Consider the following 144,179-nt stretch of genomic DNA (forward strand, 5'->3'; position numbering starts at 1 on the left):
GACTAGCCAGGGTTTCATTAAATAACAATAGAGAGCTCCACAGAGCTGCTTTAAGGAATTGCAAGAACTACCATTTATCGAGTGCTACTTTATATGTATATTCTCATCTAATCTGTATAAACATCCACCCAACTTTACAATTGTGGGAAACTGAAGCTCAGAGGGGTTAAGAAAATTGCCCAGAGATCATGCAACGAATAAGTGACAGAGCTGGGGTGAAAATTCAGGTATGTCAGTGCCCCTTGGTGGGAGTACAGAGTGAGGGGGAAACTAATGCTTGGAAGAGTGGACCCTTCTGCTTCAACCACATTTTTTCCTTCCTCTGCTCCAGCTCTTTCCTCTGTTTGAACTCCCCCTTTCTCTACTCCTTTTGGTCTTGATAGCACAGCTCCAGCAATATCTAATGGAGGACGGCAATTAGGTTTAGAAGCAGCCTCCGGATCATAGAGTCATGCACTCTAAAAGGGTTTCTGGACCAGAGGCAATCTTGTCTATCACAAATGGACAAATTGGCCTATTAGAGAAAAAGCATATAGCCAGAGAGCCATGGACAATTAGTGAAGTGACCTTGGGTTCTCAGCTAATAGACCCCAGCATGAAGCACTCTTTGGTGGTATAATGCACAGCAGTAGGGGAAACGCAGTCCTGAGCCGACCTTGCTGAACTGGTAATGGGGCAGGAGAAGAGTAAGAACAGGGTGAGGAAGCCTCTACCACCAATCCAGCAGGGACCAGATAATAAACTTGCTGGTAAAAGAGGGATGAGCTACCAGGAAAGACTCCATCAACCCCAAACAAAGCAGTGGCCATGGAATAAACAGAGACCAGCTTGGGCAAGGGGTGGGGTAGCGTGGGGAGGATGACAGAGTTAGATGGGCCTACAGACATGTCTAGTCCAACTCCCTCATTATCCCCGTGAGGAAATCAAGGCTAATGGAGAGGAGGGAACTTGCCAGAAATCACACAGCTGACTAGTATTAGAACCAGGACTGGAATTTGAGTGTTTGGACGCTAAGTAGAAGTCTCTTTCACCCTATCAATACATGATGCAGGCAGCCAGTATTTGGAAAAGAGGGGCCCTCCTAAGTGTGTGTACATTTGGAGGGGTGGGTAAAAGACCATGCTGTGGGAAGTCTGCTTGTGCTACCTTGCTGTATCCAGGAACTATACCAGTTTGTTACTGGAAAACCCTCGATTTGTCTACCCATAGGACATTCCTGCTTTTAGCACACCCTCATGCCCCAGAAGGATAGTGAAAAGAACCGTCCTTCCATCTTCCTGCCTTTTTTGGCCCAGAACTTTCTTACCCTTCCTCATACCTGTCTGTTCTTCTGGAAAACTAACCAGTGTCACTCCAGACCAGCAAGTAGGTGTCTCCATAAGGCTGAGATTGCTGGCTCTCATATAGACCAGAACTGTCCAAAAGCCAATGTGTGGACCAGTTCTAGTCTATAACTGTGTTTCTACTGGTCTGTGTTGAAATTAGATGAATCGGGACAATGCAGGGTTTTTTTTATGAGTTAAATTTACTCTAAATTTATTCTGTCCTTCTTACCTTTTTGGAGTGAAAGTGCCATTGATTAATGAAGTGGTGGAAATTTTTGCTTATAGAGGTTTATCTTTTTTAACAAAATAAAAGCTGACCACCCTATGCCATTCCCAAATTAAATGATTTGTACTCTTCTATGAAATTCTAAATTCTGGGGAGCACTGGTGTAAGCTACCCATCCTGTCTCCAATAATATATCTAGCCCCTCACTCGCCTTATTTTCTCTGCTTGCTGCTTATTTTCTCGACTTTGCTTCCTGCCCTGAAAGGGCAGATGCCAGGAACACAGCCAGTGTCAGGTATTAGTGACGCTAATGCTAATCACTGCTCTATCAAACGCTTAACGAGATGCCTCGGGGAAGGCACACACACCAGGCCTGTTTGTTAATGGAACTGAAGGTAGCCACAGTATTATTAATAAATTAATTGCCTCGTGATGTGAACCTCACACACCCTTAGGCTCATCTTCCTAGCAACTGGCAAGATTAAAAGAAATAATATGTTCCACCGGGGACACCCCAAAGGGGAATTTGATGATAGCAAAGGGTGCGGTTAGAAAGTTGCTCAGGGTTTTTACAACCATTATCATCCTCCCAGCTCAATGTTCTAGTCTGAATAAAAGTAATTTCTTCTCATGATAGAGCTGGGAAGGAAGACAAATACAAAGCTCCTAGAGGAATGGAAACCTGAAAGCTGCAAGGCAAGAGAAGGACCCTTTCTAATGACTCAAAGCCCTCTGATCTCTGATAGGCCAGTGGTAGCCACAGGAGGGGATGGATGACATGCCTGTGGTCTGATGAGACCATGTGCCTTGGTGTGCCTTGGTGTTCCCAGGTCTAGGGTAAAATTAGGGAGATTATATTATGTTTGGCCCCTTCCAGCTCTGCCGTTCTGTGGATCTATACATTATCAGCTGCAAACTGCAGGGAGCTTTAGACCTTCTGATTAGACTAGGACCTACCTGAACAAGGCAACATATTTCTTAAAACAGTGAGTTTTCTAACCTCCTGAGCTTTACAGACCCTAAGCCCAACCCTACCGGGCTGCTTGGTGGCTATCCACATTGGAGAAAGAGGCATCACTTCCCACTGTGCAGCACTTTGAATGTAAGATAGAACAGCTGAGATTCTTAACTTCCTCAGGTCCTTGGTGAAATGAAATGAACGAGTGAATGAGTGAACACTTACAAGCAAGCTAAAAATCTGACTCTACTGAACACAGTTCTGAGAAGCAGACATCAGGGTGTGCAACTCTTGGCTTCCACTAGTTCTTTCTCCCATTGCTGGGGTTTCTGTAGTCCTTATCACAGGTTAAGTACCTGACCTCCACCCTTTCCCTGCTTCTTCACTGGTGACCCAAAGAGGACAACAGCTTATGGCATCTGTGAGGCTGTGAGGAGGTGGCAGGGAAAAGTGCTTAACGGTGAAAGATTGGAGGGTGCTCTGAATGAAGGACTAAATGTAAAGATCTTAGACATTCCGAACATCTCTGACACACACATCTTCATCCCTTCCACAGTAAACTGGCTTGGCTAACCCCTAACCATGAACCCATCATGTATGTATGTCACTTTTCTTGGTTGCGTCTGAGGCTCTTCTACTAAGAGCTTTCCATTGACTAAGTTGACTAAGTTGACTAAAGCTTTTTGTTTCTGGGAGAGGGGCCAGAGCAGAGCAAGCAGCAGTGTAAGAGGCACCCATTTAAAAAAATCCATGTTTCATCAATATTTCACCTTCACCAAGAAGACATCTTATCTCTCAGGCTGGCATGGATGTTTGGCTTCAACCACAACCCAGAGTTTGCCGGGTAAGCTAAGAATGCTCAGCCTAGGTTCTAGGCTGCTTCAGTACAACTTCCTGAGGTATAGGTGTCCCACGTATGTCTCAGCAAGCACCTCATTAATGGACAGCCAACTAGTTATCCAACACATGCATTGCCACCCACCAGCAGGGGTCTCAAAGAGCCATGCCATGCTACACAGGACTTTTTCACCTTCCCTAATTATCCTGTGGTCTGTAGCATCTGGCATTACCAGAATTCAAAATTGAATTTCCCTGGAAATTTTAATGATCTGCTTGAATTGCCTGAACATAGAGTACATAGAAAATTGTCTGGAACTAAACGTACCAAGCCACTTATGGCATTTACCCCTGGGGTGGAGATTGGGGGATTAAAGGGGATCTTTCCCATTCTAGTTTATACACGTTGGTATTGGTTGAAAATTTGTCAACAAGTATGTTTGTCTTTTGTGATTTAAAATATTTAAAGTAACTTAATCTGTGAATGTAATTTTGGTGCCAATTTAAACTGGTTGAAGAAGGAGGGCAGGCTTAGGCCATAAGACACCTGCGAGGGAGAAGTGCCAAGAGTACTTAGATCCCTGAGCCAGGGATGGGTGTGGTCAGCTGGAAGCAAAGCAATGAGGGCCCCTCCCAGGCTGGGCAGGGGCTAGGAGTTGCAGTTGAGGGGCACTGATGGATTTGTTTCATCATCACCACACTACTCCCACCACCCCCAGAAACAAAAGACCAAAGGGATGAGTGGCTGAGGCAGAGCTGGAATGGGGTGGGTTGTGAGCAGGGAAAATAAGGAAGTCTATTTCCTGTCCCCTTTCCCCTATCTCAGAACTTACCCTTAAGTTATCTTAGACTCAGAGGCCTTAGGGATCAGAAAACTCTTTAGATGTTCCTTTTTCTCTTTTATTCACAAGGCAACCTCAGCTTTTACCCACTCTGTCCACTCCACTGCCTTCAAAAATCTCTTGCAGCATGAAGTAGTAAGTCTCATTTGGGGTATTAGCTAATGGCTGTGCAGTCGATTCATTTGAAACTTTGGGGAAAAGCAGATTTGTTTTCGTACTTCATCAAAGTAACCATGCCAGCCTGCGATCCCTAAAGGCATGCCCAGGTGATGGATGGAAAATGAATAAGAATCTTTGTATGTACAGACTATAGCACCTTTCACATAAATTTAATTCAGAGACTTCATCAACAGCTTGTTGTTTAGCTGTATTGGATTTGGGCTTGGAGCCAGTGAATACCTGCCAGGACACCAAGATATCTGGTGACTTCTGATGACTTGTTCAGTGTATGCCCATGGCAAGCCAGAGGAGGGCAGAACAGGATGCCAGGAAAGAAGTCAACTGCTTACTTCCTTGCGCCTGGTTGTCCTAGGCCATTTGAAAGACTGATGATTGACCAAATCCTGAAGGATTAAGGGGCCTCCAGCCTGGCACACGAGGTGGCTGAACCAAATAGGTCATTGCTCTGAGTCCCTGTGTCAAATGTGCAGCTCATTCCCAGGACCAGTGCAAGTTTTGGCAAAGAGAATCAGTTTGGATTCTGGCTTCAGTTAGACTGGCCTTTTGGCCTTTAGGCACACTCTGCCAAAGAGTAAGGCTGGCCAGGCCCACTGACTAGTAGCTTATTTGCTTTTTGTCCCCTGGAACTTACCTTAGTTTAGGAATATAAGAAGACAACATGACAATTGCCAGAGGTTAAACAAGTGGAAATGGCTCCTTGCAGAAGACCTGACCTCAACAGTCTGAAGGGAAACATACACAAGTCTAGTACCCTCTGCTTTTCCAAGAACTTCCATCTATATCATTTCTTTTGAATCTCACAACATCCCCGTGAACTAGGTAAAGAAGAATCAAATAGTCCCACTCCACCAGAGAGGAAACATGATTTGTCCCAGACCACAAGTTAATGACAGAGCTTGGACTGTATCTGAGGTCTTCTGACTCCCAGAGTTATGTTGATTGGACTATGCCATATTATCTTATGTCATATTTTTCTTTTTTCTCCAAATGTTTATTGAACACCTACCACCTTCTAGGCACTATTCAAAGAACTGGGGATAGGGCAGTGAACAAAACAGTCTTTGTTCTCATGGAGCTTACATTCTAGTGGTGGGAGAGAATAAACAACTAAAAATAAAAGTATAATTTTTCAAGTGGTGTTGGATGCTATAAAAAAAAAAGATGAAGAAGAAAAGTATGATGGGTGCTATTTTTGATGAGGTAATCATAGAAAGCATTCTCCATTAAGGTCACATTTGAGTAGAGATCTGAAAAAAAGGAGAGAGCAAAGTATGTGGAGGTAAATTCTTCCAGGCACAGGGAACAGCATGTGCAAAGACCCAGGCAAGAGTATACACGGTGTGTTTAAGAAACAGCCCTGTGTATTCATATCTTATAGTGACATTCACATGCATCCTATTGTATTTGAAAGGAGACAATTCCACCTTATTCTATTGCTCATACTCTCTCAGAACGTGGGTGAGTTTAGGGGTAACGTGACACAGGGGTCTTGACCGAGTTGCTCAGTCAAAGCAGACCTGAGCTCTCTAAACACAGAGTAGGGCTCTAACTCTAGGATCTCAGCGGCATCATCAGTCAAGGACTGAAACTGACTGGACTAACATGTATATCAATTAAATTCAGGTTTAATATTAAGATTATGTACTTTGAAGTTCGGTGTTAGTTTGGGTTCAGTCACTTCAGAAAATATACAGCATTGGTTCCAGTTTGAATAAATACACTGTTTGTTAAGAAAAGAAAAACAATAACAACAAACTTTGGTTCAGGTCACAGTTCAGTGAGAATATTTGGCTTCAGTTGGTGAAGTACGGCTTAGCAAATGAGTGTGGCTAGTGCTGGCATTTGGTTCCTGGTTTGGTTTCATCCAAATTCCAGTATTCAGTATCCATCAGAGGCCCCTTCTGTAAGCAAAGGTAGACCGTCTTGAAGCATTGATGGTTTTAGTGATATAAAACTTTTTAAAAATTTTGATTCAGTAGATTGTTTTTCTTCTGACTAATGCTTTAAAACAAAACCTCTCTAACAGGCTGAAATTTCAGTTAAGAGCAATGTGGTTTAATGGTTTGTGTTTGCTTATTTTGTTTCACATTCTGAAGGAACTCATTTCTACCTACCCAGCCAGGCAAAACACAGGGAGCACACACTCTACCTCTGCTTGCTGAATATGCTTGCCCCCCACCCTTATGTGTTCTCCAGTAGCTGCCTCATCCATCAAGTATCTGTCGAACCACGCCTCAAAGCTAGGAAACTGTTCCCTCAAGTGGGAAATAAATTCCTAGAATTCAGAATTCCAAATAGTCCACTGCCTTGCAAAGTCTGCAGTGAAAATGTTATTTTGGTCTCCTTGGATAATTTTGCCTCATTTGAGTATAGTAGAATGTGAATCTGGTTTTGATTCCACTTGCCACTTACCACCTTTGTGGCCTTGGGCATTTGTTTACCCCCTCTGAGCCTGTTTCTTCACTTGAACATTGGAGTTAATAATAGCACCTGCCTCCCAGGACTGTTGTGAGGATCGGGAGAGATCACGTATGTACAGTTTCTGTCACATAGTAGGTACACAGTGATAGTGCTTTTGATTATGATGAGATTTTCTGCTAAAAGGAATAGATTAGCAATTTCCTGATCTGCAAATGACAGGTTATCTGGCTCTTCAGAAAGCTAATGATGCCTGGACTTAATAGCCACAGTTGATGTTTACTCCAAGGTTGATGAGCTAAAGCGGAAATACGCTTTGGAAATTCCACCGTTACTTGATTGCTCATAAACTGACAATCCAGGTCACTTCAGCACCCCTACCACAAACAAAAATCCACTTTGGAAACGATTTATCTGGTTTGGCTGTTTCTGCAGACCTGATGAACAGAGTATTTTCCCAGATCTCTTTGCCATATGTGTCATCCTTGCATTGATTCCTTGGCTCAGAGATGGGATTGGAAAAGAAGCGGAAAAGAAACTCCAACTATTGCCCATTTGCCAGTACCTCTTTGACACTATGATAAAAGAAAATAATGACTGGAGAAACTGCCAAGCACATTCTCAGGGTCACCAGGCTGTATGAATATCCAGCTGATCTCACAGGATACAGATTAACCAATGAGTTACTTTAACGAGTAACACCTTGGACAGAATCTAGACAACTGCCTATTCCAAATTGTGCTATTGCAGTCAGGTAAGCGAATGGTATATTAGACCTCTGGGTAATAGTCTGTTTACTGGTTAATATTCAATATATTAAATCATGCTTCTGGAAGTTAAGTTTATATTTATAAGGGAAAAGAAGGACAGGTCAGAACTGCAGTTCCATTGAAGTTACTGTCGCCACTGCCTACAACTGACTTTGAATACATTCAATTCTCTCTTTCCCAGGATAGATAATACCACTCTGGTGAGTGTCATAATTAAGTGAATTAGAACTCACTGGCATAAATACAAGGTGGAATTTCAAAATCAGGTAACCTAATATCATGAAGGCATTATTTTAACAAGTTAGACTGAAAAACTGTTATGTGGGAGATCTGGCAGCTCTTAGCAGATTCTTGTTCTAGTTGTAACCTTTCACAGTCAGAAGATTTGGGTTAGTGGATTTGGAAACTAATTGGTTGATATGTGATTCTAAACTGATCCATAGATTGGCAAATTCAAGCCTCTCTCCCATGGGGGAGGAGAACACTGAATAAATACATTATTCACATGAGTATGATTTACTTCCTTGTAAGGTCTAAAGACTAAGTCCATTTAGAAAGTATAAGTCAGGAAATTCTTATGAGTGTAGACTAAATAATCAAAAGTTGAGGCCTTTCCTTTCTACTGATGTGATATAACTAACCAACTGAGCTCGTCCAAAAAATAGTTTGTGTAGCTTTTTCAATCGGTGCCAAAGACGAAGGGAGAAAATGCAAGATCATGGAGCAGGCTAGAAATGATAGTGCCATATGAAGACCTAATTAATCACTAATGATTTGTCTGCTTCATAATGGAAAGGGGTCAGAATATATTGAAGTGAAGTGCAGAAGTTATTGAGGACACTTGGTGCCTTTTCAGTAGTGGATATTTTGCCGACAGCTAGTGTTTGAATTTAACAGTAACTATGCACCTGAAACAAGGAGAAAGGAAGTACTAGTCCCAGCTCTGCCACTAACCAGCTGTGCAAACTAAGAGAGGGTACTTTCTTCTCTGGGAATAGTTTACCAGTCTGGGAAATAAGAAGTTGAACTAAATGATCTTTGAGGTTCCTTCCTCCTTTGAAGTTACATGAATCTATTTATTGGCACCATGAAAAAAAAAAACAAGGTATGAAAACTGAATATTGGGGAGTCTGTAGGCGAGATATTTGGGTAGATAATTAAGGATAGATATCATTTTCATCACCGTTAAGCTTGACCTGCTTTTTCATTAATACGTGCCAGAGCCTTTGCTAAGTGCTTTAGACATTGTGCCAATACTGGTATGAAATCAGAATGCATATCCCATCTGGTATCAGCATCCCATGACTTACATGAAATAGCAAGGTTGGAGTGACTACTAAAGTGATTTACATTGTTTTTTTGTTTTTTTTTTTTAAGGAAAAGCACTTTTATTTATTTATTTATTTATTTATTTATTTATTTATTTTGGGCTGTGTTGGGTCTTCGTTTCTGTGTGAGGGCTTTTCTCTAGTTGCGGCAAGTGGGGGGCCACTCTTCATCGCGGTGCGCGGGCCTCTCACTATCGCGGCCTCTCTTGTTGTGGAGCACAGGCTCCAGATGCGCAGGCTCAGTAGTTGTGGCTCACGGGGCTAGCTGCTCCGCGGCATGTGGGATCCTCCCAGACCAGGGCTCGAACCCGTGTCCCCTGCATTGGCAGGCAGATTCTCAACCACTGCGCCACCAGGGAAGCCCCTACATTGTTAATCTGGGAAGAATCTTGAAGAAATCTATACATAGTGTATACTTCTTTACCTTTCTAAAATGTACAGAAGCTGGCATTTCTTTAACTCTGTAGCCAGTGTTTTAGAGCCATAAATGAGAGGATGAAGATGTTTTCTCCACACCTTTACGGTGCTTTCAACTCAATTTTCTTTCTCTTAGCCAGAATCTTTGCCAATAGGGAAGTATGGTGCTCGCTTCGGCAGCACATATACTAAAAAAATAGGGAAGTATGACTGGTGCAATCAGTTACCAAAATATTTACATTTGGCTTTAGAATTTGGGGTTGGATTTTTGTTTGAAGAGGTGTTCCTAATGCTTGGGGATTTCATACCACAAGTCAAATATTGAAGCTGCACTACAAAGGGAAGACATAGGAAGCATTGGGAAGTTTAGCCAACTCCTCCTTTCTCCTTCTACATGCTGAAGATGACATCTCTTAGAATGACGTATACAACCAGTCCAAGAGGAACCCCAGCCTTTCCACCAGGCTTGCTACCTTTTCTCACCTCATCCACAAGAAGGTTTTGTGATAATCAGCTATTGTTTCCGAAGGTTTTTGTTTCCAACTCTCATGGGAAAATCTATTCTATAAGTTAGAGTGAAAAACAAGAGAAATTGGGTTAATAACAAAAGAGAGTTAAAGTGAGTTATTCTGATGATCCATCTGTCCATAATGAGGAACTGACTAAATTTCCATGTCATGGTGTGATGGAGTGAAAAATTATTCATGTGTATATGTTAACAATCTTCTCCCTCTCCCAGTGCATCAAGGAGAAGTTGAGTTTTATTTTCTTGGATTCTCGCTATTCCAACCTCTCCCTCCTATGTTTAGCAAAATTGATCTTTGGCCTTTTGTTACACACAATCAAGAAGAGAGAGCAAGAATACATGAGAGGCAGGGGGAAAGGATTTAGGCTGCATTTCTAAACCAATATACATAATAAAGTGCTTGGAGAGAGGAAAATATTGAGAAAAGAGAATTGCTCTGCCTGGAGGTCCAGGGAAAGTTGGGAGTGGGGTGGATAAATTGAAGAGAGAGACACTGGAGACCTGTGGAATATGATGCAAAAACAAAAAACAAAAAACACAGGAGAGAAAGGGGAATTTAACGAGTTGTTCTGAATCTCCTTCACGGTTTTTGATTAGCACAAGAATTTGAATTGTTTTGAAATTACTTTTGGTTGCTAGACTATGTCTTTGAATAAGACCTACTCTGATACTGGACAACGAGGGTCCTTACTCTATCAAAGCGTCGTTAAGTTCACAGAATCATCTTTCTGTGAGGTTGAATGCCTTGCCCCTGTCGATATGCAATGACATTTCATAGCAGATCTCACAAATTGGCTTTTCCCAGTAGCTAACTACCAAAGCCCTGCCAGAGGCCTAGGCCCTGGTGAGATGCAGTCTGGTGGCAATAGCACTATCCCTCATCCCTGACATTTGGTTAGATATTGTAACTTTCCCCAGTGCTTTGACATCAATTTTCTCCTCTTCCATCCTCACGGCATCCCTACTGGGTAGGTAGGACCAGGATGCATACCTCTATTGTCCTTTGCCAGCAAGTAATTGGCAAAGACCACAAATCTTTAGGCTCCTAATCTCAATCCTCCTTGAGAGACCCCTCAGAGAATTCAACAATGAATTGTCTGTGATCCAAAGGATCACTTGATACAGGAGACACTTGAGAACAGATAAGGATCGTGTCAACTGTCCATTCTTCTAGGTTCTCTGTTCTGGTTCTCCATATTGAGGCAGATCAACAGAAAGCAACTTACCTTAACCATAATACCTTAGTGTTCCAACAGAAAAAGGCTCTTACCGGCTTAAGATTTCACAGCTTACACACATCCCCTTTTTTCGAAGGGGAAGAAAAGACATTTCCATTTGAAGATTATGTCTGTATCTCTTGTAAAACCACATTGTCCATTATAATAAACACTACCTATTATACAAGGAATTACATGATAAATTCCTCTTAGAATTCAGTGGCAGGAAAAAAAATCTGGGCAGATGAACTCACAGGTTTTTTTTTTTTTTTTTTCTCAACAGAGAACCATGTGACTCAATTTTGTTGTTTTCTTCCATTTTTACCTTAACTGCCAAGAAACTCAGAGTAAAACTTAGTGGTCAAAGACAGTGATTTATCATAGGGCTGTCTGAACTTTCTAGTTCTATTTCCTGTAATTTTTTCTTCTGTTTTTAATTTGAATTGATCTGTTTTTATATGTTCTTAAAATTTGAAAACTGCCTAAGTCTATTTTAAGTAGGCATGTTAGAGAATCATAGACCAAGAGACTCTCAAAGTAGGAAGAGATCTTAAAAGATCATTTATTGCAACCCCCCTACAATCCTAGAAATATCATCTACTCTCTCCCCACCACATGGCCATTCAGCCTCTATCTGAATACCCCTAATAACAGAGAACTCACTGTCTTTGAGACCCAAACATTCATTTTTGGACTGCTCTGATTTCTAGGAAATTCTTCCTTATATTGACCTTATGTCTCTAGCTTCCATCATTTGATTCAGATCCTGTCTCCTGAGACCACATAAAACAAAGTGAAATCCTGCTCTTCATTGTAGCCTTTCACATATATCAAGACAGCTATCATGTCCCCCACTTAGTTCTTTAGTCTCCACTTTTCTTGGCTAAGTATTATAATTCCTAAAATTGGCTCCTCTCAATGCCTTAAGAGAAAACCATAGTAAACAATAATTGGATTCTTTTCAATGCATGAATGGAGACCATTTTTGCTATCAAAAGACAGTGGCTATCAAGATAAAAAAAGGTTAAGCAACAATGGCATAATAGAAATGTGACTTAATTTACCTCTTGGAAATTTTATGAGGGGAATATAAAAACACTACTGCTTTTCAAATGAAAAGCAAGATATTTAACCTCAACTTAATAAACACAACAAATACAAAATATATTTTTTATAATGGTTAATTAAATTATATATATATATATGTATAAATTTATATAGAGATACAGATAAAGAAGGGTGGTGAGAGATAGACAGATGGATGGAAACACCGGAAAAACATTAAATAAAAAAGGGAAAGAGATGAAAATGCACAGAGGAAAGATATACAGAGAGGCATAGAAACATTCATTTATTCATTCACCAAATATTTATTGAGTGCCTTTTATATATGTCAGACACTGTGCAGAGTACAAAGATGAATTGAACATGGTTCCTGCCATAAAGAAGCTTGTAACATTTGTTTTTTTTTTTCTCTGTAGAATGAAGTATAGTAGAGACAACAAGACAAATATACAAATAGCTAGAAAACAAGTTAATATTATATAACCATTAAAGAAGTATAGGTACAATTATTACAGGACTTCAGAAATAGGGACATATCACTAGTGGGAACAAGGAAGGCTTTTTGGAGAAAGTGATATTTGACTAGACTTTGAAGGATTGGCCTCCTATGGTGGTATTCTGAGGGAATTTCAGGTAGAGGGAAAAGCATGAATAAAGGCATGGAATCAGAAAAGGTCAGGGGAAAGAGCAAGCACTAGGTTTGGGCTAGAGCATAAACTGTAGAAAGAGGATAGAGAAGATTATAAGATCTGAGCTTTAATCCCAGAAAGGTACACTGAAATATAGATAGAGATATACACAGAGAGGGAAAAAATTTACTTCTCTGGAGTAACATAACCATCTTTTGACACCCTTTTGGAACACTGTCACTACAAACCATTAAAGTAGTGTTGCACTTTATAGGCATAAATGAGGATATTTCATGTTAATATTTGTCCTTTGGGGACAAGAGACCAAATCAACCCAAGTCTGACCTATGAGACAGGTTCTGCAGACTCACAACCATCCCAGTGAATTTAATCTGACCCTAGATTGCTCCTGGACCAAGGGATACCCAAAAGAACAAGCAGGTCTTGCTTCTTAGTCACATCAAATATGTCCCAATTAAGTTAATATACTGCCACTTATAAAGAACCTACCTCCATCAGCTAGTCCCCTAGAGGATTCTAAGCATTTGCTTGGAGCAATTGCTTTTCCTTTGATCTCTCTTTCCAGAAAAGCATGGTCATGAGAAATTCACCTGGGACTACTTCCCATGCTGGGCTCAATCACCCTGAAGTAGCTGGAGCCAGTGAGTGCAGGGGCAAAGTCCCTCCCTGGCCAGACTATTCCCACTGGGTACAGAACTGTACCCACAACTCAGATTTCATGGCTCTGGAGGAGAAAGGTGTTGTCAACAATAATAATCAGAATTGGTTCTTATCTCGCTTTGAAGTTTGCAGGCTTGGTTCTCCTCTGACTTCCCTCCCCATAGACTGGAGCTCTTATTTGGATGATGGGCACAGTGAAAATGTTCCTAAGATGTCCTCTGAAGTCAGGCCTCTTCTCAGGTATTTCTGAGACTTTAATTCTATAAATAGGACTAAGACCATGTGCTTTCAACTCACAAATGAATCCATAAGGCTGGGCAGAATTCGAGGTTTGTTTTCCATCCACTTGGGCCAAATCAACTTAGGAACATGTATGGCTCTGGATGAGATCCTGTCTGCATGATAAAGGTGATGTAATGACCAAGGAATCTGCATTTTTCTCTCTCTCTCTCTCTGGACTGTGATGTCAATACAGTCACCTAGCTCAAAACACCCCAAACCAAAGTATTCCTGCCAAGCTTATGCCCATACGTACACTTAGGGGTCTTTCCCCAGGATCTCTAAGGAGTGTTCCTAAGGGTCAAGGGTTGTCCTTGGTAACTCAGACCTCTTTTTGACTTAGTAAGAGCAGTTCCTCTTTTACTAACTAGATGGTGACTTTAGGAAGATGGCTTCTCCTCTCTGGACCCTAATATACTTTTCCACATTTCAACACGGTTGATGGTCTCCAGGGCCCTGCCAGGTCTATAACTCTATGTGCACACATTCATTTGCTTGGAATTAGGGCACCTTTGAAAAATCTTTAGTGGCATCTGGAGCCACTCTAATTTGCAGTGAGCCAAAGTTAGCATATAGATTAATAGTCACCTCTGCTCTCAGTGCCTCTTTGAAAGAGATCCACTATTGCTTGTCCTGCAGCAAATCCAAACTGGAAAGGAGGTAAGATAGCACAGTTTTTACAAACCACTCCAGAGAAACCCAAACAACATACAAATAACAGGTGTATTGTAGGTTTTTAAAAGGTACCTTGTGTCTATGTCTGTAGTCTACCTATCAGTCATCTTGAGCTGAGAAGACGGCATGGACCAGAGAAGGGGTAAGAGAGAATCGTATTGCACAGATTCCATTATTTTAATGGGCTAGGAGTAACCAGCCAGGTGGGAAATGTGCTTGATTAAGTCGACTAGCTTTGGCTGAAGAGGAGGCTAAAATAAAAGGGCCAATCCATTGTGGTCTTTTGTCTAATTAATGCTTACTTGATTCAACTGAGTTTTCAAGTTACATCCAATTGTTTGATGTCACATAGATGTGACCACCCAGTGTACGAAGTATTACCATTTGGCCGTTTGCCACCTCCCACTCCTTGCAAGTTGATTCCACTTGGCTTAAGGACAAGAATGTGATGAGATGAGTAGCTTGGTAATAAAGTTGTTTATACTAAGTCTAAGACAAGGTAGGCAGAATGGGAGTCCTTGGAACACTTTTTGGTAGAGTAGTTTTGTGTAGTAAACCAAGTTACAGATGAGGTAGATAGCCATCTGCTATCTCCTCCTGCTTAGCTACATCGAGTGAAATAAGGAATAAGTGGATCGCTGAAAGCTGCCCACAATCTAAACAGATTCAGCCTCCACCACCAGAAATATGAGTAACACTGCCAGCAATAAAATAAAATAAAAGTAAAGTGGACTAATTTGAGAATCAGGCTGACTTCAGGTATTCTTTGGCTGGATGGATGTTATAATAACATGCAATAATCTATGAAGTGAGCCCAAACAGGAAGGATAAAATAGAATAAATGATCTAAAGGGATTTTGAGCAATTTCAATTTCCTTTGTGCCTTTCTGTGTTTTCTAAATTTTCTACAATGAACTTGTATTGCTGTTGAGATCAGTAAGAAAAAAAAAAACCTAAAGAGATTTAAATAATCCCCCATGGGATGACCATTCTGTTACATTACGTTTGTAGAGTACAGTCAAACCTCAAGTAAGCAGAACCCAACTTGAAGTTCATCAGCATTTGGCTTTCTTTTTCCAATAATCCATTTTGAGTAGAGGCAAATCACAAGAAAACAAGCAGATATAAGGGATGTGGTGAAACTGATTTAAATAGCTGTTTGAAAACCTTGTTTAAATTGTTTTCTAAATATTTTGTTTTGCACAAAGAATATAGTTTACTTAGGAAAACATCATTTTGAAAAAATCATTTTGGTCCCTCTTAACCACCAACTCAAGCGCCTGTGTTATTAGTGACAGATGAGTAGAGAAATATAAGAATCAGGCTATACTCCACTAAATAAATCAAATGGTACATGAAAGTAGAGAGTGTTTTTCTTCTCCATAAATAATTAAAACACTAAGGCAAATTGAAGAAAGCTTAGTTTTGGTCAACGCAGAAGGCCTTAATGGAAAAGAATCCAAGAAAGGATGGATGATTTTAGATAGAGGTTCATGATAGAATCAAGCAAAGGAAGATGTGATCATGACCAAGACAGGACTAGCAGGCCAGACAAGGTAGGCTTGGTTGGCATGCTAGACTAGAGAAATACCAAAGAGGGAACTAGGGGGTAGGATTCGATACAGAGCTAGCCGTCACACTCAGTGGATCTTAACGGCTCACTAAAAGACTTTGGCTGGTCAGTGGTCACTTTACAGGGCCAGCCCAGGGGCTAGACAGTCCCTGGGGTTAAAGCACTACACAATGTCTGGGAGAATTCTAATCCGTGGCACCTACAGCTGCAGCCTCATTCCCCCTACCTTGCCCCCCAAAATCCTTCCATATTCATATAAGAGGGCAGTACCACCTCCTCTAGGAGAAGTAAAGTCATGTTTTAAGTTGGTACCTTTCTTTGAAACATCCCTCAGGCTTTGCCTCTTTCTAGAAGTCTTAAAAGTTCAGCTTTTGACTGAACCTGGCCACCAGTAGAAGATGATATTTCATGTCTCCTCCTCCACTGCCATGTCTAGAAAAAGGGATTAGAAACTCAGTTCGAGGAGATTGAAAGGCAACTTGAGCCTTTTCTGCATCCTCTTGAACAGCTTTAGTATAGTAAATAGACCACCCTGAGGCTGAGAGAAGTGAGCTTCTGTGAAGAGAGTAGTCCAAGGGCGCTTTGACTGAAGATTGAGGGGAAAATGCTGGGAAGAGCTTGTGACTCTAAGCTCAGATTCAGGGTGAGCTGATAATGGAAAAATTAAATATTAGTGAGAAAGGTATCAAATTATACCTTAGGCATTTCTTTCTTTAAAAAGGCTTGTTCTAAAAGAATTAACTGCTTTACTGGCTGATATGTTTGGGTTCAGCTGTTTTAATAAAGAGATTATTTTTTATAATAAAAGAGAGGAAAAGCTTGCTTAACTATTTTAAACATGCCTGTGACTTAAGCCTTATTGCTTCGGTCCATGTGACTGTGGCAATCCACTGCCAATAACCCCTTGAAAGTAGGAAAACTAAAAGAATAAAGTAAAAGTAAATGTTCAAAGGGATTTAGTTTAAGGGCAGGGGTAGGGGCTTGAAAGGCAGGGTGGACAGGGGAAGGGAGGGAAAGTACCAAACTGTAAGGGAATTGCTCGAGTCAATCTACGACCGCTATATCTTTTACCCTAACAATATCTCTTACATCTCTTCCATCATGTTCAGATTGTGACCCTGAGGCCCAGTGAGATACTCACCTAGCAAGGACAATTCAACTGTGTTGCCTAGATTCTCCTTACTCAGACAAGAAAAGAGACCATGACAGTTTGGGAAAGCTTTTTAGTAATAAGCAATCAGAAAACAAAGGAACTTCTTCTTAGCCCTCAGTTATCCAAACAACACAGTTAACCAGACTCTTCTCCCCCTTCCTCTTCCCTATGCATTCCAGCCAACTGAGGTCACAGTGCACTGGGATTCAGATGTATGTTTGCTGGAAGATGTTTTTTCCTGGCACTAATCTCACAGTATCTGAGTTATAAATTGTGCTCATTAAATACTTTCTAGAGATTCAAACGAAATGAAAAAGAAAACAAAGTGCCTCCTACTTTTTTTTCTGTGAAAATAGAGAGCTTCTTATCTTAGTCCAAATAGGGTCTGCTCTTTTAGAATGACTAAACTTGGAGGTGGTTCTCTGCCCTTCCTTAGGGTTCACATCCATGGTAGTATACATTCAAATGGCCTTTTGGTGATAGCTGTGTAGTGAGCGAAGCTTATTAAAGTGACTTCCCAGGGGCCCCCTTACAGTGGAATTAGGCTTGAATAACCCTAGACATTGGTCATCATCCTCAGAGGTATAGTCATTCGCTAATTTCTTGCCCAGGCAGAACAATTTGTTGAACAGGAGTGAGCTTTTCCATTGCCTCACCAAGAGAAGATGTCAATCTTGGAGCCCTTTGTTCCTGGGTGGGAGAAAGAGAAAACAGTAAGTATACCTTCTCCATCCTAGGCCTTTCACAGGATTTCAATATGAATGATTCCAAGCCCTGCAACATCATGCTACTCCACCAGCAGTTTGCAAATTGCTAAACTTTCCTGGGTCGTTGAACAAATAAACATTATTACATTTGTCAGGATTCCATACTTACAATTGCATAATGTTGCTATTTACAAGGTTTTTACAGATTTAACAAAAAAAGAGGAGGCACATTAATACATAGGTAATTCTCAACTTACTAATGAGATGTGTCCTAAACATTTATAAGTCAATGACTTGGAGTTTGGAATGCCTTGCTGCAGAGAAACTGTGTTACATATGCGGTGGTCAGGTTCCTAGGCCAGTACGCAAAGGCTGATTTAACCCGCATGAAGCAGAGTTATATTAGCGCTCTGGCTGAGGTCCTAGGTCCTGAGAGCACAAGGAAAAGCATTCTTTCTTCCCATTCTTTGGGTCCAAGGAAAACCCAAAGCAAAAGTTTTAAAGTAGAGGAATCTAAACTGACTTTTCCACCCTCATACTTGTTTCACCCTTCACACATCTCCTAGGGATCCATTGCTCGTGTCTTGTCCCAAGCCTTCCACTATAATCCTTCGTTCTTCAAAACTGCCAACTTGGGCTTCCCTGGTGGCGCAGTGGTTGAGAGGCCGCCTGCCAATGCAGGGGACACGGGTTCGGGCCCTGGTCCGGGAGGATCCCACGTGCCGCGGAGCAACTGGGCCCGTGAGCCACAACTACTGAGCCTGTGCGTCTGGAGCCTGTGCTCCGCAACAGGAGAGGCCGCGATGGTGAGAGGCCCGCGCACCGCGATGAAGAGTGGCCCCCGCTTGCCGCAACTAGAGAAAGCCCTAGTACAGAAACGAAGACCCAACACAACCAAAAATAAATTAAAAAAAAAAAAAAAAAGTTCGTTCAGAAAAAGAAAAAAAAGAAAAGAGTGGCCCCTGCTCGCTGCAGCTGGAGAGGGCCCGCGTGCAGCAGCGAAGACCCAATACAGCCAAAAATAAATAAAAAAAAAAAAAAAAAAACAAAAAAAACTGCCAACTTCTTCATTTCTCCTAGTCCTGATGAAAATGAAACTTCCCAGTCTTCCTGAGCATCTAGCTCAGTTCACGTTCATTATGATATTAGGGATGAATTGCCCCTTACCCTCCAAAATGTATACCTATGGTTGGAAGAGGAGGCTTGTCAACCCCAAATGAACCCCAGTTGGTGAAATTTAAGGGAAAGTAACAACCTCTAGGAAGTTTTAGGGAGCGGTAGATATTGGAGGACAGGAGGAAGGAGTTACTAGGTAGACAGCAGGGTGCAGCCTGAAAGGCAAGCCCTGCAGTCACTTCGCCAAAGCTATACCCCCTTTCACAGCATCTTTCCTTCCTCCCTGTCTGACACCACAATGCTCTCTCAAGGTTTCAAGTGTCTCCTCAATGGCTCCCATGGTAGCGGCAGTGCACGTGAGGCATTCCTAGATCTTGTGGGTACTTTAGAAGTTGAGTCTATCTCACTAAGAGTCAGCCTGAAAATTCATAGAAAGTTGGAAACATTCTGGAATAGGTGGTGTTAGTCGGTGGCACCAACATAGGACATTTAATGAAAGGTAAGTGAGATGTCTGGGAGCTCTTGGATTTAGGTCAAGCCTTCTGATATTTGTTAAGGGGGCTCTTTTTGAGGACTTTTGTGATTTGTACAGCCTGCCAAGGCCATTGTGGTCAATTAACACGCTGGTTAAAGCACAAGTGCTGATGAGGCCAGGATCAGAGGTCAAATCCACTTTGGGGCCAATTGGCTTCAATCTGTTTCACAGATGCACAGCCCACAGAATCTTCTCCTCTATCAAGTGGATCCAGAAGAGTGAGTGTAAATGGCCTCAGCTATATCCATCTCCAGTGCTGGGAAAGCGCTACCAAACACACAGCCAGTGACGGCGAGTCAGCTGCAGTGCTTTCTGCTGCAAACTCCAACACATTCTTAGGAATGGATAGGTTCTTGTGAGGTACCTCCAGTGCCTGTGCCACCCTGCCAGAGGGAAAACCCTTCAAGAGCTTCCAAAGCCTTCCCTGCTGTGAGAGAGAGACAGAGGCAGAGACAGAGACTGACTGTGTGCTGTGTGTCTTGGGTGTTTCCTTCCCCACAGGAAAGAATGTCTTGGAGATTGGATGAATGTGTGTCCCAGTTGATTATCTGCTTGTATTGGTTAGGAGGAAAGAACAGAGCCAGGTCCCAGGTGGCAGGGTGGCAGAGGGTGGTGCAGGGGCCACATGCTCAGTACAGAAGCTTTCTGAAGCATAAATGTTATGACACATAGAGGGTACCTGTGATTGTCACAGAAATGAGGATGCATTGGGTTTTCTTAGGAGAAAAGCAGTCATCGAGAGCTGACAAAGTCAACAAAGGCTAGTGGAAATATAGGAAGAATGTGGATGCCTTTGGTAGCTGCTGTTGGAATTGTGATTATTCTGGAACATGTTAAAAAGACAAGGGAGCAGGAGTGTGTGGAGATGCCCTAATGTTTACTTTAGAATCGTGTGATTTCCAAGGATATGTGGAGAGAGCAATGGGCCTGAGGGTCAGTGTCTCCATGAAAGAGAGAATAAGAAAGCAAGATAAAGAAGAGAAGAGATACTGCCAGGAGCCCAATAAAGCAATGGATTCCTCAGAGATAAATACATGGGGAGAATTCTTGATAATTAGGCTGTTGTTGCTGCTTCGGAATGATACCCTTCTAGTAGGGGAGGAGGGATGAGGGAAATTGTCCTGAATTCAAGCCAGGCAGTCAAGGAGTTGCCAGTCTTACTTTGGTTGGCAATACCAACCTCAGAAGCAATTGGGCGGGGCCTGCAGAGGAAATGACATAAGCATCCCCTCGAAGATGATCTTGCCAATAGATCCTGGGAAAAGGGGGTCGTTGCAATATTGCTGTGCGGCTTAAATAGAGGTGAGTCTCTAAAGACCAGAGGTGGCTCACCGTGAGGCCCAAGTGCTCGACAATGAGACAGATGGGTGCACCTGCCTGATAACTGGATAACAAGGCCAGCCTCATTAACATTCAAATACGTTATCAGTGAGGAGGCGAAGATCTCTCTAAGGCCGGGGCAGCTGACCTCCCTCAGATGCAGCTTGCTCTGCAATAGGCCTCCCCACAAGGTTTTTGCACAACTCAGTGGAGCTTGGAAATTCACCAACTCCATCACACTCTGCCAACAGAGTGTAGGATGAGACTGGCACCCATGCCAAAGGGAGCCCCAGCCTTGAATATTTGGCCAGTTCCTGGGCTCTGTTTTCCTGCTGGCCATTACCTTACGGCTTGTTTCTCACCAGCTGCTTTTCTGCTTTTCTTCTTTGGAAGGCTGCGATCTCCACTGGTTGCAGGCCATGGCCCACTTGCCTGCGGGGCAGGAGAGACGCAAAAATAGTTAACGAAGAGAGTGTGGCAGAGAGGGGCATGGGAAGATGCTAAGTGTGATCTCCACTTACCCATCTTTGCCCACTGGTGGAGGCACGGGAAGGGGCTTCGTGAAGCCTTTTTTTCCAACCAGCCAGAATGTCTCTTCTGTGCCTTTGCCCTTATTATAGAAAATACGGAAAATCTTAAACGTGCTATAACCAGTTTTCCTAAAGAAGTCCTTCTGGTCAATAGGGTGCAAACATTCCGTTTGGCTCAGAAACTGCCTCTGCTTTCCCCTTATCACCACTCCCTGGAGTCTTCCTTCCTACACGGCTTCTTTGCCGTATATACCTAAGGCTCAGACAAGCTCCATAAGCTGCCACAGCGGCCAGATGAAGAGCGAACAGCATTTCAAGCTGTCATCCAGATGTTTTGTCTACCCGCTGCCACGCAGCTCCATATTCGGGAATACGTGGATGTTTCGCTTCATAGCAACCAAACATCTGTACGTTCAATCAAAGATTCCATTTGTCATTTTTGCCATGATCTTTTGGAATTAGGCAACCCATTGTCTTTTGTATCTAGAGTACATACGTTCAGAGTCCACCTCCATCCCCAACACTCCACCATCCAATGGCCCTCACAAAACCCAAAAAGGGAATAGAAATGGAAAGCACGCCATGCAACTTTGATCTTAAGCCCAGGGCACCCTGGCGGCTTTGAGAAGTCTGCATTTCTGCAATGTTCTTTTCTTCCTGCCAAGGGAGTCTTACAGAGAGACACCCCAGGGAGGCCTCCACCTACAGCCCCATTAGTTGACTGTCAAGAACCACAGGTCTGAGAAGAAGAAGGGAATGTAAACTCAAGCTCATTGCCCCAGAGCCTGAGTGATGACCTCAGAAGAGCCAAATTTTCTGCCTCTGCCCTGTCCTCCCCTCTTTCCAATCAACCCTCCTCAACAATGTGGTTCTCTCTCCTCCTTTCAATTCTCTTTTCTCTGTCCTCTCATTTTCCCCAATCCGTAAGGAAAAAATGTGTTTACTAAGACTGAGAAAAGTAATGGGATGTGTTTCCAACTCATTAATCTGAAATATGGTCTCACTCTCGGCAGATCTCATTTGGAACAGTTCTAAATAGTTTAACTTAGAAATTCCAATTAGGTTTGCCCCCTTTAAATATCAAATCCATTATTCTCTATTTTACATCACATATATCCATCCCTTAACAATCACGACAACAACCATAATAATAATTAGCACATTTAATTGGAGAATCACAAAGCATTTCACAAATATTTGGTTCAAGGCTCTGAACGAGCCCTCCATGAGGCAAGTAGGAAGAGAATACCACAACAGCCCAACCTCCATGAACAGGCAACCAACCCACCGTAAACCTAAACCTCAAATAATTGGACTGTTTGGGGCCACTCTGTTTTCAGAAGAAGTGAGCAACTTGAAAATATGCTCCCATCACTCATTCTTACATTTATTCCACCCCTGTTGTGTCAGGGCTGGGAATACAGAGATGGCTCTGTCCTTAAGGAGCTCACAGTGTAATTAAATAAAAACAATTATCAGGCCATGTCTTGGGCCCTAAACAGAAGCCCAACCTTTCTGCCTCCTCAGCTCTTTGTTTTCCTTACAGAACCTAGTACAGTGTCTCGTACAGAACAGGTGCTCAGTAAATAGACTGTTCCATTAACTGGCACTCTCATTCCTTGAGTACTTGGAATACTCAACGTGTCGTTGGACCTCATTTTGGTAAAACATACTCTCAAAACTTGACCCCAACCCCCAGCCATAGTTGACTGTTTCTCTTGAGCTCTAGGGGCTATCAGGACAGCATGCCAATCCCCAAGGGAGATTTGCAGATGCCAGGATTGTCTAGATCTTTGGGTGAGTCCTGGGACATACTGGCATGCCAAAACTAATGGTTGCAAAATAGGATGGAAGTGTTATGGACTCAGGCAAGCTTCCAAATCAAAGAGTATGCTGGGGAGCTCCAGGGGTTCTCTGAGGTTTTGGAGCCCATCCAGGAGAATTCTTAGAATCCTAGCTCTCTGTTTACCCACCTTACTTTCAAAAGTCTGCTGAAGGTGGGGTGGGGGGGAACAAGTATGCAACAACTGAAGCCTAAAGCGAACTCTCTGACTCAGTATCAATCCCTAGGCAGTCCCAGAGACCTCCCAAATAATAGCACCTTACTTTGGCCTGACACTTTTAAGATACTTTGGCACCTCCTGTCTTATTTAATCCTCACAAAAACTGTGGAAAGTAGGTTTATTATTAACCTCATTCTGCAAATGGGGTCCCTGAGGTTTATGGTGATAAAATGACTTGTCAATAAGCAGGCATAGCTGGGACTTGAACCCAACCCTACTAGACTACAAATTTTATTTATTTATTTTTTACTATGACTTCGCTATATTTTATTGAGGTAGAATTGACATACAACATTATATTAGTTTCATGTGTACAACATAATGATTCGATATTTGTATATATTGTGAAATGATCACAACAAGAAGTCTAGTTAACATCTTAGACTCCAAATTTTAAGTGTTCTTCCGTCTACACCATAAAGCTTTTCCAACACACTGGAGTCAAGGGGCAGGTCTAGAGGCCAAAAAGCAACTGCAGGGAATTTTAAAGCTTGTGATTAATGATCTTCCTGATAATCACAGGTCAGAAGAGGCCTCCATGTTGAGAAATGGAAGCACAGAGAAGATGAAGTTACTTGTCCAATGTCACACATTGAGTCATTGATGGGACAAGAATTACAGACCAGACCTTCTGACCTTCATGACTCTGTCAATCCAACTCATTACTTCTTAGCTCAGTTGCTGGTGTGTAAATGTCCACCTCTGGCAAGGACAACAGAAACCAGCTAAGAACAACCATTTGGGAAAATCTTTTCACAATGTCAACCTACCTAAAAGGCCCTGATATATGTGATAAACCTAGATATATACAAAGTCTCAGCAAGGAGCTTCAAACTTGTTAGGAAAACAGTAACTGAAACAAGACTCATTCATGTAAGAGAAGAGGTAATGAGACGACTTATCGCCAGGCCATTAGGAGAAAAATATTGAAAAAAGCAGAAATGGCCAGTTAAGCACTGATGATTCTGTGCCAGTATAGTACAAGAGGAGGTTGGAGTGGGCAGGGGAACAGCTTCCCAGAGAGTATGAGCTTCTTGTCTCCAAATGTGTCCTCCTCTAAACTTCCTCATTTTGGTCTCTTTCTTTGTACCCCCCTCCCACCCAATTACTCAACTTCTCTGTGTTCTCCTCTCTCAGCCCATCCAATCCACATCTTTGATCCCACTAAAAGAAACAACTTAAAGCGTCATCACTCCAGTGAAGGAAATGGGATGGGGGGTAGAGGGGGGAAGAGTGTTGTTGTTACTGGATCCAAGCCTTGAGCTGAAGAGAAGAGGCTCTGATGGAGGAATTTTAAGCCTCAGCCAGCTGGAAGGAGAGGATGTTTTTGGCCATCAGCTTTGAAATCACACCTGGCTGGCCATCAAATGTAGTCCTTCTGACCCAGGCACTAGAGCGATTCTTGCTTTCCAGCAGCACAGTTTGGATGGGGGAGGAGGGGGCGGGGGGTGATGGAAATGTTGAATCAGAATTTCTAAAGTGTGCTGGTGATGTGGTCTTATTGGGGATATATTGCATGCCCTCAAAGGACAAGGAATCTTCTGTCCCCAAGTCCCTACTAGGTAATAGCCAACACCTGCCTCTGGCGGGGAGGTAGAGGTACAGAGACAGAAAAGATCTCCCCTCCTCTCCCTTCCTTTCTGTGGGTCTTACTTCCTATCCTTATCCTTCTTTTCATTGGCCTTTCCTTTCCCCTGGGGCACCCTCTGTTCTTCTCTCTCAGTATCTCCCTCTCAGTCTCTCTTCCCCAGGAGGCCCCTGCCACCCCAATAACCAAGGCCTGACATGGCCTTAGGGGAAGCCTCTCCCAGCCTCTTCCCCCAAATTCCCTGGGGTAAGGGAAACTGTGAAGTTGCAGAGGGCCCTTTTGAAGTAGTCCTGCTTTTGTATGTGAACCACCCAAAGATGTGATTGCTCTTGACTGGTATTTGGGGGGTAATAAAAACCATGGGGATGGGGGTATATTTTTCCTTTTCAGTTTCAAAAGTGGCACCTCTTCAGCTCTTAAATTCTCTCTTAAATGAGGGAATCTGTGTCTAGTAATACAGGCAGGCAAGTGCTTCAGGAAACCAAGCCACCTTTGTCCTCTTCTGCTGAGAAATGACCAAATATATAGAGGGATCACAAACGCCTTGGGTGATTTGATTCATTGCCTAAGTAATATCGTCACCCACATCCTATCTTTGCGTTCTCTGCAGAGGTGGGAAAGAAACCTCTGTCCCCTAATAAGTGACCCATCTCCCCTGCTAGAAGATATTAAGGATCTATTGGAAGGGACAAACTAGGACTAGCCATAAAGGGAATTAATTGATCAACTAGAACCAGGCCTTCCAATCTTTGACTTCTGAAATCCTTTTATATGTAAATTGCCACTATTTGGGGTAGGCATGCAAATGACAGAAACAAATTGTGCATCATTCAGTGCCCGGATTTTGCTTTGCCCAAGAATAATCACTGAGGAAATAATTTTCATGGACAATGGTATCATAGAAAGACTACTGAATGGGAAGTCAGGCTTCCTGGGTTATGGCTTGACTCTGCTATCAACTGACTATATGACCCTGATCAAATTACTTCACCTTTTTGGGCCTTGGCTCTTCATCTGAAAATGGAGTTAAATTATCCAATCTCTAGAGTCTCTTACAGCTGGGACAACCAGGGGCCCTGGGGTACCCAGAGGAAGATGAAAAGAATCCAGTGGAAATGGTGAAAAAAGAAAAAGGAATATTACTATAATCCTGAATCCCGGATCAAGTGATAGTCTTAACAGAGAAAAGGCACTATAAAATGTTTGTCTTTCATCAGAACTGACTGGTCCTTGGGGAAAGACATAAAGCCTCTCTGTAAACAGGGGGTCAGTGTTGTGGATGAAAAATCAGAAAGGCGAGCCACCAAGCAGATGGACAGAAAACCCAAACTCCCCAATACTGTAGCACTGCCACATACTAAATGAAATGGAAGTTAGAAAATGTAAATAATAGTGCCGCTCACTGAAATGCCAAATTCTGGGCAATTTTTTAAGAGAGAAAAATGCAACTCCTAGTCAGAAAAATGCAGAGGGATTTTAACGATCCTTCTCACTGTAGCCATATTTTAAAGGAATGAAAAGTGAGGCAGAAAGGAACAGTCTTTTGGGAACCAGAAATGGAGCTGGAAATTCTGCCCAAATTATAGTCAGACACCCAGGTAAACTCTTTCAGCAGACCATGACCTCTCCAGGAGCAGGTGTGTCCAAGTGGTTTGACTCAAAAAACAAAAGGACATTATACCTTGAGCTCTGTCCTTCCTCGAAGCTCCACTTCATAGCCTTCACTCAGGGTTCGAAGAATTATCACCGTGCTGTGACTGACGTGAATGCGATAAGCTGTAAAAGCAAGAGAGGCATGACTTTGGATCTTTTCAGGTAAAATCAGTGAGAAAAATATTAATGTAATAAATGCCCCCACTTCTAAATGAACTAGACCCTAAACAAAGTCCCTGAGAGGGAGAGAGAGAGAGAGAGAGAGCTTTAGTTAGAGTTTCACAGGAGGAGGGGAGGGAGATGGATGGCCTTCCTCACCAGGCCAAACACCAAATAAAACATTAGCTGTAGCACCTATCAGCCTCCTAGACACTATCTCAGATGAAAGACCATGCAATAGAAAGGTGTTCATTCAACTTGAGGTTTGAGATGAAGAAAAAAGCAACCACTACTTTGCTCTCAGCTGAAGCGTGACCTCCTCTGAGGGAAGTTAAGCTTCAGCAGCCACTCTCACAGGCTGCTGCCGGGACTCAACCCCCAAGGTTTGCACATCCTACTTAAGAGGCAAAAGGGTGTCTCTTCCATATACATTCATCCAACTGTCTTTCAGTATTGCTGAACTTAAAACATCAGTGAGAAATGTCCCAAGACCTCTGCCAACACTCTGTGGTGACTACATCTATAGCTGTCCTTTGGGTGGGTGCCTCTAGCTGTGTACACACATGAATGGATTATTTTCCAACTAATAATCCCAACTTGGGATGAGAGCTTTATATGAGGAACTATGACTAAAACTTCTTTTTAGAAATTAAGTGTAATTCTTTGGTGAAGAACAATCATTTAACTGAGGTAGGATCCTTAGCTGTCCTGAAAACTGTCACCCTATGAAGTAAGACCTTGTTCAAGTTGTGTTCAATAAAAGTCCAAGACAGTCTCACACACACTTGAGAAAGTAACTCTTTTAGAATCTGAGTAGCAAGTCATGGCTGAAAAGAACTGCAAGAAATTTCTGCTGTGTTCTACAATGACTTTCCTTCTCTTGACAGCTCAGTATTGTTTGTATCTTCCTCACTACCTCATGGTCACCCAAAACCTCTGCTCCAAAAAGCTTGTCCCATCCTTAAAATTCACCTAGTGTGTCCCTAGCCAGCCCTATGTGTGACATTCCACTAGCATCTTGTTGTGAGGGAACATTTCAGTAGAATAATCCTACTGATGGGGAACGCACAGCTCAATACGGAGAGATGGCTCATTCCAACCACCGTCCAGTTGTGTGGCAAGGAAGGTCACTCCAGGGCTGGGTTACTAGTCACTTCCGCCCCAGAATCAGTAGATTCAACTGAGCATAGAGGAGGTATTGATGAAATTGATTTAAAAAAAAAATAGACCTATGACACGTCCTAGTCTCACATCCAACATGAAGTTAGTCTACCTCTTTACAGATCTTCGCTCAGGAGTGGCGCTTAATGTCGTGTTTCAGTCACACACTGCTGTGCATGATTCACTCCATTTTCTCCTTCCTAGCTGATCACTGGACAAGGTGCTGCCCGAATCTGAAAATTCACTTTCTGCTCTCAACTCTGTATTTCCAACGTGACATGTGTGGAGTGGGTTTCCCTGGTGAAGACCAGAATATGATTTCAGTGTTCTACAAGCTTACAGCAGTCCAGAGTACGGTGCCAAATCTGCATTGCGTTTCCATGATCAATTTCACTTCATCTTGGGTTGCACTTCCAGAGCAAAGTTATATGCGTGCAGCAGTTCCTGGATGACTCCTTCCATGGCCTCTGCCATATCTGTGGAGTTCGAAGACTTTCCCAGATGTCAGAAAATTTATTCTGACAACAGCTTCTAAGAAGTTCCATGCTGCCTCCTTAATCATGGCTGTACAGGCTAGATTGACTAAGACTGGAGCCATTGTGCAAGGCTGTTTCCACACATGAGTGATGAGGAGGGGGGTCAGACAGGGCACCACCTACTGTGATATAGGCCACCATCATCAGGGACTTGTTTACGTATATTGCTGAAGTTTGGGAAGAGCTTGTCTTGCTTAGTAGCTGCCAGAGCCAGGGCTGCTAAGGGCTTAAGTGGTTTTTTTTAAGTGTAAAATCCATGAAAACTATATATAGAATCTATTGTGGTTCTTGATGCTTTTTTTATACTAGCTTGAACGAATCGCTTTGCTCAACCATAATATAGGTAAAGCACATTTTGATTCTGACATTGCCTTAATAGTAGCAGGAAATAACCAAGGAAGAGTTGCCAGCAGTGCACAAATGACATAATGGTTTGTACAGTTTTCTTCTCAAAGAAGTAGGGAGAAATGGTATCTTTGATACCATGCCTGTTTTGGTAGAAGCTAAGAGTTTTATATACAGGCAAGTTGAAATTAATTATTTCAGAATTCCAAGCTCCTTAGATGGAAGGATTATTGCTAGCTAAACTTGAGGGCGCTATTTGATGAAGCCAGAACTCCTGGGGTCGTAATGAGTTCAAAAAGAGGACTAGAGCAGCAAACAGCAGCTGGCTGGGAGACAGCTGGGTCTGGGTGTGTCTCCACAAACTAGCTGAAAAACTGAAAAATGTCAGTCCCTTACCTATTTCCTTTTTCAATATGACGCTCCCAAACCCACCGGGTTGGCCAATTTGTTCCTTTACCCAAAGGATTTTTTTGAGTTGTTTTGATCAAATTGTCTGGCTGTTTCAGCGTCACCTAGCTACAGCTTCACGTCTAGAACAACATCATGTTCAATCCAACATCACCCCCTGCTGGTTTGCCATTAGAGACCAAAATAATGTGTGTTAAATCTTCATCTTCTCAAGTTATCTTTGATTTTTCTTTGAAACATCAAAACATCTCTCTGCTCTCTTTCCCCTCTCTTTTTTAAGAAAATATTTATTTATTTATTTATTTTATTTGGCTGTGCCGGGTCTTAGTTGTGGCTTGGGCGGTTTTTAGTTGCGGCACGTGGGATCTTTAGTTGCGGCATGTGGGATCTAGTTCCCTGACCAGGGATCGAATCCGGGCCCCCTGCATTGGGAGCGCGGAGTCTTAATCACTGGACCACCAGGGAAGTTCCTCTTTCCCCTCTCTTGAGGAAGAATCACTTTGTCAGTAACAGGAGGTTACCATCCCATCCATCCCTCTAGAAGTACTCACGTAACCCTGTTGATTCCATCCGAGAAGCTGTGTTCACAGTGTCTCCAAATAAGCAGTATCTGGGCATGGTGAGGCCCACCACTCCAGCAGCAACCGGCCCTATAGAGTAGCAGGCAATTGGAAGTAGAGTCAACAGGTATGCATCCAATGCTAATAGAGGAACACTGCCAAGGGAAGGAATGCAGCTGCATAAAAGAATAAAGTTGCCACTAAATAGCTCTGGGCATCTGAAGGAAGTCTTACAGTGAGTAATGAACTCTTTGCCCTACCAGAAAGCAAATTTATAACGATGAAGAAATGATTACCCTTCTGATTTATACCTTTGTTCCAAGTAACAGTTACACCCAAGATGCTTATATCTGTCAACAGGGACAAATAAGCATTAAACCCAATCAGAAAAGCCTGGGCAGGGATTCAGGATCCAAACATGTTTGTTACAAGGGAAAAAATGTGACTCTTTCTTGTGCCTTAGGGTTGGAAGGAGGGATCTCATAGGGCTGTCTCCCAAATTGTGTCTATAAAGAGAATTATTGCTAAGACAGTTGGAAAATCTGAAAAGAAGTAGAGTTGACATTCAATCATTTGTGTTAGGTGCATGGAAGAGTAGTATATAAAGATAATCTGAGAATATTTTCTATTTGCCCTTAGAATGGTTTTTGTTCTTACATTTTAATACGATCATGTTAAGTGTTCAGAGAGTGAACATTACTTGAAAAAATCTCAGCAACCATACTGAAAACCTAGTTCAAGATGATCTAGACATTTCTCCACCTTCACCTTTCTGGTCTCTGTTCTGTTTCTATGTGAAAAGTGTTCAGCATTATCTTTTTGCTGTTTCCTGAATTAGAGAAAATAATTAAGTGTTTTTGCTTCAAAAAGTTCTTTCTGAACATTAATTTTTTAAGAATAAAAGTAAATAAAAGTTATGTTTCTCATTTTAATTCATTTCTCACCCATTAAGAAGCATTCATTAAGCCCTGAGCTAGGCACCAAGGGGAATAAAAAGTGTAGCACATGGTCTCAGTTCTCCAGGAGTTTATAATCTAATTGAAGAGAAGAGACTACCAAACTGGAAGCAATTAAGCAACAATCCAAGACAATGTATGGCTGAGGCAAGATAAATGGCACAGACAGAAGTGCTCTAATAGTTTAGAAAATGGGGGAGGGGTTGCTTATTAAGACCTGGTTCAGTCAAAAACGGCCCAATGGAGAAGGTAAGATTTGATTTGGATCTTGATGGGGGGTAGGATTTGAGTAGGAGAAAAGGGACATAAATCAAAGGTTTGTGGTTGGGACTGAGCATGGAATTTTGGGAAGCTCTTAGAGAAAGCAGTCTGCTTAGTTCAGGTGCCTAAGGAGAAACTAGAGACAAGGTTGGCTATTGAGTTGTACAAGATGGCAGACCTTGAATCATTAGAGAATTTTGAGCAGGGAATTACATGATGAAAATCCTTTTTCTTTTTTTTTCTCAGGTCAGTGTATAGAACGCATCGAAAGGGGAGAAAGTAAAACCAGGGAAAACTGTTAAGTGTAATAGCAGTAATTCAAGCACAAGGTTGTAAGTACTGGAAAGGAGGTGATGATGGACGGAGGGCAAAAAGGAGTGATAAAAGAGAGACATTATCAAAGGAGAAGTGTTGACTGTCTGATTGACAACCATGAGGAAATTGGCATGGGCTTATGAGCTTACACTGGTTTGTGGGAAAAGATGACTTGAAGCTTTAGATATGCAGAATTTGAAGTAATGGTGACTCATCCAAGAAGAGATGTGCTGAGGGGGGTTGTTGATGTGAAACTGAAGCACAAATGGGAGAGGAAGGCTTTTCTTTAAAAGAAAAATACTGAAAACCTGCTATGTGCTAAGCATTCAGGATACAAAAATGAGTAAGATCTGGTTCCTGCCATCAAGGAGCTTACAGTCTAATGGAAGGACAGGCAAGCAAACACAGATATGGTGATGACTATGAGAAGGATGGATAGAAAGAAGCAAGAGTGGAAGCAAGAAGATGCTATTGCAGTGATCCAGGCAAGAGATGCTGGTGGCCTAGACTTAAGTAGTGAGAGTCAAGAAGAGAAAGACAGAATCAAGAAATACTGAAAAGGTAAAACGTTTAAGACTTAGTCATTGGTTGAATGGTGAAGGTCAGGGTGAGGGAGGAGTCAAGGAGGGTGACACTCAAGACTAACTGGAATAACTAGGTGAATGGCGGTGACACCAATTGAAATAGAAAATAAGTACAGGAAGAGGAAGCTGATTATGCGGGAAGAAAATCACTCTGTTTTGGATCTGTTGAGTCTGAGGTCTGTGTGGAACATTCAAGTGGAAATGTCAGTAGCAAGTCTGATATATAGGGCTGAAGCTTAAGGGAGAAGACCGGTGCTGAAGTTGTAGAGTTGGAAGTCATCAGCACACAAGTGGTAGTTAAACCATAGACATGGATGAGATGACGCAGAAGAGCATATAAGGGGAGAGAAACAGTGGATGAAAGACAGAAACCTGAGGCATATCAATATTTAAGGGACAGATAAAGACAGAAGAGATTATCAGACAATGGTAGAAATGAAAGCCAGGTTGGAGTAGGTTGAGAAATGAATTCGAGGTCAGGACATACAGAGAGCAAGGAGATCACAGCTCAGAGCTTTGCAGAAAATGTGGGAGCAGTTAGAGAGCAGGGATTGCTAAGAGAGCCAGTAAATGAAATGGAGAAGAAGAATTCAGAGAGTGACGAGCAGGTCATAAAAGCCAACTGAGGGAGAATCGTCAAGAATATCAAATGCTGCAGAGATAAGGGCAGACTAGGACGGGGAAAAGTGGTAAGGGCTAAAGCCAGATTGCAAAGGGGCTAAAGAGGCAATGGATAGTGAAGAAATGGCATGATAAATGTCAATCATTTTTCTACAACATTTGGTAGGAAAGGGATGAAAATGATGGGAGAAGAAAAGGAACCTAGAAGAACAAAGCAAAGATAAAGAGGAGGGGAGTAAAGAGGGGAGCAAGAGGCTAGTCGGTGAGAGACCTGTGAAGATACCTGTGAATGTGAAGATAGGTGGAAAGGGTACAATGAAGGGGAGTCCTGAAGACGTTCAAGCAAGTGAAGAGGCGTGTGGGAGAAAAATACTCCAGGGGTTGAGATTTTAACGAATTAAAGGAATTATCCTAAATACCACATGTGCAGGTTGGTCTTGTATCATAGTCAAACATGGAACTGTTGGCTCTAACAAGAAAGGTAGACTGGAAGGGTTTGGTACCTAGAACAAGGGCTGCTGCCCACTGGGGTAGGGCAGGTGCTGGGAAGAGCGTAAACTTGGGGAGACATAAAGGAATGATGTAGCACTAGACACCTGGATAATCCAGCTGCCAATAATCAGGGGAGAGCTACCCTCTTCCTCCCGTTTCTAGCCTTCCCTTGAGGTGCACGGGAATGTCTTCTCTTGCTTTAGCTGCTGGTTGTTACCTGAGTGCAGGCCTATTCGAATCCGGACTGGCACCTCTGGCATGTGCCGCATCTTGAAGGTACCCACGGAGCTGAGGATATCTAGGGACATGTTTGCAATCTCGGCTGCATGCCTCATGCCATTCCTCTTTGGGAGGCCTGAGGCCACCATGTAAGCGTCTCCAATGGTCTCTACCTGGAAATCAGGGGAAATAGAATTAGCAAGTAAATAACGTGTGTGTGTGTGTGTGTGTGTGTGTGTGTGTGTGTGTGTGTTTTCACGGAGCTTAAAGGGTATGATGGAGGCCAAGTGTTCTTCTTGTAAAGTGAGGAAGCCAGAGAGAGGCTGTCAGTGCTTCACAGGCCTGCCTGTGCATTAGAATCACTTAAGGAGCGTCACTTAAAAAAATACTGATGTCCCGGTCCCATACCTGTAGATTCTGCAGCTACTTCTCAGGTTCCTGTCTGACCCTAGAGAATTATCAGGCTCCAAATAATTCATCCTAGGAGAAGGTGCTTTCCCAGCAAGCATTTCTCTAGGTGATTTCGGGTCAATAAGCTAGAACAGCCTTAAGGAAAGTATAGGGAAAAGGAAAGGAAGGAGGTGAAAGATCCTGTTCCTTCTGCTTTGCCTCGCTAATATGATGGAGTTAGTTTTGCAGTCTCCTTGCGTGTGAGAACTCAGTCTTTTCCCACCAGCTCCCTCCTCCTGTCCTAGTGCTACCTCTCAAAGATGCAGCAATACTAGCCCTCAACTGCTTTGCAGGGGCAGTTAGAGCTGGACACCTGTAAATAGAGGCGAATGAATCTGTGCTCCTCGTCTTCCCCACAGAAGTGTACTCACTCTTTTAGGTGATTAGTGAGGTGAAACTTTTCAAGTAAATCCAAAAGATAAGTAAGCTGAGGGGACTTCTATGAAATGTGCCTGTCAGACTCTGCTAGTACAAGTTTGGATGCAGTTAAAATCTATGTTCTCCTAAAGAACTGAACTCACAGAGTGCCATAGTTAAGAGCATAAAATTCTGAAGTCATACAGCCTCGTTTAGAATTGTGGATGCACCATTTACAACCTGTGTGGCTTTAGTCACATAATTTAACCTCTCTGTGCTTCAGTATCCTTACCTGTAAAATAGGGATAATGACAGCACCTACCTCCTAGAATTTTCTAAGTACTAAATAATATACGTCAAAGCACTTAAAACCTGTCTGGTGGATAATAAGTGCAAGCCATTAGCACCACCGCCATCATTATCACCACATCATCATCGTCAAACTGACGTGTCTTGAAACAAGTCATAGGATTGTGCCTATGACTCAGCTCCAGAGAAAATTTCGTAATTGGCAATAGGCCCCTCATCATGACTTCCTATGTAGCCAATAACAGTGATCCTTTGCACCTATGGTACTTTGTACCTCAGGATGCTTCCATTCAGGGCCTCCTATACCTGGTGCAATTTGAGAAAAGGATCCCTGCTCTCAGATAAGCATGCCTACCTGCACGGAGGAAGGCAACAGTACAATGCAAATACTCTATGGGAGGGAGAAACTCACTGGCTGGCCGTTATCATTGACTGGTGGTTGACGCTTCAGCTTTAATGAGTCGGTCATCCAGGAGCCCCCAGGAATATGGATGAGAAAGTTAGAAAGGCACGGAGCACGGCCACTGCTTGGCCTTGGTGTGAGACTGCTGTGGGGAATTGTGGGTTGTATAAACCAGCATAAGGACACAGAAAGGGAAGAGGAGGTATAGAAAGGGGTCTGGCTGAGATGGAGTGGTAGTAGGAGAACTGAAACTGAAAACCAATCACTAACTTCATAATTTTGTAGCAGCTTTCTTACTTCCATTTCAGATTATCAAGTGCCAGGGGAGGTGATTCCAATTTTACAGGTAAGGAAAATGAAAACACAAACGGTTTTGGTAACTCGCTGCTGGTTCAATTTTTATTTCCTTTGCACTGTGTTGTTTTTATTAAAAATGACTGAAAACTTAGATTCCATTTTTGGATGTATATAGCCCTACTCTGTCCTGAAAACAGCCCACTAGCTTCTTACTGCAGCCATGAAGTATCAAAATACCTAACAACCTCATTCCCAAGACCCCCAACAATTGTCTGAACAGTATCAGCTGGATTGATTAAACCAGAGGCTGTGTTACTGCCACACCGAGTCATCTTTGATTTTAGTTTCAACTGAATTAGCTTTCAGTGATTTGTTTTTCTCTTCAGGCTGCTCGAGTTCAACAAGTTAAGACAGGTAATCTGATTCCATGGATTTTTCCTCCACCGTGGTTTCCATGTGTGCTTCTTGATTAGTTTGCAGCTCCTGCTGATTGACAGGTATGATGTCTGTTTCTGAGCCCTATTTAGGCAGCTTGGCCTAGCCCCGAGGCTCTCTACTTGACCTGAAAGGGCCCTGTCTAATCTGAGATAAACACACTGCCCTGTGTGTGATTTGAGAGTTGGAACATTTCAGACTACTGTGAAGGATCCAATGAATGGAGCTACTCATTCTCCAGCTCTACCTGGGTTCCTGGGACAGAGGAGCTGTCTAAAGTGTGGGATGCCTGGGGCATCTTTCTCCATCAATAAAACAAGTAACCATGTTGCAGACGTGGAAATGTTCCTGTGTAGCTATGAGATTTTTAGTCATTTTCTGCCTAGAGACAGGACGACACATACAATCAAAGGTAAAGAAGCATGGCACTGAAATGAGTGAATGTAGTCATCTGTTCTGTACTCATCTTCTGCAACCTTTGAAAGGAAAAGTGGAACTTGACAGGCTGGAGGGGTGGGGGGAAGTGGAAGCAGTGGGTTGCAACCTCACAATTAATCACTTCCCAAGACCTCAGACCACTAGGTGGGCTTTAGGTTACCCTATAGCAATCCCAGAGAGCCTCAGGTCCAATAGCTCTTTGACATGTATAATGCCAGAGTTCCCTCCTGTATAAAAACGGTACCTAAAGGAGGAAACCAAGTTTTAACAGCATGTATTAGATGTACACAAACTTTACCAGGATGAACTCTGTCATAGTTATCAACTATGAGCCAGACACCAGTACTTTCTGTATCCCCTTCCGTGTCTGCACTGTGGGTACTTGGAAACTGAAGTGCAATAATGCTTTTTGGCCCCAACCTCTTCTTAGTCCCAGTTCTAGAAAATAGCTCAAAAGAAATCTGACCGGCAATCTCTTGCCGGGTTGAGATTGTTGTTTTGGAAAGTGTGAAATTCTATGCATTCTATTTGGCCTTCATTTCCAATGGGAGACCAACGGAAGTAGTGTACTATTTACATTTTAATTCCTAAATAACAGCATTCAGTACAATTGCATCCTTCCTTCCATTTTGGAGTACACATAGGTGAGCCTCAAATCAAAATTTCTCTCTGGAATATATTGCTCTGCTAAGTAACGTACCTTGTAGACATCATGACTGCCAATGATGGCATCAAAGAGTGTGTACAGGTCATTGAGAAGATCCACCACCTCGATGGGCTCACTCATGGCTGAGATGGTGGTGAAGCCCACAATGTCGCTGAAGTACAAGGTGACCAAGTCAAAGCCCTCAGGTTCAACCGTGCAGCCCTTCTTGAGGGATTCAGCAACTGATCTGAAAACAGACACAGCTATTCCTCAGAGGACACAGGTCTCCCTCCAGGCCACACAAAACATCTGCTAGAACACAACTTCTCCAAAAATCACTACCAAGTAAGTGATAAGGAAGAAAGTGTCACCTGGATACAAACACTCATTCTTTCATTTATTTTACAAATAGATATTGAGTGCTTACCATGTGCCAGGCACTGTACCAGGTGCTGGAATGCAGCATTGAGCAGAGAGCCCTGATCTGTACCTTTGTGGAGTTTTTTTCAACTCTCTATCCTTCCTCAGTTCCCCCCCCCCACCAACTCTACCCCACCTGAGGGGGAAATGTTCCCAGGCAGCTGCCTTTGCATGAGACTAGCTTCCCCAATTATCTCCTAGAAGATCATGTTACAACATGATAAGGTGCCTTGGAAATTTTGGAAATTGTAGCAACACATAAGGCTTTCACCTAAGGAAGGAAAAGCGTAGAAAAACAACCCTGCTACTTTCCTCTAGGAGCTAAAAAAACTGCCTCCTTTTAATTGGTCAACTTCCAGGCAAAGTCATGAAGTGACACATAGAAAAACCGAGGCATCAAAAACTTAAATGACTAGCGTGACCCACAAGCAGTGGAAAATTAGGAAGTGCGCTCTGCTCCCTTGGCTTTCCAATTCTTCTTTGATTTGAAGGTGTGACTCAAACCTACTGGGAGTAGAGAGTGTACAGGACAGGGGGAGGGAGCAGTTAGTTGATGGGAAATTTTTTTCTATTTTTAATAGAACACATTGTTACAAGCATTCACACTCCTCAGGTGTTCACACATACGGTGGTAGCATCTGTGTTAGAAGCTTTTCCGTTTTCTGTTTTTCAATTTCCAGCTCTTCAGTCCGCTCCCGGATCAAATCTTCCAGGTTGCTAGAATATTGCTCCAGCATCCGAAGCATAGAGTCAATAATATTCGTCTTCTTCCCTTTATTGAAAGTTTTAAACTGGAAGTAAACAGAAAGAGGAGCCAAGGAATTCTTACTTCTTAAACTTAGAGATGATGGAACAGGACCCCCTTATCATAAATCCCTTCCTCTAAAATGAAAAGGCAGGAGAGGTGAACCCAAGTATAAATAGGAAAAGTCACTACCCACCCTTATTGTCACCCTGGCCCACTCACAGGGCTCTTTTTCCCTGAGTAGTTCTTCCCCTACCCTTCTGGTTCTTTCAAGTCTAAGCAAAGGTGCTCTCCAGGCAGGATCCTTCAGTTCTGAGATGCTAGCACATGAATAGTTAGCCACTTCAAAGGCAGCAGGATTTGGTCTTGAGCTCAGGCCAGTTGTGAGTAGGGTCAGGGGAAGAGGGCAGGGAGTGCTCTGTTACTCTTCTAGATCATCAACCTGTAAAATCATCCTTATCTTCTAACGCTACCATGTTGCCAGTTCTTGGACAGTGGGAGGTTCTTTGACCTCTTAAATATGACCCAAGATCGACATGGTAAGATCTACCCCTATTTCTTACCATGGGGTCCAAGAATAATGGTGTCTCCTAGCACTTGGCCTTCATGTCAGTCAGGGTCATATAAAAATTCAACTGGTCTTGCCCCTGGTCCTTTAGAGGTGGCTGCATGCCACAGATTTTCAATAAGCCCTCCTGGGACCCTGTTCATTTACAGAGACAAGGAGCTTGGCATAGCGTTGGAATCACGAGGGGTAACCCCTCCTTACTGCTCTATTCAGCATGCAAAATGCTGGGTTGACAACAAGGGAAGACTGGTGGTAATTTTGCTCAGCACATGCCTAGGAATCTGTCCCGATGAACCCTTTTATACAGCTGAGCCACACGTGCTCTGTGTAGCACTCAATGCCCCAAGGCTAACACTAGGAGTTTCCTTCTGAGCCTGGTCCACATCTACGTGTCCACCAAGGTCCTACAGGTAATCTCAGTAGCCAGCTCAGATGCTTTGGGCTCCCCCTCTTGCCTAACCCAGGGAGCCTCCCTCTCTTCCTCTTCCCATTTCAGTTTTCTTAGCTGCAGGGAGTTGGGAGGCTACCCTTGTCTTTCAGACAGTCCAAACTTCCACTGAAGCATTTCAGTGAGGGCAGCTCCAAGCAATCTTGTTTGAAGGTCGTATGATGTGCACTCCTTCTATCTATCACCGGCTTCCCCGCTGCCTTCTGAAATAACATCTCTAGCATCAACACCAGGGCAAATGCTTTTTCTCCTGCCTCATGGTAAGTTTTCAGAAATTTGACCTTCATGGCCCTTTGCCTTTTCCATACTATTGAATACCTGTTTGAGTGTCCTCAAAAAACTCAGCCGGGCTAATGGAGGCATTGTTACCTGGGGACACGGATGACTTCATATTCAGGGCCCCTCAGGCTTTCAGTCCAAGTCTTTCTTTTTTCCGCCTCAGATACCTGCCACTCACAAAGCATCGCAGTGCTGTACCCTAGCCAGGCTCAAAAGCCTCTCCGCCAGAGCTGACACAGCACTGGCTCTCCCAGAGAGCACCCTGAGCTTCGGTATCCTGTAGTTTGAACAAATCCCTCAACAGCATGCTCCAACAGAGGAACCACACCCTAGCAGGGCTCCCTTAGCAGGGCTCTCTCTGTCTGCTCCTCATTTTCCCCTTTTAATCCCCAACTCTAGGGAAAGCGTCAACCTCTTTAGAAACTCAGTATCTTAAGGAGAGAGCTTATCACTTTTCGTGCACTCCATTGCCTCAAGTCGTTCCCTAGAAACCTAAGGAATCCCCTGCTTTTGTACTCCGCATTTGCACTTCCTTCCATCTGGAACACCGTTTCAAACACCCCATATTTTCCCTGACCCTCCAAAAACAATCTGGCTTCACTTAAATGGGATACTCATCAGAGTTCTCTGGAATTTCCAAAGCAAAGGGGGCTCTACGAGGATCCCCATCTAGTCCAGGATCCATCTATTCCATCTTCTAATGGTCTCAATGCCATTGTCTTGCAAGTGCCTAGTGGTTCAACTCCATCTTTGAAAGGTTAGTTAGATCGGATTGTGGATGGTCTGGAACAGAGGTTCAGATAAAGAGCACAAAAACCTATCCTTGTGCTCTTGGAGGATGTGCTGGGGATGCTCCAGCACCAAAGGCCTTCAAATAGCCAATTCCGTGCTTCTTCCCCAAGACGAATGTCTTGTTCTCTCGCAAGAGGTTCCACAGTATGATGAGAACCCAAGGACTTCATTTTAGGTAGGCTGGTTTCAGGATGGCTCCTGGGCTGTGAGTGTTAAGATTCACGGAGTCCTTACCTGGTTAAATATTTCATCGAAAGTTGGTCGCTGTTCTGCAGCCTCAGCCCAGCACTGCTTCATCAGCTGGAGACATTCTGGAGGGGCGTGCTCAGGAGGAACCACTGGTCTGTAGACAGGAGGAGGCTTCTTAAGTCTTTCTATGATTTCTGTCCAGAAGCAAGAAGAAAAAGGTCTACAGACTGTGGGGAAAGCACCAAGATTTGGCAAAGATAATTGACTTTTAGCCAAGAATAGCGTTGGTCAGGAGAAATTACAAAAAGGCCATGTCTTTTGCTTTCTCCTTAAGTGGCCTGAATATAAACTGTATCTGAACAAAAGCTACATCAATCAATTGAGGAAGGACTGAGAAACTAATCAATTGAGCTATTGGTATCATTTAATCACACCTTTATTCTGCTTCTGCTAGATATTATTTATGTTTTCATTGAAGTATAGTTGATTTACAATGTGTTAATTTCTGGTGTATGGCAAAATGATTCAGTTTATATATATATATATATATATGTATGTATATATATATACATATATGTATTCTTTTTCATATTCTTTTTAATTATGGTTTATTACAGGATATTTAATATAGTTCCCTGTGCTATATGTTAGGACTTTGTTGTTTATCCATTGTTTCAATGATCTGGCTCCTTTCACCCACCCCCAAATCATCTAAGCCTCTCAATCCCTACAGTAGACCCAATTAGCCCCCGCTGAAGACCCAGGCCCAGCCCAGCTCCAGGCTATGGGTCCTGCCTGGCCCCTAAGGTAAGGGAATTAAGAACTCCAGTAAAGGGACTTCCCTGGTGGTGCAGTGGTTAAGAATCCACCTGCCAACACAGGGCACATGGGTTCGATCCCTGGTCTGGGAAGATCCCACATGCCGTGGAGCAACTAAACCCGTGCTCCACAACTACTGAGCCTGCACTCTAGAGCCCACGAGCCACAACTACTGAAGCCCGCATGCCTAGAGCCCGCGCTCCGCAACAAGAGAAGCCACCGCAATGAGAAGCCCGTGCACCGCAACGAAGAGTAGCCCCCACTCGCCGCAACTAGAGAAAACCCGCGCACAACAATGAGGACCAAACATAGCCAAAAATAAATTAAAAATAAATTAAAAAAAAAAAAACTCCGGTAAATAGTTCAGGGCCTCATTGGGATCCTTCTGGCTGCTGGTACTTGAACCCCATTTTCAGTGGAACATTAACTGTGTAGCAGACTATGGGCTGAGCACTTTGCATGGTCTCTCTGCTTCCAGCCTCGCCTTCAACAAACCATTCTGAAAACATGGATTTGGCCATGTCACTTTTTTGCTTAAAATCCCTTCATGGATTTTTATTACCCACAGGATAAAATCCAAGCCCTGACTATCTCTTCAGCTTATTTCTTTTTTTTTCTTTTCGGTTGAAGAAAGATTTTACTGCACATGGAAGTTGGAGCTTCCATTTTCAAATTTAATGTTCCACATTTCTCAGAATAGCTTTATTATTTATCAATTTTTTACTGGTGTATAGTTGCTTCAGCCCATTTCTTATCCCTAGCCCCCTCTCCACACCCTTGACTTTAATATCCTCATCATGAACCAAACCTTGCTTGCACCACCAGTGTGCCTTTCCCACCCCTGCCTTGGCTGTAACACTCCAACAGTACTGCTTTATACCATTATAAGTGTCCCCTTGCCTCCATGAAAGAATTTCAGTTGTTGCCTCTGACTTCTCAGCTCCTTGTGACACCACACCTTCTGCTCTGTTAACCCAGGTTGGCCCATACCAGTAATGGTTTCTCCATCACATCTCTCACCCTGCCCCCAGTGCAATAGATTCCATGGAAGTCGACCCCTTGGAGTGCAACTGCCCCATCCAACTCTCTGGTAGAGGGAGTCCCTTTCTCAGAACACCAGCGAGTGACATAGGTCACCTCTCTGCTTAGGCCCAGCATGATTCACGTCCTCGAGGAGCTCACAGTTCAATTGGGAAGATAAACAATGACCAGCAATATAAGTGCTCTAGCAGATATATGCACAGGAGAGCACAGAGGGGACACCTGACCCACGCTGAAAAGGTCAGAGAAGGTTTCCCAGTGGAGGTGACATGAGTTGGATGAGGCAAGGTGGGGAGAAGGCAGGGGCAACACGTGTGGAGGCACAGAGGTGGGAGAGACTGTGGTGATTTCAGGGCACTGCCAGTCACATGGCTTAGCTGGAGTATGGGGAGTGGCAGAAGATAAGCCTAGAGAGGTGGCTAGGGACCAGATTGTGAAGGGCCTTGTACCTCATGTGAGGAGACTGGGCTTCATTTAACTTGTGATGAGGAACTGTTGGGGGGTTTTAAGTAGAGGAGTGAACTAAAACTCCGAGTGGGGCAAAAGACAACTAAGTATTTTAGGTTTGATTTGGTTTGATTTTGCATTTTTTAAATCTTTTATTTTGAAATAAATTTAGACTTCCAGAAAAGTTGTAAAAATAGTACAATAATTGCCTATATATCCTTCACTCGGTTTCCCCCTAATGTTAGCAACTTATTATTTTTTTTCTTTTTTGGCCATGCCATGTGGCATGTGGAATCTTAATTCCCCGACCAGGGACTGAACCCGTGCCCCCTTGCAGTGGAAGCGCGGAGTCTTAACCACTGGACCACCAGGGATGCCCCCGAATGTTAGCAACTTATAAAACTGCAGTACAAAGGAAGTTAATATTGGTACAATACTATTACTAATCTAGAGTCTTTATTTGAATTTCATCAATTGCCCCCTAATGTCCTTTTTCTGTTTCACAATCCAATTCAAGATCCCATATCGTACTTAATTGTTATGTCTCAGTCTCCTCCAATCTGTGATGGTTCCTCATTCCTTCTCCGTCTTTCAGGACTTTGACACTTCTGATGAGTACTGGCCAGTTATTTTGCAGAATGCCTCTCAGCTGGGGTGTGTCTGATGTTTTCTCATGGTTAGATTGAGGTTATGCATTTTGGGGCAAGAATACCACCAGGGTGGTATTGAGACCTTCTCAGTGCATCATGGCAGGGGTACATGATGTTGATGTACCTTGATCACTTGGTTAAGGTGGTGTCTGCAGGATCCTCCACTAATAAACTCACTCTTTTTCCATTTGTAATTAGTAAATATCTAGTGATTTCATACTTTTAGAATACGTAAACATCCTGCTTCCCCTCAAATTTTGCCTGGTCGCCAAAGATTCTGATGGGAGGTAAGGATGAAAGACTATGGCATGTCACAGGGAAAGAATGGGAGGACTTTGACATCCAGGAGCATCATTGAGGGGACACTGAAATATCTGTCAGGGGGTGTCTCAAAGGAGTAGTAGGGGGTTGCTAAAAAAAAGGACTAACATAAGTCCTGTAGGCCCTTGGCTTATGTCACAGTTTGGAAAAGGACCAGCTTCTTGGGTGAGGGTTATTTCTTCCAAATGCCTAAAGCTGTCTGGCTCCAAGTCCCACCTGCACACAACAAGGGCTGCTTGCAGACCAGCCGGCAATTAGCACAAACACGGAATCGTGTTCACTCTTCTGGCAAATCGCAGCAGCCTGGGTTGGTCTGATGATCTGGGTCATGGTGGGCTCCTGGTACCCTTTCCTCACCTCCCGCTTACCTTTGGCAGGCAGATCCATCATGCAGAATGGGGTGCCCCGGACCATCACTTCTTGCATGATGATGGCAAAGCTATAGACGTCTCCTGCAAAAGAACGTAACCTGCTGCCCCTCGGGGCTCTCAACAGTTCAGGGGCCATCCACAGCAACTCTGAAAAGAAAGCATTGTGTAATGAATACAGGGAGGATTAACTGACAGCATTTGCAATGCCCTCGAGGGCTCCAAGGGTGCTGTTTCATTGACTGCTTTATATTTTTATTAAGACAGACTGGCATGCTAGTGCCTCCGCGCCCCCCCCTCCCCCTGGAGTCTGAATTTATGAATCTAAGGAATTACTCTCAGAGAAAGCATACTACTTTCCCCACACCAGGACCACGCAGGCAGACAGAGCGGAGGTGTGGGGAAGGGCAGAGAAGCTCGAAATAAAAAAACTATCAGGTGCTGACTTTCTTGCTCTCTTGAGTCTGCAAGTAGCAGTTGGCAGGCTTCCAGGGAAAGGCGAGTGCACTGCCTGACTGGTTGCCATGGATTTGCTGTGTGCTGAGATCTATATGTGTCTGATAATTTGACTGTGCTGGGGCTCGGGGAGTCACAAGTTGCTTTCTCCAGGTCTTATCTAAGAGGATTAGAGGATCCCCAAGTCTCCTCTGTTCCTTGCAGAGCAAAAGGGTGCAGCAATTCCCTCAACTCAGTTCTGCAAATATTTATTGAGGACTTACTATGTACCAGGCACTGTGCTAGGGACAGGGGCAGTGTCAGAGATGAATTAGACCTTGCCTTTGCCCTTGCAGAGTTCACAGACCAGTGGGCAAGACACACACGTGTACCCCTAACTGCAATACAACAGAGATAGTGATGAGGGCCACTATATAGTGTAAGGAAATGAATCTATTAAAAGCCAATATTGAGCACCCACTGTGTGCTCTGCTGCATTTCAGACCCCAACAGGGAAAAAAAGATATTATTTCTGCTTTCAGAGAGTTATGGCAGAGACTGAGAAATTTGGGGCGAGGGCCCCTTAAGCAATATATAAAGAAATACCAGTTAATAATATAAATTGAGTAGTCAAAAGTTGGAGGGAATGCTTCATATTGAACCATATGAAATTCCATTTCTGTAGATCAAAAATGGTTCAATATTGGCAATTCCATGAGGTTCAAGCTAACAAAAACACTGAGCTGATCAAATTAATCCAGGAAGGCTTCCCGGAAAAGTTAAATCTTAAAGGAGTTTGTTAAGAAGGTCAAGGATGCAGTTTCCTAGAGCCGACGACAGGGTAAGGGCTTTGCAGGGAGAAAGAACAGTATGTGCAAAAGAACAAGAGGTAGAAAGGAGCAAATTGCGGATGGGGGTGCTGGTAAGCAGATTAGCTTGGCTGAAGAGAAGGGCTCTGTTAAGGAATAATGAGAAATGAGAAATGGGGTTGATGAAGTGGGGGAGGGAGGGTGGCTGGAAGAATGAGGGCAGAAGGTGAGAGGCCCTGAGAGCCAAATGAAGGCATTTGGAGCGAATACAAAAGGCAGTAGGGGTGCTGGAGCTGGAGAGGGATTTTATGAAAGCCGTGTTCGGGAAGATTAATCTGGCAACCTGCACAAACTGGATTGAAGAAGGAGAGAGGCTGGAAGCAGGGAGACCGGCTAGGAAGTTATTACAGTAAGAGCCAGAGGCGAGGTGAAAGGGGCCTGAATGGGGGCAGGGGCGACAGCAGCAGGATGGGGAACGAGATACATAGGTAGGCTACAATGGACAGGGAAGGGGCAGGGCTGGGGATAGGCTCGATATGCTCTTCCGAGGGGAGAGAGGTGGAGTAAACAGCAGGTTGATGTCCAGATAGGGAGGCTGAAAAAGAGTGCCTCCTGAGGGTGAGGGTATCCCCAGCCTTTGTCCCCCAACTCGCCTGCCCCACCACCCCTGTGAGAGTCTCTGATACACTCACTATAGTGGTTTTGCCCTTCTATCTCCTCGCCTAGGAGAACTGATATTTGCAAATAAAGCCAAAAAGATTGAATAATACTTTAGTCAAGGGAATACGTTTCTGACCATGGGATTTCAGGCATACGGTTTTGGGGGGAGGGAAAATGGTATGCAGCTGCTTCTTCCTGGCGTCCTCTCTCCCTGCACATTTAAAAGCACAAGAAGGAAAAAAAAAAAAGCACAAGAAGGGAAAAGAGGACATGACTCTCTGGTAAAAAGCTGGGTTATTAAATACAATCACTACCAAATAGTATTTTCAGAGAGCACTTACATGTATGTTGTTAATGGCTAAAATGAGGCTTTATCTGCACTATACTTATGTAATTGGGAGTGGGCAGTAATGAATACACTTACAACCTGCCCCCATTTCCCATTCCCACTCCAGAGCCAAGTAAGAGCCACTACCTACCATTAGACTTGAACTCTCAGGAAAAAAAAAAAAAACCTAGAAAAATCACTTTGGCTTGTTTTGTGTTTGCTGGAGCTACTACTAACTCTTGAGCCCTGCTATGGTGATAAAATCAACCTTGGAGAGCCAGTGTGGTGTGGTACAAGAGAACACAGGGTGGAAGTCAGGAGACCTGGATTCACAATCTCAACTCGGTCACTAATCAGCTCACCTTTCTGAACCTCAGTTTCCCCATCCGTAAAATGGAAATTGAGCCAGATGATCTCCAAGGGCCTTCCAATTATAAGATTCTATTAGCCCTGTCATCTAAGGTAGGGAGCAGCAAATTTGTTTATTTTATTTTATTTTATTTCATCCATTCATTGATTCAACAAACATTTACTCCACCAAGTATTGTGAAAGGCACCGAGGGAGGCAAACCGGTTTCTCACCTTCACAAAACTTACAGTTTGGGGAGGGAGAGAAGACAGCTAATTAAACATGTGATACCAACAAAATGTGGTATTACAACAAAGTTCAAAGCCTTAAAGGATCATAAAGAGGAGAATTTAGCCAAGCCTAAGGGGTCATGGAAAGTCTCTTGAATCAGTGGTATTTAAGTTGAGCCCTGTGGGAGGAGGAGAATTTAGCCAGACTCAGATGAGTGGGTAACAGAGTAGGAAGGGAAGAGTGTCCCAAGCAATGGGCACAGCATGTGTGAAGTTCTGGAAGTAAGAGAGAGCCTGGTGCAAATAAACAAGTGGAAGGCAGTCAGCATTGCTGGAGCATAGAGACAGAGGAGGGAGTGATTAAGCACAAGAGGTCCTCACGGCCCAGACCATGAAGGGCTTGTAAGCCACGTAAGAGAGTTTGAACTTTATCCTAAGAGCAATGGGAAGCCATTCAATGAATTTTGGCACAGTTGTAACATGATCAGATTTGCAGTTTAGGAAACTCCCTCTGGCTGCAGTGTGCGAAGAATGGATTGAGCATCCAGATTGCCCTTGCAATTTGGAGAATGGAATGAAACGTGAAGAGGGAGAAACAGGGAAAGAGACAGACACAGTCCACCAAAAAATAAAATAAAATAACATAAAAATAAAAAACACCCACTGCCGCTATCCTTTCCTCACTCTAAAACCAGCGTTTCTTAAGTTTGAAAGTAGCCAACCTGTGAATTCAATGGAATTCTGGGAAGCTGGACATTGTGTTTTATCTTTGATAGATGAGTAATTTTGACAGGAAGCTAAGTACTTCCCACTCTACAGCTGTCGTCCCAACATCCTAGCGCTAACACCAGGCAACTACTCCAAGCTTTCAAATTGGGATTAGCCAAATAATAACCATACGACTAAGTCGTCAACAAGAACAGGTCCACAGGGAGAAATAGAGGAAGAGAGAGACAGAGACGGAGAGAGAGAGGCAGAGAAACAGAGACACAGAGGAAGACAATAGCACATGTTTCTATTGTGATTACCGGGAGCTTCAAGTCCTTCAAAGCATGGATGGGCAGAGAAAGAGGAAATTGTCATTAAATGTTTTAATTTAGCTGGGTGTAGGAGCTAGTCTTCAGAAGATCTGAACTGAATTCCTGGAACTGCTTGCTGCTAAGTAGCTGCACGATTTGGGCAAATCTTGAGACTCAGGTGTCTCATCTGTTAAATGAGCAAGTTGGACCAGACGACTCCCTAAAATTTCGTATTCCACTAGCTTTGTAAAGCTCAAAGATGATGCCACTGATGACTGGACTGTGTCTCTATCCGTGCATGTGTCTCTCTGTGTCCTCCACTCTTCATTTCTCCTATAAAGTCAGCAATTTTAAACTTATTACACCAAAGATCATTTTAAGAATATCAGTATATGTTGTCATTTTGCATCTCTCCCTCTCTGTGTCTCTTCCGGGTTGTCTGTTTCTCTGTGTTTTTGTGTCATTTCTCTTCTTCCCCCTTGCAACACCGGTTAAAACTTTTAATGTGCAAATTTCCTATATGTATTTAACCTTATTCATTTTCTCTCCTTCTTACTCTTTCTCTTTCTTCCTCCCTCCCTTCCATCAATTCATTCCCTCATAGTTCTCAATCACCCACTCCCAAGTCCCATCTCAGATTTCTATTTCTTTGATCTGTTATGACCTCTACAGGCATTGTTTGGTGTTGCCACGGGTGCACTAAATAGAAGACAAAAGCACAAAGTGGACATTACAGGCATGCCTACTGATTTACTAGAAGGCCATAGTTCGGTCTGAAGCCATCCCACACAACCCACAGAGCATTTACTTGCTGACGACCCCCCCTCCTTGCTTCTTTCTCTCTGACAGAGACAGTGAGTGAGGGTAGGCTCTAGTGACATCCCATTCCAGAATGGGCTTTGTGGGAGTCCAGCTACCAAATTACCTTCCATTCAATCTGACAAGTATTTATTGAGCACCTACTGTGTGCCTAGCGCTCAGCAAGTTCCTCCAGGGACACCTGGGGTCTCCACACAATATAACCTAATCCTGCCACAGCAGGAACTCAACATTATTGCACTGGCTTTGTTCAGAAGGCTTGGCTGCGCTGAGATTACAGCCTGCAGACTTCATTCAACTCCTTTGGCTTGGAAATGAGGCTGCTTTTCAACAGAAGTGGGGAGTTGAATCAGCCTGAGGCTTTAATTCAGGGCATGTTCTCATTTGAACTTTGGAGTTACCTTGTGTGCATCAGAAGGGTACAATACATCGCTTACCTTCCGCAGAAGGTTCCTCTTGGGAGAGTCTTAGCCTTTCCAAGATGTCATTAAAGCCATAATCTGTCACTTTGAGTACAAAACGCCCATCTACCACACAGTTCCGAGACTTCAGCCTCCCATGAGCAAACTCTCTGTGATGTAAGTACTTCATGCCCTGCAGATGATACAAACAGGATTTATTTAGCAACTTATTTAACTATTTTGTGCTTTTAGAGCCACTTTCTGAGATTGTTTATGGCACGAGCTATTATGATCTAGAATTCAGCCTTTTTCTCTTACACACAGGCAAAGCAAAACTTTGACAACAAGAATCGTTTCCAGGTCCCTTCTAGCGCTAAAATTTTACGTTTTGATGAAGAATCATATCTTGTGGGCATAAAGAACTGTGTGTTATTGGAAGATTTATTGACATTTCAAACACAGGACAGATCTATACATATAAAATTGCCAAGAATTTGAAAATTCTGATATTCCCCCAAAAGGTCTAGCCAAACTCTCATCTACTACTGGCAGGAATGGAAATTGGTACAGCCTTCTGGGTGGGTAATTTGGAAATAGCTATCAAAATTTAAAGTATGCGTACCCTGTGACCTAGGGATACTACTTCTCCAAAGAAATGCTTGAACATGTGCACATACACAAGAATGCTCCTTGCAACTCTGCTTTATATTATATAATTGGATGTATAATAAATATCTATCAAGAAGGGATGTCCAAATTGTGGTACATCCAACCTATGGAATATTCTGCAACAATTAAAAATAATAAGATCGATTTGTATGTACTGATAGGGAACCATATCCAAGCCATAAAGTAAGTGAAAAGGAGTAAGTTGCAGAACTATGTGACAGTACGTATTTTAAACAACAAACAAAATCTATAATGTATGTAAATACACAAAAACTGAATTGCAAGGCTAATCACCAAATTGTCAACAGTGATTAATTTGGGGGGAAGATATGAAGGAGGATTGAATAATTGTCAGTATTTTCCCGATATATTTATATCACTTGATTTCTAAACTTAATTGAATGCATTATTTTTATAATTAGAAATGTCTTATTTTTATAATTTATATAAAATATATTAAAATTATATAAAATATATACAATTTATTTTTTATATATTTTTAATTAAAAATAGACAATAAAAAAGAAAGCTGAAAGCAAGAAAGCTGATACTGACTGCTACAGTTTGCTTGGCAACCTTGTATGACATTCAAATGTGATCTACCAGGACTTTACCAGATGGGTTTAATCATTCACATATAAATACATCCATTTTCTAGTGCAGTCATCTCGGGACTGTTTATGCTGAGTCCTTTTAAGTATCTGGCTCTATTTTGCAGCCTGACACCCCTTTGTATTTGTATGCTTTACATCTTGCACCCTAGGAAATTCTGTAGTCCCCAGTACTTCCAAGCAGAGTCTATAGTGGGGGAGATTTCTCCCTAGCTGTCTAATGCTTGGGTTTCATTCATCACGGGTCTGAGAGGACTCATTTAGAGGACTCTCTCTTAACTCATGGGACTTTGCTTACAGAGTGAGTGGAAAGAGTGTTAGAATAGGAATTAGGAGATTTAGATTCTATTATTAGCTCTGCCACTTAATAGCCAGCTGGTAAATGTTTATTGAGTATCTACTATGTGTGGTAGACACTATATAACAAAAACCTCATTTAGTTTCTCTGAGCCTCTGTAAAAGGAGGATAATCACACTTCTTTTATGGAAACTTGGAATGAGATAATGTCTATAAAGCTACCTTGGAAAGAGTTAGGCCACAATACAAGGGTCAAGACTGTGATTAATATACAGGAAGCTCAATGACTATTTGCTATCCAAATCAGTCCACTACAAGTGCACATAGACACAATTTTCATATCACTCTAGGGAGTTCATGGACTCCACTGAAGCCCATCCAAGGACCCATCTGTGAACCCCGTTGGCTGTTAATAGTCCTTGCCTCTGAGAATGGAGGTGCTGCCTGATAGAACCAATGGTCTTTTGGCTTTCTGGTCATGCTGAGTTCCACATCTATACCTATGGTATAGACCTATGCAAAGACCCATCACCTAGTTCTAGACTGAACCACCTTTTAGAACGTGAAAGCCAGGAGATGGGGCTAAGCAGAACCTAAGAGCCTGGGAATGCGCACTTTCCCACAACCAGAAGGCAGAGAAACGGGATGGAAGAAAAGATTGCTTAAGGCAGAAGAGTGCTCAATAGCTATAGGAAGTAAAGACAAATCTGGCCCTCAAACGGGGTGGGGGGGCAGGTGAGGAGCAAGCAAATTCTTTCTGTATCAGGACCTTATAACATATGGACAAAGGGGCTATGAGAAGAAGTGAGGGCAGACACAGGGAAGGAAGGTGGAGGAGTGAGAGCATCACAATGACCCAAGGAAAGTGAAACATCCCAAAATATTGAAGTTCTACTCTACAGGGAAAACCTTGGCTTTTCAGTCTTTCCATTAACCTTGATGAGATCCAGCAGGAGTGATGATTTAAACATCCAATCTAGTTTCACATCCTGATTTGTCAGTATGTCTTCCAGGCTCCTTCGGGAACAGAATTCTGTCACAGTGGCAAACATCCCCGAATCATAGAAGAAGCCCACTAAAGGGTTAATATTCTCATGATGTAGGTCCTTCATCTGGAAACAGAGAGAGACAAGAGAGTCACAGCTGTTCTGTCTCAACTGGAGCTGGGGCCTTCTTCCTGATTCTTTAGGGACACTGTGGAGCGGAGCTCAGTGACCCAGGAATACTAAAGAGGTTAGTACAGTAAGAGGTGGAATAGATTGTCTTTCCGTGAATATTCATCTATGCAGCATCTATTAACATAAATAGCTTACATAAACATCAGGCCAAAGCTTACAAAATTTGTTTCAGAAGAAACACTTCGAATTTTGACTACATTTTACCTTTGTATCCATTCATTTTTTCCACTAATGTGAGAAGCATTTAGTGTGTCTCAACAATGTCCAAGGCATTGGACTGCATGCTAGTGATATAGAGATAAATAAAATGAAATCAATATCTTGGAAGAGCTCACATTCAAAGAAGGGTGATAGACAAACAAACTGACAGCTGTATTTCCCTGTGAAATGGTTTCTTATGGGAGAACGGGATGCTGGTAGAGTTCAGATGGTAAGTACCTAATTCAGCCTGGGAGATCTGGCTTCCCTAAGGAGGTAATGTCTAGACCATCATGAAGCGCGAGTAAGAGCTGACCATGTGAAGGTGACACGGTGGGAGGGGTTGAGAGTGAGAGCATGTTATGCTGAGGAAATTGCAACAGGTTTAGGGTGGCCAGAACACAGTGCAAAGGAAAGAATATGAGATACAAGTCTGGAGAGATAGGCTTCCCTGGTGGCGCAGTGGTTAAGAATCCGCCTGCCAGTGCAGGAGACACGGGTTCGAGCCCTGGTCCGGGAAGATTCCACATGCTGTGGAGCAACTAAGCCTGTGCGCCACAACTACTAAGCCTGCGCTCTAGAGCCCATGTGCCACAACTATTGAGCCCACGTGCCACAACTACTGAAACCCGTGCACCTAGAGCCTGTGCTCTGGAACAAGAGAAGCCACCGCAGTGAGAAGTCTGTGCACCGCAACAAAGAGTAGCCCCCGCTCGACACAACTAAAGAAAGCCCCTGTGCAGCAATGAAGACCCAACGCAGCCAAAAATAAATAAATAAATAAATTTATAAAAGGCTGGAGAGATAGACAGGAGTCACATCCTGTGCAGCTTTGAGAACCGTGCTATAGAATTTGAAATTAATATTACGGTCACTCAATAATTGTTATCTATTATTATTACTTTTTAATGGGGGATGAGAGAGAAAAGGGCTCCATTATTGCTTCTAGATTTCTACTTGGATTCCTGGGTAGATGGCAGTGATATACATCAATATAAGAAATTCAGGGATGTTTTAGTAGTGGATATGTTGGTGCCCCACCCATATCCCCTTTACAGTGCATCCTGTAGCTGCTGTAAATGTTGGCTGATAACTCACAGTTGCTCCATTCTCTGGAAAATTGTCCTAGAGGCTAAGCCAAAGGGGAGCTATCTTACTTGAAAGGTTAGGGCCCACCCACAGACCTCAGCTAATGATTGACTGACTGGGAAAGGTACAAAAGTTCAACTCCCTCACCTCAAAGTGGAACTCATGGTATAACTTGTGCTCCAGTATTTCTCCCATAAAATCATACTGAAGCTAGTCTCAAGCTGAGATCACATACTTGCCGAGCTTTTACTTCTGCCTTATCCTGCATCCTCACTCCTTTTCTCTTGAGAGCATTCTCTCAATGAGTAATTTGAACAAGAATCTCCATCTCAGGCTCAGCTTTTAGAGAATCTGACCTAAGACAGTGGGAAAGCACATTTTGGGTGATGGGGACAGCTGATTAATTCAGTTTGAGACATATTAAGAATGAGGTGCCTGTGGAACATCAAGGTGGAACTATTCCAAGGAGATAGTGTGTTCTAGATAAATAGACTTGGGAATTGTAAACATGTAAATGGTAGATGAAATTAATGGGAGTGAATGAGATAACCCAAGGGAAGCATATAAAATAAAAAGAAAAGGGGGGGGGGATATCAACATTTAAAAGATGGGGAAAGGAAGAACATCCTGCGTAAAGACTTAGAAATGAGGCTAGAGAAGTGGAGAAAGGCTTATTTAGAACAACATTATGAACACCACAGGAAGAGTTTCAGGGAAGTGAGATAAATGCCAGAAGGAATTTCAGGAAAATGTGATAAATACTAGAGAGGTCAGGTAAGATGAAGACAACTACACCTAGACACATCATAATTAAACTCCTAAAATCTAAAGATAAACTTTTGCAGGCAGTCAGAGAATATACAAAAACCTCTTCATGATTTAAAAAAATGCACAGAAAATCAGAAGTCAAAGGGATATGTGTGAAAAAACCTTCAGGTAACATCAAACCCAATAGTAAAACATTAAATTCTTTTCCTCTAGAGTCAAGAGCAAGACAAGGATGTCTTCCTTCACCATTTCTACTCAATATTGTATAATAGCATCAAAACATTGATGAGAAAAGTTAAAGAAAACTTAAATAAATGAAGATCTATACCACATTAATGGACTGGAAGATTCAGTATTGTTAAGATGTCCATTTTCCCTACATTGATTTATAAATTCATATAACCCCCTATGAAAAATTCCAGAAGGCTTTATTGAAGTAATGGACAAGTTTATTCAAGAACTTATTGAAAATTAAAATGAACTGCCCTATCCAAAACAATCTTGAAAAAGAACAATTTGCGGGAGCTTACACCACTTAACTATAGGAGTTACTCTGGGGCTGTGATAATCAAGATAGTGTGATCTTGGCAGTAGGGTACACTAATGAGTTAGTGAAATAGAGTAGAGAGTCTAAAAATATACCCACACATATATAGCCAGTTAATTTTTCACCAAGCTGAAAAGTTAATTAAGTGGAGAAAGGAAAGCCTTTTTAAAATAATTGTTACTGGAACACTGGATATCGCTATGGAAAAAAAAATTAACCATGACCACTATCTCAGTCCATACACAAAAACTAATTCAAAATGGATCATAATCCTAAATCTAAAATCTTGGAATTGGCAAAGATTTTCGAGCCACAAAATAAAATCATAAATTGGATTTCCTCAAAATTAAAAATTTTGCTCATCAAAACCATTAAATAAACAAGCCACAGACTGAGAAAAAATATTGTAAAACGTATATCTGACCAAAGGAAGGTTATATAAAGAACGTCTACATTTCAACAATTAAAAGGCAAAACTCTCAATTTTTTTAAATGGGCAAAAACGTGAACAGACAATTCACAAAAGAAGATATACAAATGAATTATAAACACATGAAAAGATGCTCAATAACATTAGTCATCAAGAAAATGCAAATTAAAACCACAATAAGATAACATTTTATACACCATAGAAAGGCAAATATCAAAAAGACAAATGTTGCTGAGAATTTAAAGCAACTGGAACGTTTGTACATTTCTGACAGGAGTGTAAAATATTGTAACCAATTTGGAGACCTGTTTGGATGTTTCATATAAAGTTATACGTACATCTACTCTATGACTCAGTTTGTCTATTCTTAAGCATTTACCGAAGAGAAGTGAAAATATATGTTCACAAAAATATCAATACTTGGACAAAAATGTTTATAGTTGCCTATGAAGAAATACTCAACATACTAATCATCAGAGAAATGCAAATCAAAATTACAATATGATATCATCTCCCACCCATTAGGGTGGTTACTATGAATTAAAAAAAAAACAGATAATAACAAGTGTTGGCAAGGATGTGGAGAAATTAGAACTCTTGTGTACTGTTGGTAGGATTGTAAAATGATGCAACTGCTATGGAAAACAGTATGGAGGTTCCTCAAAAAATTAAAAATAGAACTACAATATGATCCAGAAGTTCCACTCCTGCGTATATATCCAAAGAATTGAAGGCAGGATCTCAGAGAGATATTTGCACACCCATATACATAGCAACCCAAATGTCCCTCAAGAAATGAATGAATAACATAAAATGGAATATTACTCAGCCTTTAAAAGGAAAGAAATCTATTCACACTTTACCACATGGATGGACCTTGAAGACATTATGCTAAGTGAAATATGCCAGTCACAAAAAGACAAATACTATATTATTCCATTTATATAAGGTGTCTAAAGTAGTCATATTCATGGAAACAGAAGGTAGAATGGTGGTTAACCCAGAATAGGGGGAGGGGAAAAAAGTGAGCTGCTATTTAATGGGTACAGAGTTTTATATTTGCAAATTGAAAAAGTTCTGGCGATGTGTTTAACAACAATGCAAGTATATTTAACACTGCTGAATTGTACATTTAAAAATAAAGATGGTAAATTTTATGTTATGTGTTTTTTCATAATTAAACAAATATTTATAGTTGTCTTATTCATGATGCCAAAAAACAGGAAACCCAGCCAAATGTTCATCAACAGGAAAATTATAAACAAACTGTGATATATTCATAAAATGAAATACTACTCAGAAATTTTTTTTAATGAACTGCTACTGATACCTGTAAAAACGTGGATTTAATCTTAAAAATACTATGTTGAGAGAAGAAAGTCAGGCACAAAAGAGTATATAGTCTATCATTCCACTTATATGAAATCCAAGAACAGAAAAAATATAAATTCATGATGATAGATATCAGAACAATGATTGCCTCTGGGATAAAAGAAATGACTGAGAAGGGAAACAAGAGAACTTTCTGGAGTAATAGACATATTCTGTATCTTGTTTTGGGGAGTGGTTACACAGATATATGCAATATATGCAATTATCAAAATTCACTGAACAGATAATTCATTCATCAAATTATACATAAATAAAAAATGTCTTTTCGAAACACAATGAGACATTATACTAAGTGAAATAAGCCAGTGACAAAAAGAGGTATCTAAAGTAGTCAAATTCATAGAAACAGAAAATAGAATAGTGGTTATCAGGCATTGAGGGTGAGTGGGGAAAAGGAGAGTTTTGTTTAATGGGTACAGAGTTTCAGCTTTGCAAGAGAAAAGCTGTGACAATCTGTTGCCAAAAAATGTGAATATACTCAACACTTAGAGATGGTAATTTCTGTCATTTTATCATAATTTAAAGTTTAAAAAACACAATGAGATACCCATAGAAACCCACTAGAATACTAAAACCAAAAAGACTGACAAGACTACATCATTGGTGATGATGTAAAGGGAGCTCTCATAATTTGCATGTAGGAGATTAAAATAGGAAAGGTTTGATAGTGTCTTATAAAGTTAAACATATACTATATTTTAACATAGAAATTCCACTCTTAGGTATTTACCCAAGAGAAATTAAAATATGTGTCCATAAAAAGACATAAAAAGCATATTCATATCAGTTTTATTCACAATAGCCAAAATTGGAACCAGCCTAAATGCCCATCAGCAGGAAAATAGATAATTACATTGTGTTATATTCATGCAATTGACTACTACTCAGCAATGAAAAGAACAAGCTATTTATACACACGATAACACGAATGAATCAGTCAGTATGCTATATGATTCCACTTGTATGAGGTTATAGGATAAGCAAAATTAATGCAAGATAGACCAAAAACCCAGAACAGTGGTTTTCTTTGGTTGGTGGGGGGCGGGGGGGAGGGCGCAATAATTTACTAATGAACACAAGGGAACTTTCTTGAGAGAAAGAAATGTTTTATATCAGGGGTCAGCAATCCTCTTCTGTACATATAGTAAATACTTTAGGCTTTGCCAATCATGTATAGTTTCTGTTGCATAATCTTTGTTTTCTTTTTTTACAACCCTTAAAAAATGTAAAAAACATTCTTAGCTCCCAGGATGTAAAAAACAGGCCAGGATGTAAAAACTTTGCCAACCCCTATTCTATATCATAATAGAAGTCTAGATTATATGGGCATATCTCTTCATCAAAATTATATATCTATGATATGAGCATTTCAATGCGTGTAATTGTACCTCAGAAATACAGAACTGCAAAATAACAACAACAACAATAATAACCAAGTTAGAGATGTGAGAAGTGGGTGGAGGTAGAGATGAAATAATAATGGTAGAATGTTGATAATTGTTGAAGTTGGGTGACAGGCATATGGAGTTTGTTTATATCATTCTGTTTATTTTGTATGTGTTTGTTATTTTCCATAATAAAAGTTTTTTAAAAGAAAAGAAAAACTTCCAGGATGTAGCTGAAGCAGTACTTAAAGGGAGTTTTCTAGCTTTAAGTGACTGTATTGGAAACTAAGAAAGGTTAAAATCAACTATAAAAACTTCCAGCTCAAAAAACTAGAAAAAGAACAACAAATTAGAAGGAAAGAAAGAATCAGAATACAAATCAATGAAATAGAAAGCAGACATACAATAGAGAAAAATCAACAAAGCCAAAAGTTGATTTCTGGAAAGGATTAATAAAATTGATAATCTTCCAGCAAAACTGATCAAGAAAGAGAAAACAGAAATTATCAATATCAGAAATGAAAATGGGAGCATCACTACAGATCCTAAGGCTACTTAAAAGATTGCATGAGCATATTATGTACAACTTTATGCCAGTAAGTTCAACAACATATATGGAATGGACAACTTCCTTTTAAGTCATAACTTACTGAAACAGGTATAAGAAGAAATAGAAAGTTTGAATAGTCCAATATCTATTCAAGAAATTGGATCTGTAATTTAAAATCTCCACACAAAGAGAAGAACAATAGGAATCTAATTAAAGAGATTCAAGCAGAGAACTGACAAGATCAGGTTTGATTTTGATTCAGATTGCAATGTGGAGAAAAGATTTGACAGTGGTAAAAGTGGATATGTGTAAAGACAATTGCCAGTGGTTGCCAGGGTTTAGGGGGAGGAAGGTGTGACTAGGCAGAGCATAGAGGATTTTTAGGGCATTGAAACTATTCTGTATGTTACTATTATGGTAGATACATCATTATGCATTTGTCAAAATGCATAGGATGTACTACCCTCTGAACCCTAATGTAAGCTATGGACTTTGGGTGATAATGATGTGTCAACGTGTGGTCATGGATTATAACAAATGTACCACTCTGGCTCAGGATGTTGATAATGGGGGAGGCTCAATTTTGCTGTGAACCTAAAACTGCTCTAAAAACTAAACTGTCTCTTTAAAAAAAAAAGAAACAGACAATTGCAGTAGCTCTAGTGGGTGATGATGGTGGCTTGGACCAGGATGGTAACAGTGAGAATAGAGGAAGAGAACATTGGACTTTTAAGGAAAATGGAGAAGCTCTGAAATACAGGTTGTAGAAAGTGAATTAACTAATGAAGTATTATAATGGACTTAAAGGACAATTTTAAGGGACATTTTAAGATGGAAACAATATACCTTGTTGCACGACTTTCTGCCATAATACTCAGCTGTTCAGATGCAGGCACAAAGAAAGTTAAGAGTTAGGGTCATCCTGAATATGAGTTTTATAAGTGTGTCCAAAAAGACAGAAATAAGAATGTGTTCAAACGGTCAATTATGAAATCTAAGGTGGGCATGAAAGAAGATAAAAGAAGGGCTTGTGGGATGGGAGAAAGTAGAGGGCAGTAGACAGGAAGACCCGATGTAAAATATAGGCACAGTTGAAAGAAGAGAAGGCTATAGTCAGAGAGTGTGATGTTTGAATCTATGATTTGGGAAGTGAAGCATTTTCAGTAGCAATTATAGATAATGACAAACCCCAAGGTATAACGATAGTAGTGGATGGCCAAAGTGAAATGGAAGAGAAGATGATTAGAGATTATATGGCAAGGAACTAAATAGCCAAGGTATTAGAAGGTACAGGCAGTATGCCACTCAGTTCCAGATGATGGGAAAGAACATGAGACTGGGAGATACATACAGCCTGATTTTCCTGCATACACCTTTGCAGAAGTTGGGACCCTAAAAGATGTTGGAAGTCATCAGTCCTTTGGCCTTCTGACTCCAGCTGTTTCCCTTTAAGGAATATCTATCTGACTGTACACGACTCCCTTCTATAGCTGGCTCACCAAGATGTGTTTTCCAGTCTGACCCCTGATACTCAGTCCCAAAATTTTAAAATTATGAAGGCACATAGGAGTCAAAGCAGTGCTGCACTCACAGTGATAGCATCGTCAGATCCACTTCCTGCTTCAGAAAAGTACTAGAAAGGAATTAGGGCCTTTCACATGGTAAATTCTGGAAAATTGGCCCTCACCCTAGAATTGAGTTACTATCTGCACCTGACATAGTAACACAAGTTAGTAAGGGGACACAAAAAGATGTCATGAGGATAATGGGAGCCAGTTTTCTAACTGGCTGGAGAAAGGAGTTACAAATATGGAAAGGGAAAGGATAGAATGAACTCTGTGGTATTCAATTACAATTGGAGGTATTAGATGGATGATAGATAGATAGATAGATATAAATGATAGATAATTGAATAAAATTAAAACCACTGGTATAAATGTATGAATAAATAAATAAACAGTAGAGAAGGTAAGGCTCCTTCTTACAATACAGAGCCAACAAATAAACATAGAAAGAATGCTAGAGTTAGAGAATCATCAATGGATGCTAAAATTAGTACGTAAAAATTTGATTAGAAAAACAGGATATTTATACAGACTCAAAGTATCTCTCTACAAATTATGTATTAATTACAATGAAGAAAAAAATAACAGTAGCTCTACAGTGGCAAAATCTGGTAGACACCACCTAAACCAAGCGATAAGAGTTAATATCACTAAAAATGGGACAATCAACGTTATGTGCTTCCTAATACAAAGCACTGAAAAGAACACTGCATCACTTTTGTAGCATTCTGGCTGAAGATGCATAAACTAAATCTAACCATGAAGAACATGGAAAAAACCCAAATTGAGGGACCATCTACAAAATAACTCACCTGCATTCTTCAAATAATGTCAAGATAAAGAAAAACTACAGCAACAAAAAGCTGAGGCTCTGTTTCAGATTAAAGGCAACTAAAAAGACATGACAACCAACTACAATGTGTGAACTTGCATTGGAAACTGGCCCAGGGAAAAATTAGCTATAATGTATTATGACTAATGATAAAATTAAAATATGAGCAGTAGTTTAGATAATATTACTGTATCAATGCTAAATTTTCTGATTTTGATGATTATACCATAGTTATATACAAGAATGTCTTTGTTTTTAGGAAATAAACACTGAAGTATTTAGAGGTAAAATGGCATGATGTCTACACCTTACTCTCAAATGGTTGAGAAAAAAAGAATATAGAGTCATCCCTCAGTATCCACTGGGGATTGATTCCAAACCCCTGAGGATACCAAAATCCATGGACGCTGAAGTCCCTTATATAAAATGATACAGCAGTACTTCCCTTGAATTCTCCCTTGAAGTGGTTGTAATATCTTCCTGATTCCCTTATATATATAATGATTTAAACAAAACCTTTGACATGTATTCATTTTGTATTGGTGCGAGCATCATGATTTTATCCTTTAAAAAAATGATAGTTAACACATAATATTGGTTGTTATCAAACAATGTAATAAATACTTGTCAACTTAAAAAAAACAAAAATAAAATAAAATAGTACAGTGGGCCCTCCATATCCGTGGGTTCTGCACCTGTGGATTCAACCAGTCTGAAGTTGGTTAAATCAAAGGGTGCGGAACACATGGTTTCTGAAGGCCGACTGTACATAAATTTATAAATAGAGAATGAAAAGCACTAGGCAAAATGTAAACAATTGCTGAATCTGGGTAGGATATACAGCAGTTCCTTGAATTATTCTTGCAGCTTTGCTGCAAGTTTGAAATTACGTCAAAATTTTAAATTACCCAAAAAAAAGGTATCATGGACACACTCTACCTTGGGTCTTCTTATTTCCATACTTCTAGTTTATCAGCTCCCCCAGGTTTGGCCTTGTTTGGCTCCGTACTTTGGATCTAGCTCTCTGTTTAGCATCCCAGATCATCAAACCAGTGTGGAACTGCTTATTCTAGCTCTGACCTTAGTCCCCCTTCTGGATTCATCTCTCATTATTTTTCCTTCAGCTCCAGGCATCAAAACCACATGTAAGGAAAATACCAAATCATAACATCTCATTCTGATCCATGGGGCACATTGGGTCCCTCATGGGCTGCACCTCTTCCATTTCCCCATTTCCCTTGTTTTCTCACTTGTACAGCAGTCTGGATGTAGCAGGTGTCTCATTCAAACCTATTGGATTGATTTGAACTTGCCTGATTCATAAATGTGAAGAAATATATCATTATCTTCTAGAAATCCCACTTTCATGAGTCTGAAGGAACCAGAGACAGTCTCCATAAATCTTTTATGAACTCAAAGTTCAAGGAGGAGCCAATTTTAAATGGTTTGAGAGGAAACATCATCACCTCTGCCTTATGTACAGACTGCTTCCTTAAACAAACTATCCAAGGACTTTTTTAATATAATTGGTGGGATTGGGAAATCACCAATTTTCTTATGTAAATAGAAATTACCAGATGACTTTTCCAGGCCTGGCAAACGGAGATTTTGAATGATTATGGGATATGTACTTAATAATATTCAGATACCTACCATTTTACAAAGAAGGTATATGTCAGGAAACGTGCAAGGTGCTTTACATGTATTATCTCAACCCTGGGAGGTAGACATTAATATACTCCTTTTACAAATAAGGAGAGTAAAGCTCAGGGAGTTTAGGTGACTTTCCCAAGTTAATGTATCTCTTAAGTGGTAGCGCTGAGAAGTGAATCCTTCATGTCTTTCTGACTCCAGAGCCCATACTTTTGCCATTGCATCATACGGTCATAATGAGTCAGTAGCCACCCTATAGTTTCCCTGCACTGATCTGTTAAAGGATCTTCCTAACAGCTGGTATTAGTTACTTTGGAGAAAGGATTGGTGGTTTCGGTGGGAATATATATGAGAGGGTTTCTCATACCATTTCAAACATATCACTTGCACTTGATTTGATGGATTTAATGTCTCCAAAATCTCCAGAGGGGAACTTTTTCAGCCACACCCAATCACCCTAGAAAGAAAAGGTAAAGATTGTTGGTGAGCCTTAGTTGCCAGCAGCTTTAGAGCAATGTCCCTTCCACATGAAGAGTTTAGACCATCAACCGAAACAAGCGTTGTTCCTCCTCTCTCACCCTCCACCCCATGGACATTCTGTATTCGGAGCTAAAAAGGAGGTCACACAGAGAAGTTAAAGTTTAAAATTCCAATTAACTAAAGCAGGGAAACAATTGCAGGGATGCAGATGCCAGAAAAGGAATGATACTGCTCTCTGCAACGACTTCCTTAACTAACTGCAGAAAGTGCTGGGTCATTTCACTCATTCATAGCTAAGTGATGTAGCACCAGGTTTCCTGCGATTAATGGTGATGGTTAGTGGTTGCAATTCTCACTGCCTTGAGGCGTCTATGTCGAGAGATGTAGGGCAGGAGATGTAGTGCAGCAAATGTTTCCTGCATTTACCTTGATCCATTTTTCTCCTGTGGGACAGGCCATTTTGGGGGCCTGTTATGCTTTAATCATAAACTGATTGGCTTAAACATCGATTAACCATTTTTTATTTGGATGTACAAATGTACTACCATAGTAATAGAGTAATCTAGACTCTTTCAGAAGTCTATTTCTGACTTTTTAAGCACAAAACAGCTATTTCTAAGGCTGCTGTCAAGTCAAAAACAACAATTATTTTACTGTCTTCACTTTAACACCAGTGCCTGATAGATAATTTTCTTCTACGTGCATAGCCTCAAGGATTCATCAGTCATCAAGCCCTGTTTAGTTTCTGTCCAACCCAAATCTGAAAAAAGCAATACATAGATTCCTTTTTCTCTGTGATAATAATAATAATGCCTTACATTTGCACAGCGCTCTCTCCTCTTCAAAGTGCTTTCACGTCTATTACCTATAGCCTGGAGATTCCATTTCAGGCTGCACCAATTTGTCATCAAGTAGAGATAATAAAGCAGAGAGCTCTGTACAGTCAAATTCCGAGAATAAGAGAGTGTAGCCACTCTCTTATTATGGAGTATATCCAGCTGTGGCACTACATCTGGAGACCAGCCGGAGGCAAAGGCTAATAATGGGAGCTGCAGGCATCTGAGTTACTCGCTCAGATGCGTGTTAGAGGGTATCTTCTGGCCAAGGAGCTCAAAACCCTTTAACTAGGAAATGGCTTCTAGAGGCCTTCAGCAGCTGAACAAAACTGTGCCAGCCAGGCTCACGCCCACAAAATTCAGAAAGGTAGTCCAGGACCAGTGCCTGCCTGTAGCAGAATGGTCAAAGTACCAAAGGCAGCTTTCCTGGTCTCTTGCCCAGCAATTCCCTGAGTGTGACCCTAGACCTAGTTACATCATAGTCACTTAGGAACTGGTTAGAAAGGCCCATTGTAAGGCCCCACAAAATCTAAAGGATTTTGCCCTTTAGAGGGATCAAAGGCTGAGGTTTAATCTGAAAGAATCAACTCTAACTGGGAATTTACAAAGTCAGCCCACGTGTGGGTTATACACTGATGTGTATATAGTAAAGCCTTCCCAGCACCTTTGCAATTATATTACTTGGACCACGGTCACCGTTAGCCTCTATGGCACCTTTGTGCTAATTAGCAAAGGGTGCTTTCCCTCAAGTAAAAAAATAATGTGAGAATATTATTTTGCAGCCTGTGGCAGCCCTGTGATGTTGGGCAGCTGTATATATCTGTGCAGGTACCACACTCTCGTTGACTCATACATCCTCCAGACACCAGGGAAAACACTGCACTAGCAGCTTCAGTATTCTGCGGACCACCAAGCCCTGCCTGCCAGGTAAGGCCTCTTTGTCAGGTCCGCCACCTCATTCCAGAACTAGGCTGAGAGGCCAGAATCTCTTTGCTCACTCCTGCACCACTCTCGTATAAGTTACTATATGTCTACAATGTGAATAGTACCGTCTTAGAAGTGGTTCCCTTGTGCCATGTACAGCCTGAATATCAGTACTGGCAGCCCTGGCTCTGCCTATAGCCAGTGCCTAATACCTTCTTCCTGGAATCCACCCTATTGCAGATATGGGTCCACTTTCTCTCTTGCTTATTAACTTTTACAACTAGTTAAGCAGAGCTTTATTTCCTCCCAAATCACCAAATTTGAGGGCTTCATATTTAAAGAAATTGAAGCCTGAAGAGATTAAATGACTTGCCCAAGGTCAGAAGGTTAGGTAGTAACAGAGCCAAGGTCTTCCATCTCCCACTTTGTTGCTCTTTCCTCCCATGGGCTTTCTTTGGTTTGGGGGATTTGTGTGTGTTTGTTTAAAGATTTAAACAATTCTCATGAACTTTATAAGCAAATGTTTATTAAGTCTGTGTGTATCCTACTTTATGAGTAATGAGGAAAAGGGAGGATATGGGCAGGTTTTATCTTTACCGAGCATGCACTATTTGTTCTGTTTTTTCTTTTAAGAGAAAGAATGATAAAATATTTCACTCATCATTCACTTTTTAATTAAGAGGAAGAAACATCAAACTCTATCCACTAAAGTTTTTAGAAGTAATTTAAAGTCCATCAGTTTTGCACTAAGGCCATGTTGTATTAGCTAAGAGTCAAGAGGATTAAGTCCTAGACCTGGCTTTGCCTCAAATTCAGGGGTGGTCTTAGGGTAGCTACCTCATTGGCCTGAGCCTCAGTTTCCTCACTGATAGAGCTGGACGACTTAGATGATTTCTAAGGTCCTTTTCAGCTTTGATGATCCGATTCTGTGATGAGAGAGAAAAGATGGTTGGTGCAAAGGAGAGGAGTGGAGAGAGAGCTATACGGGATATAGAAGGTGGGAAGATAGAAAAAAAGGCTCTGGAAAAGAGAAATGAATGGGGAGGGTGTGCGGGGGAGAGACAGAAATGAGACAAAGAGAAAAACACACGGAGAGGTTGAGAGACAGAAGGAGTCAGAGAATAAAGAGGGAGGATCAGTTCAGTGGGTTCTCTCTGAGTGTGTCAGGGTTGCACTACTGCCTACCTCACCCCTCTCTCCTAGACTGTGGCTATTAGAACAGATCCTGACACATCCCCATTGCATCAGCCAGTCATAGCTCTTTCTCCCCAGCAGTCTGCTCTGCTGGCTTTCCTTTTACATCTCACAGAGTATCTCTGAGATAAGGGCTGATTTTCCTGTACAGTTCCGAAGGCTGTGCATCTGTGTGTCCCATCAAAGTGTGAATCTGTGCCAGTGTATACAATGTTATGGCATGTCCTAAAGAAGCCTGTCCTTTGTTATTAGGTATCTGCTACTCCAGGCACATTGTCTGGAACTTCCACACCTTCCGGTAAAAATTCATATGAAAATTCGGTTTATTCTAAACAGAAACTAGATAATGAATCTTTAGAGGGCTGAATGAATCCTAATAGAGGGCTGTTTCAGAAGGCACACTGGACCTCTTTGTTTGGTCTGTTGATTCGATTGACTACCGCTCTCTCCTGGAGTCCTCTTTAGCTCTAGCTAGGCAGTTTTCTAGCTTCAACTGTCTTCCTTTGCACCCTGCCATCAGCCTAAACTTGACCTCATGGTGTGATATTATTCTCACTAACACCTTCCTTTTGTGCAGATAAAGTCCCCCTTTGGCCCACACAATTCAGAAACACCCATGATCTGACTGACCAACAACAGTCATTATGGGAACTAACTCAACTGTCTGCTTCCTTCCAAAATGAGGAAATATCTGACAAATTCTTAAAGGCCAATTACATACAGATGTTTATTTTCTCCCTTCTTAATTCTACACTATCACCTTCCAGCTCCACCAAATAAAACATACCACAATTAAACACATAAATTCTTCTGCAGAATCAGAGAATCATAGCGTATCTGAGCCAGAAGAAGCCTTACTCTTAGTTCAGCAATTCTCAACCCTGGCTGCACATATAGGGGAACTTTTAAAAGAAATACCAATGCCTGGGCCCACCCCATACCAAATGAATCAGAGTTACTATGCCTGGGCATAGGTATTTTTTCGTTTCCCACAGAGATTCTAATGAACAGCCAAGATTAAGAATTTAGTTCAACCCCTCAATTTACAGATGAAAAACCAAGAGACTGCCTTAGGTATTGAGATTTACTTCAGAATCTTAGAGATGTCAATATATTTGTAAAGCCATCAGCCCCATTCCATTTGACAGTCATAAGATTATCTTGAGATTATCTTGCCTTTGGTCTTTGAGAGAGTAGAACTGTCAATTCCCCAATACCTCAAGTTTACATTTGAATCAAATCTCCTCTTTGATTAAATTAAGTTCAAGGCAAGATCCAGAGGTTTCCTGCTCCAAATTTAAGTCAACACACTTCAGGTACACTGAGAAAATATATGCCATGCTAATCTTGGCGTTTTTATGTAGTTATAAATTATTTATCCAATGAAGGAGAGCATTCACTCGGAAAATCCAATGGTGGACAACCTAAAAACTCATTCTGGCCTGTTTGGGACTTTCTTTGTAGTTACTATTGAAGTTGAGAGTGTTTGCTGCTTTTGGGAGTATCTTCAAACAAAACAAGGAAACCATACTGGGAAGGCCTTACTTAGGAGGGACAGAAAGGCAGTCTAGTTTCCCTTTTACCCCCTGCTTAACTCTTTCCTGCTGAGAAGAAACAGTTCGTCTCTCCAACTGATTCAAGATTTGTTCTGGTTGCCAAATTCCAGTATCTTAGAACAAGGGGTTGGGGGTGGTCTCTTAAAGCTTGAAAGACAGAAATTTAAGTGAAATAAAAAGGATTTCTATTTTAGACATCAGAAGGTAACCTTTTACTGCAAGAGGAAGTACAGGCTGAGAAAAGGAAAGAAATGAATAATTTTTTAAAGATTTCAGTAATATCAGAGAATAACAGGTAAAGGAAGAACAAGCAGTATTTGAAGGGAAGAGCTTGCCCCAAGCCTTACTCTATATAAGCATGTCTCTAGACATCCCATCACAAACAGTTCACTCAGGAAGTCATTTCTTCTATTATTATATCTATGTCTTCTGGAATGAGTAACATGGTTAAGTGTTTGGGCCTCACGAACTTTTTTCCGCATTCATAGTAAATACATGGTGTTGAAAGATCAATGAAGTTGGAAGTAAGTAGATTAGTTGCCGAGGAAAATCATCGTCAAAAATGTCAATCAAACAAGTCTGTAAGGGGATAATGGACAAAAACACTTATCAAAAGGAAAGACTTACCAAAAGCCTCAATATTTTGGCACAAAGACTAAGTAAGTCCTACGTCACTGCCTCATTTTAAAACCCAAGAAGGCAGCAGATTAGATAGCTGTTGGATATCCTACCTCATAAATCGCTATGTTGGAGTTTTCATAGGTAGCTGGAGTTAGGCTCCCTGAAGAAAAGGAGAGCCTTGGGGACTTTCCACTTTGGACCTCCGACGTGATCTGGAAGCTTACACTGGCACGACTTCCTCTCTGTGAAAGGATTAGAAAAGAAAGTTTATGAACAAAATTACCGTGATTAAGGACAGAGCATTGAGCTATGGTATAGACACTGTGCTTACATGGTATTTTTTTCTTCTTTAATTCCTAAGAGAGTAACTCTATGAGTTGAGCTCTATAAACATGAGATTGATTAATTTTTCCTATCCCCAGCAGTTTTTTATGCTAGGGTTCGTTCTGTGCTTCACCTCCGTATACCACAATTCACCTCCATATACCACAAAAGAAAGGCAAAGCTTTGCAGATATTTCCATCTCCTAGAGAAGATTAGAGCCGTGGATTTTGGGGGACAAGAAAGAACGCCTGTCATAATTTAATTTGGGACCCTCATTTTATAGACAAAAATGAGAAAAAGATGAGAATCTAACATTTTGAAAAATCAATAGAAAAATTAGGACAGAATCCCACTGTTCTGGCTCTTAGGCCTAGCTCTTTATGTTATACCATCTTGAATGGCATCCTTTTTTGTGCAGGCAAGATTAATGGCAGAAGATATCTCAGAAAGCTATAAGATGGTAGAGAGTGAGAAGATCATCTGCCCATGATTTATAAGTCTGATGTTTAAATAGGCCAAATTTTTTATTTCTTTATTTGTTAATTAGTACACATAAGCCTGGTAAGAGAGGGCTAGGAAGTGTACAGTTGAATGACAAAAGGAAGGGTTATCTCCAATCTGTGTTAACTTTTAAAATTGAACATCTTCAACTGAACTTAATATCTTCAACTGAACCAGCAGACGTACTTCATATGAAGAAATAATAAGTCAACAAGTTCCTCATATCCTTCTCCACGTCTCTAAATATGCCTTTCTTAAAATTATAGCAATTCAGAGTTAGCAGTTACATTTGGTATTGTCTAGTCCATTCCCCACCACCAACTCCAACACTCTCATTTTACAATGAAGAAACAGAGACCTAGAGAGGGACTTAGGGACTGGAAGAGGAATGTAGATGTTATATTTCCGGTCTTGTGTTCTTTGTACCACATCATGCTTTGTTTCACTCTTGCTTGCCAATAAAAATTAATCTTAAGCAGTTTCACACACTCTGCCCTTAACAATCTTTGATAAACTGAAGATCACCAGTTGATTTAGCCCCGAGTTCAGTTCATTCTACCAAGACAAGACTATCACAAAGCTCCAAGGCAATAGTAAACTATACTTAGCTCCTAATGTGTTGAAGTCCCAACAGCTCAAGATTCAGACAAGATGGAAAACTTGACTCTTCACATAACCCTTGCATCAACCTGAACTCTCCTCAACAGAGCAAGGCCAGAGAGGAATCCACTTCCCTTTCATTCTTTATTTTCATATCTCAGCAGGAGCACCTAGATCTGTATATTGAGATATAAACCTCTCCATGAAGGGCAAAGGAGAGAGCAAGAGAATCTGCCAAAATCCACATATATTTGGGCTTCAGCTTCACTTTCTTCTAAAAACTTCCTTTCCTGACCTGACTTCTACTGACCTGCCAATTTTTCTAGACTGAATTAATTTTTTATTCACCAAGAGTTTACACTTTCAGACATTCCATTTGGATGGAATTCTTGGCTTGGCTTCTTGACTGATTAGACACAGCCAGCTGCAAGTTTGTGACTACACAGCAGTTAAGGAAAATATATGCTCCCCTTATCTTCTTCCATCAGAACCCATGATACAAGCCAAGTGCCAAAAAGGATCTGGAGGCCGACGGCTATGTTCTTCTAGGTAATGCCATCCCTTTCCACCTGGGCCAATATAGTAAAGAAAAAAGGAGAAGAAGAAGAAGAAGAAGGAGAAGAAGGAGAAGCAGCCCTGTAAGGCTATCTATCCCTGTTGCTATTCATTTTTATCACTCATATGGTGAGAAGTGGTGATGATTGTATTTTTTAACTCTCATTATGTCAGAATTTATGCACAAGTGAAAGAAAAGATCTATTATCATGAACAAGATTTTAAAACCTTAGGCACTTTGCTCATCTGAAGGTAGCACTATTCTGTTATTTATGGTGATTTTGTGAGAACTGGTATGAAACCCAAATATATTTTGTGTCTCAGTAGGAAAGAGAGAAGGCATAGGTGCAAGAGGTTTTATATTTACTGGACTACTGCAAGGCCTATAAAAAGGAGAGGCTAATTCAGTCCAAAATTGAGCTACGTTTATTGTTTTGACACTTTAGACCCAAAACATCTAGTTATATTGAATATGACAAATCCAGACAAATTCTACCACTTGAGTTCCAGTGTCCTCTGGTGGCTTCAAAAATAGAGACTAACATCAATAAGTTTTGATGGCATAAGGGCAGAATGTAGCTTTCAGCCACAGTGATCATTTTGGCATTCAGCAATACATTTCCAGGAACATGATATCAACCTTGCAAAAGGATCTGGTGATTTAAACAAGTAAGAGTTAGGGCTGTAATTGAGACTTAAAGCAAACAGCTGAACTTTTCATTTGATTCCAAATGCACAGGGTATTATCATGTAAATCCACTCTCATCCAGCCAACTAGTTAAAGCACACCTTTTAGTGTCACATTTAGGCAAGTGATCAGTTCTGTCACAGAGATAATTAATTCTCAGATCTGGTATGCTGGGGTAGCAAAAGTAAATAGCACATAAGAACAATGTGAGGTGTGGGAATCCTCTCCGTACACCCTGCCACCACCATACTAGAATTTGCAAAGACTAATGTCTTATTTTGACCACATATACTGGGCACAAAGAGGCACAGTCTCCTACTACTAGCTGCATTGGACAAAACTCTTCCCTACACATTTTCTTTTCCAAGCTCTTGTTTGTGCTGTTTTCTCTGCCTAGGAGGCCTATAGGGGTGAGGCAGGTAATATAAATTGATGAAATAAGTTGAGTATAAGACAATAGAGAGTGATGGGAAATGTGTCAAACTGCAGACACCGTTTTTGCAAATTCTTCCGAAAATGGTGACTACTGAAGAGTTTCAGCCAGTTGCCACAATGATGCCCAAAGTTGATAGATCTTCCAACCTATAAAGAACATCCAGAAATCCAGGTTTTTATGTATAATCTCACAATTGCAAAATTCTGGCTACAATTTTTTAAAACCATAAAGGTCAGACAAAAGTGGTTACCAGTTTGTGACCTGGGACCTAGACAAATCCTCTCCCGCCTTCTTTAAGACCCAGATTCGGTGCTGGCTCTCTAAGAAGCCTTCCTCCACTGATCGATCTCCTCTTAAGTTCTACCATATTTCTAGTGTCCTCTGTGCAATATGGCATCTACCGACTCGTGTGGTATGATTTGTCTCTCTGACTTGACTGTAATCTCCATGAAGGCAGGGACTACATGCCATCTCTTACAAAGCCTAGCCCAAGGCCAGGACATAGTGGCAGGCACTCAGTGAAAATAGCCAATTACAACACAATCACAATCAGAAGAGAACCCCTGGTGACACTTAACTTTCTTTCACTAGTTGATTCATTCACCACTTTTAAGAGCACCTATTACACTATCAGCACCACATCAGGTGCTATGGGCTAACGTTAAAACAAAAAAGATGTACCTCCACCCTTGAGGAACTAGCAATCACATGTTGAGTCCAAATGTACAAAAAAAGGGCTATATGAAGTCAAAGCTACACTATTGTTCAAAGTGCGCTGCATCACTTTCTCAAAACTAAGACAGCACTATCCAATAGAAATGTAACATGAGCCACATATGTACTTTTAAGTTTTCTAGTAGTCACATTAAAAAAACCTAAAAAGAAACAGGTGAGGTTAATTTTAGTAATATACTTTATTTAACCCAATATATCTAAAGTATTATCATTTTGACATGTCATTAACATTTTTTAAAATTTTAATGAGATATTTTACATTTATACTGTCTTCTAAGTCCAACGTGTATTTTACTCTTACAGCACATCTCAGTTCAGGCTAGCTACATGCCAAGTGCCCAATAGTCACTTGTGGCGTGTGGAGACCAGCTTGGGCCGTGCAGTAAGAGAAAGGGATGTTCCTTACCTTACTGCCAAAGTGGGGTTTGATAAACGTCACATCCTCCAAAGTCAGTAGAATTCTGTTGGGTCCTTTAATCAACTGGATTTTATTTATACGACGTCTGAAACAAGCATACAATCAGAAGGTCACAGGGGGCGAGATGTTTTGCAAACCAGGGGTAAATTTGCCCTATGATAGAAGTTAAAAATATATACAAGATAATTGAGAGAATAACCACACATAGATGTTTACCACAGTATCCACAGCAAAGAGAGAGAACAAGCCTGGTCCTCATAACTTGCAATGTTACAAAGAGAAAAGTGAAAATGCTATTAAAGAGGTATCAAAAGGGAGAGTGCTGCATGGGGATGGTATCTCAGACTAATAAAACAGTGATTCCACATCAAGGGTACATTCAAAACAACACCTCTGAATACTTTTAAAGAACTCAACACCTTTTGTCATATGCCATAGTATATATTCTGATAATACCAAGGCCAAGAATCATTAATCTCCATTTTATAAATACAAAAAACACATTAAAGAAACAAAACAAAATTAAGCAAATTATGTGAGATCCCATAGCCTGAGGCAGAGCTGGGACTTGAATCCTTGGTGTCTGGCTGTGGGCCCAGATTTCTGCCCACAAGACCACTTGTCTTGCAAAGTTGCATCTATACGTTGCCAAAGCAACAGGTTGAAAAGTGGAAAAATTCAATCAGTTGGTTGCTTTGTCTACATGATTCCAAACAAGTGGGCTGACTGAGTTTTTTTCCTTTGACTGAATTGGTCTCTTGTTTAAAGAGCCTTGTCTCACAGTTTAAACCTGATTCTCTCCAAACATGCCCATTAATTTGCGGTGAATGCAATTATTTCTTACAAATCAATTACTAGACACATAGGAGTTTATGATGTCTACCCACACAGCCAGGTGGGTCCTCAGTTGAGCTAACTGAGCAACCTGAGGACCTGAAGGGAACCTTGGATTAGTCTGTGTGGTTGTTTTGTTCTGTTTTGTCTTGGGGGCTCTGATAGCTACAGTTTGGCTTCACTTTTTCCATAACCCCTTAATGGTCACCCTGTGGAATGTATTAAAGCCGACAGCCAGAATGGGGAAAACAACCACTGAATGAAAATGCTTTGTCAAGTTGCTCTCAGAAGTCTACAGTGTCACTGTAGCTTTAAGTACCAGCAACCCAGACAGTTTTTCTCAGTGATTCTACTGATTTGTAAACAAACAATTAATGTGTTTCTAATTGTCTGCCAACAAATATGTCCCTTATCACTGTGGGAGCTGCTGCCCTGCAGAGAAAATTAAAAGAGCCCTGTAGTGAATTCTTGGGTAGAGCACATGAATCTTTTGGCAAAGTAAAGCATCACTCCCTAACTTATCTATTTCATATGTGCAGTGAATTGTCTTAAAACAGGCACACCTGTAAAAATAATCATGCTACAGAATACACTCTAGTAGAAAAAAAACTGGACTCTCAATCCAGAGACCTGGGGTGTAGTGCAGATTCTGTCATTAATTAGCCAGATTACCTTGGATAAATAATTTAACCTCTTCATGCCCCAGTGTCCTCATCTATCTAGCCAGATAATAGTCCTTGCATTACTCACTTTATAGAGTTGTTTTGAAAATCAAATGAGATAATATATGTGAAAGTGCTCCGAAAAGCGCGAAGCACTATGAAAGTATAAGAGCTCATTATTTTCATTATCATCATTAGTATTACAAAGCATGGGAGAGCTTTATAGAAAGGCGAGGCAATCTGGTTCAGAGTAGGGAGAAAGGAGGAGTTCAAAGAATCCTTTGTTTTGGGGTGGTTGGGTTCTTTGCACGTCTTTCTTTCGGAAGAAAAAAAAACTTAAACAATCAAAACACAGAGAAAAGGAAGGAACAGAGAGCCACTCTCCTGCAAGTAATCACCATCTATTACAGAAACTCATCAGCCGCTCAGCTCTTCTGATTGCAGCCGCGGTGGGCAGAGAGAGGGAGGAAGGCAGCAGAGAGAGGGCATCTTTTGTGCTTTGTTAACTGAAGAACCAAGGCCCAAGTGACTCTGGGAAATGATGTGCCTCTCTCCCATCTCTGAGTTCTCTGTGACCACTTGAAGTACCAATTGTCTCAAACTCATTTTCCTCTCCAATCATTTTCCTCTCCAGTCTTCTTTGCCCTTCAGCCCACAAGATCCAAACAACCCCCCCCCCCATGACTTTGTTTTCTTTTTTTCCTTCCCTTCCTGAGAATTGTAGGTTGGGCTCACTCTAAGCCCAAAAAACCAGTCAATTCCATGAGAAAGACCAGTGAGATCAGTCATTTGGGGGAGAGTGGGGGTGGGGAGATTGACAAATAAACAGCTAAGTGACTCCATTTTCCACCTTGCCATGGCATCTTTTGGCATTGGGAAGCCAGAGCCTATTACTCTTCAAATCTCCCTAGACGGGAAGATTTTGATTGGAGGGCATTTATTTTCACTAAGTATCTCATGATGTTAATTAAATACTTTATTCTTTGGCAGCAGCTAAAGACATTAAATTTCTGTTCTGAGCAGAGATATGTCACAGTCATAGAAATTGAAAGAAAAACTTCCTTTGAACTACACTATTGTCTTTATCAAGTGTGCTTTGACAATGCATAAGCTACCTACTATTTTGTGTGGCTTTATCAAGTTTCTAATACTGGGGAGATGGATAATAGTGGTTTTTCACAGCGATGCTAACATTCTAACACTAAGAGTAACACCTGTTATAGTTTCAATCCAGGATTTTGCAGACTCATTAGAACATCAGAGCTGGAAGGGCTCTTAAAGATCATCTAATCCAATTCCTTCATTTTACAAATGAGAAAATTCTGGCCAAGAGAGATTTAGTGTCTTGTCCAAATTTACACAGCTCCTTAATACACTCTAGACATGTTTTTTCTTGGAATTTTCCAAAATAGCTCCACTCCATTCCCTACCAAGTTCTTGTCATATTGTTGTTAGGACCACCCACAAAGAGATAACAAAGGTGTGGTTTGCAAGGTGGAAAGGGTAAAGTGGGAGGGGTATGGCTGATTTCATTTTTCATTTTTCCCAAATCATCCTAATGTGGGGAGGATCCAACTGTTAAAATGCAAAGATTATAATAAGAAAGGGGTGTCATATTAAGCCATCTTCAGCCATTTATCCCTGATCCTGAATTAGTTCATCAGAGTAGTTGGTCATGTATTAAATGATCTGAGGGAGAAAAACAAGGACTTGATGATGTTGATGATCATCTAGGATAGTTTTTGTCCAAGGAAGAAGGACAGTAAAAATCTGGAATACGATACCCTGGGCAAAAGAGATTACTGTCAAAGTGAGGATCCTGGGCTCCCAACAATCAGCAGGAGAGTCCCACGTGCTTGGGAAGGAGATGAGATTTACTGTTTCTTGAGCACCTACTGTGAGTCACGTATTGTTCTAGGTACAATACTTGCTTCAGTTTATTTAATCCCCGCTACGGTCCTGTGAATTAATACCATTATTCCCAAATCTTAGGTTCTAGCCAAAGTCTGCCTAACTCTTGGAACTTGTTAAAATATCCCAGTCCATACCTACCACTCCATACCATTTGAGGAAGGAAGTGGTTATAGGAGACTCTGCCAGTGGAAAAGGGAGCACAGCTAGGGAGTAGGCAGGCCCTAAAGTACTAGTTCTCTTATTTCACGATAGTGTTGAGAGCCAGATCTGCTCACAGGCGACAACACTGACAACACAGCTGAGGAAGTTATTCTTGGCATCATGAAAACACTTCACTCTAAATGGGGCCGGTAGGGATGGTAAATCACTACGGAAAAAAGAAAATCAGTGGGTCATGTAATGAGGCAATTGTACTGAAACATGACTTCCCAGAAATCAATATTAACAAGGCTATAATGGGCTTGTGTTTTTATATACAAAAAGAAAAAAAATGTACCTTATAAAGTAAGCAAATCCATTAATAGACAGCAGGGCTATAAGCAAGGCAAGGCAGACCATCACAGCGAAGGCAGGGTCGATGCCTGCAGAGAGGAAGAGGAGGGGGAAGAATGGCATCAGAAAGAGGCTGTAAATAAAGGGCACCACTGAGCGACTCCTCGTGCTTTCTGGTGACTCTAAAATCAAGCTACATCTACCTGACTTAATTCTATTTTTCTCCAGCACAGTCTGTCTTGTTGACTTTATGGACACAGAAAGCAATTTCACTGTTCTGAAGCAAAACCACTCACCACTCTGACAATAACAAATCACATGAATTAAGGCTGACCTGGGTGTTTCCTTGGAGAAAAAAAGTCCACGAATGGAAAACTTTGAGTACTTTAATTTAAGTTGGACAGCAATAGAGCTCTTGAGAATAAATATGTTATCTCACCTGCGAAGGGTATTATGTTGGCTTCATAAAATAAAAGACCTTTTTAATTCACCTGAGCCCATAGACCTCATGAGTTATAGGTGAAAAACGTAACACTTGTCCTTCAAGGGTCAGTCTGGTTTTGATAATTAGTGTTTTCACTAGGATGTAAATTGTCCTCTGTAAAATCTACGTATTTGGATAGATTACTAAGATTTCAGAGGGAAATATATGATGAGGCAAGTAAAGAGGTAGCTGGGTATGTCACGCTAAAACAAAGTAGAAGTTGAAGTCTATTTCAAATAGATGCATTTGGTTTTAGAAGGGTGTGGGGTACACTTGCATAGGAATAGTATAGATCCTTCCAAATTTCCCCTCTGGCTCTCAGAGATTGGATGGAGTTTCCCCTCTTCCACAAACTAGAGGGGTTCCATCAGTCAATCAAATGCAAGTATTCATGGGATGCCAACAGTGTTGGTTGGTTGGAGGGTATAAGAATTATTAGCTCTGGTCCCTGCCCTCAAGGAGCAGTCCATTTGGGAGGAAGAGACACAATCAATACACAAGAAACAACTGAAAAGCAATTTTGTGCTAAGCTGTGAGGTACAGACTTTTAGTTCAACGGGAGTTCAGAGAGGAGAGGGTGGAAAATGGTATTTCTGTGGTGGAACCTGATTGAAAGGATTTGGATACATCAAGGGAAGGACAGGTGAATTTTCTAGCAGGGGGAACAGTCACAGATCACAGCCTACAAAAGACCAAGAAAAAGCATCATGCCTTCCTCTTATTAGAAAAACCTCTTTGGGAGTGGGATCCTTTTAAAAACAGGTAGGGGGGGCTTTTAAATTGTGGATGGTTATTCGAGGCTACAAAGTACCTATCATGGTCCTTATTATTTTAAATTAACTATGTAGAGTGCCAAGATGTTTATGTCACCTAAATGCAAATGATTGATTCTATGAGTGTCCCAATATTAAAATATGCCTTCTCCTAAGAGGTTCCCTGTAACCCAAGCTGAGCCAAATTGACTACCATTGATTTTCCATTCCTTACCTCCTTGGCAGATCTTCCCTTCTGCAAACCAGCATTTTGCATCTGCTTGAGGGGGCCTGCCACCAGGGAAGTGAATTGGGGTCTCTCTGAATCGTAGCAGCTCTGTTTCCATGTCCACAGTGTAAGTACTGTGGAGTTCCCATTCTTTCCAGTTGGTGTCCAGGATTACATAGTCTGAAATTCCATTTCCATTTGAATCTGTCCTTATCAACTGGTTGAATCCATAGAACTGCATGTTTCTGGAATGCTGAACCAGACTGGCAGCACTGGCCCGTCCATTTTCTTTCATAGCATTATTCATGGCTTGTGCGATAAAGTAAATTGAATTGTAGATGGTTCCAAACAACGGTGAAACCTATTTTTAAAAATTACAATTATCTTGAGCCCTAGTCACCCTAGAGCAATCTCAGAGTGTATTCCAAGCCTGTGTTCATTATTAAGGGCTGCACGTCTGAGTGGAGGTGAGCTATGAAGACCCAGAGGAAAAAAAAAAAAAACAATTGTTTCTCAGGACTTGCTTGGTTTCTCCCCTGAATTTTTCTGTTTTTCTCCCACAGGCCTTCACATCTTTAAATACATCAAATATGACAATTTTATGAGCAAACCAAGTCATACACAATATATTTTTATGCTCCTAAACTAAGATAGTGATTTAGAGTTACAAAGGGCACTAAAAAAAAAAAAGTATGAAATAGACAAGAGGCACGCAAAGGAAATTTACCAGGTTAATTACTAGTGCATTATGCATGGTAAAATCATTTGCTTGACACTACTAGAGTGGTAGGTGTATGTGGTAAGACTATAAATAATGTGTCTCCACAGTCCAGGTCTGTGTCCCGACTTAGTTCAAAATGGCTATTCTCCTAGACACGTGCTCCCCAGAGAAAGTGAACAAGTTCAAAATGGCTATTCTCCTAGACACGTGCTCCCCAGAGAAAGTGAACACTAGAAAACAGTTTTAAACATATACCCCAACTCATACACATGCAGACATGCACACTGACACACACACCCACAAATACAGAGCCAAATGTTTTTGTGTATGGAGAAAGTAGGTTTTAATCAAGAATCCCATAATCTGTTGCTGTGCAAAGTGGCAAAGCTTTGGTGAGAAGCCACTGTAAAGCAACAAGGCTGCTACAATGGACAGCATGACTCTTCTTCTCATATAAATATGGTAAAAGCAACAGCATTTGTGTCCTGTGTCTGATACCCTTGCTCATTAACCTTGTAAGTTTATTTTTGGAACAAACCTTGTATCCTTTTTCCAAAAAGGTGGGGAAGAAGAGCAAATGATCCCTCCATGCTTCCTCCCACACTGGCCATGGCTTCGTGGCTTTTCACAACATTTCACTTCTAGGATGGAGTTCAGGAAAGCTATGGTCATGCCATTTTACTAAGCTTCAGGGAAAGCTGATACTTGCTACTTCAGTTTCACAAGGTCTAGAAGGCTATCCTCCTGTAACAATCTGCATCTGAATAAAAGGGTTTAAAATTGAGTGAATCATTTTTGTGCTAGAAATACAAGTCAAGATGCAGAGTGGTGTAGCAGCTAGCAAAACACTGCCATGCCTTGTAAATGTAGAGCAGAGGGTTTTCAACCCTGGCTGCACATTAGAACTACCTGAGGAATGTCAAAAATACTAATGCCAAACACAACCCAGCCAGCAAAATGAGACACTTTAGGTTAGGAACCCAGTAATCAGTATTATGAAAAGCTCCCCAGGGATTCTAATATTCATACAGGGTTCAAGACCAACAGTATAGAAGAAGACACACTGGCCTGGGGTCTTTTCCTAATGCCAGTATGTTGGGCGAGTTACTTATTCCCTCTCTCTGGACTTCAGTTTCTTACTCTCTAAAATGAGGATATAGAATCATGAATGTCTAAACCTTGGGAGTCATCTGGTCTAGCTATCTTACTTCCTAGATATGAAAGAGAGACCCAAAGGAGTTAAGTGATTTGTCAAGGTCGATTAGCAAACACTTGGTCCTGTCCAAGATACTCATAAGATTTTGGTCCATGCCAAAATGTCCTTGAGATTTGGTCATATTTAGTCCTATCCAAAATGTCCATAAGACATTTGGTCCACACCAAAAGGTCCTGGAAATTTGGTCCTACCCAAAATGTCCAGGAGCATGTTTGGTCCATGCCAAATGGTTTTGGAGAGGACCAAATATCAAGGACCTTTAGGCATGGACCAAATGTCTTATGGACCAAATGTTGATGGACGTTTTGGTCAAGACCAAATATCAAGGCCTTTTTGGTGTGGACCAAATGTCTTATGGATATTTGGGACAGGATCAGATGTCCTGCAATGGTCATGGTCACTCACCTAGGCATAAAATCAGGACTAGAACCCAAGTCTCTTGGTTCTTAGTTTATTTTAGCATTCTTGATTGAAATAGATGTTCTCTGTGGTCTCTTCTAGTTCTAAGCTCCTGTGAAACTTCCCAAATCTTGATCTAGTCCAGGGAGCAAACTTAGCTTGCAGACTTTTTTGTTTGGCTTGTTTATAGTTTCTTCTTAATTTCTCTGATCTTTTAACATTGGCATGCCACACAGCTCAGTCCTTGGTCCTCTTCTCTATCTACACTCACTCCCTTGGTGATCTCTTCTGCTCTCATGGCTTTAAGTACCACTCTATGCCATAAATGTCAGGTTTACACTTCCAGTTAAGACCTGTTTCCTAAATTCCAGAGTCATATAGTCAACTGCTTACTTGGTATCTCTACTTAAATATTAAGTTTCAGTGTATCCAAAATCAAACTCCTGATCTTTACCCCAAACCTTCATGCTCCATTTATGAGTCTTTCCCATTTTTGTTAAAAGCTACTCCATTCTTCCAGTTGTTCAGGCCAAAGACCTTGCCCCAGTAACAGAGCATCTAATAGCAGAGCAGAAATCAACATCTCAGTCTCCTGAGTTTTATTCCAATGATCTCCCTTCACCCTGCTTTAACACACACTATAGACATAGGCATGGTGAATGGATGACATGTGCTGCCACCAAGGCATCCACAGTTAGTTGCCTAGCACACACTGAGGTCCCTTCAGGGGTTTTTACTAACTCCCCCTCCTGACATTCTCAGATGATCCATTTAATGGTATTTAGGATTGCTGCAAGAGTCTGCCTGTTTTCTGGGGCTTTGGTAAGTTATGACAATAAGTGAAGGCTGGAAGGTAGAGTATAAAATCAATACTAGTAAAACAAATGAGTAAAATACCACAGGGCAGCAAGACCCTGAGAGCAGGGAGAATGCTAGTATTCTGTTTTGAAAGGCACAGAGCCTTCTGGGAAAGGGACTGCATCTAACCTACAACCAAAAGCAAAGATTTAAACTCTTAAAAACATCATCCTCACCTCTGAGCTGACCCATCGCACAGAGTTTTCAGCTGACCAGCCTATGCTGCCCTTGGTGCTCTCGGATTGACCCCTGTTAGAGCTGACTGACAGCAACTCCCCAAGAGGAACGAAAGCTGAAGCTTGTTCTTCAGGATTCTCCAGCCTCTACCACATACCACACACATACCCACACATTCGTGTGTACACACACACACATACACACACACACACACACACACACACACGCAGAGCCACAAAAGTATGGTAGGGGGACTTGAAGCTAGGAAAGAACATAGCTGTAGCAACAGCATTTGGTTGCAAAAGAGGGGCTGTCACTATGCCCCACTCTCGCTGTGAGGCCTTAGATTTGTGTTCTAGCTGGTTTGTGTTGCTGTTTTACCTGCTGTGCCTTTCAGCAATGGTAATTGCCCCTTCCCATAAGCCAAAGGCATACTCTGTTAGCGTTGGTAACAAAAGCTCTGTAGCTGCAACTGCTGCAAATAATGAGAAAAAGAAGAGATAGAGGATGGGACAAGGAAAGTAAGGACACTCTTTACAACCCTCTGTCTTGGCTTCTGTCTATAGTTCTAAAGAAGCAAGACAGGATTGGCAAGACCTTCTGTCAGGCAGATGGCCTTGTTCTATCACAGGCCAGAATGGTGAAACCACTGATGACTCAGTCTATTGGTTTGGAGTGCTGTATAGACCTGAGCCTGAATGAATGAATGAATGAACTGTGAATAAATGAATGATAATTGAAACTTATCTTTCATTGTTACTCAGTGACTTTAGCTAGCTCTACCCTAGGCTTTTTTGGAGCTTGTATTCAAGAGAACAAGGTCTGGGTCAGGAGCAAGTGATATTTGAATTTGTTCAGTTTAATGGTTCATGGTGTCGTCAAGTTGACTATCATCAGTTCCGATTTACTGTGCTTAAAAGACACAAAACGGGTTTCCAAAGAATTTTGTCCTTAGAAGTATACATTAAAACACCTGGCTTGGAAAGCACCAGTTGAAGGACAAAATGGCAACATCACCTTTGAACAAAAAGCCAGGTGCATACAGAGACCAAGAAGCCAAAGGGTAATTGAATTCTTGTTATTAAAGGTGGTACCTCCAATAATGCATGATCTCAACCCTTGGACTTAGCCAAAAAATGTCTAATAGCCTAATCTGTTTGATATGATACTCATGAAGATAACACCCTTATTTTATATAGAATGCAGTACAAAGACAATTGTAGCCACTGTAAGCTGCAGGCAAGCTTTTCTGACAACATGTCTAGTGGGCCCCATCCTGGAATGTTCCAGTCCTAACCACATCGCCTTCGGCCTAGCATCCCCCTGCCAAGCACCCATATTTATGGTAATGGAAAACAATAGGTGTAGGAGCTTAAGGTCCCCCGGGCTGGCTGAGAAATCCAGAGGATTTCTTTTGCTTAGCCAAATAAGGCCACATTTGGAAAAAATATCCAAAATGTGTGTTCTAGCAATATGCATTTGTAGCCAATAGAATTTCATTGAAAACAAGCATTGGGAATACAATGAAAGAGAAGAATGCAGGAACCAAAACCTTATTTCAGAAGTCTTTTTGTGCCAAAATATAAAGGTACAAAGTGATAATCCTTGCCCAATCATGCTGAGACCAAATTAGGAAGTTTTTCACTGATGTCCCACCTCCCCCCCCAGTCTCTCCATTCTGATTTATTTTTCTCTTTTCACAGGTCCTCATAAAGCCCTGTCACCTCCTATATCAGAGGAAAACAATCCATTCAAATCAAATACCCATTCAAATCAAATACCCATTCAAATCAAAGTATTAGTCACTTAGCAATGTTACTTTGAGTAAAGCACTAGACATGGGACACGAGGTAATTTTTTTAAAAGGCTAATGTGTGGTTAAATGGTCAGGTTATATTACTCCAGGTAGTAGACTTGGGTTGGAATCCCAGCTCTGCCACTTGCCAGCTGTATGACCTTGGACAAGTTACCTTGAGCCTCAGTTTCATCATCCATAAAATGGAGTTGATAATACCTAATTTGTAGGCTTGGTCTGAGGATTCAATGGAATCATTTATGTAAACTACCTGGTGCAGAATAATCACTGACTACATGATAGCTGCTATTGTTTGCATTTAAGAAGAGGAACACAGGGCTCTGGTAATATCATCATGGAAGTTAGTGTTCAAGACCCTTGTCTCAGTCTTGAATTTGTCACAAATATGTAATAGAGTCCCAGTTTTGGACCCAGTGTCCTTAGCACCCTGATATGGTAAAACTGTTCCCCTTCACTGGAGGAAAGATCTTGCTTCTATTTTGTTTTCCATTATATCACCAACAGAGTGTTTAGGACATCTTAATAATAAAAATAACAACATTAACAATAATAATGAAAAACATTTATTGAGGAATCATTAGGTGTCAGGCAAGCTCTTTACGTGTATTAACTTATTTAATCCTCACAACAACTCTATGAGGTAGGTACTATTATTGTTCCCAACCTAAAAATAATGAAAAGAAGATACAGAGAGCTTAAGTAAATTTACAGCAGTCTGTCTTCAGAGCCCATGCTCTTAACTACCATGTTATATCTGAGCTTAATAAATAAATGCTAAGTTAATTCATGGACTGTCATTAAACCCACCAATAAAAGAATATCATATATACCTTTTGTAACTTCTTTTTTTCCTTTCATGACTTCCCGATTAAAGATAGCAAAATCAAGATTTTTTTCCTTCACCCTCTTCCTCCTCTCAAACATCACTCCCAAACAACAAGGAGAACAAGAAACAGAAACAATAAACCTCCATATCTAACGGCACTAGAAGACAAGTATAATCTTGACCACAGAATATGAAGATAGAAAGCTGCTACAGGAGTGGTAACTGATTTAGCAGAGTGGAGGGTGATTAAATCTAAGTATCTGAAGAGGGGAATATTGGTAAGCAACAAGCAGATTTGCTCCCTGTGAATCCTGGAAAGGCTTAGGAATTAGAGGCGCTATGTACAGAAGTGGAGGTTAGGCAGAGCACGAAAAAAGGGATAGCTTTGAATGTCTGTGTAAGGAACAGTTAGACTTCTGCCATCCCACTTCTACGAAGGAGAACCAGATCTCTGCAGGAAACAGGTTAAACTGATTCAGAACAGCTCCAGAGCTGGGACACTTGACCCAAATGACAGTGAGAGTGAGGTGGGCCATAAAAAAAGAGTGATGAAGTTAAAGTCTTCATACTTAATGATGAGAATCCCAGCCTACTTCCCCCAACATGGCTCCTAGAATAGTGACAACCAGGATTACAACTCCCAGGAAGGAGATTGAAACACTCTTCTCTGAAGAAAGTGACTAGCTCAAGAGGCAAGATCTACAGGTATTGGGAAAAAAAAAAAAAAAAAAACAGCTCGCAAGCCAATTGCCCTATACTGAAGCCTACAGGTCAACATAACCACCATGTACATACACTTTCAAATCCTCCTTTTAAAGCTTCACTCTCAAAAACATACAGATAGCCAGGATCATCAGACATTTAAGGTAAACTTCCAAGATTAAATAGAAAGACCAAAACAAAGAAGCATGAAAAATTAGGAACTGAGGAAAACACAAAGAGCAGGAGAAAACTTCAAAGAAATTATAATGAATATCTTCAGAGAAATATAAGAAAATACCATATTCAAAAACAGGATGCTATAAAAATAGAATAATCAAACAATAAGAATCAATTCTTGGAAATTAAAAATATGATAGCAAAAAATTTTTTTTAATCAGTAAAAGAGTCAGAACACAAAATTGAGGAATTCTTCCAGGAAGAAAAGCTAAAAACAAAGATATGGGTGATACAAGAGAACTAATAATACAATTAAAAAATCAACCCAGGCAATCTTATATCCAACTAATAATATTTTCAGAAAGAGCAAAGACAATGTTGTTGAGGAAATTATCAAAAAAAAATAACATAAGAAAGTTTTCTAGGCAGAATGAGCTTCTAGATTGAAAGGTCCCACCAAATATACAGCATAATACATGTCAAAGACCCGGACATAATCATGAAATTTCATTACTTCAGGAATAAAGAGTTAACCTTAAAAGTTTCCAGGGGAGATAAGGAGGAGTGAAAACAGGTTGCTTCAAAGGATCAGGAATAAGAATGACGATGGAGTTCTCAACACCTATGGTGGAAATAAGAAGACAATGTGCCATGTCTTCAAAGTGCTAACAGAAAATAATTTTTAACCTAGATTTATATATTTAATCAAACTATCAATCAATAATGAAGCTAGAATAAAGACTCTCAGTGCAAAATTTCAAAAGTTTACCTCCAGTATACCTTTTTCAGAAGCTACTAAAGGATGCACTCAACGAAAATGAGAGAGTAAACAAGAAAATGGGAGTCATGAGAGTCATGAATAGTGAATCTGGCACAGAAGAAAGAGAAAGCGAATTTCCAGGGTGATGAAAAGAGAGATCCTACCATAACAGCTGTATAGCAGCCTTAGGAAACAACAAGTTTAGATTGGAATAGGAGGACAGAGAGCCTCAGGATAAACAAATGAAATTGATAGGGATTTAACAGATTTTACTGTGTATAAAATTGTTTTGAGAGGATTCTACAGCTTTATCAGACAGTACAGAAAGACTTAGAAATCCAAATTAAGGTAAACAAATTAAAAAATAAAGTAATTATTAACTCCAGTAAAAATCAAAAGTTATACTTGAAATGAATTATTACCATAGTATACCACATGCATCATCTATGAATGATATTTAGACAGGTATAATGTTAAAAACACAAAATATGAATTTAACTAAAAATTGTGACATAACTATATTGAGGGTCTGAAGGAGGGCAAGGAAGTATATAAGTGCTAACAATCCTCAACTATAATGGGAAGTCAACAAATAATGTCCAAAACTGAGTAATCAAGAAACCAGTAGCAGTATGGTATTTAGAAATATAAATACCACAATAAAGAACTAAAAGACATGAAAGTGGTTGTTCCTGATGAAGAGTGGGAAGAAGGCCTAGGAACTGCTTTGTTGTTGATACAAAACGTTTTAGCATTTCTTGACTTTTAAAATCGTGTGCATGCATCACTTTGATAGTTTTTTGTTTTTTATAATTTTTGAATAGGCAAGTATATAAACTAAAAGAGGATGCAAACCACTTCTATAAGCAATATAGCCTATATATAGAAATTTCAATGCCACTGGAAGTTATTGGGCAAGGGAGAAATACAGCCATCTTTCTCATACATTTGTTTACTCATTTACAATCTCTCTTTCATTAGAATTTAAGCCCCATAAGAGCAGGAACAAGTGATATGCTAGTAAATGTTGGCAACAGCTCTATGAAAAGGGAAAAAGACTCTTATTTGCAGCATTTACCAATTTCTGTGGTGTAAATACTCTCAATGCCTGATTCAAGCTACCAACATGATGCCACTGAACACAGTGTTTGGCAAAGAGGCACACAATTGGCTTTTATGAACTGGCTCCAACACACTACTGACAAAAATCCTGTCTTGTTTACTGTTCTATCTGAAGTTCAGCATAGTGCATGGCACGTGGCAGGTGCTTAATAAATAGTTGTTGATCTGTTGACTGAATAGGAAAAAACCACAGGAGCCAAGGGATAAGCAAACATTGAGCTACATAATTTGATCTGAGAAAATACCATTTGGAATTCTGAAAGTGAGATAATTTTGAAAGCTGGAACTATTGAACGATTCTGTGCCAGTAATCATAAAACTTCAAGAGAGTAGGAAGTTCAGGTCAGACTGTAACTTAGATGCTAGGTCACCATCAACCAATAAGGTCATCCTGGCCCCAAAAAGAAAAGGTGGAAAGGAAGTAGCTATAAGCCAGGCACTCTGCTAGTCACTTCACACGTATTACTTTATTTAATTTTCACAATAATCCTAGAAGCTGTAGATCACTAACCCACTTTACAGATGGTAAAATTGAGACTCAAAAATCTAAGTAACGTGCCCAAGGACACGCAGCTAGTAAGAGTGAGAGCTGAGATTTAAACCTGTCTAACTTCTTATCATATGTTCTTTCTGCTATACTAGCTCCCTTCAAAAATACCTTTTAGCAAGGTAACTTAGGAAAAAAGGGGGTTTTGTTTATCAGAGATGTGAAAATAATTGTCTCACTCTTCTATCATTCTTTGGTTATGAAAGTAAAGCCAAGGCACCTGCAAAGTGGGGGTGGAAATGTATCCAAAAAAGCTTTTTTTTTTTTAATAAGCTTTAGAGTCTTTGTTTTCACTCTCTCCATTTCCTCGTCTAGAGTACAGGTTGCCTAGCAACCACACTAATGGCGTCTTTTTTTACCTTAATTACCTTATGTTTTCCACAAGCTCAAAGAGATTGGATCAAACATTAAGAGTAGAAGGTCTGAATTTTTTGTATCAAAATATCTGCTCATACATATGATACACACACACACACACACACACACACACACACACACACACACACACCTTTCTATTTCCCTCAATCCTGTGATTAAAGTAAAAAGATGACTTAGTCTTGTAACTATGTGATGCCGTATCATTGGATAAAAAGTACAAAAATTCACCATATGATTGCTTGCCTATAAATACACCAAACAACTGGTTTGAGCAATCATTCTTAGCAGTTTGAGGGATTCTTGCCTTCCTTGACCAAATCAATGAATTGTTTTCAATTAAACATGTGTGTGTCTCCTAAAAGAAAGATTTATTACAAACATATCTGTGGCAATAAAGTTTAAATCCAACACTGTTAGTATCTCTGCTGGTCACTTTTTTTTTTATTAGAACAAGAATCTGCAAAATCTTTGCTATCAATACTCAGGACAGAAAGAGATTAAGAAAACCTAAGTTTCATCTGAATCATTTATTCAGGTAGAGAGGCAGTGCACAGGATAAAGGAATAAATAGTATACAAAAAGGAGAAGATCATGGAGAATGTGAGTGTTAGGCACAACCACCAGCCTACCTGATAGCCTTCTTCCTTGCTAATGGAATCTCAATTTTTTGCACACTTTTCCAGCAGACATAGGGTCAATCACGATGGCCTCATTCCTCTTTCTAAATTATTAGTTTGGGTATGGGTATGGGACACGACTGTGACCAGGAAAGTGTGGGGAGAAGTCTGCTTGAGGAGCATTTGGGCAAGATTTCCTCACTCTTAAAAAGAGACACAAGAGAGGGACATTCCCCATTTTCGTCTGTAGACAGTTGCACTTGGACATGATGTCTGGAACTGTGGCAGTCATCTTGGGACCAGGAGAAGAACCAGATCATGAGGGCAATCTAGCATGCTATGATTGTAAAGTGGAAAGATGAAAAGAACCTGGTTCACTGATAACATCACTGAGCAGCTGAATTAACTGACCCTAAAGCCCCCATATCTTCCAGTTTGGAAAAAAAAACAATTACTTGGGCCATTTTGTGTTGAGCTGTCTCTTAGTTACAGCCAGAGCATTATAACTAATACATTGTAACTAATGTATTAGTTATAACAGAACATTATAACTAATACAATATGTTAGCAAATGCTAGAATTTTTAAACTTATTGATGGGCCATTCTGAAAATGACTGCCTTCTACATCTGGCCTCTAACTTATAAAAACCCCCTCTGTATTTTTTCTAATCTAACTATCTTTGGCCTTCCCATCTTCCTCTCATATTCCTTGTCTCTTTTGTATTTTTCCCTCTTTGTTTTTGTCTTTTGCCCATTTTTTGGTCCATTTTATTTTTGTCCATTCATTTCCTTGCTTTCATCCTGTCCCCACTGCTTTTCCTTCCACTAGCCCTCAAATGGCTGTGATTTGATCTGAAATATGTTTATACATATATTCATGTATACATACATAAATATTATTTCTTGTATATTATTAGGGAGGAATTCTTCCCCATTCCAAATGATTCCTTTCATATAGAGATAGCTCTACTAGCAAAAAACACCTGACCTCTTCAACCCCTTACTCATTCCTTCCCACAAAGGAGTGACTTAATCTGACTGGTTAGTTGGGAAGGAGAACTAAACAGATGTAGCCCAAGCCCTCCTAACTTCTTTCTCTCGGGAGTAAGCTCCACTATGCTCTTTCAGGCTGTACATTTTACAAAAGGCATGCCCTCACGGGGCAGAAATATAGGGGTCCAGCAATGCTGGTAACTAGATGGAGAAGTCTGATCAACCCTCAGATTCAATACTGGGAAACTCAAATGCATATAGACAGAAGCCGCATTCTCCAGTACCAGCTTTATCAATAATAATGGTAATATCTTCCTATATACCAGCTCTCTTATTGTTGAATTGGTTCCAAACTTAGGTCAGAAACAAGATTTCTTTTTACTATGCCCCCTTGAATGGCACTAGTATATATTAAAGTTTTGTTTCCCTGTTCTTAAACACATTTTATTTCTTCTTCATGGCTGTATATGTTATCATTGCAGGTTGCTTGAAGATAAAAACAAAAGCAAAAACAAAAAACTCCAATAATGTATCTTTGTTTTATAAATGTTTTCTGCAAACAAAAGGTGTTTCTAATTTGTGTGTGGTTGCCTGCTATTGACTGAGTTTCCTATGGAATAGAGGCACCTGATAGGAAAAATATTTACCTTCCTGATTTTTGAGGTTTTCTGTTCATGATTAACTTGTGAATCTGCACTTACTTGATCTGACTCCAGCTTCTCAGGAATTTCACCTCTAGCTGCTGCCTCCATAAAGGCTTGATAGAAGGTCTTTTCTTGGGACTCCACTGTAATGGTCAGCACAGCATCATAGGCTTCCCGGAGTTTTGGATTGTTCCTTAGAACCTGGTAGGGGGTATGCTTATAAGGTAAACTGTAGAGCAGGGCATCATAGGGAACAAAGACATAGGTTCCATCAGTCATTTTCAGATCGTGAGCCCATTCCAAGAGATGCGTCTGAGTCTCTCCCCCAATCAAGGTCGAATGCATACACATGATGATTACTGAAACCGACAAAGCAGGGAGGTTATGGTGGCAATATGTTAGTAAAATATAGTACCAAAAACTACAGATTGGGAGAAACAAATAATTGTATTATAACCAATTTTTAAATGATATCTATCTTATGTCTTTAAGATGAACAAGATGTTGAAACCCTGAGTTGAGGCTGAGGTATTTTCAGGGACGCTGATTAGGCAATAGGGAAAAATCAGACATGTCTACAGGCTGCAGAGCCTAGTACTAGACTGGAATAAACAAATATAGCAAGTGGGAGGTAGCATAATGAAGAGGCTTTGGAGTTGGAAAACCTAGGTTTATATCCTAACATCACCAGTTACTAGCTGTATACCCTTAGGTAAATTACTTAACTTCTCTCTGCCTCATTCATAAAATGGAGATAGTAAATATGTACTTCATGGGGTGGTAGTGATGACTGAAGGGGGAATACATACAATGGGCTTAGCACACAGCGCTCAATAAATGGTAGCTATTATTATACCTAAGAATAAAAAGGCTAGAGGGAGAAGATGGGTGATATTCCCATAGCCACTGTTGCTTTTTATTGCCTACCTCCTACAGACATACATTCCAACAGATGTTGACCAACTGTTCCCACCCTTACCAAGGCCATTATAGACAATGAATGGCACTAACTCACACTCCGCTGTAAATGCTACTAATATTACGGGTGATATGTTCAATTTTTAAAAATCCAACTTCCCTATAACTGGAATTACTTTGCACTCACTTTAATTCTCCCTAGACTTATGAAACTATGTTGCTTGGCAAGGCTATGCTAGAATAGAGTGGATTAGTGGAGGCCACGGTTGAAGAATGGCAGCTAGATCATGAGAGTGAAAGTCTTATATCCAATTTCGCCCTTGGCATGCTAAATGAGTTTAGTTTAAGCCCACTTGTGCTTCAGTGCCCACATCTTTAAAATGTAGATTCCAATGCATTTCACAGGTACATTGAGTAGTTTAATTAGATAATGCCTGGCAAGTATTCTGAGCTCCTTGAAGAAAGGCAAAGACCCTACTGCCTTTGGTAAATATTAATTATACATGCTTACATGGAACCTTTAATCTCAGGAACTGAGTATGCTTAAACTACGTTCAATGACTAGTCTTTGGTATTTACATATTGCTTCATCTATTTTCAAAAACCTTCTTTGCACTTGTTAGATACCCTCAGAAAATTTCCCCTTTGAGCCAGAGCTGGTACCCTTTATTTTTTAAGGTGTACCTAGTAAGTTATGAAGTTGATTTAGATACCAAACACACACACACACACACACACACCATAACTTGAATTTTTAAATGACCATTATTAGCTCCTTCAATATAATTACCCTGAGATGCTCTATATGTATTCTGATGCACAAAGTATTCCTTTGAATACTCTAGGGATATCTTTGGAGCTAGTTCTTGAGCCACACGAGGAATTCAGCCTCCCTTGTTCATAATCACGCATTGTATGATGGGAAAATGGAGTGACAGAGAGGTCTAACAAGGCAATGATTGGATTTAGAAAGAGAGACTAGAACCCAAGGCCCCTAACTCCGTAAGTTTGGCTACACCATTAAACATGAATCACTTTGGTCAAATTAATTCAGTAACATGTCCATTGAGGGGAAACACTGAGTTTAGTCAGGTGCTTCGGGTAGCTGGTCAGTTCTTCCAACAGTATCCTTGGCAAGCGGGTCAGTATTGGGATCGTCTACAAAAACAGAGATTAGATTATGAGACCAAGGTTACCCAATAGAGATAAAATTCATTTAATTAACTTAAAGGAATATTAAAATTACTTCCCTGGATGGAAAATATTAAATAGAACTAAGTGCTTTGTGTTGGTTGAAATACAGCAAATATTTTAACATATACTACGTGTATTGGGCGCTGCGGTGTGCCAGTCAGATGCAACTCTCAGGAATGAAGCATTCATTCTCCTAGCTGCTGGGAATGTTTGGAGATAATAGCCAATACCTCTCAGGGGATTGTCCTCAGCTGAGGAGAACCACCTCTCCCAAGGTTGCATCCCCTCCATAGTGCGTTGGAGCTGGCTTGTGCTGGTTCACAAGAGACTATGGTTAAATTTTCAGGGATATTATGAACTAGTAAATGTCATGTTGGTAGCTTGAAATTGGCCATGGTGGGTGTTATAACACCATGGAAATTAGCAAATGCTACAAATCAGGGCTTTCCCCTCCTCCCCCGATAAACTGGCTATTAAACAATTATTATCACATTGCACCCCTTTCTCTGTATCTGCCTGTACCCAATGACTGGTCAATATGGAGGCATAAAGACCAACACTCCTTAATTCTGGACAATACTGAAGGGCCACCCCAGCTCCAGAGCTCCCACTGGGACTGGCTGGGACCTTTGTTGTGACTGCATGACAGTTTAATTTTTTTTCTCTTTTTCCAATCCTACTGCTGCCTCTCCGTCACAGGTGTTGTCCTTGAAAGCATTCTCCCAATAAGCTTCCTGCACACCGATCTCCATCTGCCATTCTTTTTACTAGGGTACCAACTTGTGACACTGGTTTAGAGCCCCACTGTACCCTAAACTGTCTTCTGTCATGGCAGTTACAAGATTCATTGCCCTTATTTATTTATGTCAGCCTCTACTATGAAACCATGAGTTCCTTGAAGTCAAAAACTGTATTTTATTTCTGTATCCTGGTACATATTATATACCCAATGAACAAGGAATGTTTGAAACAATTTCAGAAAGAAGTTTTGTCAAGACCTTACCCTCCCCTTAATTTTCCTTTCATTGGCCCACACAGAGGACATTTTGGGCAGAGTCAGAATTTTTATTACTGGAAAGACCCTTTGAGACCATCTAGCCTGTCTTACTCCCCCCATTATTTTACAGATGATGAAATGGAAGCCTCAAGAGGGAATGATCACAAGCTACTCTATTTTTTGCAAGGTAAGACTTTGCCATCGAACACGATTCAAACAGAAAGCATAAATACTGAGTTCAAACAGCACCATCTTAATTTAATAGATTGAGTGCTTTGTCAATAGGGATTTGTAGATGCATCTGTTCTACATGATTATTTTACTAAATAGCTTTATTATCTCAAAATGACATTCATTAAAATGGGATTTTACCTGTAAGTTGTCAGGAAAGGATTAGCGGACAGAAACCTTAAATCCTTGACAAGACCTGGGTCAACAGGTGATCACTGAGTAATATTAATTTGTAAGTTTCCATCCTGATTGTTCACAGTCAAGCCACTCTATAGCCTAAACAAGGACCAGGAGATACATCCTCCTGAGATCCCATCTCACTAGGATATGATATTAGCACTTTCTCTGAGCCACCTGAGCCCCACTTGAGTTGTCTAGTAGCTATGTCTTCATGCTGTGGTACCCACTATGGCAGGCTGCTCAGGACCCTCTCTTTCACCCTCAATGCTAGCAGCAGGCAATGTCTAACTCCAGGAGAAGCCAATTCCCAAGTCATTCAATTCCTACCTCTCTTCCTATATTGAAATACTCTATCCAATACTTCCTCGAGGTAGAGGAACTGTGTTTCTCCAAAAGCAAATTTTATTTCTCCCAGATTACCGGCTATGGAGCGCTTGGTGGAGGAACCTGAGCCCAGCTTCACACCTTGTGAGATGAAAATGGTTTCACTAGCTATTGCTGAAGAAGTTCTTAGAAGTCATATTCATGTTGTGAGCCCACAATACTGCTCCCAATCCACAGAAACCCTCCATTCTACTGTCCTTAACTTTCATTTTAATCCTTTTGTGACATTTCCTACCACTAACCTTCATTTTAACCTATTTCGTGTTAACAAGTGTTGAGAGATGGGAGAGTAAGCAGGCCAGAGGAGGAGGGGAACATACAGTGTGATTTATCCCAGGTCTCACATTCCCCCAGGATTCAGCCCCATCTGGCCACACTCTGAAACAAGTAGATTCACGCCTTCCTCCCCTCAGTTCTCCCCCATGCACTCTATAAAATGGATACATGAAAAGAGGGTGGGAGGCTCTGGAATCTGCATGTTTCCCAACCACCGCCCAAAGTGTGATTCAGTACAGGAGGCCCTCAAACCACACTTTAAGAACACTGTAGTACACGATGTGTGGCTATTTCTATCGACTGAGGACACTGCACACATTTTTGGCCTTAAGTCCTGAGACCACCACTTACTTACCTGCCACCAGTGTCAAACTGGTCCAAGTAGCTCAGCATGCTGTCAGACACATATTACATTCAATGGCCATTCTGTCTGCATCAGATCGTGTTTCTTCATACCCAGTAAAGCTGTTATTACAAGTACTTTTATTGCTGCCCAGCTTATGTTTTTAATATTTCTCCATACTTTGCAACGTATGTTTTCTTCAGCTTTTCCTAAACTGCTATGCAGGTAAGGGCTCTTAAACGCAGGAAGCCTAGCTGTTTAGAGATTTCCTCCTGGGCTGGGTCTTCAATAATTCTATCATTACTGACAGTGGACCCATTCAAGAGAGCAAGTTGTCCTTTCACCATTTACATTTACTTACATTTATCTATACCAAACTGTATACCAAATTCCCTATCAGCACTAAGGCTCTTGGCCATAGTATTACAGTATCACTATTCTTATTACTGGAGGAAAACTGGGGCGATACTTGTTACCTTGAGGCACTTAAAAGAATTTCATCAGTGGGCCCAAAAGTTAAGAGAGAAAAATGGAAGGGCTAAATTATACACCATGGGACACAGGATGTCAAGTGAGTATGCTTTAGGGGCGTCCCTCAAGTGGACAGGAGGCAGGAGAGCATAAGTCTTTCATTAAACCAGTGATGCTCAAAGTATGGTCTCTGGACCAGCAACATCAGCACCACCTTGAACTGGTTAGAAATGCAGATTCTGGTACCCTATCCCAGCCCTCCTGAGTCAGAAACTCTGGAGGAGGGACGCAAGCCCCCCAGGGGATTCCGATCATGCTTAGGTTTGAGAGGCACTGCTTTAGATCAACCTGAATACATATCCTAGTTTTCCCACTCACTAGCTGTGTGACCTTAAGCAAGTTATTTAACCTCTCTCAGCCTCCAAAGTCTCATTGGTGAAGTGCATTAAATAGTAATTGGCCTTACTTTACAGGGAGGTTGTAAGAATTGAATGAGATGGTCCATATAAAACCCTTGCAAAATGACTGGCATATAATAAATTCTCAATAAATATTAGCTATTATCATTGCTATTATTATTATTGGGGTTTTTTTATGTCAAGAATCTTCAATAGATGGAAGAGGCCAGCCAGGTCTCTGACAATGAGGTAGTAATAAAGTATCTGATTTTGGAAGAACAAGAGAAGGACATTCTGACTGTGTCCTAGTTACCGAACATCATACTGTAATGAAGCATTCCCAATTTGGAAGGATTTAAAGGAATCCCCAAATGGTTCAACAACCTTGTAAACCCAAATTGAAAGGATTTCACAATCAGCCAAGCATTGATAGGCAAAAAGGTGAGGAGAAGGGAGGAGGGCTCGAAATAGCCATTTGAAAAGTTCTCTAAAGAGCTTTTTAGTGGGGCCTCCTGCTAGTCTTTGTGAGAATTAGCAAAAGAACTTCTGGGAAATTGCAGTCCCCCAGGTGCTCTGCCTGGTGAGTGATGCTCTTTTGTGCCATTGGATCCAAATCTCCAACAGGACTCATGGTTTAAGGAGCAGAGAGTGAACTGAATTGTGGCCCTCATGCCCACTCAGCTAGATTCCCTTGGGCAGGGAAAACCACATACAGCAGCCCTGTCTGTAAGCTGAGGCCTTTGTCCTTGATTAATATCTCTCGTATATGACTTTGTCAGAAACAAAGATAATTGGTAGTTGCCTCTGAAGCTTAAAGGAAGTGAGCTGACAATCTGGGAGAGGCTGAATCCTGAATCCCCCCTTCTCTGGGACTTCATTTACCCCATTCTTTGGTGTTAATAATGCATACACCTACCTACTTGTTATGTGAGATTCACAGCTGTTGTAAAACTTGGAAGAAAATACCTTGCTCCTGGATAACCCTGAGGATTAAATGACATTATCTATATGCAAATACCTTGTAAACTGTAGAGAGCTGTTCACATGTAAAGTGGTATTATGGTTGCTTTCATTGTCTCAATGGCAGCCTCTAGTAACACCCCTGCTGTTTCCCTTTCCAAGAGCCCACAACCATTATTATTGTTATGATCATCTTTACTATTAAATTTTATCATTGTCCTGCTGTTGTGTAAGCAAAATTTAGACCAGTTTCTGAGAAAGACATTCCTTCTGACTCCAGTAATGTGCCAGTGATAACTGGAAACATAAATTTACAAGGAACAGAAGTGGCATAGCAGCTCTACCCTCCCTCCCCACCACTATCTCTCACTGCCGCCACCACTGCCACTGCCACATGGGGCTTTGGTCACTGTTGTCGTGAGTAGGTCAGACAAAACCAGTCTTCCAGCTATTTCCATTACTTCCAAATATTGCCAGTCCTCTCCAAAGGAAGGGATCCCTTTCCACTATATTTTGTACATCATAAAAGGTCCTTCTCTGAAGGTTTACTTGGGGGTCCACAGTGTTAAGAAGTAGCCTCATACCCAGCAAAATAAGGAAGAGGCCAGGCACTGCCTTCCTCAGCCCTTCTCAGCTGAGGTCACCACAAAAACCTTAGTGCTTTTTCAGTCCCAATAGTCAACAGCTAGGAATACTTTCACAGGCTCAGTCCTACCAGTTGAAAGGGGCTAGAAAATCAGCTAGAGATTTGATCGAGTAGATGCCGGATCTGGTGTATTGTAACCGTCCTCACTGCTCAGTTGGCCCAATCCATACTCATTAACTTCTAGCTCAGTTTCTCACCAGATCTCCCATTCTCTGATTGGACTGGAGATGTGCCCTGAACCCTAGGCCTCGCGGCTAAAGTCCTGATACTCGATTTATATTCATACTCTGGATCCTGCTTCTCACGCTCCTATTGGCTGGGGCACTAGTCTCAATGGATGATCAAGTGGACAACAGGCTTACCTTGCTTTAAGACTCACTCCCCTTCTGCAAGTCCTCCTGTCACATCCCACCCATCACTGGGAGTGCCCTCAGATACCAAAAACTAGCTGTGCCAAGTGTGGGTACCACACACGCTTTTGGACAGTGCACACTCAGGTGCCCGAGGTCCTACTCAGGTCGCAGCTCAGCCAATGGCTCAGTTTCCCTGCATCCGCCCCAACCTACCCACGTTCTGATTCATGACGCTGAGGTCCCAGCACGCCTCACCTGAGTCTGTCTATGTTTTGTCAGAAACCCGGGGCAAAATCTTGGAGAGGAGAGCTTTGTCTTCACTCCCTTTTATCTCCCTTTCTGAGTCCCTACTGCGTTTTCTGCTGCTTTTCTCCCTACCCAGGGTCTTTCTTTGCTGCATAACCACATACCTCCGTCTCTAGGCTTCCAGGCTCCTACCCCCTCACCCCCATCTTAAAATTTTCATTCCCTTAGCGAGCTGATCCACACTGCTATACAGAAAGCAATCTGATTAAACAAAGTCATATTAAGACAAAAAATCGTCTGGTAACTTAAAGTAGGGAACATTTATTTACATTTTCTTGAACTTGAAGCAGTGGTTCTTGACTCTGGCTACATTTTACAAGCACCTGGGAAGCTCTTTAAAATACCTTTGCTGGGGCCTCACCACAGACCATCAGAATGTCTGGAGGTGGTACTCTGGCCCCAATCATTTTGAAAAGATGTCCAGGTATTTCCAGTGTGCGGCCAGGGTAAGAACCATTGACCTAAAGGAATGAATCTCTAATAGTACGGCGATAATCTGTACATTTGCTACCTCCCTGCCTCAAAAGAATTGTGGGTGGTAAACACTCAATCCTAACTTCTCTCAGTCTGACAACCCAAAGAGCTTCGGGGCCTGGATTTATTTAACATTTCATGGTAGAGGCCAAAATGTCATTTCAAAGAGTATACTATTTAGAATGGGTGGGATGTGAAACACTCATGGAATGTAAACTTGCAGGAGACATTGGGCTTCATGAAGATTTGTAACATATTATAAAGTTATGATATTAAATATGTTAGCCTGTTTCTGGCATGATTCCTCCCTGGAAATGGTTTTATATCTTTAAAAATAATTCTGTGCTCTGCTTTGAAAGTATCAAGCTCTATTATGAAGTAATCAGAGCCACACTGATTGCTTAACATTTATAGGATCTTGTAGACTGGAGCTGGAAGCAGACTACTATAGTTCCTGGAACTAAAAATTCTTGCCCTCATCCTCCCATAATGATCATAATTAAGGTCCAATACTGGAGACACTTGAAACTTAAAATGGGCTTCTGGGTATAGGCCAGCCCTAAGCTGGACCATTCTCTAACAAGTCCATTGTTATGTTAAGGAAATGACTGGGACCAGGTCTAATCCTAGAAGTAATCAGTTTGACAAGTAGTTTCTGAGCTATCTGTCCTAAAGCGATGGAGTGACTGCAATAGAGGATGAGCAGTGTTCCCACAGATCACTGCTACTTTCCAGAAAAAAGGTAAAGTGGAGATTAAAAAATTAGAATAGAAAAAAAATCAAAACCAAGTGTCACAAAGGCTTGCAGTATGTATATGTAAAAGACTTCCATCTGATTTAAGAGGGCCAGGAAGAGCCCTCCCCTTTCCCAAAATGCACCCAACTCGCCCTGGGTCAGTGGGTCAGTCCTTTGCTTTACACTTGGTTCATGGTCTCTGCAAGAATCATCTTTGAACATAAAACTTCTCTTGGGAGGGGAAAGGTTACAATTTAGGCAGGCTTCTCATTTTAATATGCTTTTATTTATCAGCTAGCTCCCTCCATATTGGCTCGTTGTGTGCTGCAGAGAGAGAAGCCCTGCTTTCAGGGAGTGGAAAGTGAGAAGGGGTGGGTGTGCATTTCTGAGTCCAGAGAAGACAGGTTCTTAGTGAGATGTGATGACACAAGGGCACTGGGCATCTATGAGGGAAAGTACCCAGAAGGGAATCAAAGGTAAATCTCCCTTCAGTGACTAGACCAGACAAAAATAGAGCTATAAGAACACCGCTTCTTGGCTGATCTGAAACTGCTGGGGTCCTAAGGGCATGGAGGGTGTGTGACCACAGTTGCTCTTGATGCTAATCTTCCCCCCCACCCCAGGTGCTGAGAGCCAGCACTGGCACCCAAGGGCATTGTAACCACAGAGGTCTTTGTACTTTTATTCAGTTCATAAAATAGGCTCTGTTGAAGCAGGATAGTCTTGGGGCCCGAGTGTGATTGAAAGGGGGCAAATGCATGAAGAACTGGAGAGTGATGTGCTATCCTAGGGTGTGAGGATAGGAAAATTTTGGACATTGTCATATCTTTTCACTGAAGCCACATTTAAAGCTGAGCCAGGAGAAGGCACTCACTGAGAATTCTGTCTGCCTGGCGAATCCGCTGTAGAGCTTTCTGGATGCTTTGGCTGTCTTGTCCTGTGGTCAGGACGACCCCTACAGATAGGCCGCGGCTCCGAAGAGCACTTGCAACTCGATGGGCTGTATGCACCCAAATGTCTTCATCTGAGGAAATGACTCCAGCGTGAGCCCACTGGAAATATTTCATGATGGTTACCAGCACCCGGATGGGAGAAGGGAGTGTCCGAGAAAAGGTCGGGTGGCTATTTTTATTGTCTAATTCATAATTCACACAGGCCCAAGAGAAAATCCCTTTGTCCCAGCTGTTTCCCAGGAGTGAGGCTGCCTCACAGTAGCCAGGGTTGGCCGGTCCAATAAATCCTGAGGCCATCTGGTGGTGGGAAATGAAACTGGATAGAGCCCTGGAAGCCTGGCAGTCTTCATTGAGAATCACGTATTCAAAAGAGTAACCCAGGTCAAACGATGGGTCCTTGTTGATCCGCTCAATGGCTAACCGAGCGGCAACCTCTGGCAGGGCCTTTGAGAACAACGGATCACAAGTCCAAGGGCCCACCACCCCTATCTTGTAGGGGGCTGCCCATACCTGCTGTGGGAGGGACGTAAGGGCCAGGAGGCACAAACACCACAGGAGCTTGAAGGATGCAAGGCCATGGTGCCCTCGCTGTCTTCCGGGAGCCGAAAACCAGAGCATAAGGTGTGAGAAAGGCCAGGGTCCCAAGAACAGAGCCGTCCTGCTTCCAGCAGGCTAATGAAGAAATACTGGAAGGTGAGGCAGCTGTCCCGAGATGGATACTGTTGTTTCCAAATGCCTGTCAATCAGAAGAAAAGGTATATTACTCACATTATTCCTGAAACTTCTGGAAATAACAGTTATGAAAGAATGGCCAAGGAATGGCAGTCCCTAACTAAAAGTTTCTCTCCCCTACCCTGACCAAAACTTCTCCTCTTCCTCTACTTCCTGTAATCCTTATCTCAGGAGACGGCGCCTCCATCTACCCTTCATCTACTTGCTCTGGTCAGAAACCTGGTAGTCAGCTGAGACTCTTCCTTCTTCTCTGTCCCTCATTCAATCCATCACCAAGTACTGTTGATTCAACTTCAGTAATAGTTGCTCATCTCACAGTGTTGTAAGGATTACATGGATTAACATACAGCAAACACTTTTAACAGGGTTTGGCAGGTCATTAACTTTATATTTGTGATATTTTTATCATTATTATAGTTTCAAATATGTCCATTTTTCTCCACCACACTGCCCTCTTGGGGACAGGCACAGATGTAAATAGATAATGGCAAAGCAGAGTAAGAAGTGCTATGATTGAAGTAGCCCAGACAGAGGAAAACAGAGAGGATCACCCAAACCCAAATTTCAGGGGAGGAGAAGAGGGAGGAGGAGGGACGTCTCTCTGAGTTAAGTATTGAAAGAAAAGTTAGCCAGGTGAATGGGGTTGCAAGGGGGTTGTTGCTAAGAGCCTTCTAGGCAGAAGGAACGATATACAGTAAGGCCCAGAGGTTATAAAAGGAAAAGGATATATTAGATTCTCACAGTTCCAAGGCATTTGTTTTGCTCGGGTCTGTGATGTCAACCAAGGCAGGGGCCAGGTCACCAAGAGTCCTATATGCCATTCATAAGTTTTTAGATCTAATCCTGTAGATAATAGTTTTAAGCAGAGAAATGATATAATAAGATTTTCATTTTCTAAAGATTACTCAAGTAGCAGTGTGGGGAATGGGTTGAAAGGGGACAAGACTGGAGGCAGGGAGGCCAGTTTGGAGGCTGTTGTAGTAATCCATATGAGAAATGATGGCAGACCAAGAGAGTGGTAGTAAAGACGTAGAAGAATGGAGATGAATTCCACCAAGATTAAAAACATCAAAGACATTAAGAAAGTAAAGCCAATAATAACTTAGTGACTGACAAGATGTAGAAGGTAAGGGGGAAAAAGGAGGACTCCAAGATGATTTTGGGCTAGGCAACTGGTTAGAAAATGATATAAGTCTCTGAGATAGGGACCACTAAAGGAAGGGGTGGGAAATATAATGTATTCTATTAGACACGTTGAACTGATGATGTCTGTAGAATATCCAAGTAGCAAGATCCAGTTGACAATTTGACATACTGGATCTTGTAACAGAAAGCTGAGCCAGAGATATAAATTTGAATGTAATCAATTGATAGAGGGTAATTGAAGACATGGCAGTGTATAAGATCAACAAAAGAGAGTTGCAAAGTAGAGAAAGAAGTCAGAGGACAAAATCCTGAAAACCCACAACAATTAAAGGTCAGGCAGAGAGAAAGGAAACTTCCATGAAAAGTCCAGAGAAACAGCAAAATCCAGGAGACAGTGGTATCTTACAACACAAGGAAGATGACACTTTGAGGATGAAGATTGTTTATCACATCTCACACTCCTTTGAGAAGTCAGGTGAGCTAAATATAGAAAGGTCTCTGTCCATTAGATTTGGATTCAGAGAGTAAGGCTGCAAGTGGAAGGACCCACAATGAGTCAAAAATGAATGGGGATGAATGAAGTGGAGTCAGTAAATGTGGAGGGCTCTTTCAAGATGATGCATGCAAAGCCTTTCTCCACTTGGCCCTTGTCTTTCTCTATATCCCCCATCTCCCTGTTCTCATCTGATGCTATAGTAAATTTTTTGCAGTTCTATAGACATATGTCACATAGTCTGCCAAGCATAGGATTTGGAAAGTGCCGTTCCTTCTGCCTGGAATGTCCTCCTCCTTCCTCCCCTACTCCACTTCCAGATTCTCCTGATGAACTCTACCTTCAAGACCCAAATAAAGTGTTCCCTCCTCCGTGCAGCCTTAATTAACACCCCCAGGTTGAGTTCATTGTTTTTCCACCTGTGCCTCATACTTATACCCATTAGGAAAGGCGTTCCTCTGATTTAGAAACTGTCCCTATTTCTGGTCTGTGTTGTGACAAAGCTACCGAACTGTTTGCTATCTCTGTATTTACAGGACCTCATACTTTCAACTACAAGCGGTAGGTAACGAGGGCAACTCTCTATGGGGAACAGAGCCCACTGTACTGGGATTTCCTAAGGATCTTCTTCATCGCACTAATGCCTAGCCAACACATAGTAGGTACCAGATAAATGTTTGTGAAATGAATTAATAAAACACTAAAGTTGCTCCAAGGCCAAGAATAACCTCACTAGATATAATAAGAAGAATTAACTGCTTGGGGGAGATATTAATGAGGAAAATCCTTAGTGAACTTTTAATTCCAACCAAAGATCAAAATAATGGCATGGCTCTCTTCAGGGTTAATAATTGGCTCTTGTGTGACTGGGCTTGCCAGCAATAATTCTGTCTGGGCCGGGTCTGTTGGTTATCACCTTGACTTTCACCCCTAATTTTATGAGAAAGCCTGACTCTTCAAGAAACCAGTCAGGGGCACATCTGCTGGATCTTCCAGACGTACCACAATAGTATGCCCCATCATTTGTACACAGGTTAAAATGGAGCACTACTCAGCCATAAAAAAAGAACAAAATAATGCCATCTGCAGCAACATGGATGCAACTAGAGGTTGTCATACTAAGCGAAGTAAGTCAGAAAGAAAAAGACAAATACCATATGATATCACTTATATGTGGAATCTAAAATATGGCACCAATGAACCTATCTGCAAAACAGAAACAGACTCACAGACATAGAGAACAGACTTGTGGTTGCCGAGGGGGAGGGGGATGGGGGAGGGAAGGACTGGGAGTTTGGGATTAGTAGATGAAAGCTATTATATATAGGATGGATAAACAACAAGGTCCTACTGTATAGCACAGGGAACTATATTCAGTCTCCTATGGTAAACCATAATGGAAAAGAATATAAAAAAAAGAATATCTATATGTGTATAACTGAGTCACTTTGCTGTACAGCAGACATTGGTACAACACTGTCAATCAACTATATTTCAATAAAAAATAAAATAAAAGAAACTAATGACAGTAATAACTAAGTAAAATAAATAAATATAAATAAATAAATAAAATCGACTCGTCGCAGCCCTTTGAGGTAGATACTATTATTACCCTCATTTACAGATGATGAAACTGAGGCTCAGAAAGGGTAAGTAATTTGCCTGAAGGCACATAGTAGCAGGATGGGGATTTGTATCCCAGTTGATCAAGCACTGCCTGCCAACAGCCCCTAATCTATGAAGTCACTGAGACCATCCTTATTATACCTTCTATGCTACCCAGATAGAGCTTGAATGATTCATTGGTGGTTTTTTAAAAATCCCTTTGTTCCCCATGAAATAATAAATTAAGTAATGAGGGGGAGGGATGGAGTAAACTAGGAGGAGCAAACAGAAATTTATTATCCAGCTAGAAGAAATTTGCCACCAGTGTTCCAGCCAAACCTGGGGACCCCTCACTGAGGGTGCAGTATTGCACAACTGGGGGTGCGGGCCTCCAATCACATTGTACTCTATATGAAGCTAATCCTAGTCTTTGAGAGCAGAAGTCTTGGGAGTACGACCTTTGGCACGTTAGTTCTGCTTCTTAACTGCTTCATCTGCAAGATGGAGGTAAATTTAATTTAACGCTTTTGAGGTAAGGGATTAAATAAGATAGAATGCTGAGCACGCAGTTGTCCTTCAGTAAATACTAGTTCTTCCTTGCTGTTTGGAAAGAGGACTGCTTTGGGAATGGGAAGGCCTGGATCTTGAACCCAGATCTGCCACTGACTCACCATGTGACACTGAAGATATTGTTCCCCCTTCTAGGTCTCTCTTTTTTCTCCCTCAGCTGAACTAGAGGATCTTCAAGTCCCTTTCTTCTCTGACGTACGTTGATCCTGGGGTTCTGTACTTCTTCCAAGCAGTGACTTTTCTAAACCTCTGTGCTATGAAACTGCTTTCTGAATTCATTCAACATTCCCTAGGCTCTGCTGTTCTAATTAGATTTTGCTGGAGTGGTTTGCACTTACTTCCATGTGGCAGATCCAGTTCCTGATCATTTTAAATTTTGGTCTAGAATCCTCTATCAAGTACCTACAATGTGAAGTGCCACCCCCATGCTGTAGTTATACTATACTGAAAATCTGGATTCCTACAACCATTCACTATCTTATCATTATGAGCAAGGATACATTGAGAACCTGGTCTGTGCTAGGCCTGTAGCTACAAAATAAAAAGTGGGGGACTATAGGGCCTGGCCAAGAAATCTTACCAGGAAAAGAAACTATGTACATCAGGAGGAAGAGAGCGATAATATCCACCTACATGGCTCATATGTAAAGTCAAATGTGTAAGTTCCCTGCTTGCTTTTGCTCACCATGGTATCTCCAGGGCCCTGCACAGTGCCTGAAACATAATAGGTACTCAGCAAGTGTTTGTTGAATAAATAGTGAAGAGGAGACATGGAACACAAGTGAAAGGTTTTATTACTATGTTCTTGAACAGGCTTTTGTTTTAGGCCTTGCACACTGTTAACGGGAATGTAAAATGGTGTAGCAGCTATGGAAAACAGTATGGACATTCCTCGAAACATTAAGAATAGAACTACCATATAATCTAGTAATCCAACTTCTGGATATACATATCTAAAAGAATTGAAATCAGGCTCTCAAAGAGATATCTGCACTCCCATGTTCATTGCAGCATTATTCACGATAGCCAAGATATAGAAACAACATAAATGTCCGTCGATGGATGAATGGCAAAGAAAATGTGGTATATACATAAAATGGAATATTATTAAGCCTTTGAAAAGAAGAAAATCCTGCCATATGCAATTACATGGATGAACCTGGAGGATATTATGCTAAGTGAAAAAGCCAGGACAAATATTGTGTAATTCTGCTTATATGAGATGTCTAACGTAGTCAAATGCATTGAAGCAGAGAATAGAATAGTGGCTGCTGAGGGCTATGGAGAGAGGGAAATGGCAAGTTCAATGAGCATAGAGTTTTAGTTCAGCAAGCTGAAAAAGATCTAGAGATTTACTGTACAACAGAGTGCCTATAGTTAACAATATTGTATTTTGCACTTAAAAATTTGTTAAGAGGGCAAATCTCATGTTAAGTGTTCTTATCATAATAAAAAATTCAAATTCAAATTTTGCTCCTTTTGTGTAGCATTTTTCAAGTTTACACATTTACAACATGGGTCCTTCCTCAAGCCACATGTCAGAGAGTACCTCTTGCTATTTGTCTAGGTTGTTGTTGCCCTTTGTTAAACAACTCCCAAGCTGAAGATTTGTCTCTCCATTCTTCCTGGGCTCTATTTCATGCATTGGGTGGTGTTTCTAACTCTGCTAGGACTCCCTTGAGAACCAGAAAGTTCTGTGTTGCTCTAAAATGTAGTCTTGATTCCTGATCCCAGGATTTTGCAGAAGGAAACTTAGTCTGAAAAAAGAAGTAAGGAGACAGAGAAGAGAGGAAGACGAAGGGAGGAAGGGAGGAAGGAAGGAAGGAAGGGAGGGAGGGAGGGAGGAAAGAAGGAAGGGAAAAAGGAAGGGAGAGTGAGGGAGGGAGGGAGGGAGGGAGGCGGGAGAGAGGATGCCCTAAGCCTTCTTTTTTCCTGCTGATTTGGGTTTAAAAACAAAATTATAAAGCTCTTGTGTAAAAGACACTGTCTTCGCAACAAGCCTGCTGAAGCCTTCTTTGGGATTAATGGGAAATGTGGACATAACTAAAAGTTTGAAGATATGAAATTTTGAAAATAGAATACTACTGACCCACAGCTCTTCTGGGGCCGTTGCCTAGGTAACTCAGGTCTGAACACCTGCATGGAATCGGGCTTCCATGGAAAGAAGCATAGGGATGCATCATTTTATTTCAGGTAGCTTTCACAATGTGATGCGAAGCCTGATTTCACAAGGGAAACGACTGTTCTTTAAACATGTACAAAGAAAGACTATGACAAATAGCTCTGAGGAAAATGGTTCCTTATCCTAGCTTGTCAAGCTGAGGACTTCTATGGATGATAGATATTTGCAGTTACAGCCTGAATCAAGTTAACAGCTTGTGTAAGACAACATCAGGATGAAATAAAAAAGAATCACGAGAGAAACTAAATGAAAGCTTGGATGAGAGCCTTTGAGCCCAGATCTTTATTTAAAGTGCCTTGAAAGCTCTTTTTTCCCCCTTTCTCTCATTCTTTCTTTCTCTCTTTCATTTTTTATTTTGTTTCTTTTTTTCCCGCCACATATTGTAGTAAAACTGATATATCTCAGTCAGAAGATTGAGCTCCCAAGTGGGCTATGTTTTTTCCCCACTACAATCTTTCTAATAAACAAGAGCTGTCAACTACTCACCGTGTAATTCACCTCTCAAATGTCTTCAATTTACCGTCTGCGCATGCAAATCTCTGGCATGGCTACCCCGTGTGTCCATTTCAGGGCATCCTCTATGCGTTCATAATCCTGCCAAGGACTCCAGTCTGTTGATAAATTCCATTAATGGGGTAAATAACTGAGAGGGAGAGTAAACCTTTTTTAAAATCATTCTTCAGCATCCCCGGCCCAAGACCAGGATTAGGATTTAGAGAGACACTTCTAATCCTTTAAATTGATCCCACCTGTAGCAGAGTTAGTGCTGACCTAAATGCATTGACCCAGAGATTAACAAACAAGAGTCCTCTGGATAAATGCATCTTCCACGGACTACTGCTTACTTCTACCTTTCAAAGTTGGACTCACATACCCTCGGATTTTGCCTCCGTGTTCTTCCTTTTTCTCTTCTGTCCAATAATCACACATCACCCTTTTTCCAGGATGGCTTTAAATGCCAGAACATTCGCCAGTTGTGATTCCAGTCCAGGATATGAAAGATGATCCAGGCTGACTCCCTGCAAACTTCGAAGTAGGTGAAGTTTGTCTCCTTCTGTTCTCCTTAAATGCCTTCACTGCCTTTCCTTCCAAGAGAGACCCTCAACTCCCTCCCCCCAACTCTGCACACACGCCCATACTTTAAATCTATCCCCTTCCCCTTAGCAATCCTCTTTGTCGCGAGCGTCATTCATTCAGGGACCTGTTCTGTATTCCTAAGGTGAGAGCTGAGGGGTTGGTGGCTAAAAATGATTTCTGTTAAATTATGGCTACCATATGGCAGACATTTAAAAAGCTAACAGCTTTATTGAGACATAATTCACATACCATAAAATTCACTCTTTTAAAGTGTACAATTTGGTGGGCTTTGATATATGTAATCACAAGGTTGTATAACCATCGCTACTATCCAATTCCAGAGCATTTTTATGACCTGCCACAAAGAAATCCTGTATCCATTTAGCTGTCATTTCCCTATTCTTCCCCTCCTCCCAGCCCTTGTCATCCACCAATCTACTTTCTGTCTCTATGGATTTGCCTATTCTGGACATTTCATATAAATGCCCATGTACAATATGTAGTCATCTGTGACTTAGCACAATGTTTTCAAAGGTCATGTATCTTGTAGCATGCATCACTACTTCATTCCTTTTTATGGCTGAATAATTTTCTGCTTTATTGCATATATCACATCTTGTTCACTCATTTATGAATGGATAGACATTTGGGTAATTTCCACTTTTTAGCTATTATGAATAATGCTTCTATGAACACTGTGTACAAGTTTTTGTGTGGACATACGTTTTCAATTCTTTGGGGTATATACCTAAACGTGGAATTGCTGGGACATGTGATAACTCTATGTTTAGTTTTTTGAGGAATTGTCAAACTGTTTTCCAAAGAGGCTGTACCATTTTACATTCCCACCATCAATATACGAGAGTTCTTGTTTCTCCACCTGTTCTTGCCAATGGTCATTATTTGGCTGCCTTTTTTTAGTATGGTAGGCATTTTTACATGTACATTATCTCATTTTATATTCACAACAACCATGAAAGTAGCTATTATTCCCCCCATTTTGTAAATGAGGATACCAAGACTCAGATAAGTTAGGCAATAATAATATTTATTGAGTACTGATGATATGGTAGGCATTCTTGGAATCCCTATATCTCCTTTAATCTGCACAATGATCCCATAAGGTGGGTACTGTTTGAACTGCAGAAGTAAAGAGAGGTTAAAGTGACTGACCCAAAGTCACACAGCCACTAATCAGTGGAGCCAGAATTTAAGCCCAGACAGTCTGATTCTGAATAAGGGGTGGAGTCAGAATTCAAACCCAAGGCCATTTGGCTCCAACAAAGCCCATTCTTATCCTTGCCACATTCCACTAATGCATCTCTTGTGCTATACGTCCAAGGCTGCTTGCATTTTAACAGGGGGTCTAGGAAATCCTGGTGACTACCCAAACGAAACAATCTCCAGTTGTGGAATGTTTGTTAGGTTACGTGATAGAAATATTCATGCAAGTGAGGGCCCTCTAGCCTTCTCTACCTACGGGGACAGCAGATTCTTCACAGGAGAGTTCTGATAAGGGCTAGGATGCTCAAGGGGCCACATTCAAGGAATGCTCCAAAATCCTGAAGAGACATGAGATTCCAAATTTATAGGTAGGAGTAGCTGGGAATTAACATATAAATAAAACTTCTAAAGTGATACTTTTTTATTGAGTTCCACAAACACTTGTCTCTCTCTATGTTAATAATTATAGCTAACAGTTATTGAAGGTTCACTCTGTGTTAGTCACTGCTCTATGGGCTTTACATATACTAAATCGTTGAATCATCACAATAGTCCTATAGGGTTTGTATTATTATCATCCACATTTTATAGATGAGGAAACGGAGGCAGAGAAATGTCAAGTAACTTGGCCAAGGATACACAACTAGTATGTGGTGGAGCCAGATTGTGAAAACAAATGGTCTAGCTTTAGAGTCAAGGTCCTTAATGACTGCCTCTTAAAAGAAATTGTAGGGCTTCCTTGGTGGCGCAGTGGTTGAGAATCCGCCTGCCAATGCCGGGGACACGGGTTCGAGCCCTACTCCGGGAGGATCCCACATGCTGTGGAGCAACTAAGCCCATGCACAACTACTAAGCCTGTGCTCTAGAGCCTGTGAGCCACAACTACTGGGCCCAAGTGCTGCAACTGCTGAAGCCTGTGTGCCTGGAGTCCGTGCTCCACGGCAGGAGAGGCCACCGCAGTGAGGGGCCCGCACACCGCAGCGAGGAGTGGCCCCCGCTCGCCGCAACTAGAGAGGGCCCGCACGCAGCAATGAAGACCCAACTCAGCCAAAAATAAATAAATTAATTAATTAAAAAAAAAAAGAAATTGTAGGGTGGGACCATTGGATTTATCCACAGGCTCAAAAATACTCATTGGATCTCTAGACCTCAGTGACAGTGTAATTAATGATGATAAATGATAATGATTCAAAACCACTAGGGTTCCTTGTGAGTCTAAAAATTTACAAAAACCTTAAGTTCATTCACGAGTACAATCTTAGGGATCATTCCTATGGACCTTTTAGAATCGCTGTGTCAGAAACATCAGCTACACTGTCTGGTTAAATATTGTCCCTCAGGGGTCTTGTTGGAGAATATTAGTGGGATTCTACTGGATTTTATTGAAACTTATATCAGTTCCCATTCTATGTTCCCTATATCGAAGCCTAACAATTTATAGAATTCAAGCATCTCTGGATGATCTTTACTTCCTAAGGAGCCATGGAACAAGGATCCAAAATGGCACCCTCTCTCCCCACAAGACTGATTGTGAAGCCAGACACATGTCCAGGTTCCCTCTTAACTTTAGCTGCAAAGACAGAAACACAGCCCTTTAATATTTAATTTTTTTTTTTTTTACTACTAAACACTACAGGAAACCCCCAATTATATACATCATGGGAAAGTGGGAAAGGATTTCCATGACATTAGCCTGGGATCTATGTATTCTTTTTGAGACTGAGGCACAGGATGAATAATTCTGCGGGGCTGGGGCCTGGGCTATAAAAATAGGTCCAGAATGGTGTGTTCCTAGTTAATCATCCAGAACAAGGCTTGGACAAGTAGCTCCTTGCAGTCAGGAAGTCACATGAGAACCTAGGGAGCAAGGGAGGTGGGGGAAGATGACAGAGAGTGGGAGAGGAAAACTACAAGAAAGGATGTTAGACAAACGTCCACATTTTGCCACAAGGGCTGCCATGTCACATATAACCCTGCTGAAGATGAGGAGGAAAATAAAATTTAACAATTGCTGTGAGCTCTACATGCCAGTCACTGTGCTACAAGCATGAAAGGCACTCTCTCGTTTCAGTCATCACAAAAACTCTATGACGCATGTAATATTATTTTCTCCATCTTTGACAAATCAGGCTTAGACAGAGCAGGTACCTTGCAGGCTTAATAAGCCAGATTCAAAGCCAGATCTGCCTGATTCCAGTGCAAGCTCTGAAGTGCAATTTTCCACCTCTCTTTAAATGTTTCATATAAACCCTAACCCACTGAAAGTTCTTTTGTGAATTCAGTAGCAATAACAAAGTTCTCTCTGCTTATGATGCTCAACAAGATACATATTGGATCTTAAAGGAAGGCTAGCTTTGGGTAGCAGGCAATATAATAATTACCAATTATTAAGCACCCCCCAACTAACACTGTAAGTGTATTATTTCATTTATTTCTCTCAGAACCCTAAGATGTGGGAGACAATTCTTATCCTCACTTCAGAGATGGGAGAAAAAGATAAGTCCAGAGAAGTTATGTGACTTGGCCAAGATCACATAGCTAGGAAATGGTGGAGTCAGGCCTCAAATTCAGGTAGCATGGTTCCAGGGCTGGGAGCTTAATAACTTTGCTATATTGCTTCAGGATACAGAGAAGCTATTAGAGGGTGTTTCATTTATCTATTTATTTATCCATCTATCTGTTTCTTTATGAGTCAGTGGCAGCTCCGCTTCTTGTGGTCTTCTCTCCAGGACCCAGCTGGTGCAGCGGCCTGTCTGGAATATGCCAGATAAAGGCATTAGTGACCTTTTTCCTGCTGTGGACTCCTGGCAATTTTGTGAAGCTTACAGACCCTTCCCAGAATAATATTTTTAAATATAATAAAATTACATTAAACTATATTTAAGTACAATTGCCAAAAATGACATTATAAATGGGTTTATTTTTCTCCAGTTTTGAGAGGAAGGGTAGAATCCTGACCTAGTTTTCGGCCACATTCAGCCCAGAAATCTTGACCAGAAGGAAGCCCAGTGCTGCCCTCTAGTAGCCAGGTCCCAAACTGAAATTAAAGCTGAGACTGTAATGAACCCACACATAGCCACAGGATGTCACTATTATACAAGTATTCTCAAACTCCTCAATTTTTTTTTTTTTTTAATTAAAGTGTTGCATGACTTGTAAACATATTTTAGAAAATGCAGAACAGTAAAAATCAGAAAAATTTTGGTTTTAATGAATACTGTATTTTTTTCTAAAAATCACAATCAAACCACATACACAATTTTGTAAGCTCCTTTTTTTAAAAAAAAAATTGATACCATAACATACATAAATTTAAGGGCTCAGGATTTGGACTCAAGCCAACCTGTCTTCAAATTCCAGCTCTGACTTTCCTAGCCATGTGACCTTGGGCTACATGCATAAGTTCCCTAAAGCCTAGGTTTCCTCCTATGAAAGAAACCATGATTAAACAGAGCTACAACCCAGCACTGCTGTGGGGATTAAAGATGATGCATATAAAGTGTGCGGAACACAGTAGGTACTCAAAACATGGCATTTCTTAGGCAGAGCATTTTAAGACCATGCTAAGCCCCGTGTACTCTTGCTTTAGGTGGCCTCACCCAAATCTTTCCATTTATACTTTAACATGTACCCACATCCTACATTAAATATATTTTTTGCTAAATTGAAGTAAATTTTTAAATTTTGCTTTTGAAATTTATTAGTTATGACTTCTTAGCAGAGATTATATATACTCAGGAACTCTTACAAACTGATGCAATCTAACCAACAATTTTTCCAATGTATTGAAATGTTTCTGAGTACAAAAAGAAGTAATTTATAAAATCGATGCGTTACATTTTTTGACATTTACTTAAACATTTATTGACTTTAATTTTGCAGTTACCTACATATTTGGAAGCCAATAATATTCATCACGTGTCAAACACCTTTGCAGGTCTTAGAAAAGTTCATAGACCTTAGACATTGTGCCTATAGTGCTTGATGGATTAAAATAAAAGTTTCTGGCTAACATTATTATCATTACACTTACACATTATTTTACGGCTGTGGAATATTTAATTTTGTGTACGATCCAAAATTCACTCAACCGTTCCCCTATTATTGTGTATTTAGGTTGTTTCCAATTTTTTTCTATTATAAGTGATGTTATAATGAATATCTTATAATATAAACTTCTTTTCAGTATATTAGGATTATTACCTTAGAATAGATTCCCGGAAGTGAAATTACTGGGTCAGAGTATATGAATATCAGTAATGATTTTTGACATGTATGGTATTCATTTTCCAAAATATTTGGGCTAATTTATGCTCTTTCTAACAGTGAATAAAATAAAAGTGTCCTTTTTACTGCTCTGTCATCAGCTCCAGCTCGTCTCAAATTTATATTTGCTAATTCCACAAGCCAAACAAAAAATCTAGTTTTAATATGCATTTTTGGATTACTGGTGAGTTGTTTAAACAGTCTTTTGCCATAATTTTGTAAGTCATATGCATTTCCTGTTTTGTAAAGTGTCTCTTTGTATCTTCCCCCACTTCTAAGGTCCAGTGGTAGACCGAGAATAGCTCAAATTGGTGTCTTGCCCAGCATTATGCAGAATTGGGTAATTAGTAATGCTATATAATAACTACAGACTGTGGCTACCAGTATGCATTGGTTTACTCCACTTGCATTCCACCCCAGAGTCCCATCCAGCTAGGGCTTTGCATGTGAATTAGATATCACCCAGTAGATGCACTTCTGTGAAAGTCTGGCAGATGGAAATCGGCTGACAAGCTAGAAATTGCAGTCCTGCCTGTAGAAATGATTTTCTACAGTGTTTCTTCTCCAGCTTCCTGGGTATCAAGAGGAACAGAGGGGTTACCCCCCAGCAAAGGCAGCAACAGCAGTTTCTTGATGTAGTTTCTAATCACTGGATCACAGTTATGGATGCTCTTCATCTAGCTCCCTGGGTATTCAGAGAGAGCTGCAGCAGCTGCAGAGGTGACAATGGCAGGTCCTTGATTCTGGCAGGGCTCTAGAGGTGACATCAGAAGTAAGAGCTCCCTTGAGGTTTCAGTTCAGTATTTTTTTGGAACTATTCTTTTAAATCCAGCCTACACCCCATTCCTTTAGACCTTCCAGCAATTTTGTAAGTACTCAATTCTCTGTTTTAAATTCGTTGCTGTAAATTGTTATGAACTTTCTGGAATGTAGTCTAACTATCTATTATAGTTTTAAAATATTTGTACCCTTTGACCCAGCAGTCTTATTTGGAAAATTCTATTGTACAGAAGTAAGAACATCAGGGTCCATTGCCACAAAGACATTTATTGCAGTGTTATTTTTAGTGGCAAAAAAAAAATCCTGGTGACAACCTGAATTTCCATCAATAGGAGAATGGCTAAATTCATACAGTACATCTCACTATGAGATATTTTAGAGCAAACTGAAAAAAATGTTGTGTGTGTATTGCCATGTGTATGTATGTCATGATATATGATGTATTTAATAAAACAGGTTGTATAATTCTATTTTTGTAATAAAGAGGTAGGGACATCTCTTCCTGCTTAAACTTCTTAGAGTGGCTTCTGTTTCCTGCACTAAAATCTGACTGATACACACACTGTAACATTGTCACCATCACTAAACATTGCATATTTAAGGTGTTGTAAACATCTGGTTTCCAATTCAGTTATGGACCACATAAATGAGATAAATATACAAGAAATTTCTTGGAGGCCCAATACTTATTAAAATATTGTACCATACAAGGGACTTCTGCTTCAAGATGGAGTAACTTGTAGCAGACCAATGTTGTTGCTGAGAGTAACTAGAAAAATCAGGTAAAATTCCAAAAAACAAAATCCTCTTTGAAAATATCAGAGAACCAGGACTTGAGAAGGGAGATTCCAGAAAGAAGGGAAACTCATCAAAGCAAGCCCAACTTCCTACATGTTGTTTTTTCCCTTAGGATATTTGTCAATTCTTGGCCCAGACACTGGGTAGAGGGTGACTCTGAAGAGGCAGAGAGGCCACCAGAGCTTTAGGTAATATCACAGGACTGAAGCGACAAAAATTGGAGTTTAAGTTCTGCCAAAGCCAACTAGGATTTGAGTGGCCACAATCTGGAGGGAGGAGAAGCACAGAAAAGTGAGCGTGACACTCAGCCCAGGTTTTTCCTTTCAGGAAATTGCCAATTAAGTTGCGCAGGGCAAAAAGTTAGAAGTCAAGCAGAGTGGCCAAAAAGTAGAGTGGAGTTTGGGGAAGTTTCAGAGAGCTGAGGAAATAAAGGTCGGAGCCCAGGACTTCTCACAGAGGAAGGTCCCTAGGAAACATCCACCCCCTGGCTCTCACTTGGGACCCCTTAAAGAGCTATATCCTTGGAATGGGGCAAACTAGAGGTAGGCTGAGTCTAGCAAACGCTGTAAAACAGCCTCAAGTCACTTCAGTGGCTGATTGGATTAAGGTAATTTGCCCTTCTGCTGCCTCGCAGAAAGTGGGGTGAAACCTCTTTGGAGGGACACACGATCATCTAGAGCCTGTATACCTTTGCAGGCACAACGTCTTGCAGTCAGTAAAAAGTTAACTGACATACCAAGAAATGAGCCCAAGAAGAGAAAAAAAAAAACCCAAGCAATAGAAACAGACTCATAGTGATCCAGTTATTGCAGTTGTATGACAGGGACTATAAATACTCAAGAAAATAAATGACAGCATAGTGAATTTCACCTGAAAGCTAGAATCTATAAAAAATAATCAAATGAAAAATCTGAAATTGAAAAATACAATAAATGAAATTAAGAATTCTCCATGGACCACATAAAGACTAATGTTTACTGCTACTTTTCCGGACATTACAAGCGCCAGCTATGTTATTCCCTTTGGAAGACTCCCTTCCCCCATTGTGTGTAGCATTTGAAGGATGGCCAACAAATATATCCTGCACTTCTCTGGTCAAGAGGTGGGCATGAGGTCCAAGCCAAATCAATTGGATCCTGCTAGGAATTTAAATTTTGAGCTGAGCAATGTAAAGATGGGAAAGAGTTGGAGCTGATTCATAGTGCCAGTGGTGCCTAGAAAAGTGGTCCATTAGTTCCCTCTATCTAGATCCTGCAAGATGCCTTGTTTCTGAGACCTGGTTGTTTACTTTTTCCTTCTGTGAGCTAAATCATTGCCTTCCAGGTATATTCCTTGATTAGCCAGTATATTCATTTGGGTAAGTAATAAACAAACTCCTAAATCTTTGTGGCTTAAAAAAATATCTATTTCTTATTCATGTCCAATCCAAAGTGGGTTAGCAGGAGGACTATTCTCCATGCTACTCAGGGACCTAGGCTCCTTCCGTTCTTTGGTTCTGCTCTCCTCTAGGTCTTAGGAGTTGCTATGACTGAATTGTTGTGTCTCCCCCAAAAATCATGTGTTGAAGCCCTAATCCTCAATGTGATGGTATTTGGAGTTGGGGCCTTTGGGAGGTAATTAGGTCATGAAGGCAGAACCCTCATGAATGGGGTTAGTGCCCTTATAAGAAGAGACACAAAAGAGATGATCTCTCTCCACCATGTGAGAATACAGCAAGAAGGTGGCCATCTGCAGACCAGGAAGAGGGACCTCACCAAGAACTAAATCAGCCAGCACCTTGATCTTGGACTTCCCAGCTCCAGAACTGTGCGAAATAAATTTCTGTTGTTTACATCACTCAGTTTATGGTATTTTGTTATAGCAGCTTGAGTTGACTAAAATAGGCATCCTCTGCATTCAGCTGGCAGGATCAAATGTGGGAGGTTTTTATGGAAAATAGCACATGTCAATTCTGTTCATATTCCGTTGGCCAGAACTCAGTTACATGGCCACACTTCACTGCAAGGTGGGCTGGGAAATGTAATCTAGATGGGCATCCAGAAAGAAAAGAACACTGATATTGATGAGCACCTGCAGTCTATACCACAGCCAAAGTTAGTTCTAATGCTTGCAAAGGACCCTAATCAATACAGATACATAGGGCTTTAACAGACAGAGCTTGAAGAGGGGAGCAAGTAAGATGATAGAGGAACTAGTGTAAACAAAGAGAACAGAGCATCATCTGGTTTGGCTGGAGTGTTAAATGGGTGATTGGTGTTGGAGGAGGTCATGGAGAGGATGTGACCACCAGTTGACCTGCAAGCTGGACTCGGGCAACTGGAGGCTCCTCACCCCCGCCCCTATCCTTGGAATGTGCATTCTGCTTGCTTTCCCCACGCTACAAGCTATCCCAAGGACACAGCCTTGAGATAGTAATGTGTTGAGACCATCTGGAGCGTATACGTGACTAAACCCAGTTAAGGCCTGTATATAAACTTTTAAGATTCTGGAGGATGGATGCAGAGATCTACTCATCTTGCGGACCACCCCCCCCCACACACACACAAAGATAAGCCTAGTATGTAAGTTCCCTTGCTCATTAAATATCACCTACCAATCTGGAGTGCTCTGCCGCTTTTTTGATGTCTTTTTGCCCTCTGTGTACAGGGGTCAGTCTGGGAACCAACAATTGAGAGCAAGTGGGAGGCAAGGTTGAAAGAGGCAGGTAGGGACCTGAATGCCAAATTAATTCTGTAGGCCAAGGGTTGACAAACTCTGGCCTGTGGGCCAAATCGAGCCCTCCCCAGGCTTGGCTTTGTAAGTAAAGTTTTATTGGAACACATCCACGCACATTGTATTATGTACTTTCTATGAATGCTTTCACTATACGATGGCAGGGGTAAGTAGTGGCAATGGAGAACGCATAGCCCACAAAGCCTAAGAATACTTACTATCTGGCCTTTTACATAAAACATTAGCCTACCCCTGCTGTAAGTAAGTCCAAATATCAGTTTTACCATTTGCTTTCTATATGACCTTGGGCAAGTTACTTAACTTCTCTGTGCCTCAGTTTGCTCTTTAGTAAAATGATGGTGAGATCAAAATGATACCCTCTAGGGTTCTGGCAAGGATTGAATGGATTACTGTACATAATGCACTTAGGACAATGCCTGGCATTTAGTAAAGACCATAAACACATTTGCTCTTCTTTTTGCAAGCCTCCAAATCTTGGCATGCCCCAGAGCTTAGTTCAAGAGCCTCTTCTCTTTTCTAGCCACACTTCCCTTATGACTCTAAGATTTCTTCCTCCTATGACACTTATTTTCCATTACCCTGTTTTGTTTTCATCAGGGTACAATCTGAAATTATTTTTTTTTATTGTTTTGTTCATGTATTTATAATCTGCCTCCCCCACTGGAATGTAAGCTTCAGGAAACCAGGAGTTAGTCTTGTTCATTGCTGAATCCCTAGGGTCTAGAACAGTACCTGGCACAAAGTCGATGCTCAGTAAATATTTACTGAATGAGGGAATGAACTCATCCAAGAAAGTGGCAGATATAGAATTCAAACCCAGGTCTGACTGAGGCCAATGTCCATGCTCTTCGTCACCATGCTGCACACTATAATAGCCAGGAGACTAGAGAGGGGAGAGTGGATGGAAGAAACATTTAAGAGGTAAAATAGATGTAACAGCAACTGATTTGGTAGCAGTGGAGGTAGGAGTGGGACAGAGTTGTGAGTCAGATATGACTTTGAGATTGAGGCCTGGATGACACTGAGCTGTAGATTTGGGTGTCATCTGCTTACAGGAAATAGCTGAAATTATAGTAAATACCTACAATTAAGGGAATTGGAGAAGGAAAGGACAAGACAGAGAGAGGGAGGAAACAAGGAGAAGGGACATATTAGGGTCCCAATACGAAATGGATGACACATTCAAAATAGGAAAATTCAAGGAGGGTTTAATAAAGGGATTGTTTACAAAGATATAGGCAAGGGTGTAGCAAAACCACAAGAGATAACATTATATGTTGGAGCTGTTAAAACCCCTAGGTTGGAAGGAATGAGGGAAGTGATTACCAGAATTCAAAAAGATTCATGTAGAAGGACCACTCTGAAAAGAATTGTGACCTTTGGTAGATTGAAAGAACTAGCTCTAGGTGATCCTACAGGAAGGAGCTGGGAGTAATAAATAGCCTAACCTCACTCCTCCATCTCTTTATGGTATCCTGCCATGGACTTCCAATGGACATATCTAACTAGAAATTAACTAAAGGACAGGGATCCTGTTGATGTAATCCATAAAGGTCAGCCTCCCAGGGATTAGAGCAGAGTGAAGAAAAGTAGAGGAGTGGATCTGGAGGAGCAAGTGGAAGCTATCCAACATAGTCCACTCCTCATGCCCCCCAGTATCCACTCATCATCCTTCATCTAGGTGAAGATTTTGTTTCACAAGGACAGGATCAGACAAAGTCCCACCAGCTACTGTATGACCACAGGGTGATGTGAATCCAGTCAAATTTCCACCTGAAACCTAAAACAATGGTCACCACTACTGCTCTTCACATAAGGTAGTGGGGATCAAAATAGGGTTAAAAAAAGTAACATAAAACATAGCAGCTGCAATCTCTGTTTTTTGTAGTTTGCTTAAGGTAATAATCAAAGTTGCCTTCTTCCACCACCCATTCTATATTCCCCTTTCCCTCTGCCAGCATCCAGGCTAGACCAGGTTCTTAAATTCATGGGAAAACCAAGTTCTTTTTGTCTATAGGATATGAGTTCGTTATGGTATTATCTATATTATTGGGTTGCTTCAGTTTCCATTTGTCCAATATAATTGGGCAAAGGAGTGTAATAAAAACTCAGTGAATCATCTGGGTTCCAAAAATAGTCCTCCTTTCTCCCATTGTGTGTCAGTCTCAAGTACTTGAGTCCCATCACATTCAATCCTGAATCCTGGGAGAGTACACCTCTGTCAATGTATTTGCCTTGACCAAACTTACATTTCCTTCCCTTTGATCTAATAAATTTAGAAAGTGGTAAATATATGAGTAAGCCAAAATAAACATTGAATGCATGAAACAATAATAATGTCTAATTTATAGGGTCAAAATATAGAACAAAAACTCTGGTCAATAAATACCTATAAGTCAGAACAGGGCAATCTGAGTTAAAGTGTTCTGTGGTCCTTGCATTGTTTGGGAGAATGGAAAATACATTGATTTACTTTAAACTTTATTAAATATGCTTGTTAACATTTCTAGGTAACCACTAAAAGAATAAAAACATAGCACAAAACTTCCAAATAGAAAAAGAAAAAGTAGTTGAGATAAACAGACACATTTTAAAATATCAATCCAAATGGAAGCAAGAAGTAAGGTAGTGGAAGAGAAACAAGAGTAGCAGGACAATGAGAAATATCAAGGTAAGAGGTTAGGATGTATAATTAAATCCAAATATATCAGTAGCCATAATGAACATAATAGACTAACCACTTCAGTTGAAGTCAAAAGCTGGATGGGAAAAAAGACTTCCAATTACAGCAGTAAGGGAGTAGCTTTTAGCAGACTAACTTTCCCACTGGAAATAATTATAAAAATTACACAAAATACATATTTTTAAAAGTGCTTGGAGATGTTGACAAGCAAACAATACAAGCAGGACCTTATATGCTACACTCCTTAAATACGGGATGCACATATGGTTGAAACAAAACATACCAAAACTTATGGGATGCAGCAAAAGCAGAGCTACAACATGGATGAACCTCAGAAACATTATACTGAGTGAAAGGAGTCAGACACAAAAAGTCTTGTATAATATTATATGATTTTATTTATACGAAATATCCAGAATAGGTAAATCCATAGAGACAGAAAGCAGATTGGTGGTTACTTGGGGCTGGGAACAGGGGGAAATTAGGAGTAACTACTTAATGGGTACAAGGTTTCTTTTGGGAGTGATGAAAATGTTTTGAAATCTGATAGAAGTGGTGGTTGCACAACATCGTGAATATACTAAATGCCACGGAATTGTTCACTTTTCCCCTCAGCTTTATTGAGATATATTGACATATTACACTGCATAAGTTTACAGTGTACAATGTGATGACTCGATACAGGTGTATATTGTGAAATGTTTACCACAATAAGGTTAGCTAACACATCCTTTACTTCATGTAATTAGTATTTTGTTGTGGTGGTGCTGGTGGTGAAAACATTAAAGCTCTCCTCTCATAGCAACTTTTCAGAATATAATACAGTATTGTTAACACTAGTGACTGTACTGCTCACTTTTAAATGGTTAATTTTATGTTAAAAGAATTTCACCTCAATAAAAAAGAGAGATTTTCAAATAAAAGTTGATTTTTTGCCAGCAGATGCACACTACAAGAAATATGAAAGGAGACACTTCAGGTGGAACGAAAATGATCACAGATGGAAGCATGAAACTTCAGGAAGGTGCAAAGAGCACGAACTGTTTAAAACAATGATAATAATGTCCTTTAGGGAGTTTTGTATTGTGATAAAATATACATAACGTAAAAATTAACTCACATAGGGTTTTTACATACATAGAAATGAAATATATAACAAAGATAGCACAAAGGATGAGAGGTCAATAAATGGAGTGAAACTGTTATATGGTTCTTACATGTTCAGCAGATGGTAAAAATACTAATTTAAGATGGACTGGAATAAGTCAAGGATGCATATTATAACCTGCAGGGTAACCACGAAAGGAATTATAAAAGAATATACAACTAAAAAGTAATAAAGGATAAAATAGGGTAATAAAAATATTTTAATAATAAAAAGGCAAGAAAGAAAAACTAAATAAAGAATAGATAGAACAGGGGCTTCCCTGGTGGCACAGTGGTTGAGAACCTGCCTGCCAGTGCAGGGGACACGGGTTCGAGCCCTGGTCTGGGAAGATCCCACATGCCACGGAGCAACTGGGCCCGTGAGCCACAACTACTGAGCCTGCTCGTCTGGAGCCTGTGCTCCGCAACAAGAGAGGCCGCGACAGTGAGAGGCCCGTGCATCACGATGAGGAGCGGCCCCCACTTGCCACAACTAGAGAAAGCCCTCGCACAGCAACAAAGACCCAACACAGCCAAAAATAAATAAATAAATAAAATTAAATTTTAAAAAAAAGAATAGATAGGACAAATAAAAAACAAATAGTATGATGGTAGCTATAAGCCCAACTATCTTCAATAATTACTTTAAATGTAAATAGACTAAACACTTCAATTAAAATACAAAGATTATCAGACTGCTTTTTCTTTTATAGAAAAAATGCAACTACATGCTGCTTAAAAGAGACTCAGATTAAATAACAGATAAAGAAAAGTTAAAAGTAAAAAGGGTGGGAATATATACAATGCAAACACCAAAAGAGAAAGCCAAAGCAGTTGTATTTAATGAGGCCAGCAGAACACTGATACCAAAACCTAACAAGGATACAACAAGAAAGGAAAAATGCAGGCCAATATCTGTCATGAAGATAGATGCAAAAATCCTAAACAAAATATTAACAAAAGGAATCCAGCAATGTATGAAATGAATCATGACTAAGTGAGGTGTATCTCAATAATGAATCTTGCTTAAGTATTTGAAAGTCAACCAATGCAATTTATTATATTGACTGAATAAAGGAGAAAGCTACCAATACTTGCAGGACAGGTATTTGATAAAACTCAACACCTGATCATTATTGTAAGAAAAAAAACCATACACACCAAACTAGGAATAGAAAGGGACTTCTCTAAATCAGGGGCATTTTTTAAAAGCTAACGTATTATTTAATGATGAAATATTGAACTCTTTTCCCCTCAGATCAGTTTACTTGTCCATTCTCCCATTGATTGACATTTGTGTTGTTTCCATTTTGAAGTTGTTATAAATAACGAATGAACTACTGCTAAAATGCAAGAACTTGGATGCTCTCACATTAATGTTGAGTGAAAGAAGCCAGATGTTAAAGAGTACATGCTATATAAATCAATTTATATGAAGTTAAATAACTGAAAAAATGATCTATAATCATGAAAGTCATTACAGTGGTTACCTTTGGGGAATATTGACTGAGAGGGGACAGAAAGGAGCCTTCTGGGACACTGGAAATATTCTGTTTTTATGTAGTTAGTGGTTAGTTATATGGGCGGATACTTTTGTAAAATCCATTAAGCAGTACACTTAAACTTCATGAACATTACTGTAGGTAAATTATACATCATTTTAAAAGACAGATTATCAAGCCAAAAGAAAAAAATCCAGCTATATGCAATTTACAAAAGACACACCTCAACATAAGGACTCAAAAGGTTGAAAAGAAAATGATGAGAAAAAGTTTTGTCAAGCAAATACTAACAAAAATTTTTGTAGATCTATGTTGATATCAGGAAAACATATACTTAAAGGTAAAAAGAATAGAGAAAAATTGAGTGACTACATTAAGCCCCTAGCAACATTTTCTTTCCTTTCCTTTTTTCTGTGGCAGGGGGAGAACTTTTTGTTTTGTTTATTTTTACTGAATACATGGGAGCAGAAAAAATGTTGGAACTAGATGGGAGGGAGAAGGTAAGAAAAAAAACATAGGTGTTTAGTATGAAGGAGACTTCTCAGATAGAGCCAAGTAAGATAAGAAAACTTGCAGATCTTAGTTTCTCATCTTGTTAATTAAACGTTATGTCCCTGTCTGAAGCTTACATTATGATGTCTTGACAATGATAATTCACATTTTTCTAAGAAATTTTCAGACTGATTGAGCCAGAATGATAGTGGGACTTCCCAAAACCTGAGAGCTCAACCAATACAAAAGCCTTATTGTACGTTTTGCTTCTGAAAATAATGACTTGAAGAAAAAGAAGTTTTCAGCAGAGTTGAAAGACTTGTTCTCTCCTGAAGATAAGACTTGTGACTATCCCATAAAGGAGGCAACTGAAAAGTAATGAGGTGAAAATGGATTATTCTCTCACTTCTATCATGACAGGAAGAAAAAGTTCCCTTTATAAGAAATTAGGTCACATCTTCACTTCCTTCAGAATGGATTCAGAATGGGGATAAAAAAGGATGAAATTTCATTTGGTCATTCACTTTTTACCACCTACTCCATGGAAGGTTTTTACTCAATACCAGTGGTATGAGTGAGTGTTTTTTTTTTTTTAGTTAGGTTTATTTATTTATTTATTTATTTATTTATTTAGGCTGTGTTGGGTCTTCGTTTCTGTGCGAGGGCTTTCTCTAGTTGTGGCAAGTGGGGGCCACTCTTCATTGCGGTGCGCGGGCCCCTCACTATCGCGGCCTCTCTTGTTGCGGAGAACAGGCTCCAGACACGCAGGCTCAGCAGTTGTGGCTCACGGGCCTAGTTGCTCCGTGGCATGTGGGATCTTCCCAGACCAGGGCTCGAACCCACGTCCTCTGCATTAGCAGGCAGACTCTCAACCACTGTGCCACCAGGGAAGCCCTGAGTGAGTGTTTAATGTATGAAAAACACATAAGGTTAGCCACAGGAACTTAACATCTTGTAAAGAATATAAATATATAAATAAAGGCAGACTTTTTATTATTTATTTATTTATTATTTATTATTAATGTCTTCAAAAAGATACGCATAAGGGCTATCTAGGCAGGGTTTCTGGAATGGCAGAGTGAAGACCTCTGTAAGTCCACCCCTCCATAAAAGCAATAAAAACACTAGCAAAAATTGTCAAAATTAATTTTTCAGAACTCTAGAAATTAAGCAAACACTTGCAATATCTGAGGAATACTTATTCAAGAAAACCTGCTGAACATCCATAAAGACAGCAGGGTTTGTAGTGTTATAACTTGACCTACTCACCTATTCCCATACCCCTCTCTACAGCTCCACAGTAGTGAAAAGATAATCCACAGAATGAGAAAAAAATACTTGCAAATCGTATATATGATCAGGGACTTGTATCTAGAATATATAAAGATATTTAAAAGTCAATAATAAAAAGACAAATAACCTAATTTTTAAAATAGACAAAGGATCTGAATGTACAGATTCCAAAGAAGATATACTAATGACCAATAAGCTCATGAAAAGATGCTCAACATCATTAGGCGTCAGGGAGATGCAAATCAAAACCACAGTGAGATACCACTTCGAACTCACTAGGATGTCTATAATTAAAAAGATAGACAATAACAAGTGTTGGTGAGGATGTGGAGAAATTGGAACCCTCATGAGTTGCTGGCGGGATTGTAAAATGATTCAGCCACTGTGGAAAACAATCTGGCAGTTCCTTAAAACGTTAAACATATGTTTAAAAATGAGACAACAGGACCAAAATGGAGTTGCTTATGTTAAGCCTCATGTCACCAGACCAAGACTTAATTACAGTTTGGGCTCTCCCAAAAATGGAATATTATACCAATCAATCAAGAATCACTTGATCATCACTAGTTAGGTAATCTGCCTGATAGACCTCTACCATCCCCTAAAGGAAAGTAACCTTGCAATAACCAACTCGTTTTTCGGCCTAGTATAACTTCCTTATTCCTGCTCCCTTCCGACTATAAAAGTCTTTCATTTCATATAGCTCTTCGGAATTTGTTTCTATCTGCTAGATTGGATGCTGCACAATCCATGAATTGAATAAAGACAGCAAGATCTTCAAAATTTTACTCAGTTGAATTTAGTTTTCTAACATATAAATTACAATATGATCCAGAAAGTCCACTCCTAGGTATATACCCAAGAGAATTGAAAACATGTCCACACAAAATGTTTATGGAAGAATTATTCATAATATCCAAAAAATGGAAACCACCCAAATGCCCACTAACGGATTAATGAATAAATAAAATGTGTTATAGCCAAACAATGGAATATTATTCTGCAATTAAAAGGAATGGCATGGACAGATATACACTACCAAACGTAAAATAGATAGCTAGTGGGAAGCAGCCGCATAGCACAGGGAGATCAGCTCGGTGCTTTGTGACCACCTAGAGGGGTGGGATAGGGAGGGTGGGAGGGAGGGAGATGCAAGAGGGAAGAGATATGGGAACATATGTATATGTATAACTGATTCACTTTGTTATAAAGCAGAAACTAACACACCATTGTAAAGCAATTATACTCCAATAAAGATGTTTAAAAAAAAAAGGAATAGAGTACTGATACATGCTACAACACGGATGAACTTTGAAAACATTATGCTGAGACACAAAGAACCACATATTGTATGATTCCATTTATACGAAATGTCCAGAATAGGCAAATCTATTGAAGTAAAAAGTACATTGGTGGTGCCAGGAGCTAGGGTGAAAGAGGAATGGGAAATGACTGCTAATGGGAAAGTGATTTCTTTTCAGGGCATTGAAAATGTTCTAAAATTTCATGGCAATGCTTGTACAATTCTGTGAATATACTAAAAACCACCAAATGCTACACCTTAAATGGTCGATATGCATTGTATCTCGATAAAGTTGTTTTTAAAAGCACTATTTAATGTGAACAGGCCAAAGGTACCTGGCTAACTTAGTCGGTAGAGCAGGAGACTTAATGTGAACAGTCTGGTTGCCAGTTAGAGACCCGACAAGAAGAGACTGACTGCTCAGATCACTTCCCTGATTGGTCTAGACTAGTCCTTCTCAAGTCAAGAGCAAGGCGAAGGTTGAGATAGGGATATTGGTAACTCCAAAGAGGTTTATTTCCATTAGGTCTACACTTGACCAGGAGAAATGGCTGCACAGAATAGCCACAGCAATCCTAATCAACCCAATTTATTGCTCCTACAGTCTGCTATTCCAGACCCCCCAACCATCTCCTGAACTGTACTGATGCCTCTCAACACACCAAAATGTATCTAATCTGTCCCAACTCCGTACTCTCAAATAGGGCGCTGGCTGCATAATCTCTGCCGTGGGTAGGAAAATAATATTCCTCAAGCAGGGACTGTACACCAGGCACTGACTCATCTAATTCTCACAACAATATTATGAAATATGTATTAATATTATTATTTCCATTTTATAGATTGGGAGACTGAGGTTAAGTAATTTGGCCAAGGTCACAGAGCTGCTCAGTGGCATGGCCAGGATCTAAACCCAACTGGTGCCAACAACAATTTACTTAACCAAGATGCCATTCTATGTTCCAAGAAAAGCCCTTTCACACCTTTCCTAATCACTCTCCCCACTTTTTGCACATGTGCAGTTATTTAGTGAAGACCAATTCTGTGTCTTATTCACCTGGTTCCCATTTGTCCCCCCAAACATAGTTTTCATATGGTTTAAATTCATTGCTCTGACCAACCAGAGCCCAACAGTGTGTTTTGTGTTTGTTACCAAACCAAACATGGGTCCATTTGCCTGACATGCAGCAAAGTCAATCTACTGACACCAGGTTGTGGTGAAGGAAAGTACAGTGTTTACTGCAGGGTCAAACAGGAATGGGTAGCTCATGCTCAAAAGACCTGAACTGCCCGATAGCTTTCAGGGAAGGGTTTTTAAAGGCAAGGTCAGGGAGAGGGTCTCAGGGTGCCTGATCATCTCATGGACGTTCTTCTGATTGGTTGGTGGTGAGGTAACTCGGTGGTATTTTGGAAGTCAACACCAACATCATCAAACTTCTGGTTCCAACTGGTCTGGGGTCTACATGTTGGTGGTCAGCAGTTAACTTCTTCTACCTGATGGGGGTTTTAGTATCTGCAAAACAACTCAGGATATTATCTATAGCCCCTAAGGGGGAACTAAAGGTCTTTGACTTTGTTTTATGGCTACATTCTTATTATTTTGTCTTACTTGACTGTTTTCCTTTGTTTCTTTACTTCTCTGATTAAATTTGCTCTTTAGAACACAGGGAAGGGGGACTTCCCTGGTGGTCCAGTGGTAAAGAATCCGCCTTCCAATGCAGGGGATGCAGATTCGATCCCTGGTCGGGGAACTAAGATCCCACATGCTGCAGGGCAACTAAGCCCATGCGCCACAAAGAGTGAGCTCGCACACCTCAACGAGAGAGCCTGCCTGCCGCAGACTACAGAGCCCGTGCGCTCTGGAGCCCATGTACCACAACTACAGAGCCCACGTGCCCTGGAGCCCACACACCACAACTAGAGTGAGAAAACCTACATGCCACAACTAGAGAGAAGCCCACGTGCCGCAACTAAGCCCTGATGCGGCCAAATAAATAAATAAATATTTTTAAAAAATAACTCAGGGAAGGCCTAGGATGCTAAAGCTTTTCTACAAACAAGAGGCAGGAGACATAGGATGTTCTGTCCCCAGGAAAGCCCCTCAGGGTCCTGCTTGGTTTCATGTTATCAGTTTACCCAACCTCCCATCCTTGTAGCACATCGATAAAAGTGCACAAAATTCTGTGCAAACATTCAGTGCAAAACTCTAAGCCTTCCCTTTACCTCTAGCTCAGTTGTCCCTTTTCAGTACTACCAACGCTCCTCTAGTCCCCAGCACTATTGCCCCACACCAATAGCCACTCCTCATAGCCAAAGGACAGGTCACATCTTCTGGGGTTCTGGGGACATGAAATGAGGGAAGGCTTCATGGAGGAGGCTGTACCTGCCCTGGTCCCTGAAAGGCAGTTGTAAATGGAAGGAATAAACATTCCAAAATAAGCATAGTATAAGCAAATGCATGAATAGCAAAGTGTCTATGAACAAAGATTCTGGGATCAGACAGTGGTGAGTTAAAATCCCAGCTCCACTAGCTGCGTCATCTTGGCCAACTTACTTAACCTCTGTGAACTTCAGTTTAAATTCTTAAAAATGTAGATAATATTTCCCTCTCCAGGGGCTGTGAGGATTGAATGAAATCATAATAAATCCAGACACATTCTAAGCTCTCAATCAAGAAAGGCAATCACCTATAAAGCAGTAAACATGAGTCACTTTTGGTAAACAGTAGTTTAACAGCAATTAACTTTGCCAGTGTTGGTGAATAATGGGAGAGAAGTCTGGAAGGGTAAACTGAGACCAGACCAAGATAGGTATTTAGAAGATTAGGAGAATTTTGGAAAAATGAGAATAGAGCAATCAAAGTCAAAGTTTGTGTATAGAGGAGAGAGAGAAAGAGGGGAGTGAGAGAGAGAAAGAGGGGAGTGAGAGAGAGAATTTCTTTAAAGAATGGGCAGAATTGGGCAAGTTACTTGGAACTCCTCTGTAATTCACTGTTTTGTTTATTGTCTATGACTCCCAATTACATTGTGAGCTTCATGAGGGTATAGATCCTGTCTATTTTGCTCACCACTGTATATCCAGAACCTTGCACAATGCCTGGCCCATAGTATGCTTTCAATAAATATTTGTTGAATGAAGGAATGAATTATGATGATGTGGGGGGAAGACACCAAAAAAAAAATATTCCAAGAATTCAAGCATAGATGGCTGAAAGAATACAGAAGATTGGAAGTGCAGGGGAAATAATGCGTTTAAATTTTGGACTCCCCGAGTTTGAGAAGCCTGTAGTGCGTTCCAGTGTTCATGCTTAGGGAAATTCAATACTTTGAATTGGAGCCCAGAGAAGAGGTGGAGGGCGGTGCCGGCGATGTATTGAAACTCAGTAGCAAACAAGTAGCGACTGAGACCGCCTCAGAGGAGTGAGGTTTTAAGCGGGAGACACCGCCGGAAGTGACGCAAGTAAAAGGGGCGCAGAGCGGCACGTAGGGCATGCTGGGAAGTTGCGACCGTTAGAACCGGACGAAGCTGAGGAGAGGCCGCGGAAAATTCAGGCTGAAGTATGAGGAAATTCATGAGGGACCAGCCTCAAGAAGACAGAGGACGACTCCGGGAAAGGAGTGATCATGTTTCTGAGGAGCCACACACCAGCCACGGGTGATAAGGCCATCGAGATATCGGATTTGTTGGGGGCTTTGAGATGAGCGGTTTTGAGGGACGCTGGGGAGTGGCGTCCGGTTGTAGTGGTAGTTAAATTGCTTGAGCTTGAATCCCAGTTAGTTTGTGACCCTCAGCAGGTTACTTAATCACTCTGTGTCTTAACTGTATAACAGAGATGATTACCTCATAGCGTTATTGTAAGAAGTGAATACGGGACGGGGTTCAAACGCTTAGAAAAGTACCTTGCTTGCGGTCACCACTCGGTAAAATTTTAAATATTTTTCGAGGGTGCGTCGTGGAAGGTGGTGAATGGCCCTAGAGACTAATCTTCATTTGAGGTCTGCAAGACCTTTCAGAATAGAACTAAACGAACCTTTTCCACAGAATAGTGCCAAATCAAAATAGTGAATGATTTTAGGACTACTACTGAGATGCTGGGGTTTAATTCGGTGAAGATTTTTCCAGAAGGTTCCAGGACTGTAAGCCGTTCGTCTGCCAGTCATGCGCAGTACGGGTTGCACGCTTTTCCCCAAGCTCCACCCTTTTTTCCGGTTAGCTACAGGTCAGGCGGGTCTCCTAGCGTTCCTCGCTGGCCCCACCTCCTGGAGCAAAGGAGTCTCCCCATTGGACGCCTTAAATAGGTCTTTTTTTGCAGTCCTTGGGCACGTTGGAGAAATGGATGCTTTTGTTAAAATTGTCCCGCTACAAAAGCGGAGTGTTTTTTTCTTCCAAACTAAGTTAATGAATATCAAATGAGTGAATACGTAAGGCGGATGGGAGGGTACGGTCGGAACTGAAGAGAATTGGACTTAAGGTTGGTACATCGGGGTGCTTTTAACAGAGGACCGAGTTGCTTCCGGGAGAGAATGGGCGGGCGGAGAATTCTGTGGGTTTGGCGGGTTTCTCTGTCTTCCTAACTATTTGATCATCCCGCAGCCAAGGGAGCGGAGCGCGACAGAGCGTAGCGAAGCCGTCAGTGCCGGAAAAGCCTTTTTTCTGCAGCCCGATGGCCATGCCCATGGTGAGTGCCCCGGCCGCGGCAGGGTGCCCGGCCGCGGGCGGCTGAGGGGAGGGGTTCTGGGGCGGGCTGGCTGCTGGTCACGTGGGCAAGCGGCGAATCAGGGTCCGGCCCGCCAGGCGCCGGGGGCGGGGCCCGCTCTCTGCAGCCCCTACAATCCCCCCGACCCCCCACCTCCAGGGCCGTGCAGTCGCTTTTCCGAGCCTGGAAAGGACCCTGAGATGGGAACTAGCGAGAGTCCGGAATGTTGGGGTCTGTTGCTTATGGCTTGTAATCTTTTCTCGATCTAAATAACTTGCAGTTGCCTGAGACAGAAAACGAAACTAGTTCTTAATTCAAGTAATAGGCTGGGCTGGTAAATGGCTGGGGAAGAAAGTACTTAATCTTCCTGAAGGAGAAAACCGCAACAGCATTTCTTTGCTTCGGTTTTAAAATACTTTACAAACGCCGGTGAATTTTTACGTAATGTGAGGACGTTTCCTAAGTACCTAGCTTTTCAAACAAGTTCATTGAACTTACCCAACTTTTTTTCCCATTCAACTACTTTCGAATAACTTCTCGCTTGTTTCCTAATTTATTCAATGGCAATCCGCGCCCGCCCCCCGCCCCGTCTTTTTTTTTTTTTTTTTTAAGGTTAAGACCGCATAATTTTTATTAAGGTGAATGTTTTGTAAAATACTGGAAGCCTAAAGTACCAGTTGCCAAGCAAAGATTATAAATTTATATTTAAGGTAAGAAAAAAAGTGAAATTGACTAATCAAGGATGAATATATTCTAAAGATAACGTCCTTAAAAATAATGAAAACTGGAAACTTGAGCCCTAACCTTAAAAATGTCCAAATTTATGTGGAAGAATGTGGACTGTGTATGGAGCTACAAAGTGATTGAAATAAATCATCAGCTTTTGTTGGTGATTTTGTGTTTGTGAGGGGTTGGAGGGGTGGTAATGTACACTTTAATGAAATTTTTCTTGTAGGATTTTAAAACTTATGTAGATCAGGCATGCAAAGCTGCTGAGGAATTTGTCAATATTTACTATGAGACAATGGACAAAAGAAGACAGGTGAGTGTTATAGACTACTACTCTTTATTAAATACCAGTTCTTCCTTTCTTTTTTTTTTTTTCCTGAGCCAGCCATTCATCTGACTTGCATAAGTGATTGCTGTGTTCTTTAAAAGCACATTGCTTAAGGAAGGGTTGGTATGGCATTATGGAAACGTGGACTCTGGAATCATACCCCAGCTTTGTGTTTGCCAAGCTCTGTGACCTTGGGCAAGTTGCTAACCTCTCTTAACCTCATTTTATTTTTAGGGTGGTAAATGGTAATTAATTTAACTACTGCACTTATCATGGGACCCAACGTATATTTACTGAAATATGTTACATATTCTTCCTTCCATTGTATAACCAATATGGTTAAAATAGTATTAATGCTAGTGAAGGGGGTCTGCATTACAGGGACTGTTCCCTGATTTGCCCCTTTAAATTCATATATTAATTGATAATTTTCAATTAAAGCACACAGCTGTAGCTGGCACTCACAAACAGAATCTGCATGGCTTGGATACTTTTAGTCTTCAGCAGAGCAAGTTCTGACTTCATCAGCTTTTTTCATTGTGATTTATCCCTGAGCCATATCTTCTAAGTAACTATTTCAGTATGTGCTCGAGAGTCTTGCCTAGGTCTCTTATCGGAATAAGACTATGTTTTAGAGAACTTTGTCTACGCTGTAGGTACAGAAGTTAGTATCTCTAAAAACTATTTTATTGAGGTAGAAGATTAAAAAGTTCTTGATACTGACGTTTGATGACAAGGGACAGGGGCAAGCGATGTAACAATGGACGTTTGTTGTGCCTTGGTGCCTTCAAAGACAAAGTAGCCCCCCCCCAAAAAAAAGGAAACATAGTTCATTTCCAGAGTCCAGATGTGTGTTGGCCCTTTAATCCAAGTTAAATTTTAGAGCTAAGCAAATGTGTCCTGTGACACACTAAATTCCTGTGACTGACTCCTGGGACTAAAACATTAACTCTTGAATTCTGCCTTATTTGAGCTTTAACTTACTTGACTTATCCAAGACTCTGCTTTAGCAAGTACTCCTGATTCTTTTGAACTAAATATGCTATTTCCATAGTGGTAAAAGGAACGAATGCTTCCTAACACATACAACATTAAATGGTTCAAACATTAAAGAACTCACATGTATATAAACACTAAGATTGAAGTGTACAGGTAGGGCCTGATTGACAAGTTTGTTAATTCACAGAATTAGAAAAGGGAGGGAGATTAAAGCTAGTTCGGGGCTGCATGGGCTTGAAACCTGTGATCATTTAATTTATTTTAATACAGAGAGCAAAACTTAAAAAAAAAAACTCTCTTCCAGTTTGATACAGTTTTCTCAGTGTGGCTAAAGTGAAATATGAAAAAAAAGTATTTAGCTAGCTGCCTAGTTTATTAAAAGCAGGATAATGTCTATTTAAGGCCAACGTTATAAGGCACATACCTTGTTGACACTGTCTTCCCATGAGAAGGGGGCAAGGGAAGGAGAGATGGAGGAAGAACAATAAAAATGTTTAGATACTACCTGTAACCTTTCAAGCCATTTCTATAAAATACTTACCCAGAAACAAAAAACTTTCCCTTTTTTTTTCTTTTTTCTTTCTTTTTAGGCACTGACCAGGCTGTATCTGGACAAGGCCACTTTAATATGGAATGGAAATGTTGTAACAGGGCTGGAAGCCCTAGCTAATTTTTTTGACACGTTGCCTTCTAGTGAGTTTCAGGTCAACATGCTAGATTGCCAGCCAGTTCATGGTAAGATCATGGTCTTTTAAGATACTTCCTTTGTTTTCCTTTAGTGAGCTGTGAACTTTAACACCAAAAGCAGCTAGCGACTTTCAGTGGTAGAAATAATTACTTTTTTGAGCAAATTAAATATGAAGAATTTAGCTGTCAAATCAAACTTTTGGTCTTCCTTTAGATGTATCTCTCTCCAGAGGACCACTAGTAGGTTTTGGTGGATTGAGTGATTATGGCTTAGTAAAAGTCATGTGACAAATTGAGCCTTAATATGATTTTTGTTAATGGAGAGGAACGACTATTTTCCCTAAGTAAATTGTTGCCTTCTGTACCTTGAAATGTCTCCAGAGAAAAATTATACCTTATCTCTGATTAATGTGTTTTATTATCTTACAACCTATTGAAATTTCACAGAAATTCACTCTGTTATGTGAAAGGATGACTTTTGGCAAGACAGAATTTGATTCAAGGTAGTAGATTGATGCAGTTTCTAAGATTAATCTCTAGGTGGGGTCCTAAGCATCTTAAGTAGTAGTTGAGTGTGATTATTTTTTTCCTTTATGGTTCTTGAAAAGAAAGCTTAAGAAGCAAAATACGACAAAACTCTTTTAGAAACCCAATGAAATATTAATAAATACAGCAACCAAATGGTCCTATTGTAGATATAAGCTTTTTATTTTTAAACTTTAGAGCACCCAAAATCTTTCTGGACTGAAAATAATGTTAGTATCTTTGAAATGATTATTGAGTTTTCTGGCTTTGGGTGCACATGCTCAAGATAATGTGCAAAGTAAAGAAAGTTTATGAAACTTTTTTTAGTGTTAAATTTTAGGCAGTGTAGTTTAAACCTGAAAATCTGCTTACTTAGAGAGACCATCCAACCTCTTCTCTTTTTTTGTGTGGGTGAAGAGCAAGCTACTCAGGCCCAGACTACAGTTCTCGTGGTGACCAGTGGAACTGTGAAGTTTGATGGAAACAGACAACACTACTTCAACCAGAGCTTCCTGCTGACCGCTCAGTCTACTCCTAACAATACCGTGTGGAAGATTGCAAGCGACTGCTTCCGTTTTCAAGATTGGGCTAGTAGTTAAAGGGGGCAAAAGTCCATTCTCTTCTGGTCCATTAGTTCCAGCAGTAGAAACTTATAAGAAATAGTTCATTGCATTGTAGAAGCACTTAAAACTAGTATGTGCTGAAACTAAATTTCTTTAATATTTTTTATTACTAGCAGCACCTTTTCTAGCAGCTGCCAGTTTAGATCATTGCCCTTAAGAGCTTTAATGAGCTTTAATGTTAGTTTTCTACATGCCTTATATACGTTTCACTAATGACATTCTTACAGTAACATTAAACCCATGGTCTCTGTACTAATATACTCACTGTGAGCCCAGTGTATTGCAAAAATGAACTCCTTTTATAGTACTGTCTATGGGATATCAGCACAATGTAACTCTCTGGGAGGAAGTGGAGTGGTTTTTTTGTTATTAGGTTAATTTTGTAGTACAGCATGTACCTATTTTTGGTAAACACTGGTAATGCAGTTTAAATATGAGGCTTTTTCAAATCAGTTCAGTGAACACATTACTAATTTAGGTTTACATAACTACTCTGACATACTAGAATGGCATGTAGAGATGTTCAGTAGTCTTTTTATGTTAAGTAATGTAGGTGTTTTTTTTTTATGTTGCCACGTTTTCTTAAGTGAATTAATCTACTAGAGAGGCGTAAAATGTTCTCGATTGATACCTGAGTGTTAGATAACACTCAGTGGCTTAAAAGCAAAACTTCTTAAGAAAGCTTTTTCTTGGCAGCTCTAGGTCTGTAACTTTAGATAGTGAATCGTAGTAGTACTAAGAGCTTTAATGGGAGAATGAGTAGTGAGAAGTGTAGAGATCCGAGGTTGGCCAAAAGCAAGGCGGGGTGGCCAAATGGTACACTTTTGGTACTTGTTTTCTACCTCCTAAAAATGTAGCCTAATTTTAGGATTTGAGTCATTAAAGTAATAAGTATCCTAACCAAATGGTCATGAAGGCCACTTTTGTTCTAAGAATTATTTTTAAAGGTTTTTCCAGTTCACCTCATACTCATCACTAGTATATGTCTCAGTTTATTCAAGAACTTATGGGGGTAAAATGTCAGCAATAAGCCTGACCCTGCAACAGGGTGTGACAGGAAAGTTGGAAACAAAGCCATCACTCCCTCTTTGGGACCCTTAACTTCTAAGTCTTCCATGTGAACTTCAGGCCAAAAGTCTCCTATGTACTACCCACCCCCAAAGTGAGTGATTTGTTCTCTGTGTTTACACTGTCAACTGCATGGTCTTTTTACTACTTAAAGTTAAAATTATTTAATCTCATGATTTGTTCTTTCATATGGCATTGAGCAGATAGATCTGTTATAAAACATGTTCCTGTTATGTGTCTAGCACTTTGTCTTTTTAGAGAAAACAGAGAACAGCAGATCTTCATAAGCCCATAAACTTCAAAAGAACCAATTGATTTATTTTATGTCTCAACATCTAAAGAGAAAGAAATCTAGCTTTGGTTTTTGGTTAAGCTTTAAATGTTTCTCCCTTCTTGAATTTGTTGTTTTCATGTTTTTACACTAGGTGTGCCAGCTTTGTTTCTACATTGCAACTCAAAGTTAATGTTCCTTGTCATTTAATTTGAAAATTGGTGATTCATTTACTCTTGTCTCAAACTACACATTACATTTCTGATATATTAGCAAAATAGAATTAAGTAGGAGAAGGGGATGAAACTAAAATTTAGACCACACCTTCCTACCCTCTTTCAGTACTGACTAAAACTTACACATTATATTCTACTCAGAGTAAGTTTATTCTAATTTTGTATTGGCTTTTTAAAACCACAGCTTTAGCAGCAACAGTCAGATTGCCCAAATGTTGTCCTTTCCCTTAAGAGGAACAGTTTCAAGTAAAAGCTGCGTATAACAAGCAATAACTGAATTGAGTGGTTGTATACTGTTAATGAATTCACTGTTTTAAGACTTGTAAATTAATTGCTTTTTCCAAACTCTATATAACTTTTAAATGGCTGGAACTACTGTTACATGGACTAGACTGTATTTTTGACATGGACATATTTTTGTAACTTGAAAAAGTTAAAATAAAATTTGCCCTGTAAGAGTTTTCTCAAGCCTGGTTTTAAGGTCTCTTGATTTTTTTAAGGCTCCAGAACAGTTGGTTGTTCCTTTTTACAATATAACGTTTTAAGAAAAATTTTAAGTTAGAATGTTGAAAACAATGGTTGACAACTTGGACTTTGTCTTTTCTCTAGTCTACCTCGTTCTTCCTCTTTTCCTACCAAATACTCACATTTCTGAGATCACCTGTTTGTTTGAAGTAACAGCGACGTTTTTGGTAAAATGTTGGAAATTTTAACCTTGAAAAACTAGCCAAAATACTATATACAGAAGGCAGTGAAACCAAAAGTTCATTTTCAGAAAAAAAAATGGTCCCATTAACTTTAATTCTACATTAAAAATATGTCAACAGACACTTGAGGAGTGAGAAGAGGCAACAGCCTTTAAAATCAGCTCCTGTATTTCATCTCTTCAATGAGGCATGTATTTTTCATAATTTAATATCCCTGAAATTGGTGTATTTTAAACTGATGCTAAAGCATACTTTAATTGGCCTTTTTTTCTTTTCTCAGTGGTACGTAAAATACTGATGAGTCTTACAATTGATGGCATCTTAGATTGATGAAATACAGTAATGAATTTTGCCTAGATAAAAATGGTTAGGAATCTACTTACGTGTAAATTTGTAGGCATTAGTGGAAGTAAAAGACTGTAAGCTTAAGAGGCTAATGACTCATGACAAACTCTGTCCCCAAGTTATTTGCATTTCATGTCTAGCTCATAAGGCTGGAAGAGCTGCAGACCTTATTTAAGCATGTAAGTGCTTTGGTGAATTGGAATCAGCATTTTCCTAGTTTTTGGAAATTTCCTAGTAATGTATGTAGTGTGTCTAAAAAGATACTCCCAATGAGGTTAAAGGGTAAATGCAGTGTTTGTTTGGGAAAGGAGCAAGAAGTCAAATAAAAGCCAAGAAGGTACCGTGAGTTCTTTTTTCTGGAATGTTGCTGGATTGACATGCCCGAAATTACTAATGTAGGAAATTTGTTAGCAGAGGACTTCATTTGCTGATTTTTGTTATAATATGATTTAATATAGGATAGAAAAGATAAGCATGGATGTGCTTTAACATAACCTTACATATTTAGGGGGAGATGGTAGGGCATATTTAGCTTTTTTACTTAACAGTTGTCTCTACAATAAAAATATTTCATCAAAACACTTGCTACCAAACTCTGCTGTATTCTATTAAATATTTGCCCTTCTTTGTCAAATGCATCTTTCTGTACAAGAAATTGCTCGGTGACTATCAGTGGGCTCTATACATCAGTCTTGCTTCCTAGAGAAGCACTAAAAAACTGTAGAATATTGTTGGAATAATGTGTCAGATGGAGGGTCTTAGGATACAGACTACATCTGGGGTTGAAGTATATATACCCTCTAGATCAGTGGTTTTCAAAGTTTTGCTCTAACCCACAGTAAGAAGCATAAAATGTCGCAGCCCAGTATACAAATACATGTACATATAACAAACTAATAAAAATCATATATCAAAAATAAAACTCATGCTTACTACTTGCAATGTGTTTCTACCATTTTCTACTTCATTTTATTAATTTTTAAAAATGCTGTTCATAGCCTGCTGAATTGATTTTTACAGCTTCCTAATAGATTGTACCAGCAGTTTGGAAAGCATGAAAATAGAGGAAGCATAATATTTTCACCATCACATTCTAGTGGGTGGGGCGGGTAGGGTCAGCTTCTAAAAAGTAGTGTGTCAGTGATGTCACCTTGGCTTAGAAAAGATCAAAAAATTCCTCTCAGGCATGTCGTATTTGTGGAGGACCATGAAGGGCAGCCCTGTTTTCCTCCCATTCCTTATCTTGTACCCGAAGTTCAAAGCTAAGAAAGCAACTGTTTAGGCTAGTCTTTAGGCAGAATCTGGGAATAGGATGTGTGGCAATGAAGTTGAAACAGGAAGGAGGCTGCCCTCTTTCAGATGTGCAAGCAGAGAACTGAGAAGGCATTCCAGCAGAACCATTTTTGAACATGGTTTCATACCACGTGCACTGTATTTTAGCCTATTTTAAGTGAATTTCATATGTTTTTTTCTCTTTCCCTCCCTCCTTGGACACCCCAAACATCTGTATTCAACCCTCCCGGTAGAGAATCCCCTGGCGGTCCAGTGGTTAGGACTCCGAGCTTTCACTGCCGAGGGCATGGGTTCAATCCCTGGTCGGGGAACCAAGCTTCAGCAAGCCGCACAGCGTGGCCAAAAAAAAAAAAAAAAAAGGCTATGGTGGGCTCTAAGGTGTAAATCCTGGTCCTGGTCCCAAAGGAGACCTGTATTCTAAGGCTGTTGTGTCCCTGATGTTGCTTTGTGACCCTAGGTGAGTCACGCACTCTGGGCCTCTGTCTTCTTCTGCTGTTGAATGGAGATTTGCCCCATCTGGCCCACCAGGAGGTTGTGAGGATCAAATAAGACAACAAATGGGAGAATATTTTGAAAAGTGCTAAGTGCTACACAAATACAATGGTTTTATTTTTTTTTTTTTTTTTTTTTTTTTTTTTGCTGAGCGATTGGCTTCTCCCTCTCCCGAAATTCTGTTTCTTTTAGGTTAAAATCAATTGATCCAGACTGCTGTCCACAACCAGACACTCATTTTAAATCTCGCCACTGCCTTTGCAGGACTTAACCAGCTCCACAAAAAGCCTAAGGTTAGATCGATACAGATATAGATGGCTTTAATAAAAAAAAAACAACAAAACTGTAAAAGGAGATTCAGGGTATTAAAAAAAAAAAAAGGATAGCAATTCACAGATGTATTTTTGAGAGGTCTTTCTGTAAAGGGAAAAAAACGGGCCTGAACATTATTGATTCCAGTTCTCTTACTCAAGGGCAGGATATCAGCAAGAGGAATCTGCAACATTTACCAAGTGCAGGTGCTGCAGTCCGCCTCGGAGCCCCGAGCTGCCTGACATGGCCAGCCTGCTCTTGTCCCCACCGTTCTGTGTCAATTCTGAAAGTGCCTTTGGGGACGATTTCTCTAATAAGCTCATCTGTCCATCAGTGGCACCCAAGACTCCCAGTGGTCCAGGTCCAACCTCATTCATTGGCTCTGGATGTGGCTTGTGCAAAAGGCAAGCCCGCGAGAAGGGACCAGAAGAGAAATTAGCTGGGGGGAGGCGGAGGGGCAGTTGGATAAATTTTGCCTTCCAAACAACTGACAGTAAAAGGGGAGGAAGTGGGAGAGAGAAACCAGAAAATTCAGCCTCCCTTGGACAGGAAATTTATAATCACTGCACGGCAGTTAAGGAAGCCCTTACATCTTAGAATGAGAACTGCAGCTAAAATATACATACATACATATGTATATGTGTGTGTATACACACACACACACACACACGCACACACACACACACACACATATATATACTTACAAATCCCTGGGAGACCAGTGGCAAAACTAGTAATGGGGGGCCTCCTTCTTCCATGTGCCCCTTTCTCCCAATCTTCTGGGGCCCTACGTTGTTATGCTTCCCAAGATCCCCGCAGTTTCAAACTCTGGCCCAATCCCCTGCCATCCCCTCAAATCCCCCTTCCCATCCCATCCAAACTACTTGCCCTAAGAACCATTCTCACAGTCCCCACCCTCCGCTTTCAAGTTAAGTCTGTTAACTCATAAACTCACCATGGAGATGTTTGGCTTTTGTCTCTTGGGGTTGTATTTTGTCTGGAAGCAGCTGGAACAATACCATCACTCAAAGGAATGGCTTACTAATCTTGACTCTTCAGACATATATTTTGTGTGTGAGGGATGGGAGAAGTTTGATTTGAAGATCAGAGGGACTTCTGGTGCCCCTCAAACTATACTTTGCAGAAGTCGAACTCATATATATCATTTATCATGGAATATAAATTAACCCCGCATACAGCCACCCAAATAGCTTACTGATTATATGTTTTTTTGACTCCTGTTCACTGTGATAAATGGTTTTCATTCCACTACTGCTCTCTCACCTAGTTGTCAGTGGGCTGAGAACACTCCCAAACCCCATTTCTGCCCCATGCTGCTTATGAGACTGCAGAGGCCCTTTGGCAGTAGCCAAAGAAAACTCTAGAAGGTAGTTTGGTGTGAGCTAATGGGTCTGGACTCTAGAGTCAAAGAGACCCGGAGGTGAATTGCAGACTTGCCAATTGCTAGTTGTGTGATCCTTCAGCAAGTTTCTAATCCTCCACCAGAGCCTCCGCTTCCTTATCTATAAAAGGGAGATAATAATACTTACATTGCAAGGTTATTGTGAGACCCGAATTAGATACAGCTGTATTGTGCCTGGTACACAGTAATAATATAGCCGACCATCATTAAGCACTTAAATGTGTCCAGCTATGCTGAGCACCTCACATGCATTATTATCTCATTTGACCTCAAATTAGCCTTATGAGATAAGTATTATTGTCATGACCATTTCGCAAATGAGGAAATTGAAGCTTGGAGAGATAGTCACTTGTCCAAGGCCACTCAGTGGCAAAGACAGACTCAAAACCAGGCCTTTATGATTCTTAACCATCATGATATCAGAATTACAGGCACTTCACCAACGGTAGCGATTGCTATAATTGCTGTGTTGTACATTCTTAGAGCCAAGCCTGAGGGAGATTTAGCTGCCCATACACTCGGTGTATATATGGCCCACTCATCATACGTCTTGTCAACATCTTATTCCTTACCTCCTGGATGGAAGGCTCCTAGAGCCAAAGGTAAACATGGAGAAGCATATTCACTATATATATCTCAATTGAGGGTGAAGCTTGGGCTAATATCTGGAGAGGAAAATACAGCAGTACAAGATGGGACCCCCTTTCACCCCCACTCCTTGTAAGGTAGAGGAAACCAGTCCAGGTTGCAAGCCCTGTCTTGGAAGTGTCACAAGGTGTTACCTCAAATTATCTAGGCTGATCTGCCTAGATAGGACCATGCTGGCTGTTTTCTTGGTGGTTAGAAAAGGTTAGAGGTTGTGGCAGCTAGGGACGTGTCTCAATTCACCCTTCAAGAAAGAATTTCCCGGGATTTCCCTGGTGGCGCAGTGGTTTAGAATCCGCCTGCCAATGCAGGGGACGTGGGTTCGAGCCCTGGTCCGGGAAGATCCCACATACCGTGGAGCAACTAAGCCTGTGCGCCACAACTATTGAGCCTGCGCTCTAGAGCCCGTGAGCCACAACTACTGAAGCCCGCGCGCCTAGAGCCAGTGCTCTGCAACAAGAGAAGCCACTGCAATGAGAAGCCCACGCACAGCAACGAAGAGTAGCCCCCGCTTGCTGCTACTAGAGAAAGCCCACGTGCAGCAACGAAGACCCAACGCGGCCAAAAATAAAATAATAATAATAATAAATAAATTTATTTTTAAAAAAAAGAGAATTTGCCTTTCAGCTGTGAGGAAGACAGTTACCTGACAGACCCCAGCTACAGTGCCTGCAGGATCTGCTGCAGTATTTGAGCTGAGGCCATGCTCTTCTGGGGCAGCCTCTAGCCAATGACCGAACACAGCAAGGTTGCTAAAGCCTGGCCATTTCAACCCTTTGCAGAACTTCTCTAATGGACTATCTTTCCTCTGCAGCTCTCCCCTAGATTGGCCGAGACTTTCAGATCCACATCACAGGCCTGCCCAACTCTGCTTTTTTCCTTCTTTCCTCTCACGAGGGTCAGATACATATCAATGTCTGGAGACTTCCCTGCCCAACGCTGTTTCCTCCCTCTTTATCTTTCACAAGTGTTAACCCCCAATAAACCTCTTTTATTCCTAACACCCTCTCAGCATCTGCTTCTTAGAGAACCCAATCTGACCCAGGGAGTTTTGTTGCCTCTCCTTTGCCGAACTGAAGCACTGATCAATCTTGAGAGTGAGTGTCTGGTGGCTTCTCAGGCAAATATCCTAGTAGCCTGCTTGACCGTTGCCATGGAAACTTCCACAGGCAAGGGGGAAAAAGAAGGAGACGAGGACTCATTGTAAAGCCCCACACCCAGCCTGTGGTGGGAGAGGCTCCGTAGCCACTTGGGCAGAAGGCTTGGGGTCCTGGCCAATCACATTTGGCCTTGTGAGGGTTGGAGTTGAAGAGGAGATGGAGAGATACTTAGGCTGCCCAGGCCTAGAATGCAGAGGCAGGGAGATAGAGGGTGGGGAGGAGAGGGCTGGGGATTGGGAGTGTATGGCCCAGATAGCATTGTTAGTATCTATCTATCCATCTGTTTATCTACCTATCCATTTATCTATTTATCTATCGAGAGAACATAAGGAATTGGCTTACACAATTATGGAGGCTGAGAAGTCCCAAGGTCTGCAGTAGGCAAGCTGGAGCCCCAGGAGAGCCAATGGTATCGTTCCAGTCCAAATCAGAAAGTCTGAGAACCAGGAGAGCTCATGGTATAAGTTCCAGTCCAAAGGCCAGCAGGCTCAAGACCCTAGAAGAGCCAACATTTCAGTTTGAGTTCAAATGCAGGAAAAGGCCAATGTCCAGCTCAAAGAGTCAGGCAGGAGGAGTTCCCTCTTACTCAACGTTTTTGTCTTATTCAGGCCTTCAACTGATTGGATGATGCCCACCTACATTAGGGAGGGCAATCTGGTCTACTAGTCTACCAGTTCAAATGTTAATCTCATCCAAAAGACCTTCACATACACACCCAGAATAATGTTTGACCAAATATAAGGGCACCACATGGCCTAGTAAAGTTGACATATAAAATTAACCATCACACCATCTTTTCTAAAAAAGCACTTCCCACATCACTCTCTATCACCCTTCACCACTTAATTTTGTTTCAGGGCATTTTTCACCACTGATACATTATATATCTCAGTTTTTACTCTTTGACTCCACTCATTGGAACGTAAGTTCCAAGAAGGCAGAGACTTTGTATATTTTGTTCACTGCTGAATCTCCAGAAGCTATTACAGTGCTTTGCATGTAGTAGCTTCTCACTAAACAGTTGTTCAATAAATGAACAGTCAAGGTTAAGCATTAGTGAGTATGACGATTTATAGTGCTTGATCTGTGAACTGCCACTTCATGTCCTTTGCCTGTTTTTCCACTGAAGTTTTTTTTTCTTTTTCTTGTTGATTTTTATAGGAGTCCTTTAGAGAAAGTGGATATTAACCCTTTGTTACATGCGTGACAAATGTTTTCTCCTTTCTGTCACTTACCTTTTTACTTTGTTTATACCTTTGGCCATGCGGACGTTTTATGTTCTTTATCTGGTCAAACATGGTACTCTTTTCTTTTTATTTATTTATTTATTTATTTATTTATTTATTTTTGGCTGTGTTGGGTCTTCTTTTCTGTGCGAGGGCTTTCTCCAGTTGCAGCAAGTGGGGGCCACTCTTCATCACGGTGCATGGGCCTCTCACTATCGCGGCCTCTCCTGTTGCGGAGCACAGGCCCCAGACGCGCAGGCTCAGCAGTTGTGGCTCACGGGCCTAGTTGCTCCGCGGCATGTGGGATCTTCCCAGACCAGGGCTCGAACCCGTGTCCCCTGCATTGGCAGGCAGATTCTCAACCACTGCACCACCAGGGAAGCCCCTCTTTTCTTTTTTAACTTCTGATGTTCATACTTAAGACAATATTCCCTACACCCAAATTATAAATGTAGCCTCCCATATTTTCTTCAAGTGCTTATATAGGTTTGGGGATATCTGTTTTCCTTGGGCTTTTATAAAGTTTAGATTCATCTGATTTTTTAAAACTGTTTTCACTAGGTATATGCTGTAAGGTAGAGATCTATTTTTGTATTCCTATTTTAGGAGAATGCATGTAAGGATCAAAGACATAACTGGGCAGCAAACACTGAGTTCATGATTCCCATAATGGACCTTCCTGACAATCTGTGCCCTGGGGAGAAGTGAGCTATCTTCACCCACCACCACTTTTTTCTGACGTTAGGTTAGAAACCAAATGATTAGGAAGCAAAGGCACCAGTTTTCCTTCATTCTCCGACGATGCTGAAAAGCTTTGGAATACAACTCTGGACAGAGGAAGGGCAGATGTTTCATTAGCATAATATATGCTATCCACTCCCAAGTACCTGTCTTTCCCTTACACCTGTCCTCTGAGCTCCAGTCTCATATATTGAATTGTCTGATTGGCATCCCTTCTTGGGTGGATAATCACGATATCTAACTTATCATGTTCAAAATTAAACTCACCATCTCCTTACAAACCTGCCCCTCCCCTGTGCATGGTACCACTGTTGGCTTAGTTGCTCATTCAGAAACCTAGGAGTCCACCTTGACACCACTCTCACTTCCTACATTCAATCCACCATGAAGTCCCATCAGTTTCCCTCTATAACAGGCATCCCCAACCCCCGGGCCACAGACCGATACCGGTCCGTGGCCTGTTAGGAACTGGGCCACACAGCAGGAGGTGAGCGGTGGGCGAGTGAGCGAAGCTTCATCTGTATTTATAGCCGCTCCCCATCGCTCGCATTACCACCTAAGCTCCACCTCCTGTCAGATCAGCGGCGGCATTAGATTCTCATAGGAGCGCGAACCCTACTGTGAACTGCACATGTGAGGGATCTAGGTTGTGTGCTCCTTATGAGAATCTAATGCCTGATGATCCGAGGTGGAGCTGAGGCGGTGATGCTAGCGCTGGGGAGTGGCTGCAAATACCGATCATCATTAGCAGAGAGGTTTGCACAGAGACCATAA

At 41.0% G+C, this 144,179-nt stretch overlaps 2 protein-coding genes across 4 annotated transcripts; one reads left to right on the top strand and one right to left on the bottom strand.

Annotated features, from left to right (window-relative positions):
- Positions 1-21,121: 21,121 nt before the first annotated feature.
- Positions 21,122-99,793, bottom strand: GUCY2F (guanylate cyclase 2F, retinal). Its single transcript, XM_036839306.1, has 19 exons — positions 99,728-99,793; positions 98,796-99,546; positions 89,112-89,413; positions 77,107-77,461; positions 75,640-75,724; positions 71,722-71,818; positions 67,587-67,718; positions 62,233-62,322; positions 51,214-51,390; positions 48,737-48,893; positions 43,651-43,800; positions 40,050-40,198; positions 37,611-37,774; positions 36,618-36,810; positions 33,227-33,401; positions 29,772-29,870; positions 26,640-26,734; positions 21,299-21,387; positions 21,122-21,209 (listed from the first exon to the last, which is right to left on the bottom strand). The coding sequence occupies exons 1-19, from the start codon at positions 99,791-99,793 to the stop codon at positions 21,122-21,124; spliced, it is 3,414 nt and encodes a 1,137-aa protein (XP_036695201.1).
- A 29,408-nt stretch (positions 99,794-129,201) lies between these two features.
- NXT2 (nuclear transport factor 2 like export factor 2) lies at positions 129,202-135,529 on the top strand. Of its 3 annotated transcripts, XM_036840886.1 has the most exons (5): positions 129,202-129,370; positions 129,493-129,577; positions 130,551-130,637; positions 132,242-132,386; positions 133,281-135,529. In XM_036840886.1, exons 2-5 carry the CDS (start codon positions 129,563-129,565, stop codon positions 133,460-133,462), a joined length of 429 nt encoding a protein of 142 aa, XP_036696781.1. In that variant the 5' UTR covers positions 129,202-129,370; positions 129,493-129,562; the 3' UTR covers positions 133,463-135,529. The 3 variants fall into 3 exon arrangements, with proteins under 3 accessions (XP_036696781.1, XP_036696782.1, XP_036696783.1); XM_036840887.1 differs by lacking the exon at positions 129,202-129,370 and having other exon boundaries at positions 129,413-129,577; XM_036840888.1 differs by lacking the exons at positions 129,202-129,370; positions 129,493-129,577 and adding an exon at positions 129,726-130,305.
- Positions 135,530-144,179: the final 8,650 nt, after the last annotated feature.

Source organism: Balaenoptera musculus, chromosome X (genome assembly GCF_009873245.2).
Source record: "Balaenoptera musculus isolate JJ_BM4_2016_0621 chromosome X, mBalMus1.pri.v3, whole genome shotgun sequence".
In the NCBI taxonomy this organism is placed as follows: domain Eukaryota; kingdom Metazoa; phylum Chordata; class Mammalia; order Artiodactyla; family Balaenopteridae; genus Balaenoptera; species Balaenoptera musculus.

What these genes read in the sequence shown, in the direction of transcription:
- NXT2 (XM_036840886.1), top strand. An exon ending in CAATGGACAAAAGAAGACAG is followed by an intron (nt 130,638 to 132,241) that starts GTGAGTGTTATA and finishes CTTTCTTTTTAG; the next exon opens with GCACTGACCAGGCTGTATCT. An exon ending in AGATTGCCAGCCAGTTCATG is followed by an intron (nt 132,387 to 133,280) that starts GTAAGATCATGG and finishes GTGTGGGTGAAG; the next exon opens with AGCAAGCTACTCAGGCCCAG.
- GUCY2F (XM_036839306.1), bottom strand. Translation starts at nt 99,793, where the DNA reads ATGGAGGCGCCGTCTCCTGAGATAAGGATTACAGGAAGTAGAGGAAGA. An exon ending in AGAGGAACCTTCTGCGGAAG is followed by an intron (nt 43,801 to 48,736) that starts GTAAGCGATGTA and finishes CTTTCTTTTCAG; the next exon opens with AGTTGCTGTGGATGGCCCCT. An exon ending in CTAACACAGATGCTACCACC is followed by an intron (nt 36,811 to 37,610) that starts GTATGTGTGAAC and finishes GTCTGTTTTCAG; the next exon opens with ATCAGTTGCTGAATCCCTCA.